Genomic DNA, 124231 nt, shown 5'->3' with positions numbered 1-124231 from the left:
CCTGTTTCTTTGCCCAGAAACCTTCCACATCCAAAAAGGCTGCTGGGCATCAGCTAGCCAGGTGCAGCAGTATCTTGAGAACAGTGTGACAGCTCAGCTCAGGCCCCACAGATGCTCCTCTTGCCCACAGTTTCCCTTCCCTCTGCACAGCACTAAGTCAGCCTGAAGACTGAGTGGACTTCATCCATGTCACTGCAGTTTCCAGTGCTCTTTAAATTGCCAAGTTACTGACCCAGTTTAGGAAGCTTGGGTGTTATCTGAAATGACAGATGCCTCTTGAGAAGTCTGCCCAGCTGTCTTCTTGTGCCCCTGTCTCTTTCCATGCTTGAGGGCTGGGGTAGCATAAAGGCAAACCCTCATTTTCAAGAGAAACACCAACATGTGTTAAAGCCAAGTTCAGAGAAAGTATTTCCCCTTGAAAAGAAATTTAAAAAATCTTTTGTGGAATGGAGGAATATGGAATGACGCAGAGATACTAGAGAGCCCTCATGTTCTTCCTCAGACTGTGTAGTCTCTCAAAATATGCTTTTACTACTCGACACTGAGGTCTCTCAAGGAAAGGTTTCAAATCCCTCCTGTAGCAACAGCAAGTGCAGACAGCTAAGCCAGGCACATGAATAAAACAGCAAGAGTAGAGCTGCTCAGCCAACACAGTGCCCCTCAGGCTGGTACCGCTAAGATCTAGAGACCTGATCTCCACTTTCCCTGCAAAACCAGACAGCAGCAGGAACCAGCTGAAAAGATGAGAAGGCTGGAAACCAGCTGTGCAGCTAGGGCCTTCATCAAACTTGTGTGAGATCCAGGCTAGGTCCCAGGGTAGCTCTTCAGTTCAGATTTCCCTCTGACCCCAAGTTTTGAAATTGCAAAAACGTCACCTGAGGTAAATTCTGTTAAAACTACGCTCCTACAGAAAGAGCTTCAGCTGTGACAGACTTGTAAAAATGAAGTCAACCCAGCCCCATATCCACTTAATCAAAAAAATTCTGGACAGCTCTATTCTCAAATGGACCATGCAAAACCACACACTGCCTCAGAAAATCGTCTTGTGCCAGGGGAGAAAACCATCCTGGGTCTTTGAAAGGCAGCTCCTGCATTCTGACAGCAATTCCATGAAAAGCACTGCAATGACTGATCACAGTCAGGACCAGATGTTTCAGGTGCAATGAACAGGACAGCAAGCATCTGAGTGTGCCTCCAGATCCAAAACACAGGTTCAGTGCCAAAGCAAGAGGCTGATTAATGAATGGAGGAAAAGCACGGACAGGCTTTCCTGGCTTCTGAGACAGTGCAGTCACCTTACATAGCAGTGGGTATCCTTGTGTCACAAACCAGGAGAGCAAATGAGCATAATAGTTGCTTGCTGTGATCCCTGAAGACATTGCTCCCCACTGCCCCTTATTTCTCAAATGCCAGCTGCCTCTGCAGAGCCCTAAGAGATTTCTTGGATGCTTGTTGTTCCATGGCTAAATCCAGTCCTCCTGCATTGAGGGGTTCAGAGGACTGGGGGGAGTAAATGCAACAGCAGAAAAGGCGTTCTGTTTCCCTATTACAAATCAAATAGCATGACTGACATCAAAAGACAAGCACACAGACGGAGCAAGCAGAGCATGGAGTGGGGCATGGGGAAGAGCCTGGCTGCTGTGAAACAGGAAAAAATAATCTTTCTAGGAGAAAAAAAGCAGACAGAGAAGGCTCATGCAACGGGGCAAGACACTTTCTTCTGGGGCATGCTTCCCTCCTTCCCATGCTGTCTACTGCTACCTCATTGTTTTATATTGTTTGCAAAGATGGAGTCCAGCTGCTACAGAGTGCTAAAGCAGATTTCTCCAGGAGCAAAAAAAATTACTGGACTTGTCCTCTCTTGCACTAACTGACTTCCAAAGGACAGCCAACGCAATTCTATAGTGTCGTCCTCATCTGAAAGCACTCTGATCTGAGCTCAGATTGTCTAGAAAGATCAACAAAAAATCTGGGGTAAAGATACTGGTTGACAGTTTTGCTTCTTTGGCATGAACAGAGCTCTCAAAACCAAGGGTAACTATCATCTGCATGGGGCTGGTCTCAGACTGTGAAACACGACCTCTCCAGGAGCACCACAAAGCTCAGAGTGCAAAGTACATGTCTGTGAATGTGTCTCTGTGTGTGCACATGCATGTATTAGAAACTATGCATACACAATTTATACATTATGTATGTATACACACTCAAAATGGTAATGTTTAAATACCTGTACAACTTCTGTTCAACTACACAGCTGCAGAATCCAAAGGCAGGTAATTTTCATGTATGCCAGCCCACTTCAGCCACCGCATGGATGGATGTGTATGTATTCACGCACCTGACTATGCAAATTCCAGGGCAAACCCCTGCACTCTACACACTCATCCCCTTGGGAAGGGAATATGACAGCACGCAAGTAAGAGATGCTGGTCACATTGCTCTGCCTTCTCCTGGAAGAGCTCCAACTCTACCATGGGGAAGGCAGCGTAAGAACTGCACAGGTCAGGTTCTCTTCCCCTCCCCATCTCCCCAGTGCCATTAACCTGAGTCTCAAAGCTACCGTCTTGCTCCCGCCCACATCCTTGGTAGCTGCAGCATGTCTGCTGGGCTGGCTCCAAGTCTGTGACTTCACCGGAGCAGCTGTTTGTGCTGGGATGTGAATTTGGTTACAATTCAGATAGAGCTAGAGCCAAAGCTATGAAATCCACCGCTGTCTTCTCTCCAAGCAAAGATGCTATGCACATTACAGGCACAGCCAACATACTTTCCTTCAGTAAGCCTGCCTCCGAACTACTAAGAGGAACAAAGGGGATGGGTGTATAACACATGTCTAACATGTATCTCTTGTCCAACATTAAGTCTCACGCAGGGAAGGCAGACTGGGGGCAACAACAAAGAAAAGCAAGAAAAATGCATCAAATCTCTGTACTAGGTGACCCAAAGACCAACCAAGAATGAGCCCATCAAGAGCTCCCTATTGTGAATAGAGTGAGGCTAACCAAAATCCTCCCCTGCACCTATCGCAGCCTCATTCAGCAAGCAGCTTGGCCCTGCAAAGCAAGTAAGAGACTTTTCAGCTCCCAGAACAGTACCCAGGTATGACAATCTCATTTAGAGAGAGTTGCTTGTGGTTTACACACGTGTCACAATGACTGGAAGGCCTGGAAAGTCACTTGCCAGCTTAGAAAAGGCTATTAGCATGTGCCATTTCCTCCAGTGCACAGGCTCCAACAAGAGGATCCACTTGAGCAGTAGCCTGTCTCCAAAATCATTCTCTGTCAAGGGAGAACTGAAAAGCAAGCTTGGCAGAAGAACTATATCCATCTCCTGCTGGAGCTTCCATATAATCCCCCACTGTTACACCCTTTCTTAAACAAAGCTCAAACCCTTCCCCGTCTGCAGAACCAGACTCTGCAGAGTACAGCGACCACCAACAAGTTTGGGATGAAGTCCCAGTTTTTCAAAGAAGGGGAACCCAGACCTCATCTTCCACAACAAAACTACAGCAGGCAAGTTGCTCTCAGCTGAGAGCACAAGGTCTGCCTTTGGAAGTCAGAGCTTGGCTGCTTGTCTCTATTTCCATCCCCCTTTCATTTCTTCCTCCTTTCATGACTGCTCTTCCTCTACATGAAATGATTAACACTGTGAAGAACTGTATTCACCTCCCAAATGTATGACTTGCTGAGACTGGAGGAGACAATAAATTCCTGAGGCTCTGTCTCTGCTCAGGAAGAGGGAGAAGCTGGGAAACATGCTAAAGAACAGGTTTCAACAGCATTAGGACTGGCAAATTCATTAAACTCACTTGCAACAGGCTCCTTGTCCATATATACATCCAAATGCATTTTCTATTCACCCCTGTTCAACTCAAAAACATTTTTCATCATTTCTCTTCCTCTGCAATTGTCCACAACCTCAGGTTTTTTTCTAACAAAGAGGCTATTACCCCACTAATCTAGATAAACAGTAAAGTCAGCCCACAGGAAGAGCTACTGCTCAGACATTAAAGAGTTAGTACAATACATGGAAACAGACAAATATTCGCTCTGGCTAAATTCTCACTGAATACAGACAACCTCATTCCTGCCTTAGAGAAAACAGATTGAAGGCCCTGTCAAGAGTCAACAGTTGCATCAGTCAGAACCTGTACATTAAAATGCCTGTAGCACTCCAGGGAAAAAGAAACCAATCCACCAAGCAACCACCTGTGCTAAACTTTTGCTTACCATCTCAGTGGAATAATATGCTTTTCCCAACTATTTCAAATCAACCCCCCTTCAAAGAAGTCTGAGATCCCTGATTGTTCTCCTCTCTTTGGAGAAGAAAATAAAGTAATGTCTAGATGCACTGCCTTTTACAAAGGCTGGCCTCATCTATCTCATCTTTAATGTCAAATCTTTCTGCCCAAAAGAACTGTAAGTGTTCTAACTGGACAGTGTCCACCAGTCTAGATATAAACTCATTTTTTTCCAGAATTCCACCCTGAAGTTCTTGTTTCTTGCCCTAGGGAAAAAAAACCAAAAAAAAAAAAACCAGAACAAGAAGCCCACCAAAATGCCAGGCAGGAGTTCTGTGCTGCATGGACGCTCAGCTGCTTTGCTCATTTTTGCTTCTCTCGCAGAAATCTTCACAAAGCATGACCAGCAAAACATCCTTTGCTCCTGTGTGCTTTTGCTTTGGGCAATGTCAAACATTTGGATTTGAGGTGAGATTACTATTGTTTCATAGAGAAATTTAACTTTGTCTTTTAAATGAGTGGGACACTTACCTGGGCTTCCTTCTCCTCACTTTTCAACACAGTTAGTGAAATCCGTAACAGCGAAGTTCCAGCAGGAATCCTGAACAAAGCTTGAATAACAGAGGGAATCTGCAAAAAGAAAACAACAGCTTTTAAATACAGTTTTCAACAAAACACAATTAAATAGAAGCATTACAAAGGAGGAGTGAGCTTGTGCCAACACAGCACCATATTCTGTCTCAGAAACATCTGCATTTCAGAGATAGGGAGAGCTATAACCTGACTGCACAAAACCAAATGCTCAGGTGTTGGTACTCAAATACTCCCTGGATTAAGAGGTTACCTGACTGCTGAGTGTAAGTGATTACATATGTGACTTCTTCACAGCTGCTGGACATATTGCCACCTGTTTTTACCTACTAACAGCAGGCCTACCACTTCTGGAACCTCAAAGCTATATGCAGAAAAAGTCCACTAGAAAGTGTTGACGTACCCTGGAGGCACTGGGCCTGCTGGCAAGCAGAGGGAGGCTTGACGGATGCTATAGCCTCTAATTTAAAATCAGGCACAGAGTCTATGAAAGTACATCCTAAATTGCCACAGCCATAGTATCTGCCAGTGACTTCCTAAGGCATAACGCCATTAACAAAGACCTGAAGACTTGCTAGGGAAATAGGTCTGTTAAATTAGCCCATATTTACACCTCTAGACTTGAGAAGCAAATTTGCAGCTGAGCAGGATCTTAGCATAGAAGTGGTCAAGTCCTTGGGTATGAACGTGGCTGAGATGCCCACAGGAGCCCGGTTCCAGGGCCACCTTCTGCTAGCCAGCGCTTACTTTGCTCTAGCAATGCTCAGCTTCACTGGAAAGCCAAACAAAATCATTTGGCTATAAGCAGAGTAAATTTCATACAAGGATTTTGGATCTAACCCAGCTTCTCACCTGAATGCCAAGGCACTCACTGCACAGAGTACTTAACGGTTTTAGTCAAGCTCTGAGCCTCCTTAGCTAACAATGTAAGCCTAAAAGAAGAAATTCTGGATGGTCAACATGAAAATACTTCAGGTACATGTCTGTGGGGCAGGCAAAGGGGAAACAGTCTTGTTATAGCTTGTGTTTATCTAAAGTGGCAAGAGCAATATAGAGCCACCGAGCAGCCAGCAAATTAAAAGATCATTGCATGTAATTTAAATGTTCAGCTGGGATCCCCTGAGGCCCAGTGGGAAGAATCTCTGAGGAAAGGAAGATATTTTGTTTGATGTATATTAGCAAGGAAGAAACTAAGCCAGAGCACTAGCAACGGCTGGAAGAATTATTCTTGCTGAAGTCAGATTACTCTAACTTGTCCATTAGCTTCTGCTTAGCAGCACTGTAATGACCCAAAATTGCAGCTGACAGATTGGTGCTGAGAGTTTGTCTCATTGAGGCTACTGCATGTGGATGGGCCATTATTCTTCCAATTTTGGTCTCTGATGCCTGTTAACATACATTAGGCTTTTCCATATGGTGTTTCTTAGCCTGGTGTCCAGGGCAGCTGCCTGGGCCTCTGTCCCCACCCACATGCTCAGGCCCTGTCTAATGAAAATGGATGATGGCCCCAGCTTAGTAATGGGACACAGATGGACCAAATGATTTTTTGCTTTGAAACATATTTTCATTTAAGCAAGTCTCCAAAGACTGTGAGGTTTTTATTCTTGTATCACTGTAATATTCCCCCCTAATACACTGCAATCTTCAGACAGGTGAGGAATTCAAAGTTGCAAACTTTCAGTTTAACTGGATCTAGAAGTCTACAGACCAATGTCCTGTTCTAGAACTGCTGTTCTGTTGATGCCCTTGGCAGTCACTTACATGTTCTCTCACTTTCCTCCTCTCCTACCTCACCTCTTCTGCTCATACTGAAAGATCTTCAGCATGAGAAGCAGCACTTTTTTTTGGCAGATCTGTTAAAAGAAGGCCTGACAGGCTGTTGAATCAGCTTCAGCTGAGGAACTGTACTGCCTCCTTCAATAAAGATAGTAATGATAAATTAAACAGCTGTTGTATTATTATGAAAGCTTTGTGTAGACACAGCAAAAGAGGCCTCCACAGCTACACATGAGAACACATGACTGAGGGGACTGTGTAATGGGCATGGCAATCAAGGGTCATTTCCCAGTAGGACTCCTCATTCTTAAAGTTAAAGTTACTCTTCTTGTTAATAACGGTATTCCAAGAACAAACAGACACAAGCAGAGTCCAAATGCCAGAGAAGAGTCCAACACTTCCACACAATTTGTGGGAAAACAAAGCTCATCTTTCAGATGACACCAGTGTGGTACCATACACCCGCCAACGGAAGTGCAGAGCTGAGGTATGCAGTAGGCAAACACCTGCTGTAAAATGTAAAATGCTGTAAAAATACAGGGAGCCACCTGTATCTTGGGCCAACTGTCCTGTGCCATAAGTCGCCACTGCAGGCCTATAACCCAGTGGTGTTCTGCAAACAGCATTTCACACACTTCTTACGCTAACTTGCTCTTGGTGGCCAGCCTGGGGCATCTCATACTTGGTTCCATGCAGACTAGACAGGATGCAGCTGCAGCCTGCATTGCCACAGTGATCTGGGAAGCCACACAGAACAAACTGCCCCTTGCTGACTGCTTTGGTGAGCCACTTGCACTGTGGTACACGCTCTAGGAGATGGAGTTCCCTCATGTTCTGCATCTGTACTCTGCACTGGGAAGTTCCCAACAGCTCACTAGTCTCCAGCTTCCCACAGTGCTCCTTGTTATTTGTGGTTTCTGCCCTCATGCTAAGTCTTTTCAAATAATCTGGAAATAACAGTCTTAATGCTAGGGCAGTGTCTGCCCATGACATCTCATTTACCAAGCAGTCTATCTTCCCGGAGAGGGGAAGTCTAGTTAAGTGTTTCTGAGGGACAGGCCAGGTGTCTGCATGTGTACGTGTGAAAACGGGATGGGACTCAGGATAACAATTCTTCTCGAATCTCTCAGCCTTCATTACAATTCTTCTTTTAAGTGCCAGCTCTAATTTATGATCTGCCGTTCAAAGGCTCTGAAGGCCTGCAGCTACAACTGACCAGCTGTCAGAACAGGGCTTACAGAAACAGGAAACATATTAACCTGTCTATCCCCCCTGTCTAGATCCCGCAACTGATAGAGGAGCTGACAGAGTTAGTTCTTGGCATGTTACTTCCACCGAGAGCATTGCCTGGGGCTGTGACTGAAGGTGGAGCCACCCAGAACCAAGTGAAGATTGCCCAGGGGCAGTAATTTGGACATAGCTGTCTCTTGTGCCCAAGACAGAGGCTTCCCGGGTTGTGGTCCCCACTTTCCTGCTTGCTTCCTGCAAGATCTCTGGTACATTAACTGGTACTTCGCTTTGTCTCCTGTTAAATAGGAATGGTTATTCTTGGTTGATGCACGAGAATGTTGGCAAAGATGGATCATCTCACAGAGACTCCTTCATGAAAACTGCTAGTTAAATGAAAATGGAAGCAACTACTTATCTGAAAAGAACATGCAAATACAGACATGCACAGCCACTTTCTCCTCACAGCAGCAACACTAATTTCATATTTTATACCACAGCAACAACATGAGAAGATTGAAAAAATGCAAGCCTGCCTGTGACTAAATGGTTAAAGGGTGGGAGGACATCCCCTTACCTCACTCTACTGCATTTACGTACCCTCTCATGCAGCTTCTGAGTCACACACTATTTAGACAGCTTTGCAATATGGAGACGTTCCCATTTTTATTCTGGAACAGAGCAAAAGGCCAGCAGTGGCATTTTTTCTCAGTCGTTCTGCTTCTAGCCCACTCTGTCCCACGGCATGACAAGCTGCCTTCCAGCACTGAACAGGGTTCAGTTATCCTTTTCGGAAGAGCAATCATAAGGCACTTTCCAGCCCGCTGGCTCCCAGCAGTGGGTAAATTCATCAGTTCACAGATGAAGATGAGCATTGCTTGCAAGCCAATATTTTAGAGCACAAAGACTGCTGTTTGCTCCCCATGGTTCTGGACTCCTGAAGTGTAAATCCATGGATTTTTAGGCAGCTGCAGTTCCCTGCCTGTACACCTGCACCCAAACTTCTGTCAAGGCACCTCACACCATGGGACTGATTTGCCTCTGACTAGATTAGCAGCACAAGGCCAAGAACAGAGGCAGAGCTCTCGAAGCAAAAAAGGCTTGTGTGTAGATGTGTCCTGACCTCTGGGAATCACTCTGAGCAGGAGACTCGCTGCACAGACTCCTGTCCAACTGGAAGAGTTAAAAGCTCTTACATTGTCACAGAAATATTCTCTTTTCCTTTTCTCTGTTAAGCTGCTGCCTGTGCTGGGTTCACTAGCTAATGCAGATCAATACATCCAGTGCAATCTAGACAATCTGCTCTTGTTCAAATACATAGTCACAGCAAAATCAAGCAGATTTGAAGACTCCTCCTTCTATGCAACAATGACACACATATATATACACACACAATGTGTCTAAAACTATGGACTCTAAAACCATCACCGAAGGGACCGAAAGTGTCCTGGACAATTTCTGGAATGTACAAGCCAGGAGTGGGCAGCTTTCCACAACCATAAATCCTTGGCTTCTTCCTCTCTGTCAAGAGACTAAGATACACCATCCAAGCGCAGGCCAGTGAAATCGACAATTTTTAGCAGCAGACTTACCTAAGCAGCAAACAATCTTACAATAGGAAATAGGCCCTACCTCAAGCCAAATTCAACAAGGTCTCAGCTGTAAAGATTGCTTTTTTTCTTTTTTTCTTTTTTTTACACTAAACATTAATTGGTTTAAAACAAGAGTCCTCCAGGTCCCCAAGGTACTGCTACGACATAAATTCCTCGTTCCCAGCTGAATGCCCTGAGCCCAGGGAAACACTATGCTCTCTCCTCCGGCGCAGCTCCTTACTCCCTTGTGCACTGTGGTCATTCTCTGGGGAGGTGGAAGACATGGATTTGAATTTTTAGATTTCCTACACCTCCCAAATGCCTCCTCTGAGACTTTCTGTGAGCCCTACATAATTTTAACAAGTTGGAAGCAGACATGCGGAAAGTTTGAATCTAGATTGAAACAGCTCTCTCTGAAGCTTGTATCTTAAGGGACTGAAATGCTGCCTTTTCTCTCTCCAAAGCTCCTATCTTAAGGGATTGAAATGCTGGCTTTTTTTCATCTGGTACCTCCCTCCCAAGGCTGCAAAACAAGACACAAATCTAATGAGTGAGAGCTCAGTCAGCTCCAAAGGTGCTGGAGTTAGCAGAGGAATACGCAGATCAGACAAGCTTGTTACAAGAAGGCTCACTGGCTCAGCACAGGTAGTTGAGCTGATTTCCCTTTGCAGGGGGTACAGCTGCTCCTCAGGAGCCTGGGTTACAGGCTGGTAGCTTCTAGAGTCTCTGCTTGTATTCCCAGGCTTCTGCAAAGGGCTTATTCACAGAAGCTGCTTAACTGCGTGCTGTTCTCCATTAGCTCCTGCCTTGCTCACATGACACAGGCCCTGACTCAAATATTTCCTGCTTTAAGGGCTCCGTGATTATTATGAAATAAAAAGCAACTTTAACCACAGTAGATATTCTGCAGTAACACACCGTCAGAATCTTCATTCTAAAAGTTTCCCCTGTGCTGAGAAGTCCCAGATTGCTGTGTGTCTCTGGATAACTGATTTTTACCTACCTGCACTTCATCATCTACTGCCTTAGTAGTAACTCTGACTGTACTCCTTATGAACCTCTGAAGAAAAGCTCCACCTCTTAAATCATTACCGGAACAGTAGAGAGCACCTTCTGATTTCCCATCTCTCAGGCATTTACAGCATACAGACTTCACATTACAGTTTCACCCAAAAGTGTAACACGTTAACACTCTCCGTCCTTCTGACCTAGTCTACAAAACCTACACTGCGCTGGTAACTCCCTCTCGCTCCTGGCATCCTCCTCTCAAATCCCTGTAAGTTCTATCAAGGTTCAGCAAAGACAGGAAAAATCCTCTGCATAAAACATCCTCCCAATTCACCAAGAGGTCATTTGTACTCAGTATTTGCTATGTTGCACATGTCCTACATGAAACTACTGTACATTCTGAATGGGCAAGGTAATAGCTTCTTTCACCAAGCAGTCTTTATGGAATATAAAATGCTGTTGCTGAGGGTTTTGTGAATACAGGAGCTCAGAGAGGTAACTGAAGTTAAATATTCAAAGCCCACTTCACAAGTTAAGAGATGCTTTCAGAGCTCAGAGAACAAGGTCACCAAACAAACCATTTACATTGAGTGAACAAATGCCATGTTTGACCTGTTATTCTTCCATGCAAAAAAACCTAGTGTGGCAAGAAAGTCAGCAGAGCCACAGGCAGAGGTACGTGTGGCATCATAGTTAGAACAAGACACAAGAGCAATGTCTCTTGGGTCGGTATGTCCCACCACCAAGCCTAAGGCATAAGGCAAATCTCGTAGCCCATACTGCCAAGATAGATAGGTAAATAAATAAAAGCAGCACTTTTATTTCACTCAACTCAGTGGAGAAGAGATTCCCCTTTACTGCAAACCCAGCTACTCTTTTCCCAGTTCGTATCTGATTGCTTATCATCAAGCTCAAACCAGGATTTTTATAAATAAATGGACTCACTGCTTTTCAAACACAGGTTTCTTGTTTCCGAGCAGAGCCAAATATGGTAACAACATAAGACAAAAGACACCCTGTGCAACATTAGGTTTCATTCTCCCTGTGATACAAGGTTTAACCTTGATTTTCTGTAGCTGTAAGCAGCGCTAAAGGTGCCTCACATGCCATGCATTGTTTGAGGATGACAGGCATAGGACCACCAAACTAGGCAGTACTGTTGTGCTCCCACTAAATATAACTCCCTTCACCAGCTACCTGCAGACAGACAGGATCTTTGTGAAGTCTGGTCAGATTGCAACTCTCCTTTGTCCGAGGCTGAAAACGCACACAGTGAAGTATTGATTCCCTGCTAGCTTGCCTGACAGTATATATTAAAACAAGATCTTCACTACTAAAAGAACATACAAACAAGTCACCACAGAGGGTACTAAATTCCAAATTAATACCTCCCCAGTTCCTCTGCTGTATCTGTCCACATATGCGGATGCTTTGATCTCAGAATAAATGAGATTTACGCTGTTTTCACCAAGGAATAAGCTACTTTGGACTACTTCACTTTTATCATGGGATAGGATATGCACACATGGAGTTACCCCTGGGTACTGAACACGCTATAGGCTCACAGCTGAACTTGTCCCCATGATAATTTCTTCAACTTGCCTGCAACTTGATGCATAAGCATGAGCTAGCTTGAGGTTAAAAAAATAAAATAAAAAAAATAATACAGTGAATATCAGTGGACCATACATTGAGGTGAGGTCAGCACTGTGTGTGCTAGCTGACTTTAAAAGTTTGCTTTCTGGCATAATTTTTACTTTTTAATGTGTCTTCTTCACTTGTTTAAAAATCTGGAGATAGCTCATAGGTATTATTCACTTGCTCATACACAACACACAATTATTTTGAGCTGTGACATGATTTTAAAATTAATTGGCTATTACATCTAACAAATAATATAACCTTACTCCTTTTTGCTTGACATATATGACTTACAATTTTTCTGTGAAAATTTGAATAGAAAATGCCCATATATGATGTTATTTATAACCCTTCGTTAAGCCCCTCCCATTGAATCTGATCTATCACGCTACACTCCCTAATATTAAATGCCATCATTAGGCAAGATCTCACATTGCTTCAGCATCAGCACATTGGCTTACCAAGGAAACTGCAAAATTAAATCCAACTCAAACACCGATTTCAGCACTGATGAAAGAAGCTGCTTCAACTGTGTTGGCCCCTATCCACAGCATGTGCACTGGCGATGCAGACTTCCCGCTTGGTGCTCAGCCAGTGTGCCTCAGCCTACATTAGCAGGAACCATCTGTAGGGATGAAAGAAGAGTTCAACTTCCAAATTTACTTCCAACCTTGAAAGCAGACAGACTACTCTCTCCTCCAGGAACCACTAAATAATACAGCATACACAGTCTGCTGAACAAGCAGTCTCTGTTAGGGGCAATCTCTATGTCCGTGTGGACAAGGATTTCTCACAATGGGTTTCTCATTTTCACTACACATTGTCTTGAATGTCATTATCACAGACAAGTTCTAATGGTGGATAATAAGGCAACTCTTATGAGAACACTTCAGGTACTAGCATCCTGGTTGGTCTCATACTGCTACACAGGTCTTAGTAACAATAATGGCTATAGTTAGCTCTTATACAGCACTTGTCACCCATGTATCTTACAAAAAATGATAAAAAGAGACAAGAGTTATTACCACAATTCATAGACAGGGAAACTGAGGTATTGAAAGGGAGGTAATGATAAAATGTGAATACCAACAGCAAAATGAGGCATAAAACCAGGTCTCCTGCGTCCTAGCTGGGTACTCCAGGCAACACAGTTGGAAAGCTCCACATCACATTACCCATATACTGAATCGCTGAGTTCCCCCAGCAAGGATCTTTTTTCATTATGGAGTGAAAAATAAAACAAGCCACAGGGCTCTAACTCCTCCAGCAAGCCAGAGACACACAGCCAGAAATTTCCATGGCAAACGACACAGCGAAAACACAGCCTGACACAGAGCTAAGTGGCAGTGGCAAGCCAGCCCGTCTAGGTGCCGGAGAGGTTGTATCACTCATTATTCAGGGAGAGCGGGGGAGTTGGAAGTGCTACTTCAACTGTAAGAAAACAGGCTGGCTGATGATTAATCCAAAACGCTGCTGTTGAGATGAGCAACCTCATGGTCACTGACCTCCAAAAACAGAATGTAAAGGTTCAAAAGTAAGCCACTGCAAATAACTACCTTCTCACCAGTGGCCAGCCAGGCCTTTGAGACAGGCTCAGCAACACACAGCTGAAGTTGCTATTTTGTGTGGTCATTCCCAGCAATGTAATACAGCTCCGAAACTCAACCTGTTAATACTAAGAATTAAAGCAAATAGAGCAACTGAATTTCATACCTTTTTTTTTCTTGCCAGCATGAGAGACCAAAGCCTCAGCAGTCTCCTTTAGAAATACCCATGGTGAACTCAAGCATGTCTACCATTCCTATCTCTACATTACCTGTCACCTCTAAAAATAAGGTTCAAAAAGCCCTGTCACCTCTAAAAATAAGGTTCAAAAAGCCCTTCAGCAACAAAAAGAAAACAAAATAAGAAATCCAACAGGCCCTATGACTCCAGCAAATGGCACACAATAAGGTAAGTAACAGATATGAGGTGTTTAATTTTTCTTTGTTTCTTAAACAAGATGAGAAGACACCGAGAAACCATGAGAGAACCAGAGCAGAGTCTGAGCTGTTGGCCCGGGATCACAGCCAGCTTATTTCAGCCAGTTCCTGCAGCGCCCGAGCACCCCAGTACCTGCTCTGGAGATACCTGCTGGTAAACCAGAAGTGGCCAAGGCCGGGCTGCGGGCACATGTCCCCTCCCCTCCCCCCAGCAATGCCCCTGCACCCCCACCCACGGAGCTGTCTGGGTGCTTCGCTCAGCCACCCCCAAGCCACAGCCAGTGTGGAAAGGAGCAGAGGGAGCTGCTCTCCCACATGCCCAGGACCAAACCGCCCTCTCCAAACTGTGGCCACGTTACCTTACCCTGGCCAGGGGCTGGCGCCGAGGGCCCTCCTCACCCGGCACCACGCCTGCTGCCCAGGGCCTGGGCCTCGCCTCACCCCCAGCGGGGATGTGCACACCCACCTGGTTCCTCAGAGGCCGAGGGGGCAACTGCAGCTGCCTTAAGGATGGCTGCGCCCCTGACAGCCCCCAGGGAGCTCTTCCTGACAGGGGAGAGAGCCTTAGACCCACAGGCACGCCTCGCCGACGCGAAGCCCTTTCCAAAATGGCCACTGCCCACCATGGGCGCCCCACCAGATGGCAGCCCCACAAAATGGCTGCCGCCAGTAGCCAGCGGCTCAGCCCACCCACCATCCCCAGTGTGGCCACACTCGGCCTGCACAGCCCAGCGGGGCACAGAGAGGCGGAGACCAGTCCCGAGGCGCCATGCTTTATTGTCAGGGGTGAGGAAAAAAAGGGAGGGAGCTCACGGGCCGGGCAGCTGAGGGAAGGGGAGGGTGTTGGTGGGCAGGCGGCCCGGCGGGGTCAGGCCGGGTGGCACTAGCAGGAGGTGAAGGTTTTCCAGAAGAAGTTCTTGCAGGGGGCCTTGCGGTCCCGCTGTGATAGCTGGGTGAGCCTCCCCAGCACCGCCCGCTCCTCCTCCAGCTTGCCCTCCTCTTCAACGTCAGGGGACGCCGCCTCGCGCCCCACATCCACGCTGTCCAGCAGGCCCGCCAGCATCTTCAGGATGGCGTCTCGCCGGGCTGTGCTCTGTTCCTGTGGGCACACAGCAGGGGAAGGTGACGGACAGAGGCCTGGCCCCCACGGTCAAGGCAGCGGATGCTGCATGGTGCAACCCCCCCATGCAGCCCCTTCCCATGTCCCTGCCTCCCCCGTACCCCCTCCCCAGGGCCGGTGCCTGCCTGCAGCAGAGCTGTGCCAGGGCTGAGGGGTCTGGGCTGCAAGGGACCCCTCCTCCCTTCTCGCACCCTGCCCAGCGCAGCCGGCCAGCGGCGGACAGGCATGCATGCCATGTGCTAACTGCAAAAGAGCTGCTAACAAATAGGCATGAATTGGCTGTAAAATCCCTTGCTGCCTGCACTAATTAAATTTCCATGAATGCCAAGCTGCCTTCCTTCCTAGTGCTCCCTCCTCGGCTCTGCCTGCCCAGCGCCCGCCACATGAAGGCCAGGAGGAGGCACGGAGTCCTGGGCGATGTCAGATTCAGCACACTGGCGGCTGCAACCCACCATAATATGCAGAGAATGAAATCTAACAAAGGAGAGGGCTGGGTGGGAGGTGAGAGGGATGCACGAAGTGTCTGGAGCAAAATATTTAATTGACGGAGACAGGCAGATTGTATTTCAAGCACAAGAACCTGTATTTCAGCAGCTTGACCTTGGGGGGAGGTAGAATGGAAGAGGAGTTGCTGAGCTCCGTCCCTCTGCCACGGCAGCCCACAAAGGAGCGCAGCCTGTGGTTTGGGGGGTTCCGTCAGTTACAAGCTGTGAATGACCTTGTTTCTCTTAACTTAACATGCAGTAAATCTGAGGAATTACCTCTTGCCCGAGAATTCCTGGTCTCTGTGACTGGTGCTAACAGAGGCAGCTGGTACTGGGCAAGCTGGGATAGATGGTTTGACAGGGACAGATCCCGTTTCCCACGCGGATGGGAATCTTGGAAGTGCATTTGCATGTCACTTCTCACAAATGCCCTGTTAACTGCTGGGACTGCTGCGCTTGACCAATGGCCCTGTCAGCACCAGCATTTGCTAAGGACCACTTGGTAAGCATCTCAAAAAATGGATAAATCCAGGCAGCAGCAAGTACCTTGAGTTTAAGTTACAGAATGTTTATGGATATTTTTAAATCACTTTCTTAGCTCTACTAAGCTCTAGTTAGTAGTAACTAACCCTGCTTCCACACAAGAGAAACTCGGGCATAGAAAAATTACATGCTGTGTTTGTAGCAGAAGATAAAAGCCAGTTTGTGCCTGACCTGATTCCTGCTCCTGTGCTGCAAGTACAGAAGTGTCTTAAGCCTCTGGGAGACGGACTGGGACTGGGGAACCCAGCTAAGCATGTCTCTGGGTCACGTCTTCCTCGTAAGCTTCCTTCCTGGCTGTAAGTGCTATGCTTTGAAATAACCTGCTCCAAGCAGAACCGGCAGCTTCAGACCCAGGGGTGGGAAAGGCAAAATTCAGCCTGCTGTTAGAGGATATTCCTTATGCATCATCAGCTGTGGCTGTTAGTGAAACCAGGCAGCTCTTCCCCTGCACTAATCCATTGCTAACATCCCCTCTGCTCTTAGCTGTTCCTGAGCTGCAAGAGATCCAGACTCTTTGGCAGCAGCTAGAGATCTTAGCAGGGGTGGGCTGCGGCACACCTCTCCGGAGCTGCTCAATTCCCTGTGCTACATCCACCAGTGCGTCAGAATGCGCACAGCTTTCCTTGGCATTGTTATGCATTTTATGGTGGTTTATCTCTAAAATCCTTATATTCTTTGTACTTAAAACATTTGTCTGAGTTATAGCAGTGGTGACTACAGCGATTGGTTCATCAGTATCTAAGAATTTTTCAGTTTGTAGAATGGTCTAAAGAGAATCCTATCTACTATAATTATACCATTATTTAGTAAGCAACAGCATGTAGAAGACTAAGAGTCATTACACTTGAATTAATGTTTACCAAGGCTTTGTTTACCAATTTATTCCCTACAACTTGTTTCTTTTTTTCCCCAGCAGCTAGGAATTGCACCAGAAAGAGTTTACTTTTTAGGTACTGGATTTGTTACCGTAAGAATGTACAGCTGAAAGTTTAGTTATCCCCAGAAGGGTTAACCCCAGCCAGCTGCAGAAGCCCTGATCTCTAACAGAATGCCAGCCCTAGCACCTCACACTGTGTACGCTTCTTTCTTGCAGCCAGTTGTTAATGGGATGTGAGCCCACTACTGAAGCAGCAAGACACTGATGGATGAGCTGGAGCCAATGCTCAGACAGAAAAAATAATGCGAATACGCACAAAGGAGAAGTTAGTGCCTTTGAAACCAACACTGGGATCCTTCACTTCTCTGGGTAGCTCCTCTGCAGGACTGAAACAACAGCAGCCGTACAGATACAGTGTGACCCGGACTGGTAGTGTGGGGCGACTAACCACGGCTCAGAGGAACATCAGGGATGGCAAGGAACATGAAGGTGAGAAAACTGCACGGTGAGAACAAGCAGAACAGAACGCTTGCTTGTGATTATGTTATGCTATTGCTTCCTACCCCTTTGGCCTCTTAGGGAAACATTCCAGCAAAACAAAGTTATTATAGTGCTATAGCCATTATAATACTAGAGTTTTGCCAGTTGGTAGGATAATTATATTGCTATAATAAGTTCTGCCACTGCACAGAGCTGTGCTGGTTCGGAGTGTAATTATTCTAGCAGAACTATGTCAGTATAACTCCCCTTGTGAATACTACTCTGGAAAAAGCAATTTTATTCTGATATAATTACTTCATTTATTATTCCTCTGTTACTTTCCTACTGAACCCATCTTTTAAACAGTTGTCCTTCCCATGAGTCCTATTTAAAATATCATCTCCCTTGATCATTTTACCAATTACGTATCTTTTCTTTCCCTCCCTAGTACTCTGCTTTATTCTCTCATGCTGTACCCTTTCAGCAGTATTTTTTTCTCCTTTTCCCTCTGCTCTGTTCTTTTTAGCAGTTTTTGCTTAGCACAGACTCCACTTTTGCAGGTCTCTGGCATCTGCCCTGGTACCTTTCCGAAATAAACTGGCTAGTAAGATGTAGTAATATCCTGTGCTTCAGCAGTGTGTGAAGCCTTGGAATATAGGGGGGTGACAGAGTTGTTTGCATCAGGTAACACCGAATTGCCCCTATTACCCCCTCCCCTGGCTCCAGCCTGCTTCTGCATGCTCCCACCTCACCCAGCTCCTGCACAGGGTGCATTATACTCACCCTAGTGTTCTGTATTGCGAGTCTCTCTTCTCCAGGCAGTGCAGTGGCTCTCACGCTCCACACCAGCAGCAGAACAGACGCCAGGCTGGCCACCAGCTGCATGATGTACAGGCTGTGACTATGCTGAATGAGGAAGACTGGGAGAGAGAGCTGTTCCTGGGCTCTCTTCTGCCTCAGACAATGGCTGCAGCCCCTTTTATAGCCCTCCCCCTAGCCCAGTGGGTGACGCAAACAATTAAGTCTATATCAAAGGCAAATTAGACTTTGGAGAGGTTGTTAACACTTGGCTGCTTGAGTGGGATACTTCAGTGCCTCTGGGCTTTCCATGTGCCAGACCTATAGAGACTAAGGAAGCAAAGGTTTGGGACTCTCCAGTAACATGCTGTTTCTTCACTCGGAGAAATTGTAGGCACTATTTGCGTCTCTCCTAGTTAGCTGAATTCTGTTTGGGAATATAATGTTGGACAGAATAGGCCACCAGCTTGCACAAACCTCTGGCCAACGCTGGATGATTCAGAGGGAAGAGGTAAAACTTCTGGCCATCAGTAGTTAGGTATGGGCTTGGACTCTCAGCCTGTGTGTCGGAACAGCTCCAGACTCTAGGGGTGTTTGGATCTGGATCTCTGCATCCAGTGACGCATCTCACTGTGGAATGCCAATATGCCTGGCTTTCCCTATACGGTAACATGGGGACACAGGCTGCAGCTATGTGGTAATATAATCTGTCTTGCAAATCTACGTAAGACTACCTGGAAGCCAGTTGGGGATTACTGGGTTTTGTTCCTAGTATTGTTTCAATACATCTTGAACCCTTCCCAGAGGTGTATCAACAGAATGAATCCTGACTTGGAGATGTTGGGTTTAAAAGTATTAAAGGGAAAACAAAGTACTGGCTGGTCAAAGCTGAAGCAGTTCTGCTCAGTGAGGCTTCAGAAAAAGGCTCATGGTATGCTGGCACTGACCGCAGGCTGCTTGGAGCAAGTTCCTACCATTTCTGATCTCTGGTCAGCAGTTGTTAATGCTTCTCCCTTTGCCCAAAAGGCTGTCCCACCGGTGAGATTGGTTCGTGGGCCAGCAGAAGGTGTTACTGAGCACTGTGAGCTACTTTGCATCGTCCCTGTCACCGTGGGGATGGCACCCACCGTCACATGCCCCTGAGATGCAGAGGCAGACCACTAGCCCTTTCCCCAGAAGCACTCTCCTCAGGGCAAGTCCTCTTCTGACCCCAACAACAAATGACAGACAAAAGGTAAATTGTTATCCTAATTTAGCACATTAAAAAAACCCACAGGGAGGTGACTTGGCCAGGCGGATGCTGTGGCAGAACTAAGAACAGAAGGCAGGAAAACCTGTTCCCCACTTTTACTGCTTACAAGCATCACAGTTTCTGGAAACAGTACCATGAAGCTTTGCCTGCAAATAGTCCAGCTCTTAATGCCAGTTACACCACCCTGGATGCTCTTGAGGGATAAGGTGCCATCGCTTCCACACAAGTTTGAAAAGAAACGCTGGATTCCCTCACTGAAAGATACAAAGAAAAAACCTTTTCTGACTCATATGGACTTGTGGGGAAAGGTGACAATCTGGCAATTTCTAGAAATGAGTTTTCCTCAGAAAACTCTGTAACCTCATTGTTTCTCACCGCCTTCGCCCCTGCCCTTGTGAGAGCTGGCTTCCATGCACCGTTTTCAGATGAAACATTATCTATTTCCTTTAAAACCGATCTTGCTAGTTTATCAGAACTGCTGTGTTAGCCCTGTGTAATGGATTCTGTCAAACACTTCCCAGCCAGCCTGAGGCTCGAGGCAGAGAGCACTGAAGCACCAGGCTTCAGCAAGCAGACAAATCGCAGGGACTTGCCAAATGACCCGCAGCCGATTTGCTCCGGCAGAGGTGAAAGTGGGAGAATAGCAAATGGAGAAAGCACACTTGGTTGCTCAAGAGGAACGAAGGGTAGGTATCTGTGAGTGTGAGACGTGCCTGGGCTGAGAGGCAGGCAGAAGGTGAATCCCATACCGCTGGTTACAAGGCAGGACTAAACCTCATGGGCTACTAGCCCAAAAGCTAGACAGACAGCAGCAGCAGTGCAGGTAGGTCTCCATGCTGGGGGCCATCTGGTCTAACCAAACTGCTTGTTCTAATAAATACGGTTTTGTCTGCAGCTTTGCTTTCTGAACAGGCTGATTCCTATAACACTTCATTGAGTGAAGGGGGTCACAAGTATGACAGTGCTCTTCTACTAGAAAAGGGATGATGTGCTGAGCCAGAGATCAGCTTCTGGGGAGGCCCACAGGGGTGTAAACAGTGACCAGTCTGTCCTGGGATTAAAGGGCAGTAATAAAATAATTGTTACCGCCTGAGGGGGTTGTCTTTGGAGAGTTTCCATCCAGATACACCAGCACCAGACCTGTGGCCCTGCTGATGAGCGCAGCGCAGCAAAAACCTGTACTTCGAGCCTGGGCAAGGCAGGGTCTCTCCCCCCAGCTGGGAGCGAGGGGAACAGGGACACATCAAAGCACTTACACTTCAGTGCCCACAGCAGGACTCAATCTCTACATCCAAACAAGTTCCATCCAAGCCCTGCTACAGCATCCCTCAATACCAGACACCTCTTTTCCAGATTCCTCCATCTCCCCTAGTGCCCTTCCCTTTCCTCACATTCCCTCTGCTGCTCCCCCTACATTGGTCTGTCCTCCTCAGACTCTGGTTCTCTGGCCCCTTTGCAGAGACCCTGCTGGTTCTGCTACCACCACTGCTGACCATCTCCTCACCATAGGCTACAGCACCATCTCATTCTCCAAAGGAAATAAAATAACTGGTAAAAAATTTGCTCTTTTCAGTAACTGGAAAAAGTTCAACATAGAGCACCAGGATTGTTCTTCATTCCTACTGTTCCCTATTCCCTGTCGCATTGGCTGTCTGACCTTTGAGAATGCCCCAATTTTTTTTTTTTTGCCAACTCTTGTCACTGTACAGGAAAGGCTAAAGTTTTTTCCTTGGAGGAGTGAACACTCCTGACAATTCTTTCCTTGATTTCCTCTTACACTTTCTCTGTTTTCTCACTCACTGCTTTATAAGTCTTCTTCCATGACGCTCTCTCTGTGCGGAGTCGCACATGGTCTGAGTGGGTTTCTACCCCTTTACAGTGAGGGTGGATCTACCTGAAATCAGCATGTCCGTGGGAGCATGGTAAGGGTGGGGATCCTCCAGAAGGAAACTCAGCATACAGTAACTTGAAAAGACCTGGCTATTGAATGATTTTGTCTGACAGCACGGCTTCAGCAGAGATGCAGAGTGGGTTCAGAAGTACAGCAGAATATGCTTCCACAGTCACATAGGACAACCTCCACCTTTTTGTGGTTAAGGGTGCACAAGCAACATGCAACGGGAGAGGTTTTATCTTTCAAGAAAGAGGTCTCTGACCTCTCCTCAGTGCATCTGCACAGCAGCAAAGACTGGGCATTGCTGGAATACAAAAGCTAAGACTATGTCTGGCACCAAATGCCACATTAAGGAACGAGATGAATTTCTCAGTTGCTTTCCTCTATGGCCTGGATATTTGCCATTGTCTACCCGTTTGTTGCCTGGTCTGGGTTCAGATCACCGTGCCTTGAAACAAATAGCAGAATTGCATCAGGCTTCCCAAACAAAGTCTGGTTCCCAAAGGTGAGGTGCTCAGCCGCAGCTGAAGGCAGGCTTCAAATGCTGCTGCTTTCCTGTCACTGGAACCCTTTCTCTCTGCCCTCAAGAGTCCCTAGTTGCAAAGGTCAATGCAATAAATAAAGCAATAGTCAGCTGACAGTTGTGAGCCTTCCTGGAAGGGGAAACCAATTTGTTCATGGGCCTGAAATCACAGCTCATTTATCAGGCCAGGCCTGCAGTATTCCCTCGCGCTGTGCTCCCCAGGGGCCTCCAAGCAGCATGCAGGTGGCTGTTCCAGCCACGGCTTTTCATTGGCACTAATCTAACAAACCCAGGGAAGAGACTGCGTGTGCGTGGGCTGGAGCTACTGCTCCCACTCATCCCTGATCAGAGCTGCAGAGCAGGTGCAGGGAGGAGGAGGGGAGTACCGCAGGGATGCTGCTGTCGGAGCACGCACGACTACAAGCCTGTTAAGCTCTCTGGGGAGGTGAAGCTGGGGGAGTTGTGCCGCCTGCTCTGTCTGTCGACCCCAAAGGGGCTGCAGGAGGATGAAGCGAGGGTGAGCATGATTCAGTGGTACGCTCAAAACCTTTTGTTATTTCAAAATGCATGCAAAGTCAAACATTTCAGTTATTCCACCAAAAATCATCCTCAGAAATAACTACTTGCTATGAAACACTTCTGTTTCAAAACACCTCTATTTTCCACTGAAAATGTGTCACCCAGCTCCAAGTAGGAGGCATTTCAGGTGGTGAAGCAGGCCGAGGATGCCTGCTGACATGTAAACTGACCTCTGTTACACCAGACTCACCCTGTTGGTGGCAAGATTGGCTGGACAAGACTTGGACAGGAATGTTTCTTTACCATTTGGATATCCTGAGGGACTGCACATGCACTGTGTCTTGTGGGAATTCAGTCAGAAAGAGCTCACCAGGGATGTTAACACACGGGACTGTGAGACTGCCAGCACCGCAGAAGGGACTGCTCAGCTGGGAGAGCTTTAAACAGGAATTCACACGCTCCAGATAGTGTGGGGTTCTGCCTACTCCTCTCCTACAGCTGAAGGAGGATGAAACACACGCAGGGTCATTGCACACATTATCTTGCCCTTAGCCCTGGCAAACTCCTTCCCAGGGATGCCCAGCCGTGGGCTGCTGCAGCAGCCGTTCAGTACCAAGGAGGGGGTAGCCCCCTCCTGCAGGGTCCCCACTCTGGTCAGCCCTCCCCTCCAGCCTCACCACCCGCATCCCTGCAAGGCCTGCTGCTGAGATCCCAAACATGTGGAATAACCCCCCTCCAGTCTTTACCTGTTACACACATCACTCTACTATAACTGAGACTCCCTGGCTCCAATTCCTCACCTTTTGCATTTTTTAAAAGCACTTAACTCCAGCCTATACATGACCAGAAAAGAGCATCACCTGGGCTTCTCAGTATTTAACTCTGTTACAATTTTTCATCTTACTTCTAACATTTTGTCTGACGCTTTGGCTAGATCTGAGCTGCTGTTTCACACTTCTGTCCACACTTTTCCCTCTTGTTCCCCATGCATTTTATCAAAGGAACTTTCCTCTCCCTGAACTTGGTGGCCCTTGTTACTACTTTTCTGTTTGCTTACTGAGGCTGCTGTTCTCTGATGAAAGTTGAATTATCAATCTTACTTTAGCAAGTCTCTTGCTCCAGCCAAGCTCCATCAATAATTCAGCCAGGCCTCAATAACATTAGCTCTGGATGAATATGACACTCATGCCAATTAACTGGCTGAAAGGGCTCAAGAGATACAGGCAAGAGATTTCTCTTAATTTTTTTAAGCTCTTTTCTGAACTTCTAAAAATTGAGTTAGCTCAATGTGTAAAGCCCAGAGCAGGGAGTCTGACACAGTTCAAAAGGCGCCAAGAGGCTTAAGCAATTGATGTGCTAAAGCCCATCAGGCTCTGTTCCCTCGCTTGTCTCCACCTGCTCTGCCTGATATTACATTGTACTGAACTTGGGACAAAGCCTATGCCTGTTCATATGCTCCCAGCTTAATAAGATGCTGGAACATGACTGCAGCATGTCTAGACAAACATCATCTTCGTGGATCTTTGCTTATGAACAGCTTTGCTTGACTAGCCTTGGGCAAAAGCCAGCTCAAACTCCAAAGAAGTTACTCAAGTGTTTAGTTGCCCACCTGGAGACACTGCAAAGATTGCTTTTGAATGCTCAGTTCTATACAAGTTTTCTCCCTGCTAGTTTTCTCCTGTTGGGCATTACTCAAATTGCCAGTCTCATTTCAATCCCCACTGGCCTTGGCCACAGCATCCTGCAGTGTTAACACCTCAGACATACATTTATGGAAAGGATAATCAATCTGTAGATACAATTGCCTGACCGATGGCTGCCATGCCAAGTACCATTCCAGCAGCTTAAATGGCACGTAGACTTTGTGGCAGCTCTCTGCGCTCGCGTGAGTTTTAGCAGTCCTGAAGCGCTTGGAGCTGCTGAGATGGAACTAGCTATAGATGCACAAACTCTTGCTCCTTCTCTTGCTGCACCTTACTGAGTGCTTGATTCAGGCACTGATCTGTCTTCACCTGTTGCAAAACACCAAAGTTACTTGAAACCTCCTGTAAAAAACAGTGATTTGGAATGACTTGGAAACGATATACAGGACCTTACAGACAGGGTATGTGCGACTTGGATGGCAAACAGCCTTGTCTCCTGCTCTCATCACTGGCCACTTGCTGAACTTACAAATTTGGAGAGAGCTCAGAGAAACAGAAGGAATAATTAGCTACGTGGAGGCTAGAAACAGGTTGGAGGAAGTTCTTTTCCTCTTGGGCATTGTTGTACCCACCAAGGGCAGGTGGAAGGCTTGAACTTGTTCCTTTACTAGTTGGCAGCTGCTCTAAGGCCTTCCTGGACTACAGTCCTGGTCTCAATTCCCATTCCAGGGGAGAGAAAGTGCCAGAGGTAGTTTTCTGTCAAGGATGAAGGGCCGAATGGGGTTCAGGCCCCCATTCCTAGGAGTAGCTAGAACCAGCCTCCATTACTGATTTGCTTTTTATAATAAAAATAAAAGAGTTGAGCAATGGAAATGTGTCAACAGCCCTAGCTAACCAGTAGCTGTGGGAGAAAGGAGAGAGTTACCCAGATAATTAAAGAGACAAACTGGGCGTAATCTTTTCAACATAAGAATACAAAGGAGATCCGAAGTCAGCTCTGCAGCTTAGCAATGCTTTGCAAACCCTTACAACCACAAAGCAGCTGTATACTGTACTGATAGTGGTAGTAGCATTGGGAAAGAAGTGATAAGCCTCATCACAAAGGGGAGAAAGTAGGAGGCTTGGTACTGACACCACAGAAGTCCCTCGCTGCAGGCACGCAGTGGCTGCACCACCTATGCTGTTTGTAGAGCCACGATTATGGTAAAGCTCAACCCAATCTTTGCAAAAGTCCGCACCTTCTGGTCTTCTCTTCTCTTAGGAAGCCCGAAAGCCTCCCTCAGGAGCTGTTTTGTCTTCTTCTGATGCCACCTAGCGAGCCTTCCAGCCTGTTCAGCCTGAGCCCAGGACCTGCTCCAGATCCTGAGCCACAATGGCGCAACCCAGTGACTGACAGGCATTATGTGATGCTAGCAGGGAGGATGGGCGGCTAGAGAACAGCTTGGAAAGGTGTACCAGAGGCAGCACTTGGACTAGAGAACAGCTTGGATAGAAGGTGCTGACTTCTGCAGCAGTGAGGATAACAGAAGCTGGGGCTATTTGGCAGTCAGGTTACAATACAGAACATGCAATGGGATCACTCTTCAGAGCATTTTTTTGGTGATAACTTGTCACTCCTAGAGACAAGGGAGAGAGGAAGTCAGACCAACTACAGAGCGCCCCTGGATGTCTTCTGACAAGCACAACAAACGTTCAGGATCTCTGTTTCCACCCCCACACTCTGCCCCCCAAAGAAGCACACCGACCCACACTGATGTCACCTTAACCAGAGCCGAGTGTTTAATTGATTGCAAGGGAGTGACAACCGCACAGTGGCTGTGCTGGGAAGGTACCCACTGCACAGTGCTGGTACACGGTCTTTAAAACAGAAGTAAAGAAGTGGAGGCAGATCCATCTCACAACAGAGTACAATGAAAAACAACTTACGCATCTGGGGATTCTGGGGGCAGCATTAGAAATAATGATGCCTCCTAAGGACTAGCAAGTACCCAGGCCTGAGGCATCTCAGCATGACTGAGATGAGAGATCTGTCAGCACAACCGACTCCCCAACATCAGTACTTAACAGCAGGCAATGGATCTAAGGTTTGTTTTTTATATATATATATTTATATTTATATATATAAAGCGCCTATCACCATATTGATAAACATTCTTTGGAACCATTCTTGATGGCAGAGGTAAGAACAGGAGTCAGTCTGTTAGTACCTCAGCACTTCTGTTTCCAACCAATTTTTTTTTTTTTTTTTAAAAAAAAGCCACAAGACTGCTGCCAGCCTGCCTGGCTGGTGTTTAATACTGCTACTCCATCAGGGTTGGAGGGAGACCTATTGTGAATGGCAACAGTTTGCACTGTGACTTCTCTGACTGTGCTGCAGAACAGTGCAGGTGTTGCAGAAGGGCAGTGGGACATGAAGGCTCAGACCCGTTACCAGTCGAAACGTCTCAGCAGCAGGGAGCTCCTATTAGGAGAGAGCAAGCTAACTTTGCTGCCCACAAAGCTCTCGCTCTCTGTGCTTAAGGCTGAGTCAGTGACCCTTCTGGACTCTTCCCAGGTTTCAGAAGATCACCAGACAGAAATAAGTCTCAGTTATAAATACATCATGTCAGTTGTAGGGGGTGGAGGTGGGATGGGGGGGCACAGGGAGGGGAGAATTTAGAATGGGTGCAGGGAGGAAAGAAAGGAAGAAGACCTCTTATGTTTCCAGCCCTGGAAAGAACAGTTTTCACCTCACGCAATAAGTCACTGGACCTTTTCAATAGTCTTATCTGGCTTACGCCCCATCATCTTTAACACATCAAAGGGAATGTTGGATGGCAAAGGGTTAAACAATCCCACATAGTGGAGAGCAAATCTGCAGTCTGCTGGGAAGGTCCCAACCACATCACTGACGATCTCAGGGTCCAACTTGAGGGAAGGAAGCAGCTTCTCAGTCTCACACATCACTCAGGGCCTGGAGACAGCCAAAGACAAAAAAGTGTCAGGCCAGACCTGCTGCAGCTCTACCAGTCCTCAACAGAAGTACAGCTCAGACACAACCAGGGCATTTGCCTGCGTCCCTAGGACACTCAAAGGAGGATTTTTTCTGGAACGTGCAGCTGCAACCCAGCTAGATGATGGAATGATGCAGAAATATAGACTATCCTTCAAGAAGGCAGCCTTAGCTACGCTACAGCATCCTTTCTTCTACCACCTAGTTTGTGCTAGAAACCACAACCATGTTTTATCTAAGACTTTTGGAGCTTTCCAGTGGGAAACGCCAGTTCTGCAGGCTCTCGGACTTGGCTTTGGAAGGTGAAGTAGGAGTCATCTGCTATCAAGGCATGGGACATCAACCCAAAGAACAGTTCCAAACTGAACACCAGTCTTCCCAGACTGAATCATACTCTGCTACGTCATACAAAATGCTGTCCTGCTCCAACTTGCCCACAGAAGCCTTTAGGGCTGCAGGAAATCCTCAGTCCTGTACGCTCCCGCTCCTGCCAAGGAAAAGCCATACCTCATCCTTGATGAAGGAATAACAGCACAGCCTTGCTTACCTTCCGTGCAAACTCTGGCAGAATGAAAGCTGCCCGATGAATGTCTGAGTTGTAGTATTTCAGACTCCTCTCCTCTACCTGTTGCTGTGAGAGCTGCTGCACAGGCTCCCGGAAATTTGTGTTCTGCAAAAAAAAGCCAGGTAGCTCTATAATGTAGCTTTTTGGTACAAGCAAAAGGCATCCCGATTCATGGCAGAGAACCAAGTGGACTTGCAGGAAAAGATGACTCTGTCCTCTGAGGTCAAAGGCTCTGCACAGCTCCAGCCCCAAGGGCTGGAGTTTACACTCCGTACCTCGTGTGACCAGCCCTTATTCACAGATGTCAGTGTATGAGGTCAGGCTGTGTGCGAGCCACGTGCCAGATTAAGCTGTCAGATTGTGCCCAAGCATCTAAGAAGCAAGGCTTTTTTTGCTCTTCAGAGCAGAACCTGTGCCTGCATTAAGTCAGGCACAGTGCATGCTGCCAGTGCCCCAGATACGCATCCAATACAGCAGCAGCGCTGCTGGCTCCCTAAACCAGTGTGGCAGTTGCATTAGGTTGGCTGTAGTGCAGCAGACTGGGAAGAGAGCGGACCTCCGTGGTCTGACACAGTCACCATCCCGCATCCTAACACTGACTGTCACCTGGAGGCCTCTGTACAAGCAGATTACCAGTTGCAAGGTGATTCTTACCAAGCAGGTGCCTGCTTTATAAACAGCCAGCATCAGTAAGTCAAAGCCTTAACAGGCTCTGGAAATTGGTAGTGGCTTCCTCCCTTCCAAGGCCGTTGTACTAGAGAGAAAGCAATGCCCTTTCCTAAGGCACTGGGTACACACTGCTGGTCAGTTCCGCACTTGACTCGGCTCTGAGCAAGGTGCACGCGCTCAGGGGCGCTGGGCGGGCAGAGCTGGGGCCCAGCACAAGTCCAGAGGCCCCACAGCTGGCCAAGCGCAGTGCCACAGCTCAGGCTCTCTAAGAGACAGCCTGAGGCTCTGCGGGTGCTTTCAGAGAGTGGAAAAGGGCACTTCAGGTGCCTGAAACTTACCGGGTTCTTGCTGCAGAGCATGAAGCCAATCTGCCCACTGGGATACGTGGGGATGGTGCAATAGGCGTATTCCACAACAGGGAACAGAGACTTGCAAAACTGACGCATCTCCTTAATGAGATCCAGGTGCAGCCACTGGCACTCACCTATGGGGAGAAAGGGAGACAGGATGCAGAACGAGAGCTGCCCTTCTCTGCACAGGCCTGTGCCTGGTTAACAGTGGTTCCAAGTCCAAACCTGCTCTACTCCGCACAGCTCATGCGGTTTCAAAGGCAAGATAAGACCCTTATGCCAGTTTTACTAAGCACAGCCCAGCAGTTAACAAGTTGATGTATACAGATCAAAAACGCTCCTGTACCCATGAGCTGAAATGGATTTCACTCCCTACATCATGTCTCCCCAAGAAGAGTCCCCTTTGTGCCTCACACTTTGCATGCAATGCTTTGGCATCAGCCTCTGCCCAGAGACAGAGTCCTCACCTTGGCAGCAAAGAATCCCATCTTCACGCAGGGCTGTCTTCATCAGCTGGTAGTAAGATTCTTTGAATAAGCTTTCTGCAGGACCTGGGAGAAAAGTAAGTAAAGAATCATGTCTAGAGAGAGATTAAGACAGCAGGTTTCCGAGAGTTTCCTGAATGCCCAGACTGCACAGGGACTGCACTGGAAAAGTGACATTTCAAATGGCTTTTTGGTGATCACAAATGTTGGAGACGATCCAGAAGTAAAAAAGTTTTGACCCTGGGTGAAGCCCAGCCTGCACCTAGCACAGCAAAACCATGACCATTTTAGCTTTACTCAATAGTGAGCCCAAGACCTTGACCAAAGAAAGTGCTCCAAACTGCCTTTTAGAGATGCCCTTCCATGTGTTGTCTACAGCAAGAGCGAAGGTGACTCAGGTGCTCGCTCTTAGGTCCCTAAAACGAGGCACCGTAAGTACATTTGGTCCCTCTCTACTTGGGTTTTCCCCTTTGGAAATACAGCAACCTCACTACAGCCATCTTTAGGCTAGGTAGCTACACCAACCGCGTGTGGGGCACTGCTTCATTAGCAGGCACACGGGCAAAGCCGCCTTTGCCAGCATGGTTCTGTATTTCCCCATGGGACTGCTGGATTCGAGGGTCAACTCTCTGCCAGAAGCAATAGCTGCTGGAGTTGAATTTTGAGGAGAAAAACATGACAGCTGGCTTGAAGCCTTGCTAATACAATTTTCTGGTCTTCATCCTGCTCTCTACCAAAAGAGCCAAGTCAGTGACAGTCTTTTCACTTGAAAGGAGCCTGGGCAAGCTGGCGTTGCTTCCAAGAGGTAGGCAGAAGAGAAAAGGAGTGTGGAAAGCAGTGCCCTTTTATGGCCAGAATTCTTACCCATGGGGTCAGACGAGTCTGTGATAATCACATCAAAGGCTTCTTGATTTTGTTTCATAAACTCAAAACCGTCTCCCACATGCAAGGTCAGCTTAGCACTGGAATACCCCACTGCCATCCCTGGGAGGTATTTCTTTGACACCTGGATCACATCCTGCAACACAGAGAGCACAAGTGGGTCAGCAGGGGGGCTGCAAGGAGCTACTCTGCAGGCTACTGTGCAGCTGCAGCTGAAAGAACAGCACAGTGAGTCATTTCCTTCCATGCCTTCAGCACAAATCCGACTCGCTAGCTAGATCCTCAAGAGCTGTCAGCATCTTCAGCCAACAAGCTACACTCAGCCCCTTCCTACAGCCTCAGGGTTCAGTGACACTGTTGGTCTGTCCTTGCCAAACTCAACAAGAAGAACTTGGAGCTTCAAAAGCTCCCTGAGGAACTAAGAGAATACGGCTGCAGATCTGACTGCTCTCTGCTCCTTTTCCTGGCGGACATCACTTGTAGAGGTGATCTCAACTGAAGACTTTTTTTTTTTTTTCCTCCTTCCTAAATAAACCCATACCAGCAGGTTTCTGGATGCAAAGTGAGAAAGATCCCCACCTCTGCTCTATAGCTGTTACATCGATCCCCCCAATAAGACACAGTTTTCTCTTAAACTAGTTAGACAGCCGCTGCCCTGGGCCTGCGAGCGTACTGGACACTACAAGCTTCTCACAGCTGGCAGAGACAAAAAAATACGCTGGTGTCAGGCAGCGCTTGTTCAGAACCAGGCACATATGCCTACTTAGCTTGGCAGAGTACACAGGCTCACAGAGCAGCGCTTCCCATTCTGCGCTGCCTCACTCTGAGGAGACAGCAAAGCTTTCTTAGAAATTAAACATCAGAACAAACCGACGGAGGGGAGGAGAACCGGCCCACCTATCGCAGAATCAACCTTCCCCCCCCCCCCCCCCCATGGCTTGTTTCCTGCTTTCGGTCACAGGAGGCTGCTTAACAGCGCGGCCACCCTTCCCTGGCAGGAGCAGCTCTGTTCTGCGGGGGGGGCAGGGAAGAGCAGCACCTCCGCGAGCCACAGCGATCCCGATCCCGAGGTGGCCGCGCCGGCCGGTAAGCGCCTCTGCCGTCCGTGCGGGGCAGGCAGCGCATGGGGGAGGCCGCCAGCTGCCACGTAGATGACCGGCCAGGCGCGGAGGTGGCGCTGTCAGTGTCCCGCAGCGGGGCGGGCAGCGCAGGCACCGGCCGCTGGCGCGGGGCAGCAGGTGAGTCCCGCCGGCGTCCCCGGGCGCCCCGCGCAGCCCAACGCACCTCATCGATCTCGCACTGCACCACCGACTCCACGGCCGGGTGCTTCACCACCTCCCGCAGCACTCCGCCGTCGCCGCCGCCGATGATCAGCACCTGCGGGGAGAGCGCAGCGGGCAGGGCGCCCGCGTCAGCCGGCCGGGCTCGGGGGCGGCGGGGCCGGGGGCGGCGGGAGGCCGGCAGCCCCGCGGGAGCCCCTGCCCCGGCGCCGGGCCCCCCGCGCTGCCCTGCCCAGCGCGGCTGCGCCCGGAGCGGCCGGTCTGCGGGCCCCGGGGCCCCCCGCGGAGCGCTCACCTTGCGGGGGTCGGGGTGGCTGCAGAGCGGCAGGTTGGCGATCATTTCCTGGTAGGAGAACTCGTCCCGCTCCGTGCACTGGATCACCCCGTCCAGGACCAGGACGTTGCCGTAGGTGGTGCTGGGGAGAGCGGGGAAGCGGGGTTGGAGCCGGCCCGCGCCCGCAGCCGCGCTCCCCGCCGCTCCCCGCGCCGCCAGGCCCCACCGCATGGCGCCGCTGCCCCCCCCGCCGCCACCACTGCCGCCGCCACCACCACCACCGCCGCCGCCGCCGCCGCCACCACCACCGCCGCCGCCCCTGGCCGCTCTCCCGGCCGCGCCGCACCTGCGGAAGACGAGTATCTCCTGGTAGCGGGAGCGCTGGTGGTGCAGCAGCTCCTCCACCTGCAGCGACATGGCCTGCCCCGGCCACAGCCGGCACGTCTCCCGGAACCAGCCCTCGCGGATCAGCGCCGCCGCGCCGCGCTCCATCCCGGCCCGGCCCCGCCGCCCCGCGCAGCCGCCGCCGCCTGACCCCGCCGGCGCGGGAGCCGCGCGCAGGGGCCCACGCACCGCCCCGCCCCCGGCCGCCAGCGCGCGCGCCGCCGCGTCCCCATTGGCCCAGGCGCGGCGTGACGCAGGCGGCCACGTGAGCCGGCGCGCCCGGAGCCGGCCCCGCCCCGCCCCGCCCCGCCGGGAAAGGGCGCGTCACCCGCCGGGACCCGCTGCTGCCGCGCCGCCCCCGGGCCGGCCCGCCGGGACCCCCCGGGCCTCCCCGCTCCCCGCCGCGCCCCCCCCGCGAAGGCAGCTCCGTTACCGCCCGCGGCCGCGCTGCGGAGGGCTGCCCGGGGCCACCGCTGCCAGGGCTGCCCCGAGAGCCGCTCCGAGCAGGGGATGCGGCCCTTCTCCAGCCGCTGCCCCGCTGCCGAGTGCGCTTCGGTTACATCCTGCTATAGCTGCACCGATTCACGGCGCAGCCGGGTGAATAAAGCACGCGTGGATTCCTGCTCGCTTCCATTAAAGACTTTCTAGAACCCAGCTGCAATTCTTGAAGGAGAATCAGGAAAAAAGACTGAAATTAAGACCATCCTTGAACTGTCACCTTGCATGAGTTTTAAGTAGAGGACTTGCAGAAACTTCCAAAATTTTACTACTTCCCCAGCCAATGGGGCTTTCGGTGTAACTCGCTTGTTCTTCAAGTTACAGAAAGGTCAGAAGTGGCAAAGCTGACACGAAGGGGGGGAACTGGCAGTCCCCGCAAATGCACTTCAGAGACAATTGCTATTTAACTGCCTCTTCAAAAACATTCTCCAATATTCAGCCATGCAAGCAGATTTTATGAGCAGAAAGGGACTCTGCTCTGCCATTACAATGCTGCTCAGCTGGCACTGTTCACACTGAAGTACCTAAGGAGGAAAATCCCTCCTCTGTTACTTCCACTCACTACTCCCCAAAAATATGGGAAATGATTGAAAACAAAATAAATCCCAAACCTCCTCATGCTCTTTGTAAAATAAAGCCCTCTGATTTGTAACTGAGAGGGAAGTTTTTACTGCCACCCACTCGCTCCCTGCACCTAGCCCAACCAAGTACATTGTTGTTGCCAAAACAGGCGAGCACAAAATGGAAAATCCTTAGTCGGAAAAGGAAATCAGAGTAAAGACGAGGCCTTTGAGAAAGAGCACAAGATCTACCAGTCAGCGCAGTGACAGTAATCCAGGGAGCAGTTCTGCCACTGATTTAATGTGGCTTCAAGCAAAGTCACATCAGCCCTACCCTTCAGCACTCCTGACTGTTAAACTGTCACGTTGTTTACATCTTTTACAGCAGCATGACCAGCCTTCCGCTGTCAGCATTTAGAATAAGCTCTGCCATCCATCCATCCACCAAATTATGGGCCGACACTCCTTCCACAACGGCTCGAGGATAATTTGCTGCAAGTACTTCAAATTTCGAAATGTTAGAATAGCTGTACCGAGCTTCAGTTGCAGCACAGAGCCTCACTGGCTGTCCCCAACCCGATACTGCACTCTGTTTTTACCTTCTACTTAATGCTATTGCTTTCACTCCATAACCACTGGTCTCTGATGTAAAAAAAGCACCCCAACTATTTTATTACCCCTTAAAATAAAATCTTTGCTTAAAAATAAACAAACTCTACCAAGTAAACACACTCATTTTTCATATTACCTTGTCTTGTAAGAGATGTGCTGTGCAGTTCAATTTGTAAGCAAGGCCTAACATAAAAGATAGTCTGGCCTTATTTCCTCCTCTGGACTGCTGGCGTTTGAGTCACATCTACTGAATCTCTCTATTATTTTTGTGCTGGCTTTAGAGATGCCAAGAGGTTACTCCACTGACATGATGGTTCTTCGGGATTTCAAGCAACCAGCCTGTGTTTGAGGACACAAGATAAACTTCCAAAATTAGAAACAAAGCGACATACGTGAGTATAATTAGAAAAAGACCCAATGTGAATATAATACAAGTGACATAAAGATGTTTTTCCTTTTGGAAAAAAAAGGATTTTAATGGGCTTAAAAACATTTCTGTACAAAAACTGCTCAACGACCAGTATTTGCCTTCCTATGGTGACAATACTTTTGACTACTGTTTCATTCAGCAGCAGCTCCCACAGGTCCTGTAACAAGGACTATCTCTTCGGCCAGTGGTGCCTGGAATCCCTGCAAAAGACAGAAAGGCTTTAACTCTTGCTCTAAATTCACTCAAGACTATTGTAGGTTATGATGATTCTATTGGGAAAGGGCTATGGATGCAGACAGAACCTTTCTCCCTCCAGTCCTGTCCTTACATAGTGTTGCCCTTTTATGTCTAAATAATACTCAAGGATCAAGCCTTGTAAAGCTACACATTAAGTATCTTTTCAGAAGAAGAATGTTCATATTTGGCAGTACTGTTACTTATCATCCTCCCAAGCTAGGTACATGTTCTCCCCACCTCTACCTATCTCTGTGGCCAAAGGACTCCCACATCTACTAACACAAACTTTTACCTCTGCATTTCAAACCTTCCACCCAGAGTTGTCTTTGATTGCATTAATCCTGACTGACTAAGCACAACCTCTTCCCATTAAACATGCACCTAAGCTCCCACAACAATAGAGGACAATAGCTACGCTCTGCCCATAGCTCCAGGGCACAGGCATGAAAACACTCCACCACTGCGATGAGAGCAGGCTGACAACACACCTATCAGCTTTCCCCGCCAGGTAGGACATGCTTCGGTTTCCAGATTGTTGAGGTTTGTTAGCTCCAGCAAATTTCTGCACAGAAAAAAAAAAAACCACACCACCACCACAGTGAGGTAACTTCCAAATACAGCATATCCCATGAGATTCATGTGCTGCCAGGTCCCTCCACCTTCAAAGGAACACTGCTCGTTTACACCGTGAGCTTTATGTTTTAGCACTTCTTTGTATGGACGTGCACTGACTGCATCCAAATAAGTGCTGTTCTACTGGTTTAACCTTGACACATGAGGCACAATAACGCACTGACGACTAACCTTGCCCATCTAGACAGAAAGATCTGTACAGGTTGTCCCAAGTTCACCCATCAGTTTCTTTTTTTCTGAAAAAAGTTTCAACTGACACAGCAAAGGGATTGCACAGGAAACTTCCCTACACTATCAGGCATGAGCTCATTCAGCTTCTAAAATATGATGTTTCATGAATATCTAAGATGCTCCCTGGTACCATTTGCCCTCCAGTTAAATATGCAGGAAGGCAGCATGCACAGGAAAAGCAGCTGAAATGCTAGAAATGAGCTTTCATAACTTAAAATTAGCGCTCAAGCGCCCAATGAGTTCACACATGGGCATCCTATTACTTCGTGCCTGAATTGCCACTGACATCACGCATCAGCAACCAAGCGCTCCACACGAGCACTATGCAGGGTATACAAGGGGGGATTTAGGTAACCCAGGTCTGCAGGGGTGACCTGGGGTGGCTGGGGGGTGACAACACCAGAGCTGCCCTATGCTGGTCACAGGTTTCCCTAAGTATGTGTTTCACTGAGAAACTGATGAGAAGAAAGAAAATTTAAACAATCTCAATTGTTGTGGAACTTGTGTTGTGCTGTGGTCTAAGTGTTGCACCTGTGACGCGTGGAGGCGTAGGTGTGAACAATGTATGAAGAGGTGGGGAAAAAACGAGAGTCTGAGGGGCCTCAAGAACCTGAACGGGAAGAGGCTCTAATACAAAGTATGAGCTTGCGATTGGAAGCTGTCCCTCAGTACCGTGTGCTGTTAGGGAACATTCTGCAGATCCAGAAAAAGTCATCTGCCTTCCCCAGCAAGTCCCCAGCTGGGTACATGCTATCATCAACACTTGTGTTCCTTCTTTCATGTTGTGCTCGTACCTTGCCTGCATAAGCTTGCTTGGCAGGATCAAACTGTGGTGACTGCTTCGATTTGCTGCTTCCTAAGGCAGAGAGGAGAGAAGCTGTCACTAAAATCTCCCATAAAGAACAGTATATTCCACGGTGTTCCTCTGATGATAAGGAGGTTCCACTGCAGTCTCCCACATGCTAAAAACCAGAATGGTCTCTTAAGGGCAGGAGATGCTTTCGAATAGATAAAAATCTCCTTTGCCTCCTAGCTTCTGGGGTCCACTTTCTCTAGATGACTTTCTCTAGAGAGAAAAGAAGCAAAATCTGAACCCACAATCCCCTTGGCCAACGCTTTCAGGATTTTGTTTCCAAATCGGAAAAGGGATGCTAAACTGCACAGTCCTCCAGTTAGTTTCTTTTAGTATTTCCCCACTGTAAGGTAAGTGCATTGTAACAGTTTGTACCTACATTCACACAGAGCCCTCTCAGGGCTCAGCTGGCAACATTTTCCACAGCCTGCAGCACTCTAGCAAGAGATCCAGATCTTACCCGCAAATACTTTGAAGTTGGACTTGCTATAATCGAAGGGGGTAAACTGCTTCGGTGCTTCCAGCTCCTCTGGTTGCTGGGAGGTTTTTGGCCGTTTCTTTTCTTGATTTGGCAGCTCTGTTCCCATTTCACTCATGACTCTCTCCCTCTTCTTACTAGCTTGTTCCTGCTGTGAAAGCAACCCACAGAATACAAAACAAGGACAAGTTCAGGAGAGGAGAATGAAACATCTCTGTGTAGGCTTGAATACGGCATGCAAATGAACTGCCCAGTGGACCCAGGCTCCAGTGACAGCTATTGCCTGTGGCAGTTATAGTGTGGGGAGACAGCACTCTGTTCTTCCTTGGACCTAAACTGTTGGGGTTTTGTGTGGGGGTTTTTTTTTTTTTTCCTTCGTAGCAGGGACTTTTCAGATTAAAAGCCAAGTTTTCATTTCACAGGCTACTAGAGGCTGAGATCTGCTGTGGCCCCACAGGAAGATCAAGGGGAACCTAGGCAAGTGAGGAGCAGAATGGCACGGCAGTGGAAAACGTTCCCTACTGAAGATATGGAGGGATGCAAAGACTTGCACAGCACTGTTGCTAGGGCCCTGTTGCTACACAAAGGGCAGAACCACAGAAAGACTGCTATCAAAAAACTGTCATTCAGGTACTTCAGAGCTGTAGGACTCCAAAGGTATGTCAGAGTTATAGGGTCTCATTCTGAACAATGTTATACAAGTCAAGAGCGGCAAGGACTGGAAGTAGGGAATTCAGTGACATACCATAGCTTGCTGACGAACAGACACAATATTTTCTGTTGCCTCTTTATACACCTTTTGTGCCTGGTCACGAGCAACTACGGAAAGAAACAAGCATTACTATAAAAAGCAGGAGTAAGTTAGCCAGGAGCTCAGAAAAAGCAAGCAAACCAGCTTGTAGCAAGTCTCAAACTAAAGAGAGTACAATCTTTGTCAAAGATCTCATCCATCAGGAAATCCATCATCTAAGTTTTTCTTGTAAGTAGGAAACAACCTATGTGCACTGGGAAAAGCATGCTGGCCAACACACTGAGAAAGGGAAGAACCGCCATACCTGACTGCTGGGTTGCTTTCTTTTTGGTTTCACCCTTGGACTCCTGTACTTGTGTCTGACTCATCAACTTCCATCGATTGCTGATCTGCAATGAAAAAAAATTACCTGGGCTCACTTTCTTTGAAGTTTTATGGCAAAAGGGAGTTTATAAACTTGCTACCACATGCTGCTCTTCATTAAGAGTACAAAAGATCAAATTGGATTGTAGAAGAGATTAAGATCTGCTGCACCAGGTAAAACCATGTGCTTTAAGTTTTAAGCTACAAACAAGCCGTGAGAACAAAGGCAGGTACAGACTTCAGTAGTAGTTTGTAGCTTTGACAGACGGAATATACAGTGGAATGTCTCCAATCCCTGATTCTTCGAGGGATACGAATGCTACAGAAACAATGAACTACAGATTCAGAAACATGCCAAGTTTCTCAAAACTCACATTCTTTTTCTATGGAGAATCAAAGATGAAAAAAAAATATCTATAATTGCTGTGGTTCCCAAGGAAAATAATCACTTATTTGTTTCTTTTGTATGATTTAGCAGGAGAGTTTAGCACGAGTCTTACTTCATAAATTTTTGATGATGGGTCAAACTTTGCAGATTGTGAGACGTAGACAGGATTCTGTTCTGAAGGTAGGTACTGTAAAGAGGAGAAAACCATTCTGCTTTAAACACAGCACATGACATTTAGCTCATTGCTAAAATGCCACTTAAAATGTTCCAAATCAAAAAGTTCACATTTAAGAAACATTCTACAGATCAAACACCTTTTGGAAAAAGAAAAGTTACCACCGCTATGGCCAAGAGAAACGTTGAAGAAAAAACCAACAAAAAAAATCCCTGAAAAACCAACCCACAACCACACACAGAAAAAGTTGTTTTGATATTATAACCTAGTAATTTGCCACTCCAAATCTATAACAAAGTATTCTATTGTTCTTCTGATTCATTAGAAGAGTAAAATCAGCTCACTAGCTCTAGCCATGAAGTAAAGACCAAAATATGATGCAAATTAAAAAACCCGCAAACTTGATTAAAAAAACCCAATAGTGAAAGGTCTGTTTACTATGTAGAAAGACATATATCTAAGAGGCATTTCAGTGTGTTTTGTAAACAAGTCTACATGTGTGTGTTTTGCAAGGACAATCTCTTGATTCCAGGAAGAGCAGCAGCTGATGCTACATCTTTCAGATATGCCTGGAAAAACAGCTCAGAGCATCCTCTGCACGAGGTAGTTTGAGTTACACTACTAATATATACTGGGAGCTTTTACCATTCTAAATGGATTTTCAAAGGACTCCATTATACGCTGAGCTTTCTGTTGTGCAGTGGTTAAAGCCTTGTTGCTTTTATCTTCATCACATTCCTAAAAAAAAAGCCAAAAAAGGGAAGAAATATTAACATTAATAATTTTGGGGTTTGGCTACTGCGGTTTCATGCATGTTATTTCTCACTCTCTCTGAAACTCCACCAATGGCAGTAACCCTCCAGAGAGATGTAATTAACTTGATGGCCCCCTAACCTGGTTGTCTTGGTTATACCAAATGCCTGACAGGAAGCCAGTCTCATTTCCATGCATGTCCCAACTTACTATTTCTTGCAACACTTTCACACAGTTTTATTAGATTATTAAGTACGTTTTCTAATACTTAAAATACTGACGCTATCACAAACATGTTGCTTACACTGAATATGCTGACAGTGGCAGTAGCAACAAGACACGTTGACTCTGGCTGAACACCCTGAATATTCACTGTCCTCTCACTGTCTGAAAAGAGACAACCATGTTCCAAAACCGGTGCAGACTCTACATGAAAAGGAAAAGAAGACAAAATTTTTATTAGATACTTGTACATTTTACTGCTTTTGTGTAATGGGATTTCACCGAAAGTTTCTTCAGGGCTGCTTACTTCCCCATGTCAAAACCATATCATGTCATTATTAGCACAGTTTTTAGGTTAAGTCCAAATTACCCAAGGCAGAGTTATTCTGAAAATCATCCATAGGAATCCGAGAACTGTCATGTGGTCCAAAGAAGGTATTCTCCAGCCTCTGCAGAGAGATTCAAATTACAAACACCATTAATACACTACTCTACATATCTGTATGTGTTTTCACAAATTGTGGAGGTACATTAATGAAAATTAAAATAAAAGGGTGAAAGTCAGAGACTGAATATTCATTATATAGCTTACCTGGCAGAGCACACTGCATCTGGCATCAAAAGGCTATCTGTGCAAACACCCAGGGGCTAATGGAGATGCTTTACTTCATACACATGAGGGGATTAAATAAGTCAGCCTTAGAAACTCATCTGGAACTTCTCTTCTTACAGATCAGTCAATATAGACTAACACACATGAAACTGTCCAGCAGCTAGAGTGTTTGCTGACGAAGCCTTAAGTGCTGCTATGGTGGTTTGTAAAATAGCGATTTGCAGCCGGTAACCTTATAGAATTTAGCACGGAAAAGTAACATTAAGCTAAAGCCGAGACACCCATAAAATGGATGAGAAGAAATGATTTACTACAAGTTAGAATTTTGCTTCGTTTGTTTCTGAGTTTAAGGCTTAAGGTATTAGGTAACAAACATTATGTAAACAGTACCTCAGGGTTGGAGAGGGGTGTTCCCTTCGTGACTGCCAAAGGAATCTCCGACTAGAATGGGAGAGAAAGGTAAGTCACTTAAATGCCACCTGCCCTGTTTCTTCTAGGCTGGCCTCCTTAGCCAAGTTTTCATTGATAAGCTAGCAGGTTGATAGAACTTCATTCTTTCTTCTTCTGAAGTGCATATGGATATGTTTATAAACACCTCACACAGAAAGGACACATCCATACTCACAAATGAGTTTATTTCACTAAAGGAGGAAGACTGTATTAATAAGCAACATGCTCAATATATATCTTAACAAATGACCCTCTTACACCTTGGGTTTGTTTTTTTTTGCTTCACCATAGCTGTAAAAGATTTATGAATCCATTTACATGGACCAACAAATTCCACAAGGTCCGTTTCTTCCTCACACAGGCAAACATGATGTGCAACGTAAGACAGACAACTGCACCCTGTTCAAATAGCATCAGTTCTTTCACTGCTATAGTTCTCCAGTAAACTACATTGTGTGTAAGCCAGTACAGAGCAGACAACAGATAGGCAAGAAGAAGATGCAATATATCTTTCTGCTCTACTACAGAATGCTATATTCATAGTCTTCAGAAAGCAAACGTCAGCACACACATCATTGCAGGTCACCATTTAGCTCCAGTCCCTGGCTTACAGAAAGCAAGTGATGAGTCTCTTGCGTGGTATGAGCTACTCCTACCTTGAGAAAAGGCATCTCCCGGGCCTGGTGAATGAGAAGATGCAATTCATTAATCTGCTGGCGAACTAGTGGTGGGACTGGATTACAGCAAGCAATGATGCCCTGGGGTTCCCTAAAGAGAGATGAGAAAAATTCAGTCTGCTATATTTATGGCTGATATGTTAGGCATTTGCATTCAAAGGATGTGCAACCAGATACAACCATGGTCCTGACTGTGACAGAGTAAGACAAGTCAGATTAATCGGTCAGAGTTTATTTTCTGTGATGAAAAATTCTTCTAAACCAGGTTTGTGCAGATAAGGAGAAACCATTAACGCAGCCCCCTCTCACTTGTCTTCTGTCTGTCCCCATATTAATTTTGTTTCTTGTTCAGTATTCATCCATGGAAGCTGAGCCCAGCAGTGGACTTGCATTTAAAGATGCATTTTTGTTATTCTAAAATATGGGTGTTAGCTGATGAGTGCCACGTTGTTTGAGGAAAATGTATAAATTCAGAGTTTTAAGGGATCTGCCCCTTGCCCCTGCCCCCCTGCCATCCCTTTAGGAACTGAACTCCCGGCCCCCCAAATAAATGCTACAGGGGAACTCATCCCCCTCTTGCTCTGTAATGTTGTAGGAATCTCAGGCAGGGACATGTGACATATAGCAATGCAAAGGAATGTGTTTTATTAGTGGAATAAAATCAGAGAGAGATGTATCCCGGAATAAGTTTGGAGCCTTCTGAAGGAGTATTGCTGTTTATTTCTCTTCAAAAGTGAACAGCTATAGAGAAAAGCAGTACTGAAAGCTGGAAGGAAGGGACCAACTGCAGAACAAATTACACACTAGAAAATGACTTGTTGGATATTAAAATCAAATGAGACTCCTGTGAACAAAACTTACTTGGGCAGCTCCTCTGCTATCTTCAATAGCATATGATTTGGTAGCACATATCTACAACACAAAAAGGCGGTGTAAATGTAACGGAATGTTAAAAACTCTTTAAAAATACCTTCAAAGTGCAAAGTCTGCCCCAATTACAAGGTCTGAAAAGATGAAATCTGTTAAAAAGAAATAAAGCAGGGCGACACCTGTAAGAGTTTACTGCTAACGTAACAGGCCACCTCTGTAAAAAGCAGCCCGAGGTAGTACACCAATCCCTACAGGTAACAAAGTGGTTTCACCTCGGGGCGGGAGAAGCACAATCCAAGAAACTCACTGAAGTATTAAGCCAGTGTCTGTAACAAAAGACTTCTTACCCTGTACTCTCATCCTCTTGACGTGCCACCTTGTCTCTCCATGCAAACAGCAACCTAAATGCTGCTAGCTGCTGTGGGCTGAGATGTTTTTTCTGCCTCCTGTAGAGCTCAAGGTAGGATTCATCTGAAAAAAGGGGCTTGATGTATTTCTGGACAGGAAAAAACAGAAACACTCATGATCAGCATCAGATTTGTGCTTTCTCGTTTGCCTTGCTTCACTGAGACAGACAGAATCTCACACAGACATAAGGGGACTGAATAAACTCAGGTACAACGTGCCTCGGAGCTTTTACCCTGAACTATTGGTAGAAGCCTATCCCTGGAAAACATACATCTCACCCATTTTTAGGGAAAAACCACCCTCACCAACTCCAGGAGCAGCTTTAGACATACAGTATCTTCAAGCTTTACAACATTTGACAAGGCCTACTTTCATAGACAGTATTTTCCACAGGCACAATATAATTATCTCATAATGCAACTCCAGCTAGGCTTTGAACTTCTAGGAACACCTAGTAGAACTGGAAATGTAACATCGCTCTTGGAAAAGACAGACCTGAAAGCATCATGAGGCCAAGGAGTGCTAGCATTTAAAAACCAGCAAAAAGGCATCTGAATCCAAGGATTTTAGCTAGTGAAACAAGTGACTGCACACAACAATCAGTTCATACAGCTGTTTTCAGACATACAAAGAGGAAAAAAACCTGCGTCTATGCAATACATGTAGAATAGGCAAGGACTTTCTGTCCTACTAAGCCCATACTCTGATGCAGGTAATTCAAGCAGGTGAGGCTTTACCTTCAGGCAGATGTCCTTGCTGCGTTGCCACACAACCTGCAGCTGAGTGGGCTGCTCGTTCCCTCTCTCCCACAGCGCCTCCCTCATTTTATCATAGATGTAGAGCAAGTAATGAGTGTCGTCACGGGCATACCGAACCATTTCTTCTGGCAAAGGGCTAGAAAAAAAGCCAGAATTACATGAATACTTTTCAGTTGCCCCATCAAACTGCCACTTTCATCTTGCAAGGCATATTAGGGCAAATTGCATGTAAAACATGCCAAAAACTAATTATGGAAATTCTTCTGTTTCCTTACTGAAGGATTTGTTGGGCAACAGCAGTAATGTGTGTGCGCTCTCCAATTCAGACGATATGTTGTTCGCTGCTGGAGAGCAGGATTGCCATGTAGCTACATCAGATGGCAGAACTGTATTTGTCATAACTCTTCTTTCTCTGCAGCCTACATAAAGTAGACCTCGTATCTCTGTGCTGTGCAGGGTCCATCTGCTCATGCTGCAACAGCATACTGCTCTACCTAGTACAGGTGACTGAATGTTTCTGTGGGGGCTGTAGAGGTGCAAATACTGACTTTCTCCATAATACTGCAGTGGTTAAGCGCTGTTGCTAAGAAGCAAGCCTCCAGGAACTTCTCGTTACTTAAATCTTCCTCAATCTTCCCCCAAAATTGCAATTTCTAAAGAAACACAGGAAATGTAACACTCATAAAAGAACTCAAAGCACAGCCAGGTAAATGCTTTGCTCGTTCACTTTTGAGACTAATCTACAACTATGGGGCTTGCAACTAGAAACATGCTTCTGCTCTATCAATACAAACAAGGATAAGTGCTACTTAAGGGGTCAGTTTTTACCGTATCCTCCAGTCAGCCAGCTGGTACTGCTTGTCAGCATCTATGTTGCAATACAGCTTCAGCAAGTGGTCCAAAGAATGCCTCCCAAGATTGAGGAGACGAGCAGCTTGGTGAGTATCAAACATGTTCACCAAATACAGACCAAAGTCTTTTTGCAGCCATTCTACATCTGAATCAGCACCATGAAGAACCTTGAAAAACAAAACAAATTGACAACGATATGAAGAACATTTCTACTCCAGGCCGGCAGTGCTGTGGTTTCATATTCACATGTCTAGGACCAGATTTCTTTTCTCTCTGTCCTTTGCCGTGAAATGCAGAAATGCTAAATGAGTGCACTTGGCAAGTAACTCCCCACTTACAACAAAGAAACAGGCACCTGAACAAATTAAAATGAAAGGAGAGCCCAGTGACAAAGACAGAGCATGGTGTGCTACTAACTGTAACAAAACTTAAACTAAGGGGCAGAGGGCAAGGAATTCTGGTGGTGAATTGGTGAATTTGGCAGCTGACCTTCACAATTGCAGGGTCTGTGAAGGTCTCATTGAGAATGTTCATGTCACTGCGCAATTCCAGTGTATCGATAATGAAGTCTTCTGTTCGGGTGGAAATCTGCATAAGACATGTCAAGCCCAGGAAGCTCCTGTAGGAATGGTGCTGAAAAACATGGAAGAGAGATGTAAGCTAGGATCCATTACAGAAGTAATACTATACAACAAACAGCACTCCAAGTGAAGGAAGAAAAAGTAGCAGAGGACTTCATGAAGAAAAAGGCAATTGGATGAGCAAGCTGTCTCTTTGCAGTCACCAGCATGACACAAAAAACCCCGTGAGATGAACTGAAAGAAGATCGGATTCAGTATGAAGTGTGCAGCCAGTACTACCATTGGGAAACTTATAATATTGACACAGTTGAATTCAACCTTACAGATAGTATCTGACAGGGCAGGGTCACAAACTTTTTCAAGTCAAAAACTACAAAAAGCAGGAGAAAGAGAAGACTACAAAACAGATTAGAATAATATAATGGTCTCCTAGGTATTAACAGTACACATGTAACATTTTAATGGAAAAGGCAATTGGATTACCTCTAAGTCCAGGGCGAATTCTTTACAATTCATAAGCTTTTCATTTAGCTCTACCAGCTCATCCAGTGTGCTGACAAAATGACAGGGTGTTTCCTTGATGGGCCTGTACATCTGGCAGAGCAAATTATTAGGCATGGTATGTTTTCCATCAATTCCTACCCCTGACCACCCTCAATTCTGAAATTCATCAAGTGTGGCTGTCTGTAAACTTACTGCATCTGCAGTAAGTTTAAATTAACGTGGGCACCAACCTGGGGTTCTGGTTTCTGGAGAACTCCATCTGGTGGAGAAAAATGCTCCAGTTCATACTGGTAAGGGTGAGCAAACCTGTGGAAATTAGGAAGACAGGCACAGACTAAATTTCAGCCATCTTTATGCAGCCAGAGCACAGAGACTTTGAGAACTATGGCAATTTCCCTACTGAGTGGAAATCTTGTCTCTTATTAAGCATAGGTTTAAAATGACTGCAGATGTCTAAAGCAAATCACAGGCAATATAGCGTGGGGACACGAACACATGCAGAGCTGTCACACATGAAAAGCATCAGCACAATGGGACCATACAAGTGCATGTTCACTGGTGGTACTCAAGCACCTTGCTGTCAGTTTGATTTCTTACATGTCTTGCTCAGTTTGCTGCGTCCTCTGCTGGTGTATGAAGTCTGCCAAAGCAGGTGGCACATCCAAGTCCTCAGGGCGCTCCTTTCGTTCCCGTCCACTCTTCGCGAGGGCTGAACAACCAATATGGAACAACTGTACCGGGTCCCACATATAACATGTTCTCAGCCTACTACTCTCTTCCCTCCACCCACCACAAGATCCTATTAAAATCGTAAAGCATCAAAAATTGTAACAATTTAGACCTGCAGCTTTTGCTGTCAGCAAGGTTTCTGTCTGCAGCTCTAATGACAACTTAGTTAATAGGTTTTAGCAGGCTGTTATTAAACCAGATACAAGGTGGTTCTGCTCAAGAGCTTGGAAGGAGATTGAAAAATCTTCAGAAGAACCTTTCAGCCATTCCCAGTTATTAAAAGTACAGCCTCATCAGTGCAGACTAAGGATGAATCACCAGCAGCAGAACGACATGTTGCCGAGACGGGATGTTATGCTGGCGGCTTTGATAAAGCACCCAAAGAGGTAGGTCTAACCATACACCTGGCGTTCCTAACTAATTAGAAAAAGGATCTGTAAAGCCAATTAGACTAGTCAAGACCACTTCTGGTGCCAGATTGACTCTCATCACACAGTTCAATGGTGGTAAAGAGAAGCTGCAGAATATCTGTTTGGAACAGATCATTTACTGTATACCAACAAGAAGATGCTGTATGCTGACCTACCCTTACATTATGCATATTTAAACAACAGTCACAGAGCTTACACCACCTAAATGGTCAACACTTCCCACTGTTACCTGTTCTTACAGTCAATGATTTCTCCTCTAGACTGTGAGGACAGATTTCTGTCAAATACTCTCAATAGGTTACCCAACAAAAAATAAACTCCTTACCTTCAGGCAAAGGTTTCAGGGCATTTGGCTTGATAAAAAGTTTAGGTACAAAAGGAGTGTTGGAATTGTCAATCTTTTCCCGAAACTTAAGCTGTGGTCGAGAGATATTCTTGGCATGAAGCAGTCGGAAGGTTTCAGATTGAGCTCTCTTGTGGAATTCTCCTGCCTATTTGGAAAAAGGTAAGTCACAGGTAAACCCCACATGAATTAACAGACATCCAGAGTTTCTTTTACTCAGCCTGACCTAACATTCAGAGGAATAAAGCTGTGTCTCAAACTCAAAACGGAGTTACACTTTTGCAGTGAGTCCAGCATCTAAGAATGACAGTTCTCTGAATCAGGATTCCAAATTCTGATGAATAAGCAAAAGAAAGACTGTTGTGTACATGAAACTGAAACGGCAACTGAAAGCAGACAGAATCCAGAACCAAGTTTGAATAAATAGGAACAGGAAAAAAGAAGGAAGTTAAGACACCTAAAAAACCGTGACAGAACATTTAACTACTCAGCTCCACTGCAAAATCAGTATTGCCAATACTGGGAAAAAAAGCCAAGATAACACAGCAAACTGATCGCAGAGGACTCACCCTGCGGTTCCAGCTGGAAACGATCGTCTGAGGGGGCTGTAACCCAGCAGGGAGGACTGGTTGCTGGTTTTTGTTCACTCCTGCTGCTTCATCCAATAAAATACCCTAAATTCAAACGAAACGCCTGTTAAATTAGCATGCTCAGCCACTCTAGTCAGAGTAAAGACACAGGCAGATATCTCCACTGCCATTTCCCCTGCATTCTGTGCAACATGAGACAGACAAATGCAGGAGTATGGTGAACATCAGGGGCAGGAAGTTTCCTCAGAGAAGCAGCTCTATGAATTTACAGACCAGGTTGTGAGGTTCCTGTGCCAAACTGTGTTTAGTTTCCTCACAAGTCTCCTACTACCTTCCTTCCCTTTGGGCCATAACCCATCTGCCTTAGTTGCTGTGACCGCTAGCCTAGCACATGGAAATGTTTTTAAAATAAAAGGGAAAACCACCAGGCTGAGGAAACACTAAATGTAACTGTAAAAGCACTACCACTGGAATTCTTGTAAAGGAGGAGGAACTTGTGGCAACTGAATAGTTTATAAGAACAATGTTCAGAAATAGTTTGCTTACCACTCTTTCAAGAATGACATCATTGGAGTCAACCAGCATATCAAATTTATCTTCCAGCTCTGTTGCTTTTCTGTGATCTTTCATGTGGCTATGGCAGCCATGGTACTGCATCACCTTGCTCATGCTTAGCAAGAGAATGGCACAGCTATTAGCAATTTGAAAGCAGTCTTGCTGAACGCTAAACTGTCCAATTCACTTCAGCTTCTGACGTTTTCAAAGTTTGAAAAGAAATCAAATGCAGTATCTACAGAGAACATCGCACAAGCAGTGAAAAGAAGAAACACCTATACAGCATTGTTAGAACTAATTCCTTACAATCCACGTGACTTCTAAAATAGCCTAACGCGCCTTTGCTCTTTGCACTTCTCTCTATCCAAATCATTATAAAAGGCTCTCCTCAAACTTGTTACTTAAACTGTCAAGCACTAGAAGAGCAACTAAAATTAGGTATGTGAAATAAAACATATTTTTATCTACAGTAAGTTTGGAGTCTCTAAAGAAGGGTGCTATCTTCTGTTTTGGAGTGAAAGTTTTAGCAACAGCCCAGAGACGCAAAAGCATCCTTACCAGCTAAGGAGATGGTCACCCTGTGTTTCACAGTACGCTCGGAAGCCAGGGAAGCTTCGGTAGAAGTCATACTCATCACCAGGCTGAGGGAGCCCATTAGATGCCTTTGTCGCTGCTACCACTGTGCCGAGAGCATACTGTGCAAGAACACCACGTCGTTAGTGTCATTTCAGTACTTTGTTCCTCCATTTACCCAGGATACTACTTGGTAGAAACGCATTTTGCCTAGCTTGTTCGAACTGCGTGGTTCCAATACATAATAATATGGGGCTTTTTGATATAAGTTCGCGGTCATTTAGTTCACATTGTCATTTAGACATTTAAAAAATGATGAATGTCTAGTAATGAGAACAAGACTTAAACTACAGTCTAGTACTTAAAGTCTGACAGACAGTTTGTTAAAGCAGCAGGAACGCAGGTAATTACTAACAAAGCCCCCAAACACGCTGCAATGCCCCCAGCTTGCCAGGCGGCAGGCAGAGCGGCGGGGCCGCGCGGAGCCGATGCCGAGCGCGGTAACCGGGGGCGATCCCCACGGCCGCGCACCCCGCACCGGGGGCCCGGCCCCTCCGCGGCCCAAGGCCTCACATCGGGGAGGCGGCAACCCCCCCCCGGCGGGGCGCTCAGGCCAGGAGGCCCCTGCACGGGGCAGGCGCCGGCGGCCGTGGGAGCGGCCCGCACCCCGCTGCCCTCAGGCAGCCCCCGCGCCGGACTACGACACCCGGCATGCACCGTACCACGCCCGGCACGCCGGGAGCGGTAGTGCACGGCGGCCCGCCCCGCGGCCCTCGGCCCCCGGCGCGCACCTTGACGAAGGCGTCGACATCGTCGAAGCCCGGCAGCACCGCCATCGCGCTGCCCGCCTCCGCGGGTCGCCCCGCCGCCCCGGGGCCCCCCTCCTGCCCCGCGGGGCTCGCCGCTGCCGCGCTGCCGCTCTCCCCACCGGCGGCGGCCGCCATTGTTCCCCCTCAGCCACGTCACATTCCGACGTTCTCGCGAGAACGCGGCCGTTGGGAGGGGCGCTGAGAGGGGGCCAGGGCTGCCCTCTGGCGCCCCCGGGCGGCGTGGCGGAACAGGCCCCCGGCTGCTGGGGGGTACCCCTCGGGCCTTAAAGAGGGGCCAGACCCCCGGCCCTCTCCCCCCACACGCACCCCCCAGCAGGGCCCAGGGCCTGCCCACAGAGCAGCGCCCGTGACAGCCCCCCCAGTGCCTGGAAGGGGGAGGGGCCACTAACACCCAACGCCCCCGACCGCCACCTCCCTACTCCCCATTTTCGGCGTGCCAGCACCAGCACAAGCGGCTGGGGAAGCCTACGGGACCCTGGCCGGGACAGCGAGGCACCCACGCTGTCCCTCGAGCTGCGGCTGTGACGCCCAGACTAAGAAAGCTGATGTTCTTACTGCACAAAGGACATGGCATCTGCTGGAAACTAAAATTTAGGGGTTGTATGGTTAAGTTTCTTTTACAGAAGTGACAAACACCATCCCATCTTGGTAATTTTGCCTCCAGCTGCTACCAGAAGAGAAATATAGCCAGCCACCTGAACTGATGCAGAAACACACAAGTCAAATCCATGGCAACAGGGAACGTGGAGGAAAAAAAACCAACTGCATCCCTGCCTCTTCCTAAGAAGTACCTAGGAATAAACAAGAACACAATCAAAGTGTTCAGATTTTGGTGTAGTTTATTGGCACAAAAATATTCAAATACAACATGTCATCTAAACATGGCTACTCTGTTGTATTTTGTGCATTGTTTTTAATATGTTTAATTCATAAATCATAACTTTGTCTTCACCCTCATGTTTAATAACCATTATTTTCTGTTTCAAGTTATGACCAGTTCTCCCCCTGTCTGCCTCCTATGCCAAGCACTAACTTTCACTAGTTATTTCCCAATACTGCTTTTTAATCCCGACACTGCGGGAAGCTCCCAAGCGGGATTTCATTTGTACCCTGCATCCAGTTTGCCACGGATCAACCCGCATAGAGGCACCTGTCTTTGCTCAGCTCCTTCAGCTCTTGGGTCTGCTCTGATACCCTGTTGCAGTTTGAAACACAACTCCGGCAACTAGTGTAATGAGTGGATATACAGTTTCCAATCTGGGGGCAAGAATCAAGTTTGGAAACAAGGTAACAGGATGAAACAGTGGTAAAACTTCTCTTCCTTTCCAGTTATCCAGTTCACCCCCAAACCTAAAAGGAGCCTCCCGCACGCAAGTGCATTGATCTCACTGCAGCCACGCCAACAGGACTGACCAGAGCAATAATTAATCTGCAAATGACTTAGTTACATTGCAAAGTTAAGTCAAAACCCGTATACAGTTATTTTCAATGGATCACCAGTTCCCCAAAGACCAAGTGGAACCATAGACTTCTGTGGTACAATCAGTCTTCACTGTCCTGGAAACCCAAATCAAGTGTTGTGTTTCAGACAGCTTGTGTTTTTCCAACAGCAGCTATATATTGGCTTAAACCAACTTTTAATATACAATAACTCTTTTCATTTACATTTCAAAATATTTGACAAAGGCTGTATTTCAGTCCAACGTTCTCAGTTTGTGTTTGTAGAAGAGCAAGTTTGGGAGTGCAAAAGCCTCCAGAATAAAAGGCTGTGGATACTTTGGAATCTTCTGTTACCAGAAAGGACACCTAAAGGAAACAAAGATATTGTAGTAATGCTGATCTGCATATGGTTTCACAAAGGCAACACTGAGAAGGACTGAGATTCCAGACTAACTAGGCACTGTTTTAGTACAGGAAACGTTGACAGGTGATTCCCATGCTTCTTTCCAGCTAACTAACATTTAAAAACGCTAACAAGATCGACTTCCTTCAGCATATTGCAAAGTTAGTGAATTCTCAAAATGACAGCAAATCACCTTTGTTTACTTTAGAACTTGTGGTTCCTCACTAACTGAAATCAGTGACCACCACATGCCTTATTTCAAACACTTAAAAAGTTGAGGCTGTTTGCAGTTTAAATGTTCTAAAACCCCTGACACTACCTAAAACAACAACTCTTACAGAGGGCTGTCTATGGGATCGCTGGCATAGGCTTGCAAAATGAGCAGATGCAACATGTGGTAAGGCTCCTACACATAACTAACTACACAAGTGACATCTTCCTTAGCTGTTCTCTGCTTGGATTATTCTGAGAAGAATTTTGCAAGGTTTACTGAAGGACAAACTCACCATCCGATGTAGCACTGACACAGATTCTCGTGAGAAGTAGCTTGCTTAATGAGCAATTCTACTTGTGTGGGTACATCAAGGGTTTCGTCATGAGAGAAGTCTCGACCTTTGAAATTGAAGGATAAAATCCCCCATAAATGGAAGTCACATCATACAACATAACTTGCTTATGGGTGACAAGTTAAGGACTGATAGGATTTTTAACTACCTTTCCCTTACAGTATATAAAATGTAAATTTTTTCCAAACATGGAGAACCCTCTAAAGGCATACAAAGCCCAGAACTCTGTTTTCCCTATTATTACAGTTTCTTCCTTTTATATTCTCCAAGTAATGGATAAACCAACAACAGATAACTTTCCAGTAGCTGGAATCCTGGTCCTAATCCCTTCAAGGACATTGTTTGGCAGGTGGAGGGTAGTTTCTTATAAACTTTGAGTATAAAATTTCTCAACTAAATGCTGCAAACTATAAAGCAGGACAGTAGAAATTCAACTTGCGCTAACAAGCTAAGACATACAAAATATGAAGTCTGTTTAGTTATAAACAATGCTGTACTTTTCAAATTAGGCTCATTTGTATCTAAATGCAGGCACCAGTACTTCTGTGACAAAACCACGGAAATGGCTTCAACCACTTAATCAGAATAATTAAATTCAAGAATTAACACAAAATACAAATGCTAATAGTGGCGATCCATCTCATCAGATTTTCATTTACCTTATACAAACAAAAACATACCAGTGAGCTTATCTCGAACCCTGTTGATGATTTGAATTGCCTTCTTATTTAGAGCTTCTGGCTTCACTAGGCCATCTCCTACTACAAGACAGAAGCAGGAAAGAGAACTAGGACTTCAGCAGAAAAATAAAAGCATTTGTACTGCTGTTACATTTGCCATGCCCAAACACCACAAGTACCATTTTGAGAGCAAACAAACCCAGATACCAGTACATTTTCTGTCAATTTTTTTTTTTTTTTGAGTTGAGAACACAAGTAATTATAGTCCTCATTTATGCTGACAAGGAACTGTATCTGTCCAATCTCATGTAATTGTATCCAAGAACAATTGCTGCATCAGTATAGAAACAACAATGAAACTTACTGAAGGAATGGATGGATTCAGGCACTGTGGTCCCAGTTTTCTTATGGGCTGTCTCACCCAATTCAACACTGTCCAACATTTCTGTTGAAAAAAACCCACAAAAACATAGAAGCATAAACATGAAGCTGTAAAGCAGATAAAATAATCTTCTTCTGGAACAAAACTGCTAATCAGCTCATTTGAAAAGCATATTTTACTGTGGACAAGTGTGCCACACATTGTTATCGTTAATGGAAGCATATCACAGAAGCAAACATTCTTTTTCCCCTGCTAACATACTGAAAGGCCTGACCCAAGTTTTAGGAACACTTTGTATGAAAGTGTAATTGAAAGATATTTTGAAATGATATACAATTAACCTAAAATTATAATCAAATAAGTATGTTTATTTGTAGAACTCTCCATATGAAACACTGTTCCTATTCTTCAATAGGGAAGAACTGCTAAGATTCAACATAGAACTCTCAACGTTCCGTCAGATGGCCACTTGCCAGGTTTGGCACACTAATTTCTGGTAGCTAAGTAAATTACTACCCCATATCAATTATACCTTGGATTACATCAGTTTCTATGTGTTCCAGAGGGGTGTTAATGTAACTGTAAAGGAGCAGTGGCTTTTTGAGCCAAAGTACTGAACTCACCGCTTCCAGTCCTAAAGCTAATGACAAGCTGTTTACCAGTCTGCTTTTGAGAAGAGGATGGAAAAACATTTACTCAGCCTTGTGCACTGCCGAAAAAACCTGCTCCAAACATTCACGACATACATCATCTTTTGTACTCACCTACTGACTGACTAGCTGAGTAGGAGTCTGTTCTTGTTCGTGAGCGCTTATTGCCCTTTGTATTTGCTGCAAGAAAATAAGGAGATGAAAAGTAAAAACTGGAGTTTCAGTGTTTCATAGCAAATCTGTCCACAAGCAATACAGAGTTGACTGCCTTTCTCTTTCTCCAGATTTTATGTCACCTGAAAACAGCTTTCAATCTCCTAATAACAACTAATACAAAACCAAGCCAAACAATTTTGCTTGTACCTTAGTTCTGTGTTCGTGTTTAAGGGCAAAAGGTTTCTAACCACTGTGGTAATTTCACATTACAATCCCTAGAAACCATGTGTGCACAGAAGTAGCAGGTGCAAACCAACAATTTCATCACATTGTCTTCAGACAGACATTGCATTTCAGGCTCCTGGATTCTTGTATGAAATCAGACTGATTACTCTCTTGCTGTCACTGTTTTACCAAAATCACTTACTGTCCATCAGCCGCCAATTCAATAAGGGATCATACACAAAGGCTTCAAGCACAGCCATGACACTGTCCTTATGTTCACGCAGGACTTCCATGACTGTGTGACAGGTGATTCTGTAATTGCCATCGAGGCCTGTCACCTTCAGAAGAGAAAGAAGCAAATCAACCACACTGCTTCGTTCACTATGCAACTGCAACCCTAATGTTCAGGGAGCGGGAAGCGGCTTGTGCTTTGCACTGGTATTCGCTATGCTTTGTTCATTAGAGAACAAGATCGATGTTCATTACAAACTAAGAAGCTTTGTTCTGCCATTAAGATGATCTTCGTGAAGTCCCATGCCATTCTTTGTGTCTGGTTGATGCAAACAGCTGTTTGAAATGAGGGAACTAAGGTCCAAGAAATTGGAGGAATTTTTTGCATCAATTAAAAAATTACTTTCCACTGTAACGTACTGGAAAGATCACAGGAGATATTTTAACTTACAGTAAATGCAACTGAAATATTAACACCTCTGGTTCTTAAGGAATGGAGAGGTTTACCCACAACAGAAAATACAGGGAAAAACTGAGAAATGGGTGCCATTTTCCCTAGGAACAATTCCTTTCATATTAAGGAGGGAACGCTTACCTCCATAGCATTTGTCAGCATCCTTGTTAACCTAAAGGGAATCTTCTCAGGGAACTTTTCTCTTGTCATTGCAACCTAAACACATGATGATGGATAACATAGTAAATTAACAGGTAACTTATTATTTAACAGTTAGTAAGAATTGGGTTTTTTTTTCGCTACCATCTTGAAGATTGTATTCCAAATAGAAAATCAAGTCCCTGCTTCATGTTCCTCAGTTTCCACAAATTTCTGGGAGAAGCCAGATAATTAACTTGGTAACAGAGGGAAAACTAAGTTTGTGCCAAGCTGCTAGTGTCAAGTGACACAGACTGCCTATCAGCAGCTTAAACTGCTCCAGAAAATTTTATGGAAAAGTGATGTTTGCACTTCTTTGCTTGTCACAGTGATCAGCTTATCCCTAAAGCATGCCTCTGAGATGAAGTGTTTATTATTTTCATCTTGCCTGTAGGTAAAGTGAAGCTCAAAAGAGAGCCAAAGGACTTGCTGGGAATCACACCCCAAGGTCAGTTTATCCTGGCTTATAGATTCATTCCTGTTCCACCAAAAAATGTGAAGCATTACAGAAAATTTAATGTCCAAATACAAAGATTTACCTCAAAACAGTCCCCGAAGTCGATGTGCAGGATCTTTCCACTCAGTCTGTCTAACATCAGATTGGAGGGATGTCTTTGATGAAGGAGTAGGAGGAAAAAACAGGGTGACAGACCATTATAAAAACCCAAAGTAAATCACAGCAGCTCCAGTCTAAAATGATATTTATCTTCATGAACAATAACAGCCAGTGACAGCTTGCTTGTCTGAGATCTTCAATCTCGGGATGAAGAGAATAGCTTCCTGACAGTGCATCTATCACATTACTTTTGCAATTACCTCTCAGGAGTTAAGAGACCTTCTCACCTTGGGAGATAAACAACCTATTGGACCAGAACCATCAGTACATTTCTTGGCTATGAACATTTATTTTTCAGTTAGAATATATTTTTTTTACTTATTTTATGCTTTATCATTTTTTAGTATAGAAAAATGTAATGAATTATGCTACAGGTGAAGTAATGCAAATTGGATTACCACCAGAAAAGAACAGAATCAATCCAGAGTAGGACTGCTGCTATTCATGCTGGCTTGTTCCAATCTTCTTTTAATTCAGTTTTCAATTTATAATTTCATTATAAAGACCTTTAAGTCCAGGAATAAAAGCTTTTCTTATGAAAACATTTGAAGGTTTAGCTGGTTTTGCATTACAGAACTTAAATCTAAAACATATTGCCTTCAGTAAGTATTTTGGAAGTTATGATATCCCCTTTTGACACTAAGGCATATACTAAATCAAACATTTGTTCATTTTATGGTTTGGGGTTTTTTTTTTGTTTGTTTTTTGTTTTGTTTTTTTTTAATTTGCCCAGTCCATTTGGATTGTACATACTCCCTGTCAGAACATGTCTGCATTGCAAATTAGAAAAAGCACTAAGTAATAGTTAAACCAACATCAACTTTCATTTGTTTTAAGTCTCGAGCAGTCTTTAAGGAGTATTTATAGGGACTTCATTTGTCTCTCTGACAACTGCTGTGAACATACATAGCACTAGAGTTTCCTGCTTCAAAGAATAAATACACCCCAGGCAAAAATGTACATTAAATAAGTAGTGCAACCGAACCCATCTGGAGGGAGATTCAGACGACCACTGTCACTAAATACTTTCTGGATTTCAATTTTCTATTCCAGGGAACAAAAATTGATGCTTGATCACAGTGCTTCTTTTCTCCCCAAAAAGGTGGGGGACTGTACATAAACAGTCCTAACAGTCTTTGCAAAAATTTGCCATCTCATACACATGAAGCACACAGATTGGTGTCAACAATGTTTCTGTTTTATAGAATGGATGGAGAAAGAATTGCCACTTTGTGAGTGAAAGGAAAGGACAAAACTAGCGCTTGTGGTCCTTGAAGTAATTCTGTCTGTACTGTCCTCCCCAAATGGAAAGAACTCTTATTTGTACTCAGGAAACACAAGCCCTACATCTCATGTCTGCAGTGCTGAAAATACCAGCAGAACAATTAGGTCCTGAAAGATGGTAGCATTACAACTCAGCAATAACCACAATGAAAGTTGTTATCCTAAGACCAGATCCAAGGAACGAATTGATAGGCTTACACAGTTTGTGCTTTTATTTAAAAAGCCTTTACAATTTCACTTACCTGTCCCCAAGGCCCAAAATGTATCCAACCATTGACATCACAGCTAGTGAACGAGTGTAGTTTGTTCTTCTGTCAAACCACACCTGCAAGTGGAGACAAAACAGAAAAAGCCAAGCAGGTATGTTGCATGTGTCAGCTTATATTTTAATTTATACACTAATTACTTGCATTTTGCACAAAGTAAAACCATGACATGCTTAGGTGCAATACACTCCATAAGCCTGAAGGGGTTCAAGCATCCTGTGGCTTTGAATTTGATGTCTAAGCCAATAAGAGTTTATAATCTGAGGCTCCTGCTTTTCTCTGCCCATGCACAGTATGCAGAGCTTCAGTCTCCAGTCCTGTGCTTTGGATTTCGCTCTGGCAGCCATTGAGATCTGAACTGTGTAAGGCCCCTTGCGAGGGGACACACGTGTGGATTCATGTTCTGCAGTGATTCACCCGGAGTTTATGATGAATAAACACCATCTCTCATTCATTCTGCAAAGAAGGTAATGCCACACCACGCTGATTGCCAAACACAAGCCATTACACGTGCTGAACTCACCTCTGAGCTTGGACTCTTCAACCACAGCAGTTTGGCAAGGTCATCACCAGCTGTGTTATTGACAGCATGTTCAAATACTTCTACCTTCTGCATCAGAGTCAGGTGGTCATAATCTGGAGCCATCTATAATTGAGAAGTGACATCAATTTCAAAAAGCCACCTCCAGTAATCCATAGCTGTACTATGAGAAACACTGTAACCACAAAAAAATTCAGATCAAGATTATAATGAAATTGTTTGTAGACTGACCAGTATGTTCCCAAATTCAGTGAGATGACTGCCCAACAGTGAAGAACTAATTTAAAATGGGATAGCAAGTGATTTAGTATCCACAAAGTAGGCCATAGCCATATTTAAATAAAATACTGTGAAGGTAAATATGTTTCAAGAACCATTATCCAAATAAGTCTTTTGGGTTGGCACACACTTTCCTTTTTGGCAGGCAATTCCAGCTTTTGTAGTAATGTTCAGTTTCTCCAGTCTCTCTAATTTTGGCCCTGTTGCTTAGACACAATGTTTGTAAATGCTAGCAGCATGGCACCCTGTGTAAGTCACATCATAGTCACACAAAATTCCACATTTTTGTCACCAGATGGTAACAACTTGTGGTCACTGGTAAAACAGGAAAGGAGACACAAATAAACATATGGCAATTTTTACCTCTTGGTAGCATTTTATAACTCTTACCTGATATTTTTGCATTTATTACTGGTACCAATAACAATCAGAAAACAGGCAAAGGAACAACAAGCTGTGCATCATTACTCTTCATTAAAACACTGGACTCCTAAAACAATGTACCAAAACCTCTGCCAGCTTTGCTCTTTACCCTCAGCATGATGCGATGTTCAATATTGAGCAGGATCTTTTTCTTCTCTCTGTAGTCTCGGATGAGTGCATGCAGTGTGTCACAGTGGGGGACCCAACCAATCAAGCCTGAATTTGTAGACAGTGGAATAACAGCATATCTCTGGATGCTACAGGAAAAAAAAATCAGAGCTCAAATTGTTGTATGCTGTGAATTATTACATTTTGAGATGCTTAAAACAACTACTACTAAATCTGATTCTGATTCAAATTGTCTCCTTCAGTACTTGCTCTGTTTCTCTCCTTTTCAAACAGACCTGAAACACCCATTGGGTTAGATTGCTGCCAGATAAACTACACACATTCTCAAAGCTTACATGTTTTTCACTGAAAGACTGCTTTCATAAGGTACACGTTATGTCACCCACAATGATCTATTATTTGCACATGACATTTGATATGTTCAGGCTTGAAAGACACTGTACACAATTGCAGTCAGTAACTATTCACCAAACCATTTAGTGACTATAATAAAAAATCCTTGACAAAACCACCTGTTCTCAGGCTAATGCAGTGCTCAAGGTATCTTGAAATAGGAGTTGCCTCAAAGACTATTTATGAGATGGAATTTCACTTAAATAAAACAAACAATCCCCTCAGGATACATTTCCTCGAAGTTTGAATCCTATGAATGGGTTTTTTTCCTTTCTTGCTCTTTTCTTTCCCTTTTTTTTTTTTTTTAAATGAAACTAGTTCCAAGATTTGCCATTTCCTTACAAACCAGCTGGTTGTACCAAGGGTTACTTGGAAGCTGCACCTACGTAGGATGTTACTTGTGCTTTAGCACATCCAGTCATTGTGCACAGCACATACCTGAGGTTTTTACGAAGAGAAGTTGGGTCATTTGCTAGCAGAGTGTTGACCAACCCAAAAAGCTGCATCACTCTTTCATCTTGGCGAAGGTCTTCATGACCTTTCAGAAGGAATACAAACTCATGCCCATTGCTTCCTGTGAAAGAATGAATACACAAAAGTTTACTCTTGCTGAACAAACAGACAAAAGTAAATACACCCAAGTGTAAGTAAGTGTACCCAAGAACTGGAAAGTGTGGCAGTCAGACTGACCAGACCACCAAGAAATACCTCATCTGAAAGGAAATCCTGGAGAGGTTTTTACCTGGGAAATACACAGTTTGACCTAAAAGTAAGCAAAAACTGCTCTCTCTTACCCATTAATGTTAACTTCCTGGGCCGCTGCTTGGAGGTGATGACCTGCAGTGAGGGTGCAATGGACTGAATACGTATGATGGGCTGGTTGGGATCATACGTTCCTGGCACTGCCAATTCCAGGTCCCGGCACATTAAGAGTTTTGGTGACACGTACTGTAGTTCCAAAGAAGTGAGCTACCAAAACCAAAAGAAATAAACCCCCCTGAATGTCAGTTAAATCTCACTGAAAAATCTGAAGAGTTCAGGCTGTCAAGGGACCTAGACCAGTTCAATCAGTTGACAATACTTCAGACACTTGCAGCACCAAAAAAAGCGCTGCAAAAGCAGTGAACTTGCACCAAACCACATGCATGTATTTCCACCATAGTAGTGAATCTGAATGTTTTGAATAACCAGAAAACATAAACCAAAGATTGGTATTGACAACTTGCACTGTAAGACCCACAACAGAACTGTACCTGTCCCCCTACCTGAGGCAGCTGCTTTGAGATACGCCGAAACACATGGTAATAGAGATCCCAAGCCTGAGTTAGGTCTTTGACATTTCCCGATTTCATGTACTTCCTGCACCACTCCTGAGCTTCCATTAGATCTCTGCCATAGGCCTAGGGAGGAAGTGAAAAACACTTCTACAGGCTACAGTGGAACAGGTGGAGACCACTTAATACCTACAGAATATCACAGCCTATTTTCAAATTGCATTACAAATACTTGATCTCACCTTTTTATAGCATATTGGAATTAAATATCTAGAAATTCCTGGATGCAAGACATGCACTGAGTTCATTAGACAATGCTGCTCACAAATAGATTTCATGACAAAAAGCGACAGAATGAATAGCATTACCCTTTAACTGTAGGCTCACAAGCTCAAATTAATTCTTTTTGCTGGCTTGAGAGAGGTCATCTCTACTATCTGTGTTAGTGGCTATCATGAAGCAAAGCAAAGCATACTGGAGTTAGAAGAACTAACAGCAAAGCAGTTTTATGTTTTCCAGATCCTATCAGACACCCAGCTGATATAAGATTCCAGGGCCATCTGTACTGGCCCTTATAGTACTGTAGTCACCAAAAGCAATATAGATCTGAAGACAAACGTCAATAATGAAGCCTGCAACCAACATAATGAGTCCCAAGATATTTACTCTTGGTGTTAGATGGCAGAAGCCCTTGTAACACATCTGGTGGCTGTCCTGCCTGTTTTTGTGGGCATGCAGGCCATTTGCTGATACCTGATTGAAGGATGTCTCTTTCAAAGTCTGAGGCCCACGCTCCATCATTGCATGCAGTGGTTCCAGCACCTCAAACATTCCCTTCACATTCCTTTCTCCAAAATACAGACGAGATGCTTCTTCCAACCCTTCGTGCCACATCTCATGCCACAGGATGGCTACACGGATTAGCTCTTCACTCACCTGGTTTAGGACAGGAAGAAAGATTAAACACCTAAAAAAACCCCACTCTGACTGTATACTGACTTACAAATGCAAAACTACTTTCTTCTCTAATGATTATGAAATTATTTGTTGCTGGCAGCTAGAGGGAGCCATAAGAACTCCCACAATGCTGTTCCATTTTTTTTTCTGCAAGCTGATCAGGCTTTTCTAATGTTGTTTGTCACCTTTGACATTTTCTATATGTTTGTGTATTTTGGCCTGAAAGTATTACTCATTTATTCATAAAAATCTTTAGCAAGTTAATGAAATCATTCTTTCCATGCTATTCTTGGTAAGTTTTGTTTCCATTTTTCATTAAGCAAAAATATTTCTCTATGGAACAATGATTCTTCATGTATTTCTTCTCAATATTTATTCATAAGATGACACAAGAACTCAAATGTTTGAACATTATGGTCCTTTTTAAATTAAAGCATTCTCTTGAAATTATACTAATACTGTAACTTTGACCAATTGCAAAAAAAAATAATCAAATTAGTTACACTTGAACAAAATTAACAATAGTTACTTTGTGCTACTATACCTGTTACTATATACTAATAGTCACGTTGTGTCACTATACACCCATTCCTGAAAGACAATACACTTTGTGGTATGCCAAGTACTCACCATCATTGCCTGCTGCACCAGAGTGTTACTGTGCTCACACATGTTTTTCAAGATCTTATTTGCAGCATTGTGGCGAGCAGTGGTTGTAGATTTAGAGGCCACAGTCAAAGGATAGATCAAAGCCTACAAGGGACATCAACCAATAATGTTTTAGAGCCACACAGAAAACCTATGTAAATTGAAAGACTGGCAAAGCATTAATAAATAGCAACCTTAGGCTAGACTATAAAAAGTAAGCTTGCTTCTGGAAAGAGGTGATAGGAATTTGCTATTCAATGTCTTCCAATCTGATTGGAGACTAACTCACTGAGTAGCAGAATAGCTTTAAGAGCCTGTATCAAACTGCAAGAACAAAAATGTGGTTTTAATATTTTGTGATTTTTCACATTGTAGGAAGAAATTCAGATAAAATGCCTGTGAGGTCACCTCTTAGTAGTCACTTGATGAGATTTAAGAAGGTGACTTGCACTGCCCAGTATTCTGTTAGACTGAAAGAACTTCCCCTGCTGCATGGCTCATCCACCTCTTCTTTCCATTTTTATGTGAACAGTTCTGAGGTGAAAGCAGCAGGAGCAGAAACAGTCCCCATCCTCACTATCATCACCTGCTGTGACTGTCAGTGAAGGCATCTAGACTAGGTGAAACAGAACACAGGACCTGCCTTAACTGGCTATCGGTCCATGGAAATTCCTCCTCTAAGCCAAAGCTTACCTGGGGATGGTACCGTCCAATATCTGTGAGGAGCTGATGAATGAGACGTCCTACTAATGGTCGAGGGGTGTCAATTCTTGCAATAAGCTGAGGGATAACCTAGTAGTAAGGATGAGTATAATAAACATCCCTGTCACCTCATGTGTTTAGTTCACAAGCTGTTCTGCCCTCTGCTAGAGACCTTACAGTCTCTAAAGGAGACAGAGCGTGCCACCACTCATTTTTGATATGGTCAGAGGATAACACAAAGTTCCAAACAGCGTCAGAAATACAGAACAGCTCAGTGAGATCACAAGTGTTCTGTGCAAAGCTGTTACACAGGATCCTCTTACGGAAAGAGTAAGATGTGTCTTGAAGTGTAAAGCTCAAATAAGAAATAAAGCCTTTTTTTTAATTTACAAGTCATTCTTCAAGGCAATCCTGGAAATAGACTGTCTGAATAACATCAGGGCAGCCACAGTGGTGTTTTATACTTGGTCACCCCTGCATTGGTATCATCTTCAGTTTAAAAATTTTCATTCTTTCCCATTCATATGCACTAATCTGCATAATACTACAGAAACGCATCCAAGAGTGTTTCTCATGTCTCTGTTCAAGATGCTTTTTAAATCAGTTACAAATAGTACTGTACGTTGCTCTCAATACACTCACCTACAGAAGACTGTTTAGAAAAGAATCATCATGGATAGCACGTAACAAATCCCCAAGCTCCCCCAGAACTGAGATTTGTCTTAGCCCTTTGTGTTCCTTACCTGCAGCCAAGTGTCTATTTGAATTGCTTTGACTCCTTCTACCAAAGCCTCATTCACATCAGGCCAGTGACCATAGTCAAACCATAGAGTAAGGACTCTGAAAGAGAGAAATATAATTTTTAGGAATGAAACAAAATTAACCATTTCAGTCAAATACCTTCAGATCCACTTAAAGGTGACTCTTCTTACCAGAACCTATGGATAGTAGGATAAGGGCTAATGCACCTACCATAAATTAACTTGAACTGAAGCATTTACTTAGTTTAACCACAACAAAAAAAAAAAAAAAAAAAAAAAGAGAAGAAACAGGTTCTACCTAACCTTAAACCATGTGCCCTTATCAGCTAGATTTAATTTACTGTGTGCTTTATTATGTACCTTAGAGTGTCTTGCAGGTTGTTTCCTCGAGACAGAGATATGGATCGGAAGAAGCCCTGGACAGCAGGGACTGTGTACATCAAGAGAGTCTTGGATAAATCCTTTTGGAATGAAAATTGCTGCATTAGTTCTACACAAATGCATCAGTCCACAAGAATCCTAAACTCAGCAAGGGGGAAGAGGAAGAAATATGTGGAAACATAGACCTAACCCACATTATAGTTGACTTCTGCTCATACTCCTCACAGGACATGTATCTTCTTGGAATTCTTGTTTTGCTTAACTACACACAGGTCTTTCAGCCTGGCAGGGAACATATTGTGAAGTGTTTCTATCATTCAGTTTGTTGGCAAAACTATGGACAGCAAAGAAGCCTAAACACTACAACCCTACTGTAACTGCTAAAGTAAAAGAGATTCCTCAGTCTTTCATGAAGGGCTTAAGCAGCAGAACCTGTTAATGCACACTGTATCACCTATGACAGCCATCCATGCCTTTGCCTTAGTACACATCTAACTTAACAATCATTTGCATTAATGTAGTCCTCTTTCCTTAACCTGAACTTCCACAGTTTTGCTGTAAGCTACGATTATATATGTTTATATATACTTATACACACATACACAGCTTCCACAAGTCAGGTATGCGTAGTAGCTTTTTCCCTGCCATAACATTTTCCTCCATCTAAGCAGTAAGTACCAATCTCTCAACATAAACAGGGGAGGAGGGTACCTCAGTGACTTTTTTCTGCACTGGAGATGGGATGGGACTGTTCTCTGTGCTCTCTGCATCACTCTCACTATTGCTGCCCTCTGTGTTAGCACTGGTGATGCTGGCTCCACTGGCATGACGTAGTTTTTTCTTCTCATCTCTGGCCTGGTTTTGGTGTTTGTAGTGAAGCACAGCTTCAAAGTTCATCACTGCCCAGGCATGCCAGGCCTGCCAATAAGAGAGAAGAAAAGTCAGAAGGAAGAGGAATCCTTTCTGCAACCTGTACTAATTATCAGAGACAAAAATCCAATTGTTTTAAGTCTGTGGACAATAGTAATACCCTGCAGACAACACAAAGCTTTGCTTTCTCTAATCGCTTGTAGTTTTAACTGTCTTATTATCTTAAATAACGCCATGGTGAGTTCTTGGCCAGGAGTCCCCTGTTGGATATTATGGCAAAGGATCTCTGCAGCAAAAATTAAATCACATCCTATCCACATACACCTTAATTTTTCAAAGTTTAAAATTAAGATTAATATGTTAGGACTAAGGGAGGTGTAATAGGAAAAAATACAGGAGATGGCTGCCTCAGAGAAGATCTGGCACCAAATATTAATTGACAACCCTGAGATCTAAGGTTCTTTGAAGAATTAGCAACAAGGCTACTGTCCTAGTTCAAGTATACCGAGCAAGCACAAGATAATTTTTTTTCCATTTAGATTATCCTTTCTCCTTCACTGTCAACTGACAGGAGAGAGAGTCCCAAAACCAAGAACAGAAACTGAATTGTGGCCTAGTTTTACCAGATGGATAAAATTCTGAATAACAATCTCATGGTTGCCTCAGGTTTCTCTGCTTTCTCCATTTTTTTTTTTTAATCCTACTTGCAGCAACGAAGCAGACAGTTACCGGATATCTTCCTATAACCATCTTCCTTTCCTGTAGTATGGGACACGATCACATTTACTGATCTCTCTGCAGTGGTGCCTGGAAGCTCTTCCTTACTGACCTTGTACCAGTTGCGATCATGCTCTGTTGCAGCACTGTAGTATTGCAAGACTTTGGGGATGGTACTCTCATTGATGCCTTGTAGGTTCAGCTGCCACTCACCCAGTTTCAGGAAACACCTGGTTAAGCAAAGGGATTATTGACTCAGAACTTACAATGAAAATGAAGCCTGCTGGATTAAGAGGCAGACTTCTTATCTGAAGTCTGAAAGACATTTCATGCAGCAAACCCACTCAGTAAGCCTCTTCTGTAGACTGCAAGCATACGTGTTAACATGTCAGGTTCAAAACACCTACATCCTGCTTGTAAGTGTGGAACTAATTAGTTAATGGTTTAAAGTTTTAGGGGGGAAGGTAAGGGTCAAACTGTTCCTCATTTATATCAGCTATAAAATAAACACAGGAAGTAGCTAACAGTAGCATCAAAAGACTTCATCAGTACTGATAAAATGCACACAGCATATGTGTTGGCTAGCTATACTTATCACCATATGAACTACCCTTCTGGAGAGAACACTGTGACAGAACAAACAGTGGAAACACAGAGCAACTGCTTCTCCCTCAAGCCAGAACCCCATTAAGTCATCCCCTCCCAGAGGAAAGGAAAAACAACATATTTTTACCGCAGCAGGGTGGGGCTATGAAGGTTTGTGTAAAGCTTAATACTTTGCTCCCTCAGCAGGCTTTAAACACCACAGTTACACAGCTGTCCTTTCTATATTTTGTGTTTTCCAGAAAGCATTGTGCAAGAAAAATATTGTGCACAACTCATTACTAATTTGTCTTCCACAACAGTCACTCTGAAATAAATGACGGTGTTACCAAGTTCCCATTCTTATAAAAGCAAATTCAGTGCACGCCTCCCTTGAAAAAAAGAAAACCTTAAATAGTAAGCACTATGCAATTTTTTCTTTAAATTGGAACCAAGAGATTTGGCACCTCCAGATCAATAGAGGAAAATGGAGATTATAAGGTGTGTTTTTAATGCACCAATAGTTTAAGAGACCATCACATGATGGGCACCTATTGCCCAAAGCACTGCTGTTGTATTGAGGGCACACACTGCCAGCCACAGATGTGCCAGGCATGTGAAAAGTGTTTCTTTCCTACTGACTGGATCTCCTGAAAACCAAAGAGATAGCCACGCTGAGAACTCTGCTTTCTGCCAGTGAGCCACAGTGCTGGAAAAACACAGCCAGCCGCCAGTGACAAATACGAGCTTCTTTACGCTGATTTATCACAATAACATTTACTGAAAATTAAATCATAGATAAGAATGTAATACCGAACGGGTCTCTACCAGCTAAATGAGAAATCCCCTGTTCCTTTTAATCAAAGCACGCGCCTGGTCTGAAATGTGTCTCCTGCATGGACCCTGCAACCTCAGAAAGACATCAGTTTCACTATATAGTTAAAAGGTGTCCAAGGACCAGGTGCTGACCGTGCCATGAGCTTGTGGAGTTCCTGCTTGTGCTGTTGGTCCTCAGTAGCAATAGCATGCTGTGCCTGCTGCTGCATTGTCTGCACGAAGTGCTGCATGTGCTGGAACGCATCAATCTGTAATTGGATGATGGTTGCAGTAAGGACCACAGGGGTTAAATATAACTTCACAAGAGAGCAAGACAATGTGGAAATAAATTTTCACTGAAAGCAAAAAAAACACAGCTTTATTTTCTTTCAAAGATTTTGAGCCATTTACATCCCTCTAAAATTAGTTTGTATGCTACATATGCAGCACCAATTAAATGAACACATTAGAAATTGATGTCTCAAATCTGCTACATCAAGGAGCAAATAACTGCATCCTTCCAACATTAGGCACACCTTTATGTCATACATACAGGCAAAAGCATGACCAATCATAAGATAAGCTGACATTGTGCTCTGATGTGCAAGAACTCAATTCTGGCAAAGTGACAACATCACCTGTACAAGAAAACTTCAGCAGCAGAGAATGTCCTGTTATGGCTCATGGAGAGTGAGATTCTAGTAACAATATAGAGATGTCTCATTTGTAATTGAGCATGCACATCACAGACAGTCCTGCAATTCCAACAATCAAACAAGTGTTCATAGCTTACAAGCTGCATCTGACTAGGTCACTACTATAACAGAAAGGATCACAAATCTAGACAAGTTTGTCTATAATACGCTATGGCCTGAAAAAACCCCCACCAAACAATTTGAGAAAATAACATCTGCAGGAAAAACTGCAGTTTCCTGACCTTCCCTCTTAATCCCTCAGTTTTAGCTAGGCTTACAGTACACACCAATGGGCTGTGTTGTTTCAACAAATTGAAGTCTAGATTTCTCCTAAGGTTGTTTAAGTACAAATGTACATTGTTCCTTTGTCATCAGATTACACAAGGCAGTAATGCTAAAGCAACTTGCACTACCAAATTTTGAGGGGAGACTCTTTTTGAAATTCCTTGGAAACGATTATGGGGTAAGACCACCTGAAATTAAAAGGTTTAAGAAAAAAGTATGCATGCTTCACTGGAAACAATTAGAGTAAAGCTCTTGCAAGGTCATTTCAGGTCAGAAACTGCAGAATATGCTATTAAGAGTCCAATTTACTTCTGTTTCATCTACAGAAATGGGCTACTTTAGAGTGAGACAAGAATCACCTGAGCTGAAATACCTCATCTATCCCATTGAAATGTCAGCATGCACAAGTCAATTGTCAGGAAAAGGAGTATTAGCCCAGGGTGAAATAAAAGAAAGTATCACACTATTAACATTAATAGGGGGCATTCCACAGCTTGTAACCCAGATAATTGAAGGGGGCAGGTGGGAAATAACAATCTTATGTTCTATTATGTCAGACATTTGTCAAAAATAGACAAAAAGATATTGCCAAGCAGTTAAGTGTCCCTCATATCTAGACAAACCCGATCTGCTCTTCAGTTTCCATTAATATTGAAAACTGATCAGTATAAACTGACAGGCAGAGCACTTAAAGAAAACTTACTGCTTTCAGCCTTAACAACCAAATTCCTAAGTTTGTATGTAGCCTTGTTACAGTGTGTGTCTGCAGAATGCAGCTGCTGGCAAAGGACACTGCTAGAGGAAATGCAATAAGGTTTACTTAAGAAGGTTAATAAGGTTTACTTTAAGAAAAAATTGTTGTGCAGCTCTGCAAGTGCTATGCGGCTGGTTCCTGTCTAGATGTCAGGTTTTCTCCTGCTGGATCTGTCAAGTGCCAAAATGGCGGTAAGGAAAACATTTTAGGTCAACCAAGCAACCCTGAACTCCTCAGCTAGAGAAAATGGTTATTTCCTACCATACCAGCCTACCTCAGTAGCTTATTACTTAGGATACTACATCAAGTGAACACACACAGTTATATAAAACTCTGGTCTACACACATCACTAGGTATAACTACGTATTATTTAGTTAGTAATAGTCATTCAAATAGGACATAAGCATCCACCCAACCATGTAATGCTCCTGGCACCATGAGAATTCCCTAAACACTTTCAAGTGTTTGTTTATACCAAGTACCAAGTCTCACTCCAGACTGCAAACTCTATCGTACCCCAACACAGTTTCTTCTGCCGCAGAGCTGCACCTTTAACCATGAATTTCAAAACTAAGCATCTACTTTCCAAGTGCCACAAAGGACTAAATCATTCAGTCAGCTCTTCCAGCAGAAGAGAGCTCAGAGAAAGGATCGAGACTTGCATGCAGATCTACGATTAGTGCTATCTTGGGTAAAGTATTTGTCCCTCAGCACTGTACACAGCACCCAGTTCTAGAAAGTAAAAGCCCCTAAACAGAGAGTTTATGTACTGTATTTAAGTAGGAAATCATTCAACAATTTAGAGGTGATGATTCTAACCACATCAGTTCCTCCTTCTCATCTCTTCTGCTTTCTAATGTTTTTTCCCCTGTCTTCATGGGCTCCACATACTCTTGCATCAGTTTATTGTAGATACATTCTCTTCCCCCACCCCCTTAATCTTTGTGCCTTCTTTTATTCTGCTTTCTACAAATGCACCAGTTTCCTGCATCTTGTCTTGTTTCTTTATCATAGGTCAAACACAGAGCGTCCACTTTCACTCAAAGAGCAGGCATAGAAGACCTATATATTTCTTGGGTCATTACTGAAGAAAGTAAGAGTTACATTACACTGTTTTACAGAGCCAATAGAACAAGGCCTCACCAGCAGCTCCTTCTGTTTTTTAAATTCAAATAAAGAAAAGTTAGGTCATGGCAATGTTCCCATAGCAATGGCTCTGCTCCAGTGCTGGCAATCCCAAAGACAGGAAAAATAAAAAAGATGTGGAAGAATATGAGGATAAATGGAGGCTTTAATGTATATTAAAAAAAAAGATAAGTTATCCAGTCTGGAGCTTATTGGATTTGATTATGTAAATTCTCACTGTGTTGCAATGTCAAAAACATTCACCCTAGGCTCTTTGGAGCCAAATTATTCCCATGACAAAACCCTATGTACTTTTCAGCTGTCTTTCAGTTAGAAATTTTCAGTGATATCCTTAAGACTCAGTTCTGCTCAGCAACTAAGCACAAACTGTTCAGGATACTTTTCTAAAACTGGTAATAAAAAAAAACTTATTTCCCTCTTTCAGCATGTAACCCTGACCACAGGTACAGGGCGGAGCGCTGCCAATCAGAACAGTGGACAAAAAGTCAAGTACCAAGCTTACACAGTAAAATTCTGGTGAGGATGGAAGAGCTACCATTGACCATTAATCCTGAGTCCATCCCTTGGGTACCTGATACTGGTTTAGCAAAAATAATCTTTCCACGCAGGAAACAAAATTAGGGCCAGGCCTTCCCTGTCACCACAGAGTTTTAAAGGAAAATGTTAAAAGCTTCTCTTCTGAACAACAATAGGGAAAGGGATTAGTTATTCTTTTTTAGGTGAGCAAAAATAAAACCTTCAGCCTTGACTTTTTGCTGTGGGGATTATAAAGAGCTAACATGCATGCCGCTGCACAAAACCTGAGCAATGAAATGTAGAGTACTATGTTCTTTTGTACCTTACGGGCGCTCTTCCACATGTGTTTCATGTACGCGTAAGTCACTTGGGGATGTACTGTTGGCAGTGGGTGATCCAGCTGTCGAGATGGATCTACTCCCAAAAGCAGGACAAGTGTCTTATGGGCCAGGGCCTGGAGAAAGTTGCAAAGAGAAAAAGCAGGTTAAAACAAGTTCATTCTTACCTCTATTTCATACTGGTCATAGAACTGCCTGCCACTAAAAAATACCTTCAACCCTCTAGATAAAACACAGACATAGCAGCCTTATTACCACACCCTGGACTCGTAAGAATACCATATGCTAAACCGTATGTCTTCACTGGGATCTGAGTGTTACATTCTCATTTCAGTAGCCAACAGAGAGTGCGAAGTCTCTGTTTCAAGTCTTTTTGGTAATAATTCTCACAGTAAGTGTTGAAATAGGATTGTAATGTTCAATGATAACAAACCTCGTATTCTAGATTTGACAGATTTTTTTAGAGGGTAAAGCTTGATAATGCTCACCAGCCTCCCGCTCTTGCCACACAAGCTGGCATACTTGAGCCAAGTTCTCATGTCCTCATGAGGATTCACAACAAGAGATCGGACCATCAATATTCTTTGCCAGTCTTCCACAATTCGTTGACAGCCCTGAGAGGAAAAGGAAGAGAGAACTTTGTTAGTGTTTCATCTGAATCTACTCCACAGAGCCATCAATTCAGAATCCAAAGGGACTTTTCCCAAGATGGAGAGACTTCAGCACCCATAATTCACAGCAGGCCAATATTACAAACTAGCTGGCTATTTCTTTAGCACTGCAGCGTGTGAAGAAGGTTAAGTCCTTGACTTTTACCCTCTGCCGCCATCTCTGTTTGCAGTCTAATGAAAACCTCTAATGGCAAAAGAAGAAAAGCTTCTAAAGCAGTAACACATCCAAAAATCAGGAAAGCTCTTCATGCAAGAGAGTCAAGAGTTCTGTAACCCTTATCAACCTAGTTTTAAAGCCTATTTTTGATTTAAACAGTGACAAATCTCAATATGGAGATGGTACAAAAGCAAACGGTTGGAAAGATACATTTGCTATTGCCCTTCTCCTCCTTGCATGTGTTGCTTTTAGAGTCTGGCATGAGTGAAGTGATATTCTGCCAGAAACTCCAGTTCCAAACGCTGTGCTGCTTGTGCAAGCATTGTCTGGTTCTTGTCTGTCTGAACGGAGAGGCACAACAACATTGTCAGTCAGAGCAGGATGAGTCTGTATTTCAAAAGTTCAAGGATGCTACAGAGAAGTAGAACTGTGGAAGACACAGTAACAACCAAAACCATGGTGATTGCTGTAATGGCCAAGTACTTCAGGGTAACAGTGATCTACAGTCCTATCGATTCAGAGACAACTTAGACTGAGTTTTGAGGTAAACAAAAGAATTTCTGATGGCAGCAAGCACCTTAGCACCAAAATATTTAATTCTTTCCCTTTTTTTTTTCCCAGAATTGAGGGCTGGGAAGTTAGGCAAAGCTTGCTCCCTAACACCTAAATAAACCTCATCTGATAGGCATTTTAAAATTATTAAACAGCAGCTATAAAATGATCAAGAACTGCATGTACTGCTTTCACAACTATAAACAGCTAGCTGTATTCAGACATTACGCTTCCTGTCACTCAGTTTCTTCACCCCAGTGGAATGGTCCTGAGCTTTTCCAGACAGGAATACAGATGGGAGACTAAAAGCTTTGTCACAGTTTCCCAAACAGCTAAAAAATATGCAGCAGCAAGAGCTTTTCGTAAGGAGGCAGATACTGCAGTCACAGTGAAGAACTCTGAATAGGGAGAAATTCTTCCTCAAGCGTATCAAAATTTGGTATAATGAGAGCATTTTTACTCTTATTATGCCTTTCCACCCCCCCACCCTTCCCTTCCCTTGCAGGAATCACCTCTTTAAACAGTATTCCTACATGTACTACTTCATCTGATGATGTTCATGCTCACTGTAGGAATGCCTCTTGTAAGGAAAAAGACTCAAAGTATTTGGCTGATTTAAATCTTCAGTGGTGCTTTGGATTTTTGCTGCTTACAGTAAGAAAGGCACAAAATTCTCCTTAAATACAGGAACAGCAGCACTGCTAAAAGTCTCTTTTAAGAGGACAAGGCTAATCACATCATTAAGGATGGAAAAGACCTTTAAGACCATTGAGTCCAACCATAAACCTAACACTGCCAAGTCAACCACTAAGCCATGTCCTTAAGTGCCACCAATCAACTGGAAATGTTCTTGTAAGAGGTCAAAAAGGAACAGGACACTTTTACAGGTATGTGAATTCTCAGGCCAGTTTTCCAGCATTGTGAGAGAATTCACTTCTTAAAATGCAGCCAGCCAGGTAAAAAGTTCAAACTAGCCTTATCCAAACCAGTATTTCCAGGTGTGATCCAACAGAGAGATTAGCATCCCTGGAGTTGTTACTAGTGTCTCCATTCTGTACACATCTATTTTCAAGGCTTAAATCACCCTACTAAAGTATCACATCAGTAGACACCAAAAAACCACAACCAACCAAACTAAAACCTCAACCAACCAGGACAAACACAAAGGAGACAGAAAGCATGCAGCTGTGCAAGCATATCTGCTATTGGGATAGAGAAATGAAAAAATTTGCTGAGCCATCACACTGACTTGAAAAGAAGCTGTTCATGCCAACACATCAGCATCTCCATCCTTGATCTTTACAAAGGTGTACCTGCAGTCTTTCCCACCAGATCTGGCGGATGATCTCACGGCGTTCTGGTACAAGTTTATACTGGATAACCTCTTCCAGCTCTGACAGCATCTGGCAGGATACCATAGCCTGAAGGAAACAATCACATTCCATCCCAATCACTACAGAACAAATCTACCTATAATTAAGGAACAGTATTTTGGCATCAAAATCTTAAGTACATATGCTGCCCAACAGGTAAAGGACTGACTGCTATATACTGGTATCTAGATGACCTGGTGATTCAGCTTTCTAAATGTCAATTTTTTTTTTTTTTTTTTGGGTAGTGGTGGTGGGAGCTCACTTTACTGTTTTGTCCCAAACTGCTCCTACAAAGTTGTATTTCTTATCTGACAAGAGCCATTCAGCTTGTAGGCCTACATAGGTCTTGTATTTGGCACAAGTGCTACTCCAAAGTTCTATGCAACTTCTAGAAACAGTCTGAAGAAGCAACGAGAAGAATGAAGGCTGAGAGTTACCCAGTTACTTACCCCATAGGCTCGACTGTAGCTCTCTCCGGCCATGGCAGTCAGCTCAGCATCTAGCAGATCTCTGGCTTTGTCAATGCACTGAAATAGAGCAAGATATCGGGGCAAAAGTGGTATGTTTTATCTAGAGTCAACTGTTGGAACTACTATTCATCTGTTCCATTTCACGAACAAAGCTGGCATTGTTCCCATTCTCCAACAAGAACCACAAAAGGATGCTATCAATATAAAGAATTGACAGGAAAACAGTGTCCAGGAGCAGATACGAGGGTCAAGGGGGCTTTATCACCTGCACAGTCTGAGTTTGTCCTTCTACCAAATCAAAGTTTACAGTATTTCTAATACTACCATCACTGTAGAGATCACTATTAATAACATTTATAAAGGAAAAGGAAAGTTCACATTTTAGCGCAAGAGAGCCAGTTACAAAAAAGCCTTAAGAAATGTATCTTGATAACATACAATCATAGAAAATAGCTTTCACTGTTTTACATGACCCAATAGGTTTTTATGAATTTTACAAGACAGCAAATTCCATTTCTCTTCCTCCAACTAAGACATGCCCTTCGAGCATGAAATAAATCCTGCTCTGGTTCCCGCCATTATATAATCTCTCATGTATAGTTTTTCCTGTTCAAAATGTTAAAGGTTAATCACAAACCTTTGAATGCCTGGCTAATTTTACTGTGCACATCACCCAAAAATCTATGTATGGGTTTTGACAGAGCAGACTGAATTACTCCTTTATCTAAGTTGGCAAGCCGGCACAGAATTCTGAGAAATGGTACTTGAGCTTCCTTGGAAAGTAAACAACATGTTTCACATCTACAGAGGGGAAAAAGTCGCTCTGCAAATCTCCTCTGTGACAAACAAGCATACCAATACGGTTCTGTTTAATAGACTCATGTCTTGCCTTGATTTCTCATCTCAACCTAAGAGTCAAGATTTATCACAGCTACCAGAAATATTAGAGGAAAAGTTGTGGTACATGATATATATGCACACTTCACTGAAAAAGCTGCAACAGCAGATGTGCACAGAACACCCATGAAGAATCTTATGCATGTCTTATGCCATGAATGCCTTTTATCAAGCAGTGCCTTGCAGAATGGAACCTCTGCTGACATAACCCTTGTTTATCATCTGTCTAGAAAACAGACATAAAAGAAGCCTAAGAATGACTAAGGCATTCTTACACTCCACAGCACTGGACCACTACTATCTGTACATATATTCACTGTTGCATTTCTGGAAATACAAGATAAGCTCAGTCACCAAGGTCTAATACATCAATGGAAAAAGGTTATTGGGCAGTTCAGAGGTTATAGACAATTGCTTTAAAATAGTATGTCTTTCCATATATATGTATCTATATATCTCAGTATAGCCTAGTTCATCTTAAACTATGTTTTGGAAAGCCAACAAGGAAGACAATTACCTGCTGGGCCAGTGAGAAAAGGTCCTGATGAAGAGCCAGCACAGCCCTGTAGAAAGCACCATCATGGGTATCTCTTGGTATCATGCACGTGTATTCTTCCATGCTATCCCACTGACCTGCAGAGACAGATATCCTCAGTAACACAACAGCCTCTCTGCAAGATAGGAACAGAACTATGCTACAGTGTTTAGATATCAGCAACTAGTGAATGCGGTGTGGTACTTCTACATTTAAGTCAGCTCTCTGACAGCTTGTCTTTGGCAGACACAGTCTGTGTTATATACAGTAACTGTATATATACATATACAGAGTTACAGACAAGCAAAACCAGGCATTTTTCTCCTAAGCAAATTGTTAAGCTCATGGGAAAGGTTCTTGCATTCCTTGTGATGAAAAAGGAGGAATGCTGACATTTCCAGAACATTTGAAAGAATTAGTGTCCTACAAAGGAAAAGCTGAATTTCTCTCAGCAAAGGCTGGCAGACAGCAAGTATTTTGTAAGCTTCCCTAGTAAATATCTGGCCACAAATCTGAGAAATATCATTTATCTCATTTCAAGTCTGAACTATGTTCAATTTAAAGCTAAGTAAAAGGGACCTGCTAAGCAACTGATTATCTGCTCAGACCAATAAGGCAGTCTCTTGTTACTTGAAACCACACTGGAAGACCTTATGTAAATGCAGGTTTACCAAAGGGCTTCAGTGTTGAAATGACACTTACTTCACAACATAAATACTTCTGTTCTTTGATTTTCCTGTTTCTTGTATTTTGTAGTCTGAAGCAAGTTAAAACTATCTGTGCTTCCATGTTGTGGGCTGTCATATACTACCACACAAGGACACATTACCTAGACCCCAGGCAGCAGCAGCAGCCATCCTAGCCATCTTAGCTTGAGTTTCATCATTGACCTGTGTCCACTTTTCACAGCATTGCTGGTGGAGCTGTCCCCTAAAAAGAATCCACAATTCTTGATCAGCAAAAAGCCTCTTTTAAGAATTCCATCTTTTTAAACAACCATTTTCCACAGATGACAGCCAACCCCATTGTTCTTTTTATATAGAGTGGAGAACAGGATTCTTCTCCTCTGGCCGACTCAGATAGGCTAGTCTGATGACAACAATCCTATAATCAGAAAATAATTTCAAGGCACAATTTGACAACACAAATCCAGACAAAAGTTTGCATTTGTCCCTCAGCAATTAGTAATGCCTACTTTACACACTGAACTGTCGGCTCCAGTCTACAAATAGAGAAAAAAAAAACATTCCCAAGGAAAAAAAACCAAACCACCACCAAACAAGGGATACTTAAATTTTTTTGCAAGTGTCAGTAGAAGAAATATATGATCTGAATAGTTGTGCGTGGCTTCTGCTATCAAACATTTTAGATACATGCATCATCAAGTTTGAAGACAGAGACTAGAGAATCGTTGCTTCTGTAACCTAGTATGAAGACTTGTCATGGCAATACCTCAGAGGGGATCTGAATCTTTCATCTCCAGTGGAGAGGAAGCATCAGGATTTTTTTATATTATTTCTTTCAAATCAACTGTGAATGCTCCATTAATCAAACCCATTACTGCGGGTGCTGCAGTTCCAAAATTTCTCAGGCTGGATACTCTGTAGCAGTGGAAGAGTTGCCAACTGTGAGGGAGGCCAGCTTGTCTTTTCTACTGTCATCCCCTCCTCTCCCCAAAAAGATAAGTTAGTCAAACAGAACCAGTGGGCTGCCACAGGCAAGACAGTCATTCTGACAGCTTAATAGCCCAGGAGGAAAAAAAACCCAAACCAAAACAAATGAAAAAAACGGCCAAACTTTGCAACAGCAGTAAACCAGGACCTCATAGATACCAATAAAGTAGTATGGCTTTTGCAGACATAACTACATTAGAAGATTAATTAGAATATTTTGGCTGTACTTTCAAAACATCACTGCACAGAGTACTGAAATAATGATGCCACATAATATCAGTTCACCATATTCTGCCAAGCAGACTCCAGCAGCACAAGTAGTCAAATTGAACACCACTGAAGAACATCAGCAGCCAAACTATGGAATCCTCAGTCTCACTCAACATGATGTCTCTAGTCAGTTGCAAGGTAGCAGACAGCACTTTGCAAAGGCACTTCTGATTTGTAAAAAACATCTGCATAGAGACGGAGTGCAGTTCCACAACAGCAAGCACACAGATCTTTGTGAGATCGTGATTGCTTTCATCACTACAGACTATTGATTGATGCATAGTATCTAGCTCCAACAGGAAAAACCTACATCCTTTTATAATGTGTTTGTCACTGATATGTGAAGAAGCAGGAGGTTCTGAGAGGACACTTTACACAATACATGTCCTGCAGGAGGGACAAATTCCATAAATCCCAGGTGGGAGCTGCCTACTCCTAGAAAAGATGATTGAGAAACACTCTGTAAGAGGATCTGTTTTTCCTGCTGAAAAAACTACACCCAATATGCTTCACTCTCATCCAGAAACAAAAAGGGCAGAAAAACGCTGTCAGAATTCAGTTTCTCAAACAGCTCTATTTCTCTAACAGTAACATGACTTTAGTGAAGAGGAATCTCCTTACAGTGTGCCATCCCATGGGTTCACGTCAGGACCCATCAGAAGAGTGCTCTAGTGACACGAAAACTTCAGTGGAAAGGCGGAACCTGGACCAAATCACACATGCCCCTGGGTAGAACTGCATGCTACAACGCACAAGATGCCTTCTCCAATTATCTTCTTTGAATTGAACAGGGAGAAAATCAGAAACCCCCAGTTAACTAGCAAGCTGCAAGTTGCTACCAGCTTACCCTCTACAAACACTTGACTTTAATCATCAGTTACATGTTGACAACACATATTTAACACAGGGTTTGAAACACCAAATGTACACAAAGACAATGCTTAATGAATGCAAAAAAAAAAGTAATAATAAAAAACTCAGCCATCTACAAGATGGGCAAAAGGGTTCTAAAGTGGAAGTAATTTATTTGGCATAATCTTACACCCAGGTAACTATCAGGACACAGACAAGTTCATTAACAGTTGTGCAAAAGACCATATATTCTGGATAGGCGCAGGTCTGACCATGAATAAATACAGAAATCTCTCATGTTTTAATTAGAATTTAAAAGGGAGGGTCACAACGAGCTCCTTTTATGATTGTTTTTGACAAGTGCTCCCTAATTAAGGTTTCCTGCGAGGTCCCCACTATTTACAAATTCTTTCTGTGTTAAAAATGGGGTTGATCTGATTGTAAGACTGCAGATTCTCTTTCAGAAAGATCACAAACTTACCAGAGGGCCCATCCCATAAGGCTTAGGGATGTTATTACCAATTCTGACTTCAATGAATGAAGTGAGCAGTCACTGGAAATACTCAAACTACTAAGCAAGCAGGAGTAAATAGGAATTCAGGCAAAAAAGTTTCACCTGGATGACAGCATCCAGAGAAGACATATGCACTGTTTTTAAAGGCACCATTTTCCTCAGTCTTCAGTCATTTCCCACTTACCATTCACCAAGTGCTTCCAAGCAGCGCATCCGTCCTAACATCAGCTCAGGATCATCTTTGTTTGTGTCCATCTTCTTGTCATAGGCCACCAGAGCATCTTCCCATTCATGAAGCTTTTCATACCATGTAGCCTGAATTTCCTAAGGACAGAGGGGATCAGAATAAATAGCAGGATTAATATTTATCATTCTCTATTAACTACCGCAGCTTCTCCCGAAAATTTCTGTGCCCATGGTGGTCACTAAGCCCTTTTTTCATTCTAAATATCCTCATGGACTTTTGCAATACAGAGAAAAGCCTTGAGCTACTGCAAAAACAGGAATCCTGAGTATTGCTCAACCTGCACAGAAATGAATTCAGGTTTACCAGAGGAATCAATCCAACATCATCCTCCTCTTCAGTGTCAGTAAAATACTAGCTCATTAGTTGATGCTTTTCTTTTTGGAGAGGGGAGTGAGTGGAACAGGAAAATGGTAAATCTAGAAGATATTCTACTTGCCATTGTTGCACATGCTCGCATTTAAACAAGAAAAACAGCGCTGTGTTCAGGAATGGAGTGACCAACTGGAAAAAACCCAATCCCCAAAAGCACACTGTGCATCTGGCTACCGCTAGGCAATTTTTTATTACAGCAGGTAGCATGATGTTGGGGTCTAATCATAGCACTCAAAAGGAAAGGCTACCGTTTGTAACAAAGACTTTAAAAGTAAGCCAAGCAGTGATCCTTATCAGCTGCACAAACTTTTCTTCAGTCTTTGTTTCCAATTTTCAAGAAATGAAATGCCTCAATATATTTTCCATACTTATCTCTGCCAATGTGCTTTTCTGCTCAGTCCTTGGCAGCTCATGTCTTGCTTGACACAGGCTCCAGAATAGATTCTTTTCCCAGCCCTGTGGGCAGGGTCAGTATAAACCACGCACTGCATACCAGGTCTTCCACTTAGGACATTTATATACCAGTCCTTTAACTTCTCAGCTCAGTCATAATATTTCAAGTTCCTGAAAGCAGAGCTCACAGTTCCTCTCGATTTCTTTTCACTGCCTATTCTGGCAAACTCCGTGTTTTGAAGTGCATTTACTGCTAGAACTACATTACTGCTATAAGAGTGAGGTCAGAATTAGGTAACATCGAGCTTTGCTCAATCCACCCAAGGAATCATAAGAAACTGCAAAGATGTTCTGAAGGCCGTACTTCTCCCAGAAAGGACTTCTTTTCCAGTCTAGGTCAAAACCACACATAATCCTACACCAGAGTAATTCCACCATTTTGTGCTTGTACCTGTTCCTACTTTCTAGTGGTTCCTAATCAAAGAGGCTAGTCTATTGTGCTTCCAGGGCTGCCCTCCTTTTCCCAGTCACCCTAAGGCACTGCAAGATTTATGAGAGCAAAATCATCTTTTTAACAAAGTAGAATAGGCAGGAGAGCATAGATGCTTTAGTTCCTGAATGCAAACTAAATGCTTATAAGTGAGAAAAAAAAAAGAAAAAAAAAGGTAAGTTGTGCAGAGGAAGACACAAAATAGATACAGAATGGGGTTATTTTATTTCTGTGAGTAATCAAAATGTAAGGAACTGGCTAATCTACTATTCTCAATAGTATCTGTGAACTCTTGACAGATTCAGGTGCCTCCTACATGAGAGAGGCTAGGGGCACAACTGCCTTTAAATCCTTACCTGGAAAGTGTTGATGCAGTTTGTCAAAAACCCTCAAGCTCAGAACAGGAGCTTACTCCCTCTCTTCCCAGCTTCTCTAAATAAAAGACTTCTTTTGTCAAGTTGCTAGTTGTTCACAGCTGCATTTAGCATCAACAATAGCTGCTAAATTCTCTTCCAAATCAGTTCTTGCAACCTTCCTCAGCTATCTTACCTGTATACAGTGTTTGCCAGTACACAGCTAAGTACACGGCGTACGTCACCATAAGTGGCAAGGCACCTTCAGTATGAATGATGCAAAATTATGAGCAGGGGTAGAACCCCAACATGATTGATTGAAAAAACACAACATGAAAACATGAAAAACCACACAAACCCAACCCCCTACAAAAGCCATCAAAACATAAGACATGAAAAAAAGTTATCCAGCAGGACTCACCAGCTCCCCAAAGTGCTTCATGGCATATTCCAGTACCCCAGCAGCTGCTTCTGGCTGTTGCAGTTTATTGTTAATGCTGAAAAGGTAGGAAGAGAAAGACGATTTAAACACAGCTGGCAATTATTATGGGCTGGTATGAGCTTCTGCTTGATAATACCAAGCTCTGTCATTTAGAAATACCAATGGAACACCCTCCCTTTTGTTTAAAACTTCCAAGTGAACAATTAGACTACATAAGACACACAATGACTACATATTTGCAAAATAATAGGTGCACGCCTATTCTCTGCACATATTCTCAAGACTTGTTACACAAAACAGTAATCACATATGATTATCAATTCTAAATAGCAGCCTGCATAGGGAGAAGAATAGTTGTCAGTAGTCTGAAAGGCATAATTTCTTAAACAGCTGCACTTAAAGAGATTTACAGTACTGATTATTTTTTTCTCCCCTTTCTCTTAAAAAGACCACCAACTGCTTTAAAAATCAGAGCAGAGATTCTAATGATCCAGGAAACAATCTACGTCATAAGAACAGTTGACAAATGTTACCAAGAACACACAGAAAAAGCCCACAACTCGATATGTCTCTGCGCTGGTACTAACTGGTACTGGTGCTGCTCTTTTGCTGGTTTTCAAGAACATGTCAGAAACTCCTGCTGTCACACCTAGTCCTCATTCTGTACCACTGAGGCACCTTGCTTTGCAAGGGCAGCAGAATTTTGTGAAGCACAAGCAAATGGGCTACTCATGAGCCTGGTTCTCCAGTTCAGCAACACAATGTACAGCTATTGTCTTAAATCATTTCTACTTCACACTGGTTTTCTGATCTTACTACCAGAAATGGCTCTGTCTGCATATTGGTGCTTGGTGGTCAGCACTTTTGCTAAACCACAATTTAATGAGGAAATTAACTTTTTATGAAGCTCCTGCTATTTTATAAAGCTTATTTATGAACAGTCTCTGGCTCATTGCTCTCCTCTTTCCCTAGTTGCACTGGAAAACAAGAAGTACAAGTTGCTCAAAGCAGTGTCACAACACCTGAGCATGCCACAACACACCTTCAGTCCAATATTAATGCTAGTTAACATCTGGAATGGAAACAGCACAACCTAACTAAACATGTCAACTGAGAGCAATGCACAGAGACTTTCAATGGTCTTTGAATATGCCTCTGTAGATACAGGCAGCTTTCAGAAAGGCCCCTTCTTGCCTGCTATCATCAAATGACTGCTTATTCCTGCCCCCCACCCTCCTGCCATGACAGGCCTGTTGATCAGTAAGAGACAAGGAAAACTACATATACAGGCAATATTCTGAACAGAAAACTAGGGAAATTTTTTAAATGAGTGCTATATTTCTTCTGTCTGTTGAAGTTTCCTTCCCTGACAACTAAAGAACCAAGCTCCTAGACACACTCTAGGTATCTGGGAAGGTCAAGTAAAATACTTTTGGAAATAGGACCTCAGAATGGTTGAACTCAAATCTGATTTAGTCAGGCTAAGAATGCACTGTAATCACAGTTCATGATGACAGGCACCCAAAACTGGGAAGCACTTGAAATACATCCATGCCTTTTTTTAGCAAGATAGTCAAAGAGCATACTACCTCTCCATGCTTCCCAAGGGAAAGCTAGGCAGCAGTGCCTCATAAAAGTGATAAATGGCTGTCACATTTCATATCCTGATGATTTAAAGAGCCATTGGCAGACACATCACTTCCAGCATGTCAGACAGTTAATTACTTCCAAGTTATCTTTCTTGTCAACACTTCCTGACAAAATTGGCCATTATCTTTTATTCTTCAACAATTAGCGCTGCTCTTTCACTGATGCTCCCGGGTGCACTCAATTACTCTTTTTTTTTGTTTCTTACTGTTTTGGCTATCCAAAGTAGAATTAAATGTTTCAAAGCTGTCTATGGCTAGGTTTAAGCAAGGGGTGGGGAAAGAAAGGAAGGAAAAGGAGAAAGACTTCGATTTAAAAGAATACACAGCAGTAGATATAATACTGTATTGTCATTATTAATCACAAATTACTCTCTTGTAACAAATGATCTAGCCCACACAGTGAGTAAAGATAGGTAATTTTGTGGACTAAGATAAGCCACTGACTGGGAAATCTGTCAGTTATTTCATGTTTTGACGCACCACATTAAAATGGTGTATATAAAAAATGGGGGGGAAAGAAGCAGCAACATTCACTGCTTTGGCAGAAATGTGCCTAAACACAGAGAAGTACAACTGCCCAGAAGAGTACAAAAATCCCTCCAAAGCAAGACTCACACAAAGTGGGGTTTAATATGGTTGAACATTCACTGACTGTTTCTTCAGAGTAATAAAATCTTGGTAATCACTGCATCATTTTGCTATTCCGTTTTACAGGCTAAAGGAAACACAGTTGTGTGTTAAGTTGTTGATTGTTCTGATCTTGTGTTTTGGAGGTTTTTTGTTTGTTTTTTTTGAAAGACCTTGGATTTCTGCTTTTTCTTATTTGCTGGATTCAGTGTACTCTTGACTGCTGGAAGTATATTGACAGTTCCCAAAAATCGCTACTACCACAGCTGACTGGAATGTGTTTTCAACAGACCCACTGTTCTCTGCATACAAATTCTCTGAGTGGGCCGGCAGATTGTACTTCTCTTGGAAAAGCATTTCCACATGCAGTCCTGTTAATACATCCAAAATACACATTTAGAAATCATGGCATTCTGTGCTTCCCTACCCTTTCACCTTCCTACTATTAGGATATTACCTCTTTCCCTTGCAGATCTGATGAGGTCTGCACTCAGGCAGAATCTTCTTATATTTTTTTAACACTCAAAGCACTACAGAGCTGTCCTCTAGTTATCATGCTGGAGACTGGACAGAATGAAAAACACTACAGAAAAGCGTCCAGGCACACAGAAGAGGCCCCAAAGAGCTAATATTCCAGCCAGGCAGAGTTGCCAGGGGGTTCTACTCACAGTGTTGCTGCTGGAAATCAGGGCAATTTACCGGATTAGGATCAGGGGGATAGATTTCTCCTTATATCTGGAAAAAGGTAACTACAGAATCTTTCAGGATTAAAGGAGAAGATGGGAAAACATCTCTCAAGATAGAAACAACGCTGCTGGCTAACTCAGCAGAAAGTAACTTAAGTCTCTGTTTACTGGGAGACATCCTTGCAGTTGCTCCTAATTCAGGATAATATGAAGTTTACTATTAAGGAGAAGATCAATTGTTCTCCGTATCTACTGAGGGTAGAACACATTCATCTGTTCACTTTTGTTTAGAATCTAGAAAAAAGCCACCACTACCACCTACTTTTCTTTTAAGGCATGCTGCCAAGCCTTCAAGTAGACTACCGTATCTCCTTTCTTGGAAGTTTTCAGGTATAGGTTTGGTAGGTTATAGGTTACATATGTCATCTATCAGGAAAGGCCTAAGTATTCAGCTGTGCTGCTGGTATGGGCTGGCAGAATCTTCCAGTATTAAAATGGGAGTCCAGAGAAATAAAAAGATTGTCTAAGTCATATCAACAAGATTTTGACATATTTAGAAATAATGCATTAATTTCACTGTTTAGATACCCACCATTTGATTTCTCTTCTTACGCAATAAGGGAAGTCGTTAGAAGAAACAATAAAGCAACAGAAGATCTTCATACTTTCCTTCAAAATCAGGATTAATCAGTTGCAAAACTGATTTCCATCACTGAAGCTTTGTATGGGTTTGGTCTGCCTGGACTCACTGCATAATTATATAATGCAGCACAGTAGAATTAAAATTGATGTCACAACAACAAAAGCATTAATTCTCATACTCCAAGTGCACAATCTTCAGCAGCTAGGGGCGGCTAGGAAGGACATGAGACTGGCACAGAAAGCTTTGTGAGAAGACCATTAAATCCAAGATGATTGACAGTTTTTCCCCCCCTCGTTTATTAATCAATATCTGAACTGTAGTCAGGATAATATTTAGTGTTCCTGTCCAACCCTAACCTATTTTTAGTACTTGACCATGATGAGTGGGATATTAAAATGTGACAAGCCTTCTGATGAAAAAAAGTTTTGTACGGATGGAATGACATAGTAATTGGAAAAAGTTATTACCCTTGGCAAACTCCCTGATATAAAAATCTCTGACAAAAAAAGTATCTTAAATCTTTGAGTATTATTAGTGGTGAAAGGTTACAAACCTACTTTCTGATTATTAAGATATCGAATAAAAAAGTAAGTCTTAGATGTGTAAAGCACTAAAATGTAGCACACTCAGCTAGAATCACAAAAAAAGAACGTTATTTAAGGGAAATATACTCCTATTGCTTGTATATTTTAAAGGCTATTTAAACAGGAACCAGACATGAACTGGGAATGAAAAACAACTTTACTGTCTTCAGAAGAAAGAGTACTCAGATGATGGACTTGTCTCCTCCACAACCCCCAGGCATAAACGTCTAATGTTCACTAGTGATACTCTCTTTTATACAGCCCTGGGAGCTCTCCAGTCTTCCATTATCTTTGAGGGTCTCTAACAATATTGTCTGTCACTCAAAATATATTAAATTTTCAAAAACTAAAAAGTAAGAGATTATACCCATCCCTATCTTCCCATAACAGTGAAGAACTTGGTTTTAACAGTCTTTTCAGGAGGTCCCAAGCCTATCTGTGAGCTAACACACACATTTCCTATTGCCAGAAAGCATCTCAAAACTTGGTAGAGAAACCTTATTTTTGCAATAAAGCAGCTTGTGTGCAAAGTCTAGACAAGAAGACAAACTTTTTTTTTTTTAGATCTCCCCAAGTTTGTTTAAAAGACTCCTCTACGTGACAGAATTTACCAACCTAAGTCAAGCTTGTTTTTCCTTCTGAGGAAGTGCTGAGAGCTTGCTCCTGGAATTAGAAGTGGAAGGCACTGCTACTTTGTAGATACTCTGGGGAACAGATAATCCTCTAGCAAAAGGAACTGGCTTTGTTGGCCAGCTTCCCCAATTCTACAGTTTGTGTTCAGGCATCCCTGAGTCCTTGATTCAACAAACCTCAGAAAACAATCAATTGCCCCCAAAACAACTCTAAAAAAATGCATTTCCATCATGTCACTAAAAATTATTCCCATGCTGGGAACAAGTATGTTTGAGAAACCAATACCAGGAAAGAGCTGTTTTCAATAAACAGTTGTGAAGATTGACTGCTTACAGGCCAGAGTAGCAGCCCCTTCAGCTTTTCAGCAAGGGCACACATTGCTCACAGGCATTAAAATTGGCCAGATTCCCAATCTTGATATAAATGCTTGCAAATCAAATAAAAACATTCATGAGCTTTGAAAGGAAAAGCAGTGAAAATGTTACCAAAAAATTCTTGGCTAGCCCTGCTGCTCAGGCTGCAAAAGATCTTGTACCACCTATCCTTTATTAACAAGATTCAGTGAAGGCAGAGAAGAAAAGAAATTGCCAGGGAAGATATTTAGCAGAAAAAGGTGAAACACTGAACCACAGCCTTTGCATATTTGTTACACCAGAAAAGGATACATTAAATAAAAAAGAAATCACAAATGATTGTAGGAAGTATTAGCATTTTGTTTCTCATCAGGCCCTCTTACTTCCACTTGTTTCTATATAACTTCAGAGATGTATAACTATTTGCAGTAGGTAACAATTTTATTTAACTTTACTAGAGATTTAATCATTACTGTAAAGCTATAGCAGAGTGACCGTTAGAACATTTATGAGCATCTCCAAAGCCAGAGGTGAACAGTTTCATACTTCCTTGGAGGGGAAAGCAGTATTTCACAGAGCTTTGACAAAGTAAGTGTGGACTCCGGCAATCTGCCAGCAGAGAGTTGAGAGGCTTTGCCATCTCAGCAAGCACCAGGAATGCTAGATTCTAAGCATTTGCCGGATGCATATTAAGGGTTTTGCAATGACTGGCTACCAAATAAATAGCCAGAGGGCACTGAGCTTTCCTTCTTGTCTCAGCTTCACATATACCTGCCAAAACAGCTTCGCAGAGAAGGCAGTCATTTAAAACCATCTCCAATTTAATCCAGCCCTCCAGGGACAAGAGAGACTTGGTTCTAATCAAATAATACTAATATACTTGAATTTGGTAACATCAAGCAACATTATAAGTATAGGGTACACATTAACTGCAATCACATTTAGACTCAGTTCTTCCAACCACTTCAAACTTACATCATTGACAAAGTCGAAAAGGATTTGCCTCCTGTTCTTGACTTCAGCATCTCCTTTTTAGCTATCGTGTGGCAAAATATTTCCACATTCAAAATACAACAGAGGAAAACTAGGGCGGTGGATTTTGGACCAAATGATACTCTATTTCTCTATTGGTATTGGGGGAAAGGGAAAAATAGGACTACCCACTCAGTAATCACAGAACTAGTTTCTTCCTAGCTATGCCCAAAACTATGCTTCTTTCCAAAATATAACAGGATCCTGAATTCAAGTTTTAAGTACAGCAGTACGCAGCAGTGGAAAGTTTTCTACAAACTGTCAGTTCCTACAGCTGATCTAATCTGGCAATGACTATCATTAGTAGCTATTGCTGCCTAAGTGACTGCCCTCAGTTCTTCATGTAACAGGGAAAGATTCATCTTTCAAATACTCATAAAGAAGTCAAATTCCATTAAGGTTACGGTCTCTGCCAAGAGAGATCTGTCTGCCCAAATCTCTCTTAATGCTCCCTCAGAAGTAATGACAGATGGGAAGATTTGTGCTCTTTTCCATTCCTGCATAATACGTCTGTTGTCACCCCCTTACACAGAGCAAAGTGAGAGAACAAGGAAGTATTACCTCTGTTTTAAAAAGGGTAAATCCAAGTATGCAAAAGAAAGATAGCCTGCATTAGCATACACAAATCAGAGGCTGGACCCAAAATAAAACCCTGGCTGTCTCATTTTGAGTGAAATACTCCAGTTTAGAGAGGGCATTTGGAGGCCTTTCTGCACTGTTTTGCAACATCTGTGCACGACAAAGTTCGGTTAAATCTTGGATCCTTCCAAAACTTGTATAAAAGGGGAATGCACAGGCCTACAAGTGGTTCGTCTCTTCTACATCTGCCCTTCATGATGGGAGTGTGGGTGAAATTCAGACTGTACAAAACAGGTAAGAGTTACTGTGAGCAAGAGCAGCAGCAGAATGTATCGAATCCCTATGTAACAAGATAGGGGTGTTAGCAGGGTGGCTTTTTGGGGTGGAGAAGCCAGAGTCTGGCCTGTCCTATTCTTTGTTCCAACTTTGATGAAAACACGTTTCTCATCACAGGAAGCCTGAGAAGAATTTGCCCCTGGGAATGACAGAAGCTCCAGCTGGAAGAGGGCTCAGACAGGATTAGAGGCAGAACAAAAAGGTCAGGCTTTCATCCATGTGCAGTGGCACTTTCTGGTCTGAAGTATAAAAAGTAATTTTGCTATGGAAGGTTTCTGGAATGTCCACAACAAAAATGTGACTGAAGCCTATGGTCTGCTGTGGAGGTATCCTCAGTACTTTAATCAAATTGTACTTTCATATCTCTGGCAATATCCCAGGTCACCACTATCACACAGTAGCCTCACCAGCTGATACTACACACTACAGTGGTTTCTGCCTGAAGTACAGCACACAGGCACCCACAATGAAACTCAAGACACTCACACTGCCTGGAGACGTCCAATTTTGACCTCCTCTTTCTCCTCTAACAAAATTCAGGTTTATGAAACATCTGTACTCATATTCCACCCTTTCCGGGCTTTGATGATTTTTCTCTTCCTAAATCTTTGCACCTTGTGGGGTCTCGTTACTATTCTGCAGAAAAACTACTAGCCAGCTGTAGTGCAAATCAGAGGCAGAAACAAACATCTAGCAACAAGTGTAACAAAGCTAAGGAGGAAGAGAAATTGCACCAACAGGAAATTGTGCTTCTTATTTCTCTGAAAGTGGGTATCAGATCAGCAAGGCTTTCCTAATGTTTTCTAATTAAGCAGAAATCCCGCAGCCACTTTGGATCAGCAAAAGAAGTCTAGATGGGATAGCATGTCTCGGTTGGGTTTGTCCCAATTTTCTTTGTAAAAGGAGCAAGATTAGCTTTCTTTTGTTTTTCTGGACACCAATAAACTCCTATGGCATTTACGCCAGGTGCAGATACAGGAGCCATTTACTCCTTTATTTGCATCTTATCTCTGCCAGTTACTACGATCAGAAACTTTGCAGAAAGATGCAAGAACCCACACGCTGGACAACACAAATCAAGAAACAACTTATCTGTAAGGATCTAGAACAAAAGTTGCAGACCTTTTCCAAAAGGCTGCACCACTGCTGAAGCAGTTCTACTTTGGGATCAAACAGGTATAATCAACTTTTCAGCTGTTAAAAGATATAAAAAGAAGAGATTGGAAGTTGTTATCTCAGCCAGCTGATATTTGACCTATACTCTGAATGTCTACAGATTTAAGGTTTACTCTTAAATCTACACTTTATGTAACTGTGGACATTTTAATTACCCATACATTTTCCTTTCTTAAAATCCTGTTAATAAACTGGCTGCCATAATGTTGGAGTTAGATCACATTGCCTGTTAAAAAGCCATCTCTTGTCAATTTTAAGTAGACTGCCTTTCTGTACTTTTTAACGTCCTTTTGCTTGTCCACTGCGAGTAAACAGAAGACATGCAGTTTGACTTACATATTTTGCAGACTTCTTTCCATCCCACCCTCGGATAACCCATCTCTAAAGAGAACAGCACTGAGTTCTACAAAACAAATAGTGCAGATGCACCAGTGTCCAGAGAGAGGAGGATCAGATGCTGAACTAATTTGCTAAAATATCATCTCAATTAGTAAATACTGCAAGCATAGAGTTACCCCCTACAACTTCTGGGGATTATATTAGTTGGACTCATTGCAACTAGGGCTACCTACAAGGCAGTTACCTTCCTCGAACTTTAACAAAGTCATTCTGTTTGGACAGCCTTTTCACATTCTGGACCTCTAATACTCCTACGTTACTGAAGTGCCAGAACTAGTCACCGAGAGGGCTACAATCCAATAGGCAATAATTGCTGGAAACTCTCCTCGTTTCCTAGCCCTCTCCCACACCCCTTCAAGACAGAACTGTGTGAAGTCTCTCCTGCTCTCCCCAACATTTCCTGGCTAAAACCTGTTCCAACTTCACCCTGTGAACACCTGATATGGACAGATGAACTGGGAGGGGCCAGAAAACTCTTCATAGCTTCAAGGGGGTGGAGGTAAACAGAAAAATAGTATATAAGATGCTTTGAGGCAGACTTCCATAGTGAAGACTTCCTGATTCTGACAGGAGGGGTCTGAAAAAAAGCTACTTCTTCAGGCTCCACCTTCAAAGACTCACTTCATTGGAAGAAAGCTAGGTACCAGTCTGCTGTAGCACTTGCAGAAAGTTTCATACCTACCCCAGCTGCATTCAGGCTACCCGCAGTCAGCTGGAAGTTTTCTGCTGCTGTAAGCAAAAATGCCAGCAAGATCCACTGCTCAGCTGGCATGGCTCTGCATTGTCACTGTGTCTGTGGCAATCTATCCAGCACTGCTGCAGAAGCCTCCTAAAAGGAGAACAATCAATGGGAATGCACAGTCCAAGATGACAGGCTGCTGCGATGAGATGAAAGAGCTCAAGCTGCAAGTAGCCAACCTGAGCAGAATGCTGCAGGAGCTGAGCAAGAAGCAGGAAGGTGACTGGGTGAATGTGGTTATGCAGGTGATGGAGCTGGAAGGGAGCACCAAGCAGATGGAGTCCCGCCTCATTGATGCTGAAAGCAAATACTCCGAAATGAACAACCAGATAGATATCATGCAACTCCAGGCAGCTCAGACGGTCACACAAACTTCAGCTGGTAAGAAGGGAGTCGCTGAGCTCCCAGATAGACCTCTTTATGCACAGAATGAACTAATGACTAGTTCTTAATGCTAGCATGTCTCACTAACGTGATTAGCAAGTATGCATACTGAATACTTCTGCAGGTGATCCTGAGAGAACTAGTTTGAATTCATCTGCCAAAAGTCCAAACGTCCAGCTGTATTTTAACATCTGTATGTCTGTTATGAGGGAGCAGAAAAACTGAACAGGTATTTTATTTGTACAGCACGGAACTCTGTCTAATATTTTATTTTCTGAGCACTATAGTATCAATCCAAAAAGAAAGGGAGCTGGCTTTGTCAGGGAGTGGCTCTGGCAGTAACATCCTCTGAGTTCACAGTGCTGACAGAGGACTAGAAGTTGGTAAAACAATTAGAAGAGCTCTCCAAGCATTACTGGAGATTTATAATTGTATCTTTATGACTATCTCTGAACCAAAGTAAGACTGATCCATTATTTGCTTGGCAATACTCAAAAATTCAGGGCTGCAGATGATGCAAGATGAAAACTGTGATATAAGCCTAGCCAGAACACAGTTAAATTGTTGAAAATTATCTCTTCCCTGAGGGAAAATTTCACTGCACACAGTGATTGCACAGGCCCGTACTAAACATGGAATGCAGGTGCATTTTGTAGGTTAGCTACCTGTAAAGTCACGTCTAAAAGCAAGTGTCCTTTTTGTTGACTTCCCTTAAATCAAAATTCACTGCAACAGCTTAAAACTTCCTTAAAAAGAAACTGCTGTTGTCTGAGATGACTGGGTTTGCCAAAAGACTTCACTTGGATTTTTTTTTTCTTTTTTAAATGCGAAGGAAAAACTTCTAAATCTGTTTACTAAATTCTTCTTAGAAAAAGTCCCACTTGACTGGTTTTGACGTGCCACTGTTAGATCTTTAACAAAAATTATACCATAACAAATCTCTTTGGAGCTGTAGTAAAGGTTTAGAAAAAAATACAGTAATGTGCAGAGGAAACTGGGTTAGAAGATAATTTAAAACAGATGCATCTCACCTCACCAGGTAAGAGACATTTAGTCTGTACTAAATTTAAGATTGTCAGTAGGGATAAAGCCTTACTTCAGCTAGTTTATCTTCAGAAGAACAGCTATGAATTTTACCACCTCCTGCACCGGGAGGAAAGGAGGCTTGCAGCAACTGACAGATTGACTGCAGCTAAAAGTCACTACCGCTGTCACAGGCTCTAGTGCAAGAAGTGTCAAGCAAATATGCCTCATCCACAAAGTTGGCTAACCTGTTCAAGCACACAATCAGAACAGGCAGCAGACCGAGCCACCCTATTAGATAAACCTTTATTATTTGGCAGGGGGGCAGCAAACATACACCTTTTTACCTTCCAGCAGACACACACAGTAGCTATGTGAAGATAAAGCAGAGATGTCTCTTTGGACAGAAGAGGTTAAAAAAACCCCAAAAAACGCAGAAGAAAACCAGAGAACATCACAAAGTCCCAGTGCTACAACATCATCTTCCAATGCATGCACTGATCAAAATTAAACTATTTCAGGAAAATATTAGACTTATGGGACGTCATCTTCACTTAATTACTCCTTGTACTACAAACTAAGCTTTACAGAAACCACACTTACAGGAGTTGCTCTTGCTGTTCAGATTCTTACTTTCTGGTTCTGATTCAAGTAGATGCTGTCTATGACTGCTCATCACTTTACCAGAGGAACTACCGAATCTCTGGCGTTTACAAGCTACCTCCTGATGAATTTTTGGGCAGTCCAGATCTGGAGGTAAGGATTCAACTACACACTGTGTATTACATGTCTTTTCAAATATGATCAAGCAATACTTATCTACCGCAGAGATATAAAAGGCACATACTGTATTATGATACTCTGCACTTTGAATCAGCATCTTTATGTAGGCAAAATTCAAGGAAGGAAAGAGTGTACCTTTAAAGAGGAAAACCAGAAAAAGGGTTCATTTAATAATTTTTTTTCCCATGACTTTTAAATAAAATAGGCATTTCTTCAAGTTGTGAAATCTGGAACAATGTCTTGTGCTAAGGGAACTGAACCTTCCCAAGTCCACTAACTAGTAAACACTGCCTTTTTTCCTGTTCTAGGTGTTCTGTGACATGGAGACAGATGGAGGTGGCTGGACTATCATCCAAAGACGTAAAGTTGGATTGACATCTTTCAATAGGGACTGGAAACAATACAGGGAAGGATTTGGCAATATTCGGGGAGATTTTTGGCTGGGAAATGAAAACATCTACCGACTTTCAAGACGCCCCACTGTTCTGAGAGTTGAGTTGGAGGTAATTAATAAGCTCTCAATTTCAGCAGCAAAAGGTTTTTTTGTACAAAGTGGTTCTCCAGTAGCAGATACCATCTTCTACCTCTATAGGAGACCCAAAGAATTTGTACACTTTAATTACAGAAGGAGGTAGGCCAGAACTAGTGATACATTCAAGGACAAGAGAGAATTATGTTCTCCACTGTGCAAATTCAGTAGGACAATCTTCCGTCTATACACATGGGGCTCTAGAGAATCCTGTGGAACCCACTGCAGACAGAGATCAAACCGCCGACCACCTCAGGTTTAAAGATTCATAGAGATGCCTGATAAAGTTTTAAAGACTCTGAGTCTTTTCCTTTTGCAGCACTTCCTTCCAGCCTGTGTAAAAAAGATTGTACTACCCCAAAACAATTTCCACGGTCTATTAAAGGTTTGGGTTTGATTTAGACTAGTTCATAACTGGTACAATAGCTTTGAGGGATGTGTGTGTGTGTAACAGAAAAAGTGAGTTGAAAGGCTTTACGTCTAGAAGTCACTGTTTCACAGAGGAATAAAAAGTTACTTGAGGCAGCACATTGAGACATGGGTGTTGAATGCAAGAGCTGCACACCAGGTTTCCATATGTATTCTTCAATACAAGCGCAGATAAGATTTGGAAACATGACGCTTCACTCTGGAAAGTTTCTTTGCCTTAACAGATAAGTTTCTTCAGTCTGAGACAGAATAAAGCTTGTGAAAAATCTAAGACTGAAAAGAGATACATAACATGCACTGTATATAACCATAGATGGCGGAGTCTTTTCATAACTATTCTAATATGACCCATTTCTTTATCATTCTGTGGCAGGACTGGGAAGGGAACATACGCTATGCACAATACAAGCAATTCACCCTGAGCAACGAAATAAATAGCTATCGTCTTTTTGTCGGGAACTACACTGGCAACACAGGGCGTGATTCTCTAAGGTATCACAACAACACAGCCTTCAGCACGAAGGACAAGGACAACGACAAGTGCGTGGATGACTGTGCCCAGTTTCGTAAAGGTAAAACACACATCCTGTCGCAAAACAGCTGCCTGGGTAATCTGTAGAGAGCCCAAGACTCCCTCTCTCCAAGTAACTAGCAAATACCATCTGGATAGCAAATCAAGGGAGAGGTGACCAATTCTGGAATATACACTTATCCATTTGGTGGGAAATCTGGCAGTTAAGGCTGACTTACACAGAGCCGGACTGCATGTTATAGACATCAGTACCCTCCCAATTATTTAGTGTATGTTCTCACCTACACATATTATTATCTAGCCCATTACGCATATCTGCCAATCTGCCAGACTAATTTCAGATGCTGATGCAATTCAGTGATGCAGGGACCTATTCCTGTATATCTATATGCTTTTTATTTTTTCTTGTATTTTTATGAGGTTTCAGGTTCTACTATTAGGGACTTCTAATTATTGTCCTGTATTATTATCCCACATACACCTCAAGATTCAACCTGAATTCTAATCTTTATTCCTACTCTATTAAGAGCCTCTAGTGAAGCTACTCTCTTCGTTCAATATATTATCTCTATATGAGCTCTGTCACAAAGATAATTGTCTTCACTGCATCTTGCCCTTTATTTTTAATGACCTCATTGTGCCCTCACACAACATACAAATAAAATTGCTGATATCAGTCTCAATAAAATAGTGCAGCTCACTTGCAGAATCCAGAAACCTTTTACATACCTTAAGATGCCCAAGCTAAGAACCCAAATATGTTTCCTATGCTAAGTCTCAGAATCAAGAGACGTTAAGGAAATATTCTAAGAGAAGTGAGTAACTAAACAAAAAGCTACTGGACTTATTTGACTATGGAACCATAAAGCCTTTATGTATTTAGTATCTATGTTAATTTTCAAATTTACTTGCAATCCCAACTATTAGAGCCATAGGCTCCAGGGATTAAATGCTGCATTCTGGTCACTCTCCTCCAGAATGAGCAATAGTTCTTATTATTACTAAAAAATATACCTGTATCTAGTAAATGGCTCACCAGAAATCTATTAATTTGTTTCCTGAAAAGGTGGATATTGGTACAACTGCTGCACAGATTCCAATCTGAACGGAGTTTACTACCGCAAAGGAGAACACACAAAGAACATGGATGGCATCACCTGGTACGGGTGGCACGGATCGACCTACTCACTGAAGAGAGTTGAGATGAAGATCCGGCCACAGGATTTCAAACCGTAGAGGGAAACAGTATTTGATTGTACAGCTACATGATGCCACTGCACAGAAGGTGGGCAACAAACAGCTCAAAATCAGCCAAATAATTGTTCATTTCATCTAATATGTGCAACAGCTACATACCGGCTACGTACACACACAAACACACAGGTGCATTAAGCACCAGCCACAGCCACTAGTGTTACCAGGGCTCAGACTTATTTCCTCATCTTCAAGCTCTTTCCAAAGGGAAAAATACTGTGTTAGAACAGGTTAGAACACAATGCACTTACAGCACCTTCAGAAAACTCATTGGTGTGTTTTCACTATCACTGTGACTAGTGTGTCACCTTAGAACTAACCAGCCAAGCAGGGACTAAAAAGAAAGCCTCCTTGTTGTCTTTCCTTCAGTGTCCAGAGCAAGCATTGCTTGTCCAAGGGGGACTTAAATCACAAAAATGACACATTCATTTCAAGCCAGAGGAATCGATCAGAAGTGTCTCTGATGCACCTTTCCTTAGTGTATAGTAAGTGGCTTACATTCCCACAGAGGAAAAAGACAAAGCTCAAAAGTTTTAGATTAGTTAGTATTCAGGTTCTTTTCTGAACTTTTACTGCCATCTCCTGCTACTGTCTCAAGTAAGTCCCCACAGAGGGCTGCACCCAGCATATAGTAACCCTGGAGGAAGGATTTGTGCCATATGCTCTGTGACGTTTATTCCTATCCATAGATTACCTAGAGGTTGATAAACTAGAAAGCAGCTTTCTGGGCTGCCAGCAAATTATGTTCAGGTTAGAACATGAGTGTGCTATATGTCACTAGGACCAAGAGAGAACAGCGAGTGAGAAAAAAATCCAGACCCGGCCAAAAAAACTCAACTCCAACACTTAAACCCACTGTATCCATGAGCAAAACACTAGTACACACCAGAGAATCCATAAGTGCCAAAGTTATTCAGACATAAGGGAATGTTCGCTAGCATACCGCAATGAGGAATATTAAAATCTGTTCTGAAAACTACCCCAATTACAAGTTACCTAGAGATGTTATGTCAAAAATTAGTATGTTTCTCCCTTACATAACACAGTCTTAAAAATAACAGTTAAAAAAAGAGAGACTCTTCCTGTAGCCATACCATTGTTTGAATATGTTGGAAAAGGCAGTTATCGTTAATATATCTATTTTTATTCAACTTAAAGAGAGTTTGAATCTAATTTAAATTGTTCAGTCTTGTGTGAAATGGAAGCGAAAGGTGTCTTGGGAATTGCCTTACATATGTTTGACTATTCATACTGCAAATTTCAACTGTGTGGAACTATAGTTGGAACCATTCTAACTGTGGTCCATAAAATGGATTTGTAAAGGTTTCTAAACTTTTTAATTGCTAATAAATTGTCTTTCATTTTTAATCCTGCTTTATTTCAAGTCTTTGCTCCTTTAACTTGCTTTTTGATACACAAAGAAACAGCTGCACAAGTGATTGAGGCCAGGCAAGGGAATATACTGAATTCTGTATTTTCCTCAGAAAAACAAGAGAGGACAAAGGAGGCAAGAGTAAAAGAGGGGAAAAAAACAGAAAAGCAGAACCCCAAGGAAGTAGGAGGGCTGAAAATTCACTGCAGACAAAGCTAAGTTTTTGCTCAACCAAAATCAATTTGTCCACCTCAAATGGTAAGAGTTAACATTTCTGTGATATGAAACTTGAAATTCACATTTTAAAACATGTAGTTCAGTACCAAATCCTGTGCAGGTATTTCAGGCTAACATCTTTCTTATTGACAAAGCTCAGGAAACAATACACTCTTGTTATAATATCTTCTATTTGGTAAATGAAGAAGAGACCTATCTAAGCCACGTAAGCAGATTATGATGAGCAATTTTAATTAAGAACTTCAGCTTTTCTAGCTTATTTATATGCAAGTGTAGAAATCTTGTCTCGTTTAACTTACAGCTACTCCACAACATCCCATATTGAACTTGAAGGATGAGAGGTGGAAATCAGAAGACTTTACCTTTTCCTGCACAGCTTCCCATGGCTTCTGTCATGATTTTTAACCACATAATAGGAGGACAGAACTCAGGAGCTAGGAGTGTACATCTACAAGGCAGTTAGCAAGCCTACAACAACGACTTGTGACAGAGAGTAAAATCCTAAGTATTGTCTAGATTCATCCTAATGGTATCCTAAATTGCATACTGATGCAAGAGCGTAAGTCTCATCAGTTCTGGTCCTACCTGATGAGAGACTCTAGAATGGCTGGGGTGGGGCCCTTTTGAAATTCCAGCTCCTTGTAATGAAGTGCCTTGGCATATGCTCGACATTTTGCAGCTCTTTCCCCCAGAAGGACAATGCCATTATCATCTCTCAAAGGCAGTGGACCCTGGGTAGAAGCACATACATCAAAAGCAGGTTGAGTATAAAAAAGAAAGTATGCACGAACTCTTCACACCTTTTCCATAGCCCAGATATCAGCCAGCTAGTTGACATTAGAAGAGTTGCCTAATAAATGCCTCTACCTTGTCACTGTGTTCCATGAATTCTGCCAAGTTCAGCAGTGTCTGAGTGACTTCTGCGATGTCTTGAGAAGTCAGGGCCAATTCAATGCTTCGAATCAGCTCATCCTGCTGGTCTTCATTCAGTTCAGACCAGCATGAAACAAAAGCAGCGTTGAAGAGATCTCTGAGGAGGAAAGCAAAAGAGAGTGAGATGTGGGGATTCATTACTCATGAGCAAAAGTGTACTTGACAATGGACTTGCCTTCTTACTCAGAGACAGAGAGCAACAAGATGCGTTTATACGTCTACCTGCGATAAATAGTGATTAGTTTTTATAAAGCTAACTTCTGTACCAAATACTCGGTGAAACCTGCATTTTAAAAATATCTAATAGGATGATACACTACAACAGCAGAAATATTGTACTATCGCATACTAGCAAGTATTTTAGGTGAGAACAAACTCTTCATATCAGCAAGGATGCTCTCCTCTTCTGCTATGAAGAACCAGGTCTAGTCTGTCTTAGATCACAAGTGAATGTAGTGAAAAAGATGATTGTACATTTCTCTGGACACACATGTCACAACACTTGTGTTTTCTGTGCTCACTAGAGGACTGTTATAGCTAAAGTTTACATTAGTGGCAAAGCTTGAGAAGGAGAAATGATGATAAAAACAGATACAGTGACAGCCCTTGTCAATGACAGTGCTGTGGAGAAATACCGTGGGATAGGTTTAAGATGCACGGAGTATACACGCAGGACGCACTAACATTACCTCTGTCTACCTAGGAATTGCTGACTTTTCATCCTGCTGTTTGCCCTTCTCTTTAAAAAAATGTTAAAACTCACATTAAGACAAAATTAAACCAGGAATGACCACTTTGCTAACAGCAGTAGTCAGACTCATATGCACCAATATGACAAGTGTATGCCATCAAGAAGAGATAAACAGGCAACTGCTTACAGAGACTCAAAGTTTCTCCAAACATACTGGTTGCAAATGAAATAAAGCACTGCGGCTTATTCCACACAGAGACATTTTTATTCACTCACAGTAGTTCCTCAAAACTATTTCATATTCTGCTGTTTTTCCAGCTTTGCTTTTATGTGCCTTATGTCATTTCTAGACTAATATGCAGAATTCCACTGAAAGATTTTGTGCACATCAAGTAGCAGCCAACTGAGAAGGGTGGAAACGAAATCAAGTTGCCAGCTATTTGATTTGTCCCAAAGCAGGAGCTATATTTACAGAACCCAAGAGCTTTTCAATATCTTTATTTTTCCTTATAATATCTGGCTTGCATCCGCAATTTCAAGTGATGCGAAAAACACAGAATTACTCTACCGAGCCATGGGATTATATGCCTGAGCCAGGGCCCAGCATGAGCGCAAGGATGGTGAGGAGGAATCTTTCAGCAGCTCCAGACTCAGTCTTCTTAACCATTCCAACCAGTCATCTTTGGAAACTCTCCTTGCTGCTCCCCAGGCCTGCAGTACAAAGCAAGATAATTGACCTACCAAATGAAGGACTATCCAAAAGCAGAAGAAATCTATCAGCAGGCAGCATTACTTCTTTACAGCTCCAAATTACATGACTGAGATTCCATTCTCAATTCCCTGAAATCCATTACCTTTACCAGAAAAGTCTCATTTCTAAGATATGTTCCCTAAATGTATTCCTGTCATGACATGCCAAGTATTTAACATTAATAATTCTTTCCTTACAAAAATACATTAAAAGCTGAAGCCACTGTTGAAACATCAGCTTAAAAATACTTAATGCATTCAGAATTACATTTTTAAGTCCAGCAATTTCAAGCCAATCCATCCCACTACTAAACTGAGCGCTACATCCATTTACTGTTCAAACTAGCTGGCGCTTAGCTATTACATTCTATACTGGCTTGAAGAGAATATAGCACTAAGATAAAAGAGAAGTGGCTAATGAAAAAAGGCAGAGGGTCTGAAACAGATGTCACTAGAAGCTAAACAGATGATTCCCTGTGATCTAGGAAGCCTTGTTCATACTTTAGATAACAAGAAATTGTCAAGATTATTTCATGGCTATTTGTAGTCTGATAATTCAGCTGCTCGTCTTTAAAGTTGCTCAGCACCTTCTAATTTAAAGAGTCTCAGACACTACACTTTGAGCTCAGTTTTGTACAGAACTGGCAACAGAAAAGAGACATAAATAAATGTAGTTCAGATGCACTGGACAAACGCCTTAGATGTGACACAACACCTCCTTTGTTCAGTAGGAGGAGCAAATACATGTTGTGCAGCGATGCAGTCTTACCTTCTGCAGGTTGATGGTACTAACATGTAATTTCTTCATGGGACCTGTTTCCACAGGACCACTGGCCAAAGTTTCTCCCTGGTTGCTTCTCAACATTCGGTGCTGATAAATCAGGGGATCCTCTTCTTCATCAGCAAGAGTATAGCCCTGCGATAAACAGCTTACAGTGAGGATCACACCCACACATACAAAAGCAATTCTCTACAAGCCAAATGGATGACAAGTCAGAGCACCATCCAATCTCACAGCCAAATTTGGGAAGCAATGAACCATGTTTCATTACAGTGATTACACATTATAAGCCAGACAACAGAACTTTTCTATTCAAAGTAACTAACTATTAAGAAATCTTAGCTCCTAGTATTAAAAGCCAAAATAATACATCTTAAAACAAGCACTCTTTCCTATTTGACTCACTAGCAAGCCAAGAACAGCAGTGTGCTTCTTGTCCACATCAATCAAATTGCAAACCAGCTACTGAGTTTTTGAGATGTGGGACATCCTACAGAAAATACTGAGATAACAAGGTCTCCTTAAGTCCTGAAACTATGGAAAAAATATGGTAAATTTGCATTTAAGAACTACTGAGAAAAAAGTAATGACACTGGCTACAACTCTAAGTTCCTACCTAGAATTTGCAGGGATTTTTCTATAAGAAATATTTGATACCAGTTGACAATAATTTTCCCAACGAAATCTCAAAGTCCCCTTAAAAAGCTGTACTTAACACACAAATACAGCAACAACCATTCTTCACTTTATGAGTAACAAAACTGAGTTTCCAACTAAATGTCTCAACGTGAGAACATCCGCAAAATGCCCTTATACAAACAACTATGTATTTGTCAACTCACCTTTACAATTCTGCAGATAAGAACATCGTAACGTTGATGGTTAATTCTGTGTCGCACCAGAACTTTGTTCACCATCGGGATAAAAATCTGGTACTGTACAGGGAAATGCATCAAAAGCTAGTTACTCAGTGTCACCAAGAGCAGTATATTCCACCTTTGTTTCATGGATCTTAAAAGAAACCAATTCTGAAAGTTTGATTTCAGCAACTCCTGAGAGAAGAAAAGTCTCTTTTCTCTAAAATCCAGAATGAGTGCATTACAAGTATTCAACTTTAAAGCCCTGACCTTTGGGACAGTCCCTCCTTCTATGAGCTTTCAAGCCTAAGAAGAGTATTACCTTCTTTCCCAGCTGGAACACCAGAGAGGAGAGGGTGTCCATTGCAGTTGTTCGTAGCTCAGGGCTCTGATCTAGTGTTCGCACAATGGGATGAATAATACGTGAAGCATAATCAGTGAAATCCAGGGACTCTGTCAAGCGGTCCACTGTTTCTAGAGCAGCTCTAAAGTCAGAGCAGAAAGAAGGGAGGACTGATCTCTCATGGCATAAGAGAGGAGAAACAAAGCGTAAAAATACGTGATTCATGCTCAGTCCTACTAGGCATCTATAGTAATAGGAAAAACAGTTCACCAGAACTCTGTTAATGCAGCTAGTACGTGCAGGACAGCTTGTAAGTTACAGTGACTAAAATACTGACAGGTGAGAACCAAAGAGTAATAGTCTATACCCAATAAAAGCTCATAATAGTGCTGTGAAATCCAACCAAAAATAACCTTCCATAATGATTTAACACAGAGAAAACCCATGGAAGGAACTAAGTGATATTTCATTCTACACATGGCTAGGGCAGCCATTGCAGAATTTGAATACCACAGGCAAAAATGAGACTGCAAAGCCACCAACACTTACTTGCGAGCCACCACTGGGACATCTGGAGCATCAAATAACTTTACAATGGGAGGTAGTAACAAATGAAGGTAGTCATCCAGGTTAGCTCCAAAGAGCTGGATCGCATTCAATAGCTGGAGGGAAAAATGAGCTAATGTGACTCAAACTCATGAAAGAGATGCATTTTAAATAAGTCAGTATGCAGCGGAAAGTTGCTTCAACCCTGCACTTTAAACAAAGTGCTATCTGCACCATTTCACACCGAGCCACTGCTGAACTGCACCTATCCCATTTGCTTGCAACACACAAACAAGAAGTCCTGCTGGTGCATGGCACATCAGGCACGCACCTGCCTCAGCAGTGCCCAAATCAACAGAGCTGCTGCAGCTTCCCACTCACCTTGACAGAGACAATTCGACTCTGACTGTTGTCATGCATGAAGACCCGTAACATGTGAGGAATGAGCTGAGGCAGATAAAGTTTGAATTCACCTCCTAGAGCTACCACAATTTGCTCAATAAGTAGAATAATTGTGCTCTGTATGGAGTTGTTCATGACCCAGAAGTCCTACAGAAGAAAAAAAAAGGGGGCCGGGGAAAAGGGAGGAAATTAAAACACTTCAACTGAGCTGTACTAATTACAGGAGAAGCAAATTATAGGAGTCTAGTTTCTAGCTAAATTCAAGATTGCAGGGAAGAACTCTACTTCCCTTGTAGGCTAATAGAAATTGGCAGTTTTGGTCTGTTTTTAAAACAGTCTGTGCTTCAGTGTATTTATAGCTGTTAAAAACAACCTCCAGGCAACTCATTTTTCTAATCCTTCTAAGTGTTTGCAAACAGTAAGTGAAAATGAAGTGAAATGCCACCTATTTATGAACTCCAAACACCTCTTGCTAAAACTATGTTTCTGAAAATAGTAAGTGCACAAAATCCAAGTGCTCAAAAGAACTCAAGCACTAGCAGAACCTAGGGAGCTGCTTTTATTGCAGTTACTAGTAATAATGTATATCACTGTTTCAAATAACATGTTATTTCAAAACACAATTATTACTTCAAATACATGGAGCTCTGCACTTCATATGACTTTATGAAGTAATTGATACTTGACAGCGACAGAAATGCTATCCACCTTTTCTGACAGTAACATGCCAGCTTAAAGATTGTACTCACTCTCATCAGGGTGACAATTTCATCCATATAGGGCCGAATATGACTTCTCACAAAGGACACCAACATCCCTAGCTGCTGGAACAGGAACTGGAAGGAAGAAACAGGTAGTGATCAACGTAGTTTATTCAAGTATCAAAGCAACACCGGCTAAACGGCATTTCACAGGCCAATTGCAAGCTCATTTACCAAACAAATAGCATGCATAGCTCCTACATGCTCAAAATCTGGGGCTAAATTCTTGGAAGCCTCAGCTCAATGGTTTGGGTTTTTGGGGCTGGGGTGTGTGTGCATATGGGAGAGTGGTTTTGGGTTTTTTTTGTTAGCATATTTCCCCCCCCCCTCAACCTGCACCAAAAATTTTGTGAGCTCAAAGCCTTAGACAGTCAAGTATAGAAATAGAGGTTTACGTGTCAGCAAATTTATAGTGTCAGAACACACCCGCAAGCACAAACACCTCAACTACAGAGCTTTGCAATTTAGGTTTGAAGGATGCTTCCAAAAATTTAACCCCTAATCCTTTCCCCCTGCCTGTAAACCAAACTGACACACATTTTAAGATACTCTTTTCTGTACTCTTTCCCATCCCCACCAAGATATATTGGTGAAAAGTTACTGGGGAAGAGAGTTTGGTCCTTGCCAGAAATATAACTTTTTTTTTTTTTTTTAAGACAATTGATTATACCATAGAAGTATTTTGACTGTTTTGCAATTCTTTTTGCCCCAATACAATCTTATGCACTCACTCCTGACAATGAATTTACTATTGAGATTGGTATGAAATATTGTGGGTTCAATTGCTTTATCCACAAAGTAATGTAGTCTTTTTTTTTTTTTTCTTCCCTCTAGGAAAATGTAAGTTATTGTGTACTAAGTTTCATTTCTTCATGCAGTATTTGAAGACTATGGTGACAAAATACAAAGTGGAGCTCAGAAAAAAAGAGATAACAGATTTTTGTGAAAACCAAGTAAGAAAGGAATAACATCAGCTTATTTTAGTGAGACCAGTACACCTACATTTACCAAAAATGAACATGAGCTCCTGTACTGTGCCTTTTTTTGGTGTAGTGAGAGAATGCTTACATATAGGACAAGGACCTGCCTCCTTTAGGCTTTAAAGTCACGCGTACCCACCTCAGCTCTTCTCCCCAGTACACTTTCACCATCTTCTTTTACCTGAAAATTTTTAAACAGAGTGTGCACAACTGCATAGCTTTCAAGCAAGTTAGATCAGTCAGGTCTAGGAGTTCGGCCAACCCAGGCGTGTGAGGTGTTTTCCTTCCAATCTGAGTAGTAGTTCAGTCTGGGAGAAAACAGCGGTTCTATAGCAGGGTTGGGATTCTGCTAAGGGAGCACCCATCCCACCTATAAAACACAGTACCAATAACTAGTACAAACTGCCCTTCCCACCTCAGAGATTTCAGCTGCCTGAGGAAAAGGCTTGGCAAACAGCAGCTATCTCTGTTTAGGTGAACCTTAAGCCCGTTATTACCTTCACACAATTCTCATTTCCTTCTAAAACTGTAACTTAAGTGGGAAGGAAGAGAATGCACTGCTGTGGAATCACCACCCACACTGCTCTGAATGTTAGCAGACTGTAGAAAATTGAATTTTCCTTCTCACAGATGAGCCAAAGTACGTGGTTGCATCAGAAATTTAAAGAATCTGCCTCTCATTTAATAGTACTGTTTCTAACAGTACATTAATGCAGAGATCACTGAAAGCTCTGGAAGCTGCACAGGCTGTTTTCCTGAACAAGACCAGCTTGATAAAAAAATCAAATCAAACCAAAGAATCAAATATTGGTCTTCTAAGGATTATGCTCAGAAGCAGCTGTTTTAATAAGAACCAGAAAAAAAGTTTCCACTGAATATTCTACCAAATGCTCACAGGAGAGAAAAAGCAAAGCTGAACCTCACTTCTGCAGCATGCTTGGCAGCAACACATAGCACAGCAATGCCCAAAGCCAGTCGCATTCTCTTTTAAAAAATGGATTCTTAATTCAGGGCAGTGGAACAGGAAGGAAAGAGGAGTGGTCCCTAGTACACTCACCTCTCGGATGGCACCATCACAAACCCGTATTACATTAAGGAACGTTGGCATGACCTGGGGCAGGAACTGCACACACTTCAGCCCAAGAGATTTGAAAATAAAGGTGATGGCCTGAACTACCATAGTGTGGTGCTGGGATAAAGATTGGTCTCGGAAAATCCTCATCAGTGCCACCATAGAGACAGCTGGATAAAACTCATCCAGAGGGAGGTTTCCCATGTTCACCAGCATCTCACTGGTACTGTAGTCCGCTAGGAGAAACAAAAGTGTCACAAGCTACATATTAAACTGTCTTGAATACCAGTTCAGGAGTACCCGAGTATTAGGTGAAAATGTGTACACTAATAATTTGTTAAGAAGTGGAGACAAACTACTAACAACAACAAAAAAAAACCAGCAAAAGAATCAAGATCTGCTTGTAGATCCTAAAGTTATTAACTTGAAAGAAATTCAGATGCTTACAAGAATCCTGGCTGGATTTGGACTCTGAGAGGCTGACAGCTGAAGCATCTCGTGACTGATCAATCATGCCAATGTTCACTTTGTGTTTGTAAGGGTCTAAAGCACCCAGCAACCCTAACACACGAATAGCCTAAGAGAGAAACAAAAAGAAAATTCATCAGAACTTCATCACCAAGGCAAAAGTTAACACATGAACCTACATGTTTGGAAATGTCCTGAGGATTAAAGAGAAAAGATCTGGAACTGAAGTGACTGCCTGTAGAAAACATCAACGCTTTCTTTCCATTCAGCTGCTGGAGGCCATTTCACCGACTCAACACTGTCACCCTCTTAATTCTCTTTATTTTACTTCTATCAGCCACAATAATGACGCCCCAACCCCAAATCTATACAGACACATTTATTTGACAGCTCTCTCTGCCCCCAAAACTTTTAGAAGTGGTTGTGTGATAGCTTCATGTTCATACCTCTCTACGGGTGCCCTGGTTCTGCTCAGTCTTCAGGAAGTTCAGAAGCACCTCCAGCAAAGTTGGGTACTTCCTGTATGGTTCCACTACATAACCTGTGCTGGCCACAAGCTGTCCCAGTGTCCAGAGCGCCACCTGTAAAGATCAAGCCCAGAGAAAATTAGTTTTGACCAGGGAATTTATCGTGTCTCCTGATCCATCAGTCACACAACTTCTGTAAAGCTTCTTCGAGCATTTTAGGATCACACTGCAAACCACAGTGCACTGTTTGAAAGCCTCTAAAAAGAGCATTTTATTAATAAGCAATTGTAAAGAAAGTGATAATCAATAAATTGTTAGACTGACTGAAATAATTCCCTCACTCAGAGATACAATTCAAATAGGTATTCAATTCAGCGAGTCCAAGCCTTCCAATAAAAAAGGCTTTTTTTCCCCCCCCTCCCTTCTTCATTTCCTCCAACAACTCTGTACTATGTCACAACAGATAGGCACTGTAATCCCTCACCAGTGTGACCATACACTCCCCTAGAGAGACTCGCGTGATTTAAAGGTTTAGTTTAGCAGCTATGATGGGACACACTTCATTACAGTTTTGGTCACAGCAGATGGCAAGTTTAGCGTGGTTGTCAAACACTTACTTGTCTTTTAGCCAGCAGGGAGGAGTCCTGTAGCATGTCCATAATTATAATGAAGAGCTCATCCACCCACTTCCTCATCTCCAGCCCACTGACCTATTGGAAGACAAAACCCAAAGTCCTTCATCTAGCATTCCCAAAAGCTTAACAACTGACAAGGCTAGCAAAGGTACCTGCAGTATACCTACCTGTGCAAGCTCCCCTATGGTAGCTAGGACATTGTTAATCACCCCTGGATTTGGATCTGGATCAGGATCTTTCAGTTTCACAATCAGTGCCTGGTAGGTGACAGAGGAACAAATAAGAATGTGTTTAGAAGACTCCTGGCTGTACATACAGTACTCAAAGTTACCTTCCTTTTGTTTCAGTCTGAAATTGATTCCACAGGAGCTCATCTTGCATCACAGTGAGCATTTCAACAGCAAATGAAACTTTCATTTCATGAACTTTATGTAAATCCAGAATCAAGTTAGGCTACACTGGCACATACACTCATTACTATGGGTAACATCTACACCAATCTGATTTTTGATGAATCACAAGAACTGCAGCTCCTGAGGGCCATGTATCCACTTGCTAGATCATCTCACTCCAAAGTCACCAAGAAACGTACAGAGACTCTACCTTAAGAATAGGCTCCATATATGGACGAATGAGGCGTGGAGCATTAGAAACAAGGTGACCCAACATCCTGGCGCTTTGCTCTTTAATCCTGCCAACACCACTGTGTTCCAGCTCTGTTAGAATCTGCAGAAAAGACAATGGAAGCATGAAAACCAGGACAATAAAAGTAGGCAAAAATTCTTTGGATTTCCTCCTCTCCTGTCCAACGACAACAGAAAAAAAAAATCTCAGCACTTGTAAAGGGTGTTCTACATTTACACTCCATCCAGTTATTTATGTCTAAATGAAGCTAAAATTAATTATCATAAAACTGATTTGATGGCTCCAAAACCATCTAACATTTATGAAGTGATGCCATCCATTCACCTAAAAGAAGCACAGAATGTTCTTCCTCAATACAGATGCAAAGCACTCCAGCATGACGAATGTGGGGTGAAATAATGACTGATACCTTATTTCCTTTCTAATACATCCTTAGAGCTTCAGTCCAAAATGCTATCACTAAAAAGATAGAAAGTTGCTGAAACCTACTAAGCTGGGTCATAAGTATTTTTCAAAAGGGAGATATTCCCCTACTCTCCCACACACCCACTACAGCTAGATAGTCCGGTTCTTTAACACCATCTTAGTCTCAGTACCAACTATCCCACTTTCACTGCAGGCATCCTTCTTCATTACCTGGATTAACATCTTGCGCAGGAAAGGCATGACAAAAGCAGGATTCATGCTGCTCAGGCGACCCACAGTACAGATGGCCAGCTCTCTGATTTCAAACACTTGGTCATTCAGGGCTACGAAAAGAGCTTGCAAATTTTCCGCCTGGGCAAGGTGAGCATCAAATCGCTCATCCAGAGAAGCCAACACACAGAACCGTATATCAGGGTCTGCAAGAACACATTTGTTTCTCTTTAAATGTAGTAAAATCCTGTTCTTATTATTACCCTTATCCACAGGCAGACCTCAAAAATTCTTCACCTCAGGGAAATGCTGAGAGCTTCCCCAGCATAAGACACTACATCAGCATTCTACGCATGAGAAATGCAGTAGGCCTGCCCAAGAAATGCAGTGCTGCTCAGCACTGCCCCAATAACCAGGTCAGTAAAATGTCAGCCTCTTGCATCTGTACAAGTAGCACATTTCGAGGCAATGTACAGAAAACGAACTCATCTCAGGTTACCATATTGCAACTGAAAGAATGAAAAAAATATCAAGTAGGAAGATTCAGCAGAAGGTACCAGCCCCTTCCCAAACTACAAAGTTGAAGGCCACGACACAGAATAACAGCAAAAGATGTCTCAGGGCTCTGCCTAGTTCAAAGGACTACCCAGGGCACAGTTTGAGCATTTTGCACTAGTGTTCTATTAATACCTCAAAAATCAAGTTCTGAGAAGAGAAACTGGGAGACATTTTAAATTTATAAAGAATGACAGCTTACGTTAGGGGTAAATATGTTCAAATTCTACCACAACCTTAATATTGTCACCTGCTCAGGTGCTAAAATTAACATGTGGTAGGGGAACCCTTTTCTTGGAACCCCACACTAACCTGGGTCAGTTATTCCAACCACAAGCAGTTTGCTCAGAACATCAGCCACAACCTGCACTGCTGTCTGACTGACCACATGGGCATGACCACTGATCAAGTGGATGGAAGGCGTGAGCAAGCGAGAGCAAGTACGGGCTGCTTCCATCCGGATCTCCTTGTGCTCGCTGTTCAGAAAGTGGTCTGCACAGTGCCGAACAAACTGAGTCAAAGAGTGGCCTAGAAAGAAGAAGATGGGGAATTTAATATGGGTTTACACCTCAATTACTGGTCTTACCAGGGAATAGGAGTTAAAGAAAGTGCTCTCAGAGTGTTCCTGCTACTTCCACTCTACTCCAACACACTAGCATTTACATCCCAAACCCCTTGGTCCCCTGCTTTGTTATTTCACCTTACCTTCAAACTCAAAGCTACCCAGTGTACGAAGGGCAAGGGTGATGCTACCCACATCACTGGCCTCTGGGATGTTGGTGAGACTAGGGGAGGCAAGCTGGTGGGCAAGGCCCTTTGGCATGCCTGGATGTCGCAGAGGCTTGTGCATTAGAACAAGGGAGAGCATTTTCAGCAGCCCATCCTGGATATCCTTCTTTAGCTGTGGGATCTGACGACTCAAGTCATACAGCACAGCTGTTAGAGCAGGGCTGAGGGCAAGAAGCAGGCACATAGATTAGAACAGAAATAATATGAAGTGCCTATTTCACCTTTTTGTTTATGCCTTTGCCCATCAGAGGATAATTGTGGGCATTCACACATCACAGCAACACCTTCCAGCAGATCACACGGGTCCTTGTGTGAACTCAGGCAACATGAGATGACCTTCATATATGAAGTTCGTGAGCAAACTGCTGGGACTGCGGCACACATTGCTACATTAGGCAATATTGCTGGAGTACTGTTACAAATCTAAGCTTTTTAGACACAAAGACAACTAAATTCACTTCCAGAAGGCAAGATTCATCTAGTCTGAATGGCTTTGTGCTACCTGGATACTTTCTCCATACCCTCCCCATACTAACAGATTCATCATCTAGGAAATTTCCAATAGGAACTGTCAGCTCCAAAGGTGAAAGAAGCCAAGAGCAAATATTCAGTGCTTCAATTCTGCTACCCTGCCAATTTGATATGGCAGAAATCTGCTGGCCTTCAGAAGCTTTCTAAATTTTTGCAGGCTGTTGCCAAATGTGTTTGAATAGTAGAAAGTAAAGGAGATTGCTTTTGAATTCACCAGTTGTTCTACAAAAAGATTTCTTTACACAGAGACCAATGCTCTTAAGCAAATAAAGACACATTAATGCTTAAAATATATCATTCTTCTTAAAGGCCATTTAAAAGCAATAATCTTCCTTCTCAATCTGAAAACTTTCAAGGTTTCATTCTGTATGGCAAACAATGCCATCCAGTGGTTAACAGAAAAACATGCTCCCGTGGCCTTGTACCTACCTCAGGCCCACAGCCAGCATAGGTTCCAAAAGCTCTTTGATGTCCTGCTGAATACTGGGTCCCATGGCTCGAGCCAGCATACTAATGCAGGTGAAGACTGTGGCATCAACCTGCACAGACTTCTGCCTCCTGGAAAGGGACCACATAGAAGTTAATTAAAGAGGAGCTGCTATTTTTCAAACATCGTTCCTCATCCCACTTCTGTGTTACCAGTCTCACAGAAACACCTCTGATTTTAATACAGTAATTTGATCCCACATTGCAAAAATTATACAAACAACAGGTGTTTCAGTTTCTTCCTCTAGCCTTCACATACTTACTTGTGGGCAAAGTCCTTTGGTGGAAGAGCTGCTTTTATGATTTCAAGGACTTTTGGCAGGTAAGCTTGAAACTCAGACCTCACAGCCACAGAAAGCAAACCCAAGGCCTGAAAGGCTGCTGTTCGCTCCTTCTCCTTCTTCACACAACTGAGGACATGATTCATGGTGTCTGGAAGATACTGATCAGCTGCCCACAAGAGAGAACAATACAGATATTGGAAGCTGTTTAAGTTTATAGTTACATCACATTTCCAACTAAACCTTTACAAGTATAAAACTAGCAGACAGCCATATAAAATTTGCTGGCATGAGCAGTGGCAAACACATGTCACCGTATAATAAAATTTTCAAAGCCCAGAAAGCTTTCTTCTTAAAAATATTCACCAAGAGGTATGAGGAAAAAAAACATCACAGCAGTTTTTATACACAATTCAGATCCAAGTATCTTGTTTACATAGCGATTGACTAGAAATTCGAAATAGCATCACAAAGTTTGTTCCAACCCACTTAGAGCAGCTTGGTGACTTGCTTCCAGCTCTGATACTCTCCTGAGCTTGCTTGATAAATCAATTGAACTATTTCAAAGCTGGCAGGTATTTCTCATTTTCACTTGATATTTCCTGGCACATTTAACAGAAAAAAAGGAAGACAACTCTGCTGATAATACTTGGGATACATTGAGTGGGAGCAAGAGAGCAGAGTTCAACCCTAAGTCTGACATACTGAGAAAGTCAAACAACAAAAAGGAGGTTCTATCTCTTGTGGTATTGATCACTGAATTCAGACAATAGTTTTCAATCCTATTTCTTCTTCAGAGCAACATTAAGTCACACTTATAAAATAAAAAAAATAAAAAAAAAAAGACTGTCCTCCCACAGAGGAATGTGCTCATCTTACAAGCACCACATTTGTACTGCTGCATTGCGTGCACAAGCTCATCTGGACCAAAGACAGCTGGATAACTTCCAGCCCAATTTCAGCAACGTTTCTAACATCCAACCATCTGTCTTGTCACCTGTGAATGCTGAAGGACGGAAAGCCGCCAAGCGTGGTAGCAGATTGAGAACCGTCATCTGGATCAAAGAATTTTTGCTGGTTCTGCACTTGAGAACCCACTGACACACCTGAAAGGAGACAGATTGGGCTCTGAAGGATGGCCATTGGCAGTAATGCACAAATGTTTATCACCTGCATACTTTAAGGCATTACACCGACATTTGGCTTCAGAGTCCATCAGAAAGACAACTAAGACTGCTTCCAAAGAAAGTAAATCACTTGCTTTGAGACAGACAGTGACAAAGTTGGGATACATACAATTAATGGATTTCGATGCCTCAATTCAATACTAGGCAGGTATTGCCTGCTAAGTAAGGACATGGATAACAACTGCTCTATAAAAACTGGTGTTGTGAATGTTAATATACGAGGTGAAGAATGAACATTTACTTGATCAAACTTCTCTTCCATTAAATCCCTGCAGCATCGACTTTCTACCAACGTAGACTTTGCTGGGACAGGTGAGGTTGCAAAACCCATGATTCCTTGGTGAGCACTATACCCCAGAAGACCAGCCAATGCATTTGACTGAGAGGGCTGAAGAGACTGGAAGCTAGTGAAGGGAGTGATGTGGCGAGGTTTGGTACTGAAGCCCATCAGGTCTTTGCAGTACTTGTCATGCACAAGCTGCTGCTGAGTGATCTCTTCCATCTCCTCTCTAAGGCGCTGGACAAAGTAGAAAAGCATGTTTTTTAAAAAAAAAAAAAGAAAAAAGAAAAAAGTAGTTGAATAAGAGATTCCTAACAGTGCTGCCCAAATCTCCTGAGCAGCAACCTGTATAATTTATATCCAAATGGCTCTAAAACATCAACTAAGCACAAGTCAGCAAAAATATTTGGGTATCTAATATGCAACAGAGTCCTCATTCCATATATTATTCTTTTTCATTGTAATTAACCCACTTAATAGCACTTTCCACCACAGCTTAATACCTACTCACCCCAAAGTTGTTGCTGTTCTCTGACACTTCAATTTCTAACAATCAATGCTCTGACTCCATGTTCAGATGTTTTTTCAGCCCAACAACCCCATTTCAAACACAACAGGGTATTTCCACAGATTGCCAAGTTGCTACACATTGTCAACAATTTGGCAACCAAAAGCCATAACCCCCATCTTGTTCATTTGCTCACCTCTCCCTCCATACTGCTGATTCTCACTAACTCATTGAGGATCAGTAAGGCACCATGGATTCGGTCATCACGGTTCATTCCTTTCTCTTTGGCCAGAGTCTCATCAAAGCCCTTCTCAGCCTCCTCATATGTATGCTTCAGGGAAAAGAAAAAAAAATCTCATTGATTATGCAGAAACAAAGCCTGTGGAAATAAAGTAGTACTGCCAGTCAAGAGCTACTGATGTCCTGTAATTTTCTAAGAGTAGCCACAAACCACAACTGAGTAATAACAGAGTATAACAACACAAAATTCAGATTCACACAGAAGTTCTGGACTCTTCTGCAAAGCATTTTCAACAGCACTAGTCAAACAGCCAGCCGACCATGCCATGGCATAAACTTAGTCAATATCTGCAACACATATCTGACTATGAGGAATCTAAGTTCATAACAGTTGACTGCACTTTCCAAACCTTATTTGATATTATGAAGCTTGAATTCACGTGACAATGGCAGCAAACCTGAGGTTCAGACAAAAGAATCTTTACCTTTTTCACTCATGTTTTACCTACAATAATAAAACCATCTGCTAGTAAGAGATGACAATAGATAGATGATTGCATGGCCATAAAAGTAGGTCAGGCTTAACAGCTGAAGATGAGCTGCAGATAAAGCAATGGATTCTTGGTCGAGTTAAGTGTGTTGCTTACTTTTACAGCAGGCTAAAGGAACTACTCATGTAGGCTATTATATTTTCAACCCTTTAAAAGGGAGGCAGGTTTGTGCTGACGATCAGACATACTGACAAAGGTGACATAGGTTCTTAGCTTAGACAGCTCTTCTAAAAACTGGCACTAGATCATTTGTGTTGCATTATGAGAGGCTGCTTCAAAACAAAGTTATTTCTTACTCTGTACCACTGGGGCTTCTGCATCTCTTTTGGCTCCCGTTGAGTGGTGAGGATAAGGCAAGCTCTTAAGGCAGAAACAGCTCCCTCTCGGATGGCCTGTTTGGGATCCCACACAGCCACAAATATATTGTCAAAGAACGGCTGCACTTGTTGGAAGAAGAAGGTGGGCACACTGATTGCCAGCTCGCGCAGGACAAGAACCTGGAAGTGGGGAGAGAAACAGTGAAAATCTGTGAGGATGAGCACCCATAGACAAACCTCATAACTTCTGGACCATAGTATCACTTATTTAGACTGTCAAGACAGTTTGAGAGCCTGAGCTGTTTCTAGCGCCATACTTTTACAGTTCCTAGCACAATGGTGTCTCAGCCTTCTTTAGTCACTGGGCTAAGGTAGAAGCAATGAAGCAGCACTGCATCTGCCACACGATCATCACCAATTCTCAGACATGGACTGGCAGCCATTCCAGAGCTTTTCCACAGCTTTCTATGCACATGTCCTACCCCTTTTAACTAATCCTGTTCCAAAACTGGTTAAGACAAAAAAAAAATAATCACTTACAGCTGCATGTCTTCGACCTTCATTCCTGTCAGCTCCCAACCATTCCAGAGCTCGTTTCACCTCAAACTCCACATACTCAGCTGTGAAGGTGTCACCAGCCATTGCAAGCCGTCCAATAGCCTTGGAGGCCATCTCCATTACAACAGGGTCATTGGATGGCAAGAGATTCCTCAGGTAGTTGGCAAACCTGCCAATACGGGTGGCATTACCTCCTTCAACACCGATAAGACTTGCTGTAGAGAAAGAGAGCAATGCTGCAGATTTTCCCTAAGAGTCAGTGAGGCACAGTAGGTAAACCCTGGATGAGAGTTAGTATTCCCCATCCATTCCTTAGATTCCCGTTAATGCCTCCTAAACTGCAAATCCACAGAAAAGAAAAATAAATCAAACAATAGGAAAAGGCCAGCATTCTTTCAAGCCTGAACTTGTTAAGTGGGCAGGAAAACACATCCAGCAGCTTCACAGATTTTCCCCATTTTTAATTTAAAAAGAGAGAGGAAAAAAAAAATCCACCCTGGGATCACGGACTCATTCCCAATAGAAAGGCATCCATCCACATGCAACTACTATGGCTGGTCCACTTCAGTAGAGAAATCAAAGACTGAATGGACCAAGAAAATTGCTCTCCCCCTCAGCCCTAGAGATGGTCTCTCCTGGCCAGGGTGGAAGCACATTGGCAGGTGGTGGTGTTGCAGAAGCTTTCACTGCCAGTGCCTGGGTTGTACCTGCTCTGTAGATAAAGAGGCCATCACTGTCCAGGGTTGTCAAGCCGGCACCTTTCAACAGCACTAAATTCACAGAAACAATTTTAAAGTGATACTGTCAGCTTAAAATCAGATGTTGTCAACAAAGATTTCTCTAGCTCAAGGGACTTCCGCTGTTTTTAAACAGGTTGGGATTGGATGATTTTGTCTGTGAGCCTAAAACATAAGCACCTCCTATCTGTTTTTTAAAGAAGTAACTGCTACAATACAACCTACTCGCTTGGAAGGCAAAGTATTTATGTGAGCTGATTTCCCTAAGAGTCAAGATGCAGGCAGCTCTGCCATGTTACAGCAAAAGCACAACCAGAGCAACTGATGGAGCAGCTGATCAGAATCAACACAGAAGCTATGTGAGCCCCTCCCAGGGATGGAAGCTGCAGTTATTGAACCAGGTAAATTTAAATAACAATAATCAATCTCCCTCAGACAGAAGAGAGTTGAGAAAGTCAGCCCACCCTGATACATACAGATGGACAGCACAAACTGTTCTCAACTGAGCTCAAGAACAGATTTTTCACATGCTTAGCACTCACGTTTGATGCTTGACTCCCAGAAGAGCTTAGGGCCCATTAAGCATCAGGTTTTCAGTCACTCTCAGCACTCAGCAGCTCTCATGTTGACAGTTACAGACAGATTTTTCAGAACCCAGCAACTAGCACACACCCAGCATACTGAGAAGTCAGACATAAGGCCCCAATTATAAAAGCTCATGCCTTCTGAAAATCTGTCCCTAAAGATAGATGCGTGAAGAGAAAACTCACCAGAGGTATGAAGCACCTTCACTCACCTATAGCCAGAATGCCACCCTTCCTTTCATTTGCATCAGAGCTAGAGACTAGCTCAAATATGTGATGGTTCAGCTGATCATAAAACCTGGTAGATTCTTCCTGACTCATCTGTAAAAGCAAAAAGTTCAGATCAGCTTTCAGCATTCTTTCCCTCCTTTCTGCCCCCAGAGCCTCCATAAAGACAATTTCTCTTTAAGTGACCTAAGAAGCATTAAGTCAACCATACATTACAAGCCCAAAACAGTATCTCTTATTTGTGCCCTAGATGTGTCAAGTTTATTTATTCCGGCACTTCACCACCCATCTGTGTCACCAGCGCACTCACCTCTCATACATGCTAGGGCAAAGGTAACATCACTATTATGCCCCCCCTCCTAAGACCAGCTTCCATAGTCCAAAAATTTCCATCCTCAATGTACCAAGCCTGTGCCCTACACTCATGTGATAAACAAGGATAAATTATCTCGTTTACAGCACTCACTTCACGGAGCTCCATGGTGACATAATGCTGCAGGTCCTTGGCAGCTTTTGCCCTTGTCTCTTCACTGCGACTCTTCAAGCCATTAGCAAATTGTTGGAGAATGGACACGGTGCCTGACATGATGGTGGAATGTTGGGGCTCGGGGGCATCAAGTCCTGTAACTTCTTCAGAGAGACATTTTTTAATTTTTTTTTTACTGCTTTTAGCTACTAAAATCTCTGAGTTTCTTCCTTAATGCTGCCCCTGCTGTTTCCAAAACACACATCCTATCACATGCAAGGATGCTGTACCAGTAGAGCATAAAAAATTACAAGTAACAACTATATTCCTTAGGCCTTACAACCCTGTGATAAAACTGCATCACCGCCCCCAGCCTATTTGCTCTCTAGTTCCTTAAATACCAAAATACACTCCAGTAGGTCAGGTGCCCAATCCCATGGTAATCCAAATCAAGGGTCATGCAATAGCTGAAAAATAGCAGGGTCAGATTAGGGTCTGCAATTATCCTATAATAAGTAAGCGCAATCATTCCTGTGATTATATCATAATCATATCTGACTCCTCCTTGAACACTTTCATCCAAGTTTCTCCACAGAAATTCTAGCACGTCGCTAACACAAGGAAGGCTCGGCGCTCAGGGCCTGGCAAGCGCTACATTCTCCAGCAGATATTTAGAGACGGGAAGTCTACTTATAGCAACACCCATCATTGCAACAGGATGTTTATTATCGTAACACGTAACCAAACATTCTCGGGAGTCTGTCTTTATGTGGAAAATATTTTAGAGGCTTGGCCCCCTACCCCGATTTCCAGGTTACATAAACCCAAGCCGAGCGCTTGACAGCAGGGCCCACGGCGACACAAGCCACCAGAGCTTCAGCGCCTTCCTCCCCCGACACCCCCCGCGCTCCGCCGCGGCCACAGCGTGCGGCGGTCCCGGGCCCCCGGCGGCCGGGAGCCAGGGGCAGCACGCGGCCGTCGGCACCCTGCACGGGGCTCCCCTCACAACCGCGCCGGCAGCCGGGGGACGTGCCCGCCGGCGGGCGGGAGCCGGCAGGCCCGAGCCCGGGGGGTGCCCGCCGCTCCGCGGGCCGGGGCGCGGGAGGGGGGAGGCGGGGCGGGCACCGCCGCTGGGGCGCGCGCGGGGTCTGAGGCGGCACCGCTGCGGGGGCTGGGGGCGCTGGGGAGGCCGCTGCGGGCGGGGGGCGGCGGCGGCACAGGGCCGAGGCGGTGCCGCTGACAGGGGCCAGCCCGGCGGGCGCTGAGGCAGGAGCGCGCAGGGAGGGCCGCGGCAGCGGGGCTGCGGCGGGAGGGAAGGGGAAGGCGATGCTGAGGGGAGGCTCCGGACCCGCACTCACCGCCTCCGCCCCGACCGCCGCCGGCTCCCCCGCTCCGGGCCCCGCGCCCTCCCCTCCCACCGCGCCTGCCGGACCGGCGAGCCGCCGCTGGCCAATAGCCTCCCAGAAGGGCTTTGATGGGCGCCGCCTCTGAGCAGTAGAAAAAGAGCAAAAGGGAAGGAGCGCGCGCAGCTCCGCCCCTTCTCCCAAGGCACCGCAAGGAGAAGCTGTCCCCTCTCGGCCAATCGCCCAGCCAGCCGGGAGCGAGTGGCGATACAGCTGACCAATGGAAATGCTGGACGTGCTCGATTGGCGCAAAGTGAGCGCTAGGTCCACCTTCCAGTCGCCGGCTGACTTCCGCCCTCCCGCAAGGCCCGTGCGCCATGTGCGCATGCGCTCTGTGCGCAGCGCGGTGCTGTGGGATACTGCGCCTCGCCCGATGTGCGGCGCTGAAATGCGTCCGGCTGTCCGTGACAGGCCGGGCGGAAGGCGAGGCCGTGTCCAGTTGTAGGGGCGTTCCGGCGCCGCAATGGCTGCGTACGTGTGCGTGCGCCCTTCAGAGTAACCCTTCGCAGCCGTACGTGACGACGTGGGCCGTTTGATGTTTACGGCGGGAGGCGCTGGCGTTCCGCTCCGGTGAGCGGAACGCGCTGGGGCGGCCGCGGGGCAGCGGGGGCGCCGAGGTGGGGCGGCGGCGGCGGGCGGGGCGCAGGCGCGCGGCGGGCCGGCGTTTGGTACGCTGGCAGGTGAGGCGGGCGGGCGCGCGCGGTGGGGCGGGGCGGGGCGGGCGCGCGCGGCGGGCCGGGGGTTGGCGCGCTGGCGGGTGAGGCAGACGGGCGCGCGCGGTGGGCGGGAGAGGGCGGCGCGCGCCTCCCCTCAGGCGCGGCCATGGCGGCGGCGGCCTAACGCGCGGCCCTCGCCCTTCCAGGTGCTGCTGCTGCTGTGAGACGGGGCGGCGAGGAGAGCATGGGGCCGGGGGACCTGGTGCAGAAGATCAGCATTAGCGCTGAGAGCCCCCGGGGGAGCGAGAGGAACGACGGCGGCTCCGCGCTGGCGGGCGCTGAGAGGGGCGCCCCCGGCAGCTGGAGGCAGAAGTGCGCGGCCTACGTGCTGGCGCTCAGGCCGTGGAGTTTCAGTGCCTCACTCACTCCCGTGGCCCTCGGCAGCGCGCTGGCATACCGAGCCGAGGGAGCGCTAGACCCAGGGCTGCTGGTGGGAAGCGCTGTGACCGTCCTGGCTGTGCACGGAGCCGGCAACTTGGTGAACACCTACTACGACTTCTCCAAAGGCATCGATCACAAGAAGAGTGATGACAGGACTTTGGTGGACCAGATTTTGGAGCCTCAGGATGTTGTCCGGTTTGGCGTCCTCCTTTATACTGTGGGCTGTATCTGTGCAGCTGGGCTGTACGCTGTCTCGACCCTCAAGCTGGAACACCTGGCCCTGATTTACTTTGGAGGACTTTCCAGCTCCTTCCTTTATACTGGAGGTAAGCACTGCATCCTGTTTGCCGTGAATCTGAATGTAAATGCGACAGGATTAGCTGACTTAGCAAAGGTTTCTAGAAGACGCAAGTGATCTCTCTAGTTAACCGCTGTAAAGATATTTGGCGGTTTTTCCTGGGGTACTGGTACAGAAACTTCTATTCTTTGCCATTGATTATGGTGGTAAGATGTGGGAAGAGGCGCACACCGAGTTCGTCAGTTGGAAAGTGGCATTGGGACATTGTTATTTATGTATATGGCTTTAGATGCTCATCAGAACTCTTGCTGAAACTTCTTGTGATGTGACTCTTGTATCCCTCAGCAGTATAGCAGTGGAATCTATTAGTTTGTTTTGCAATGTTTTGTTGTTATTCTCTAGATGGGGCTTCATTGTGAATGTAGAACAGTTTGCATTCTTAATAAGAGGAGTATCTTTTTAGTATTTTCCTGTGTTGGGTAGATTCAGACATAATTATTAAGAAAAGAAAAACAGTCACTTCCAGACTGTCAAACTTTCAAATAGTTATGTTAGTTTATTTGAAAGAATCTTGTCGGTTTTGCATTTTGTTCTGAGCATTGCATATATTTCTTCAGGATCAGGTTCTAGCATGCCTGATCACACTAAGGAGTATCTTTTTCTATAGGTTTCAGCAGAAATAGGTACTCCTGGATGTGAAGATGGGTATTAGAACCTAGCCCTTAGTTTCTGTTTCATTGTTCAGCTGGAGAAATTCAGAAGATGTGTTTCCTTTATTATCATTGGGAAAAAAGAGATAAAATGCTTTTTGGCCATAGCTACGTGTGTGTTGGTCGTTTTACAATATTTCTATGGGAAGGGCTGCTCTGTTATATTATCCATTCTCTTCTGTCATTTGAGTTTTTCACGATACTTCATTTTATTCTTGTGTCTTGCCACAGGAATTGGATTTAAATATGTTGCACTTGGAGACGTGGTGATCCTGATCACCTTTGGGCCCCTGGCTGTCATGTTTGCCCATGCTGTGCAGGTTGGTTATCTGTCTGTCTCGCCACTGCTCTACGCTATCCCACTAGCTCTCAGTACTGAGGCCATCCTGCACAGCAACAACACGCGAGACATGGAGTCTGACCAGCAGGCGGGTATTGTCACCTTGGCCATCCTCATTGGCCCTGCGTTCTCCTATATTCTCTACACCGTGCTGCTCTTCTTGCCCTATTTGATTTTCTGTGTGCTGGCCACACGTTATACCATCAGCATGGCGTTGCCACTACTCACCATCCCAATGGCATTTTCACTGGAAAGGCAGTTTCGGAGTCAGAGCTTCAACAAAATTCCTCAGCGGACAGCCAAACTCAATCTCCTCTTGGGGCTTTTCTATGTTTGTGGTATTACACTAGCACCAGCCGGTGCTCTGCCCAAACTGTAACAAGAGCTGTAGAGTCAGGCCCCACAATTCGGTATTAATGCTGATTAACTGTGGGTGATGTGTGTATGTGACCCATTATGGACAGTGGGAAGAATGGAGAGACTGTCTTGAGCAGTTGGTTATCTATGAGTTTGATAATTTCTGGTCTTGGTTAACTTGTACGACAGACCACTCAAAAGTGATTTGTCAGTTCTTCAGAAGGAGTGAATTGTGCAGCTTTGCTTCAAGGAAGCAAGGAGATGTGAGGACAAGGAAGTGTTTGAAAAACCTAATCCTTCTGCCACTGAATTCTTTCGCTGTCAACTCAATGAAAGTGAGATTGAGCCTCAAACACAAACTCTGTTCCCTTCACAAGTGCGGTGATTGATTGCTCTTACAACTCCTTTTCTTGCCATGGTCAGGGAGTCCAGTGGCTCCTGTGTGGTAAACAGAAAACACTGCCAAATGTTTCGCATCACAGCAACGTAGGTGCTATTACTTCACTCCCTTGTGAGCATAGTTCATCTGTTGTATGGTTTAATCTTTGTTGTGTTTTTTTTGCCTAAACAAATTTTGAGCTTTCATTTCCAAGCCCCCTGAAATGCATCAGATACTAATTCATTAACGGTTGCTTCTGCTTGGTCTTTATAGTCTAGAAATTTCAAAGTTATGTATCTCTGTGGGATGTTGGTGCTAAAATGCAGCATGAATAGCCCACTGTACAAACTTTAAGCCAAAACCAGTACATTTATATTCTGCTACGAAAGCTGAAGCTGTAAATGCAAATTATGCAACTGAAAAGCCCTCAGTGCATAGGAAAACAAGTGGTTTCCATTTTTGCATTTGCTTAGGATTTATTCTCTGAATGACAGTCTTGGAATTAAGGGGGAGGCAATAGATAGGGTGCCAGATTTCTCTGGCATGGATTAATGGATACATGAGTGGAAGAACAAATTCTTAGTTTAAAAAAAATCAGTCTTTTTTCAATTGTCATTCTTTGGTTATTTAGCCACTCAGAGTATTGGAGTTGAATGTCTTACCATAGGAAGCCCAAAAAGAAGCCCAGTTGAGCAAAGCAGAAAGGTACAGAATTAGAAAAAAAGAAATGGGGATTATTGCATTGGCTCTGCATAAAAAAATTAAGACTGGAAACAGGAAGAAAGCATTTTTGTTAACAAGATTTTTGCTAATGGAGTCCAGAGTTTGTGTGACTGAATCAGATTTACATATTGTAAAGTTCTCCACCTCTTCCCACACACACCCCCCTCTTACCCTGGGGTTTTGTTTTCTTCTGCAGATCTTGCCGCTTGATACTCGCGTAGACATTTGGAGAACTGATTGTTTCAGCAATTGTGTAGCAGTGTGAAAAATATGCCAAACGCAACCAGTGCAAAGATTAATTTGATCCATACTATGTTGCACAGTGGCAACTGAATTCTTTTCTGGGTTGAAAAATAAGTTTCCTGTGTGCAGGAAACTTTTTTGGTGAAAAGTTTGTTCACAGGAGCTGTGGGAAGCTTCAGAGGAATTGACAGAGGTGTTGAGCTAGAGCTGCTAGTGCCTGAAGCACAACTTTGCTTTTGAATCAAGTGGGAGTGTGCTAACCACTATATGAAGGGCTTTTAAATGTGAGCAATAAACTAGCAATAAAGTAGCATGGTGTTACTCTGCATCTGTTATAGGTAAGTTATACCCTTGTGGTGTTCATCTGAAAGTGCTGAGTATTATATTAGTGGGTTGTACTGACAGTAGTAGAGCTGAGTTGATGGTGCAAGATTACATGGTATAGCTATTTAAGTGACTTTTTATGGCTTTGTGTTATCCAGTGTTACCTGCCTCTTGGCTTCCTCCTTTACAGCTGCACTGTAGTCAACGGGAAGGATTCTTTCCAGATATATCTTATGAGCCACAGTTTCATCTTATTAAAATTGGGCAAATGATCTCTCTGACTAGGCACAAAAGAAGAGATGGACCTCAGCAACTGTGTGCTGCTTTCTACATTAAATACTTGTTTAAGTTAGAAACATGAGAAGATGCAAAAGTTCAGCTCAGCTGGATGGAGGGAGCTATCCAAAAGGTTTTGGAAACTGTTTTCAATACACACACAACACAGTATCTACTGTTACTTCTTTGTGGACCTTACAGAATAAAGAAGAGTCTTGCTACAAGACCCACTTCACTTTTCGGCAAAGCAAAAGCTGTTCTGGGGATATGGACTTAGCTGGTGAATCTATTAACCTTGCAATTGGGGATATGTGAGTTTATTAGGTTAATCCCAGCATAGCTTTGTTGCTACCTTTTGTAGCAGCCAAGTGCTTCATTTTATGATAGCTTGTTTTTGTATAGCTATCGGTTTAAAAGAATGGATAGTTACCGTTTTTTATATTCCTTCTACGTAAACTAGAGTACTCAAGTGAAATTCCTTCAAGTAACTAATACTTGTATCATATGTTTGCTAACTGTAATTGTAGTGGTGGAAAGATCCAGGCTGTGATCATCAGTAGTGTATCTGATTGTAGTTGTATCTAGGCTACCCTTTACTAGCAGGGAAAAGCCCCCTGTGTTGGTGTCTGCTTACTGCTGGGAAAGACCCGTGCTTTTTGTTACAGACATGAAGGAAGAGCTTACCAGTACAGGTATATGTTTGTGGAACACTTTTCAAGGTGAGGGGGATTCAAAGCATTTTAGTAGTAAGAACGAGATGAAAATTTGGTAACTCCTTGCTAGCAGATGGTAGTTGCCTCAATTCCCTGTCTGTGAAAAACAATATCATTCCAGGCTCTTAAGGATGTTAATAATAAATAACACATTCTTTACCATGGCTTTGAGGAAGTAAGTTACCTTCTCTGTGTCTCAGAAAACAGCTGATTTTTGCCTACCTCACAGGGATGCTGAGCCAACATTATTGTTATAAAGAGCTTTGACATTAATAAGTGCTTTATCTCTGTGTACTTCCCCAAAAGCATGTTAGTACTAGAAAACATTTTAGGTATGAACTAACCTAACAGGTGACTTAACCAATGTAAGTAGACCAAAATAATCTCCACATAGACATTGAGTGGTAAGAGAGGTTCCTTTATTGGTCTGTTATTTGATAAGGACGCTGGGTTTCTTTCCCTACGCCTCTCCTCCATGTCCCAATGCTACGTTCCCTGCATATAAACTTTCTAGACTCCTTTCAGGTCTGTCTTGGTGAGCTTGTTGCGATGTGATGAGTCTATGCTGGTAGATTAACAGATCTGTAGCCCATCTGTTAATGTGTCCTAAAGCACCTCCTGGCCTTCTTATCTAATAAAGTGTCTGAATGTCATTCTGATAATTATGCCGTGTTTGATTATTTCATATCACTCCAGTTGTATTTTTGCACATGTATTAAAGCATCCTTCTGGAAGAAAGAGGGCCTTTGCTGTGTTTATAGTATAAGTGCATGAAAGATCGTATTATTTTTTTTCTGTCTTAAGTGTCCTTTTATGAATCGCATAGTCCTGTCTTTCCATATCATCAGGTAAAAAGTTCAGTGATCATCTCCTACTAATGGCAGACTTCAGAGTAGTTCCAGTGTTTTCATCAGAGCGGAATTTTCTTTGTAGTTTTCTGTGCCATGTACTGTTCAGCATTTGCAAGGAGGTTTCAGCTGAACTTTCAATCTTCTTAATAAAGATGGACTTCATCCTCATCTGTGTGGTCTGCTATTCTTCCAGTGCCATGATCTCTGCTCCTGACTTGTAATGATTTTGTTTCATTGGGCTGTGAGGGCATAACGCCTCCCTTATATGTGTCATAAATGAGCCTAAAGAATGGTTTCAAGTTTTTCTGTCTTAGCTGCTGGTGCAGTCTACTATAAAAATGTGCATGCAATTAGCTTAAGGAGACTTAAGTCTTATTTGTCTTACATGCTTTCTGGCTCTCTTTTTTTTTCATATGTGGTTAAAGTGGTTTGAACAGTCCAGAGCGACCTCTTGGCTCTGCCACCTCTATTTTATATATATCGTATATATAATATATATATAGCATATATATTATCATAGCTGAAAACAGATAGCAGAAGACTTGATGTGTGAGGGATTTTTGAAACATGATGATTTCAGTTTTTACTTCTGGTTTAAAATCCACCTGAGTAGGAGAGAATGAAAGTTCTTGCAGTAAAGTTTAATGACTATAAACCATTGTGGAGCTAATGTTTTACCTGCAACACTCCTCCTATCATTGCCTGCTTTGAAGTGGTTTCCTCTTTGGGTTTGCAGGTTCTATGATTGTGAGACAGCTAGGCCAGGGAAATACTTTTCAGCTTTTCTGTGGTACAGAGTGGGCCCCAAGGTCATAGCATTTGGAGATAATTTTAGAGAATAAAATGCAGAATAGTGTGGCATCTAGATACACACGGGCTGAACTCAAGAATCCTTCCCAAAGAAATTTGATAAAGCTCTTTTTCTGAAACTGTAGAAACAGTCTGCTGAGTATCCTTTAGCAAGACAGCATATTGGGTGTTCTGTTACTACTGTAATCGTTCTGCACTTGCTCTTAAAACACACTCTAATTTTGCCCTGGTAGCAGGCAGTAGTCAACTTAAACGTATTTTAAAGAAACTGGACCCCTAATACACAATATTGAGAGATTTGAAATTCGTGCAACAATGAACAGCTTTTCGTCCAGTACCCTTTAGGTGAAGGCTATAATTCTGATCGTCCGCAGATGGCAGCATTGCTCTTCCGTGGCTGCTGCAGCACCCTGTGGTACCTGTGCC

At 43.5% G+C, this 124231-nt stretch overlaps 6 protein-coding genes and 1 long non-coding RNA gene across 16 annotated transcripts; 2 read left to right on the top strand and 5 right to left on the bottom strand.

The window, feature by feature from the left end:
• Positions 1-4749: 4749 nt before the first annotated feature.
• On the bottom strand, positions 4750-13452 carry LOC114015324 (uncharacterized). Its single transcript, XR_003559179.2, has 3 exons — positions 13163-13452; positions 12534-12697; positions 4750-4867 (listed from the first exon to the last, which is right to left on the bottom strand). It is a non-coding gene; the product is annotated as an uncharacterized LOC114015324 (long non-coding RNA).
• A 1365-nt stretch (positions 13453-14817) lies between these two features.
• Positions 14818-18525, bottom strand: CORT (cortistatin). Of its 2 annotated transcripts, none has more exons than XM_005437079.3 (2): positions 18343-18525; positions 14818-15153 (listed from the first exon to the last, which is right to left on the bottom strand). In XM_005437079.3, exons 1-2 carry the CDS (start codon positions 18442-18444, stop codon positions 14938-14940), a joined length of 318 nt encoding a protein of 105 aa, XP_005437136.1. In that variant the 5' UTR covers positions 18445-18525; the 3' UTR covers positions 14818-14937. The 2 variants fall into 2 exon arrangements, with proteins under 2 accessions (XP_005437136.1, XP_027658071.1); XM_027802270.2 differs by lacking the exon at positions 18343-18525 and adding an exon at positions 16374-16749.
• A 7419-nt stretch (positions 18526-25944) lies between these two features.
• On the bottom strand, positions 25945-32259 carry SRM (spermidine synthase). The gene is made up of 8 exons (XM_055705786.1): positions 32032-32259; positions 31707-31827; positions 31416-31508; positions 30114-30267; positions 29232-29315; positions 28753-28898; positions 27728-27850; positions 25945-27141 (listed from the first exon to the last, which is right to left on the bottom strand). Exons 1-8 carry the CDS (start codon positions 32175-32177, stop codon positions 27124-27126), a joined length of 885 nt encoding a protein of 294 aa, XP_055561761.1. The 5' UTR covers positions 32178-32259; the 3' UTR covers positions 25945-27123.
• A 1928-nt stretch (positions 32260-34187) lies between these two features.
• Positions 34188-49155, bottom strand: EXOSC10 (exosome component 10). Its single transcript, XM_055704128.1, has 25 exons — positions 48979-49155; positions 48173-48309; positions 47606-47729; positions 47039-47143; positions 46452-46617; positions 45564-45675; positions 45197-45272; positions 44946-45056; positions 44371-44514; positions 43858-44048; positions 43009-43165; positions 42211-42359; positions 41855-41905; positions 40973-41084; positions 40257-40307; positions 39624-39702; positions 39336-39457; positions 38924-39016; positions 38216-38290; positions 37657-37741; positions 37347-37420; positions 36584-36752; positions 36065-36126; positions 34895-34968; positions 34188-34369 (listed from the first exon to the last, which is right to left on the bottom strand). Exons 1-25 carry the CDS (start codon positions 49129-49131, stop codon positions 34339-34341), a joined length of 2703 nt encoding a protein of 900 aa, XP_055560103.1. The 5' UTR covers positions 49132-49155; the 3' UTR covers positions 34188-34338.
• A 683-nt stretch (positions 49156-49838) lies between these two features.
• Positions 49839-116712, bottom strand: MTOR (mechanistic target of rapamycin kinase). 6 transcript variants are annotated; one of them, XM_055704122.1, is made up of 59 exons: positions 116640-116712; positions 115282-115445; positions 114800-114908; positions 113249-113481; positions 112688-112888; positions 111797-111931; positions 111054-111329; positions 110623-110731; positions 109608-109794; positions 109288-109416; positions 108244-108488; positions 107851-108066; positions 106984-107189; positions 106306-106428; positions 105870-105959; positions 105685-105777; positions 105047-105181; positions 104580-104709; positions 104118-104368; positions 103200-103241; positions 102069-102155; positions 101299-101466; positions 100921-101033; positions 100351-100513; positions 100014-100106; positions 99160-99306; positions 98209-98351; positions 96884-97046; positions 96602-96747; positions 80017-80092; positions 77925-78064; positions 75261-75361; positions 74414-74529; positions 72979-73056; positions 72470-72577; positions 70265-70390; positions 69761-69892; positions 66195-66310; positions 64756-64873; positions 63768-63974; positions 63036-63136; positions 62658-62754; positions 61906-62004; positions 61195-61317; positions 60361-60543; positions 59599-59733; positions 59128-59302; positions 58772-58907; positions 57921-58068; positions 57092-57214; positions 56545-56627; positions 54942-55014; positions 54346-54420; positions 53722-53857; positions 53253-53318; positions 52471-52551; positions 52107-52187; positions 51367-51472; positions 49839-50823 (listed from the first exon to the last, which is right to left on the bottom strand). In XM_055704122.1, the coding sequence occupies exons 2-59, from the start codon at positions 115399-115401 to the stop codon at positions 50808-50810; spliced, it is 7608 nt and encodes a 2535-aa protein (XP_055560097.1). In that variant the 5' UTR covers positions 115402-115445; positions 116640-116712; the 3' UTR covers positions 49839-50807. The 6 variants fall into 6 exon arrangements, with proteins under 6 accessions (XP_055560097.1, XP_055560098.1, XP_055560096.1 ...); XM_055704123.1 differs by having other exon boundaries at positions 115282-115442; positions 116640-116662; XM_055704121.1 differs by lacking the exon at positions 116640-116712 and adding an exon at positions 116083-116101.
• ANGPTL7 (angiopoietin like 7) lies at positions 89193-96589 on the top strand. Of its 2 annotated transcripts, none has more exons than XM_027802258.2 (5): positions 89193-89854; positions 91533-91636; positions 91972-92166; positions 92995-93193; positions 94220-96589. In XM_027802258.2, exons 1-5 carry the CDS (start codon positions 89476-89478, stop codon positions 94387-94389), a joined length of 1047 nt encoding a protein of 348 aa, XP_027658059.1. In that variant the 5' UTR covers positions 89193-89475; the 3' UTR covers positions 94390-96589. The 2 variants fall into 2 exon arrangements, with proteins under 2 accessions (XP_027658059.1, XP_005437138.1); XM_005437081.3 differs by having other exon boundaries at positions 89195-89854; positions 91536-91636.
• Positions 116713-117010: 298 nt separating the features above from the next.
• On the top strand, positions 117011-123163 carry UBIAD1 (UbiA prenyltransferase domain containing 1). 3 transcript variants are annotated; one of them, XM_055704395.1, is made up of 3 exons: positions 117011-117195; positions 117547-118107; positions 119021-123163. In XM_055704395.1, exons 2-3 carry the CDS (start codon positions 117585-117587, stop codon positions 119506-119508), a joined length of 1011 nt encoding a protein of 336 aa, XP_055560370.1. In that variant the 5' UTR covers positions 117011-117195; positions 117547-117584; the 3' UTR covers positions 119509-123163. The 3 variants fall into 3 exon arrangements, with proteins under 3 accessions (XP_055560370.1, XP_055560369.1, XP_055560371.1); XM_055704394.1 differs by having other exon boundaries at positions 117011-117254; XM_055704396.1 differs by lacking the exon at positions 117011-117195 and adding an exon at positions 117271-117364.
• Positions 123164-124231: the final 1068 nt, after the last annotated feature.

This window comes from Falco cherrug, chromosome 3 (genome assembly GCF_023634085.1).
Source record: "Falco cherrug isolate bFalChe1 chromosome 3, bFalChe1.pri, whole genome shotgun sequence".
NCBI classification, from domain to species: Eukaryota; Metazoa; Chordata; class Aves; order Falconiformes; family Falconidae; genus Falco; species Falco cherrug.
The sequence above is the reverse complement of the archived record's forward strand: the minus strand, read 5'-3'. Positions and strand labels throughout refer to the sequence as shown.

Excerpts from the sequence above, each read along its gene's own strand:
- CORT (XM_005437079.3), bottom strand. The coding sequence starts at position 18,444 with ATGCAGCTGGTGGCCAGCCTGGCGTCTGTTCTGCTGCTGGTGTGGAGC. Across the intron at positions 15,154-18,342 it reads TCGCAATACAGAACACTAGG|GAACAGAGCACAGCCCGGCG; the intron begins GTGAGTATAATG and ends GTGTGCCCACAG.
- SRM (XM_055705786.1), bottom strand. The coding sequence starts at position 32,177 with ATGGAGCGCGGCGCGGCGGCGCTGATCCGCGAGGGCTGGTTCCGGGAG. Across the intron at positions 30,268-31,415 it reads TGCAGTGCGAGATCGATGAG|GATGTGATCCAGGTGTCAAA; the intron begins GTGCGTTGGGCT and ends TCTGTGTTGCAG. Across the intron at positions 28,899-29,231 it reads TGGGATTCTTTGCTGCCAAG|GTGAGTGCCAGTGGCTGCAC; the intron begins GTGAGGACTCTG and ends TTCTCCCCATAG.
- EXOSC10 (XM_055704128.1), bottom strand. The coding sequence starts at position 49,131 with ATGGCGGCCGCCGCCGGTGGGGAGAGCGGCAGCGCGGCAGCGGCGAGC. Across the intron at positions 44,515-44,945 it reads AATTCGCCCTGGACTTAGAG|CACCATTCCTACAGGAGCTT; the intron begins GTAATCCAATTG and ends CATGTTTTTCAG. Across the intron at positions 37,742-38,215 it reads CATCATCAAAAATTTATGAA|ATCAGCAATCGATGGAAGTT; the intron begins GTAAGACTCGTG and ends TTTTCATTGCAG.
- ANGPTL7 (XM_027802258.2), top strand. The coding sequence starts at position 89,476 with ATGCCAGCAAGATCCACTGCTCAGCTGGCATGGCTCTGCATTGTCACT. Across the intron at positions 91,637-91,971 it reads TGGGCAGTCCAGATCTGGAG|GTGTTCTGTGACATGGAGAC; the intron begins GTAAGGATTCAA and ends TTCCTGTTCTAG. Across the intron at positions 92,167-92,994 it reads TTCTGAGAGTTGAGTTGGAG|GACTGGGAAGGGAACATACG; the intron begins GTAATTAATAAG and ends ATTCTGTGGCAG.
- MTOR (XM_055704122.1), bottom strand. The coding sequence starts at position 115,401 with ATGTCAGGCACCGTGTCCATTCTCCAACAATTTGCTAATGGCTTGAAG. Across the intron at positions 113,482-114,799 it reads GGGTGGCATTCTGGCTATAG|CAAGTCTTATCGGTGTTGAA; the intron begins GTGAGTGAAGGT and ends CTTTCTCTACAG. Across the intron at positions 104,710-105,046 it reads ACCAGGGCACCCGTAGAGAG|GCTATTCGTGTGTTAGGGTT; the intron begins GTATGAACATGA and ends TTTCTCTCTTAG.
- UBIAD1 (XM_055704395.1), top strand. The coding sequence starts at position 117,585 with ATGGGGCCGGGGGACCTGGTGCAGAAGATCAGCATTAGCGCTGAGAGC. Across the intron at positions 118,108-119,020 it reads CTCCTTCCTTTATACTGGAG|GAATTGGATTTAAATATGTT; the intron begins GTAAGCACTGCA and ends GTCTTGCCACAG.